This window comes from Panthera onca, chromosome B2 (assembly GCF_046562875.1).
Source record: "Panthera onca isolate mPanOnc1 chromosome B2, mPanOnc1 haplotype 2, whole genome shotgun sequence".
Taxonomy (NCBI): Eukaryota; Metazoa; Chordata; class Mammalia; order Carnivora; family Felidae; genus Panthera; species Panthera onca.
In genome coordinates this window covers 51,976,128-52,120,306 of record NC_138343.1, presented here as the reverse complement: position 1 = coordinate 52,120,306, position 144,179 = coordinate 51,976,128, and the positions used below count along the sequence as shown (strand labels likewise).

Here is a 144,179-nt window from a genome sequence, read left to right as displayed (position 1 = left end):
GAGACCAGGAAACACAGAGAGTCATGGCTGGCCAGAGCAGGGATTCAGGAGCAGAAAAAAGCCCTGGGAACCAGAGCTGGAGTAGGAAAACGTGAGCTATAATTGAATTGCTGGAGGCTCAGTGTGGATAATTATGAGTTAAAACCTCAAGGGGGTCCCAGGCATCAGAGAGCCCCTACAATACTGTGAGATTTACCTCTAATAGCTTAGAGAAATTCCCAGAGCAAGTATCAAGAAAAGTCCCCTCAGGCTTCTAGTGTGGGAGGGGAAAAGGAATCACTTTGAAACATCCCAAAGTAATCAGGATCTTCTTAACAAGACCTACTTTCAGGAGAAGCTAGTTAACAAGAGCCTAAGTATCTGGGGTATGATCAAGGCATAACTGACCTGGGTAAGAGAAACACCGAACTCCAACACACCCTAGCCAACCTCTCCCCCAACTCTGATTAATATGCTCAGAACTCTCATGGATAAAGCAGATAGCATGCAACAAAAGATGGGCAATGCAAACAGGGAGATAGAATTCCTAAGAATCAAAAAGAAGTGGTGGAAAAATCACTGTAACCGAAGTGAAGAGTGCCTTCAATGGGCTTATTAGTAGACTGAACAGGGCTAAGAAATAAACCTCTGAGCTAGAAGTTATATGAATAGAATCCAAAAAAACTGAAAAGCAAAGAAAACCAAGACAGAAAATAAAATACAAGAGAATATCCCAGCAATGCGGGTCAACTACAATAGTGTAAAGTAAGAAAAATAGGAACACAAAAGGAGAAGAAAAAGAAACAAAAGAAATATTTGAAACAATAAATACTGAGAATTTGCCAAATTAATGCCAGAAACCAAAGATCTGGGCAGCAAAGAGAATACTAAGCAGGGTAGATGCCAATAAAACCACACCTAGGCATATCATTTTTAAATTAGAGAAAATCAAAGATTACCAAGAAAAAAAAAATCCTCAAAGAAGCCAGAAGGGAAAAAAATAGCTTATCTACAGAGAAATAAAGATAAGAATTACATCCAATATCTCCTCAGAAACCATGCAAGCAAGAAGAGAGTGGAGTCAAATATTTAAAGTGTTGAGAGATAAAAACAAAATAAAACAACACCCCAACCTAGAATTCTGTAACCTTATAGAATTATCATCCAGAATGAAAGGACAAATAAATATTTTCTCAAACAAAATGTGAGGGAATTTGTTGCCAGTAGAATTGTCATGCAGGAAAAATTGAAAGAAGTTTCTAATAGAGAAGGAAAATGATAAATATGAGAAATTAGATGATTTTTTACAAAACTAAACAAAGTCCCACCATATGACCCAACAATCATGATTCTTGGTATTTACTCAAACTTGTTGAAAACCTATGTCCATGCAAAAATCTGTAGATGAATGTTTACAGCAACTTTATTTAAAATTGCCAAAACTTGGCAGCAACCAAGATATCCTTCAGATAATCTGCAATACACCCAGACAATAGGATATTATTCAATACTAAAAAGAAATAAGTTAATGAGCCATGAAAAGACATGAAGAAAATTTAAAGGCATATTTTTAAGTCAAAGAAGCCAATTTGATAAGGAGTCTAAGTATACAACATCCTGGCAAAGGTAAAACTATGGAAGCAGTTTTTAAATATCAGTGGTTGCTAGTGATAGGTTGAAGAGAGAAGGATGAACAGGCAGAGCACAGAGAATTTTTAGGTCAAAAAGAAAAGTTATGAATGACCTTTTAATGATGAATATATGTTATTATACATTTGTCTAAACCCAAAGGATATAGAACAACAAGAGTTAACCCTACCATTTAAAAAATGAACCCTAAACTATGTAATGATGATGTGTAAATGTAGGTGCATTGTTGGTGCCAAATGTACCATTCTAGTGAGTAATGTTGGTAATTGGGGAGGGTATGTATCTGTGGGTCATGGAGTATATGGGAAAAATCTGCACCATCTCCTAAATTTTGTAATAAACCTAAAACTAATGTAAATAATTAAGTGTTTTAAAAAATAGAATAACAAAAGCAAAAATGAACTATTGGGACCTCATCAAAATAAAAGTCTTCTGCACAGTGAAGTAAACAATCAGCAAAACTAAAAGACAACCAATGGAATAGGAGAAGGTATTTGCAAATGACATATCAGATAAAGGGTTAGTATCCAAGACCTACAAAGAAGTTACCAAACTCAACACCCAAAAAACAAATAATCCAGTGAAGAAATGGGCAGAAGACATGAATAGACACTTCTCCAAAGAATACATCCAGATGGTCAACCGACACATGAAAAAATGCTCAACATCATTCATCATCAGGGAAATATAAATCAAAACCTCAATGAGATACCACCTCACACCTGTCAGAATGGCTAACATTAACAACTCAGGCAACAACACATGTTGGCAAGGATGCAGAGAAAGACGATCTCTTTTGCACTGCTGGTGGGAATGCAAACTGATGCAGCTGCTCTGGAAAACAGTATGGAGGTTCCTCAAAAAAATTAAAAATAGAACTACCCTATGACCCAGCAATTGCACTACTAGGTATTTATCCAAGGGACACAGGTATGCTGTTTCAAAGGGACACATGCACCCCAATGTTTACAGCAGCACTATCCACAATAGCCAAAGTATGGAAAGAGCCCAAATGTCCATCGATGGATGAATGGATAAAGAAAATGTGGTATATATATACAATGGAGTATTACTCAGCAATCAAAAAGAAGGAAATCTTGATATTTGCAACTATGTAGATGGAACTGGAGGGCATTATGCTAAACGAAATTAGTCAGAGAAAGACATATATCATATGACTTCATTCATATGAGGACTTTAAGATACAAAACAGATGAACATAAGGGAAGGGAAGCAAAAATAATATAAAAACAGGGAGGGACAAAACATAAGAGACTCTTAAATATGGAGAACAAACAGAGGGTTGAGGGTTACTGGAGGGGTTGTGGGAGGAGGGATGGGCTAACCTGGTAAGGGGCAGTAAGGAATCCACTCCTGAAATCATTGTTGCACTATATGCTAACTAATTTGGATGTAAATTTAAAAAATAAGTAAAAATCCCTCCCCTCCCAAAAAAAGAATTTTAACCAGGGGGGAAAAACATAAATCTGCTCTACATAAAAAAATAAATACCTGAATAAAATTAAACAAAGAAATAGAAGGGAGACATTTGAAATAAAGATGACAAAAAGAATCATACTAATCTATAAGAAAGGGGCTAAGGTATAAATAGAAAAAAAAAAAAAAAAACACCTGAGAACTTAAATGATCAAAATAAACATGAAGAAACATAAAAACACAACTTCAATAGTAAATAAAACATGAATTTAAAAACAAACTATTTTACATTTGCTAAATTCATAGAAAAGTGAATTTAAATGAGAATGGTTAATGCTAGCAAGTATGTTGTGAAATAAACAGTATCTTCAACTTTTTTTATTTTTATTTATTTTTTTGAAGTGTTTTTTTATTTATTTTTGAGAGAGAGAGGAGAGCGCAAGCCAGTGAGAGAGCATGAGCAGGGGAAGGGCAGAGAGAGAGGGAGATAGAGAACCAAAGCAGGCTTCAGGCTCTGAGCTGTCAGCTTAGAGCCCAAAGCAGGGCTCGAATCCACAGACTGCAAGATCATGACCTGAGGTGAAGTCTGACGCTTAACCAACTGAGCCACCCAGGTGCCCCTAATGTTTTCTTTTGAGAGAGAGAGAGAGAGCGCGCACGAGCGAGCATGGGCAGGGAGTGGCAGAGAGAAGGAAAGAGAGAGGGTCCCAAGTAGGCTCTGCACTGCCAGCACAGAGCCCTGTGAGGGACTCAAACCCACGAACTCTGAGATCATGACCTGAGCTGAAACCAAGAGTCAGGCACTTAACCGGCTGAGCCCTCCAGGTGCCCCTAAAATAAACACTTTTATATCCTGTACTGATTATTGAAATTGAACTATTTGCCAATACATTTCAAACTTTTACTCATTCGATCTGAATTTGTGACTAGATCTTTAAAATATATCTATACATATATATACATATATACATATATATGTGCATATATATATATATGTATATATATATATATAAAATTAATACATAAAATATATTTAGGGGCGCCTGGGTGACTCAGTCGGTTAAGCGTCCGACTTCGGCTCAGGTCATGATCTCGTGGTTCGTGAGTTGAAGCCCCGCGTGGGGCTCTGTGCTGACAGCTCAGAGCCTGGAGCCTGTTTCGGATTCTGTGTCTCCCTCTTTATCTGACCCTCCCCTGTTCATGCTCTCTGTCTCAAAAATAAATAAATGTTAAAAAAAATTTTTTTAAATAAAATATATTTAAATGGGGATGTTTTATACAAAATTTATAACGGAAGGAAAAATAAATGTCTAATACTAGGAGGATATTTAACTGCATTATAGTTCAAACATATTATAGATTATTACGTAAGCATTAAAATTGATGTTTATGATAACTTATTTTATGGGGACAAGCTTATAAGAAGTTTTAAAAACGCAGCCTAATTATGTATATAGTTTGCTTTTGACTTAAAAGAAATGATAATCCATGTGAATAAACCAGAAACTAAGGGGAAATTCATGAAAATGTCAAAAAAGCTTTCATATAGTTGATGAACTTATTTTTTGAGTATTTTCACTGTATTTTCTACAGCTTCTGTAGCACAAAATAATAGTCTAATAGGAAGAGAAACTATTTTAAAAAATTAATCACCTAAAAATACCTTCTTTCTCAGCATCCTTCCTTTTAATTTCTTCCTTTTGTATGAGTGTGCTATGGTTGTTGTAACAAGGTGCCCATCACGGATGGCTTAAAATAACAGCAATGTATCTTATCACAGTTCTGGAGGCTAGACGTCCAAATCAAGGTGTCAGCAAGTTCATGCACCCTCCCAAGCCTGCAGGGGAGAATTCTCTCCTGCTCTCTTTGTAGCAGTTGATGGGCTCTGGTCAGTCTTTGGTGTTCCTCAGCTGATGATAATACTATGCCAACCTTCTCATCTATCATCACATGCTGTTTCTGCTTGCTCTCATATCATTTTCCTCCTGTGCATGTCTGCCTCTGTGCTTAAATTTCTCCTTTTTATGAGGACACCGGTCATATTGGATTAGGGCTCACTGTAATTACTTCATTTTAACTTGATCATGTCCATAAAGACTCTGCTTCTAAACAAGGTCACATTCTGTGGTATTTCAACATGTTTTTTGCGGGGAAGGTGAGGGAGACAATTTCAACTCATAAATTTCTGCTTGCAAAGTTATGATGCCCTACCAACTTCTATCTTCAAAGAGATTATCTCTTAATGCTGAACATCTCTCTCAACTCTTGTCAACATGTACTGAGTCTATGCCATGGCTTAGAGGCTTCTCAGTTGAATATTTACTCATCGGAAAGGGCATGGTTAAGGGCAGGGGTAATGCTCATTAATGGCTCTTGGGGTCAGGCACTAGGGATGGACTGGAAGATATTTTTCACCACCTCTCCAATCCTATCACATAAGAAGAGTGACAAAGTGCTTCACCTAATTCAGGAGAAGCAGAATGAAGCAGCTGTCAGGACCCTGGTTCGCTGGAGACAACTAAGGAGGACAAGATTGAGGATCATTGAGCAGGGGCAGAAATGTCATGTTGGATAATATGTTGAGCTACCCTTGAACTGCTTAATAAGGTGCTATTTTGCTTAGAGATACCTCTCTTGGAAACAGGTAACAGTTTCAAAGGAGAAAATAATAGCATGAACCTAGGGCCGGTTTCCTTGCTTTCTCTTTAAGTCTGCACTCAAAATATAAGAAGGGGAAATACATAAGAAGTGCGGTAATTTAGGTAGTCTTGGTAATTCACAGTAAAAAAACATTCAAAAAAGAATTAAGTATTCAGGAGATACTAGGCATTACTTACTCACTGAATGGGTTACAGATTTAATCCCCAGAGTAAATCTTTAATTTTGAAGACAGTAAATGGCAAATGTGGGAACAATGAACTATTAATATTTTTTCATCCTCCCCCTCTGCCAACCCCTATTCCTTTGGCAGACCATATAACGAATAGCTTTCTGGGACAAATTATGAACAAACTATAAATGGGAGGGTTTTTTTTTTTTTTTAATTTTAAAGGTACTTTGGATTCAGGGTCAGTATATACTATTTAGATCTATATACTAAATTACATGGCAATTTATTCTAGTTCATTCCTGCATTTAAAATGTATTTGCTGCGTGGTGTTGCATCTACACACCGACTTATAGGAATTACTTCCAGAGGCAACTCTCTGGCAGAATCAGTCCTAAACTATTACCTCAGCAGGGCTTCGTGGCATCACACTGGGAGAAATGCCATTTCTGGTCAGGACAATGATTTCTCTGGCCCTGTCCATGCAGGCTCACTATAGCAGAATGAGTGGCTTTGACCTAGTGATGATTATTTGAGGCCGAGCCTAAATTACAGATTTGTGTCCATCCTGTATCTGTAAAAACAGGATCATCCGAATAGAACACCTGCATTTGAAATCTTCTACATACACATTTAACTACTATTGTTATATTCAAGCCAGGATTGTATTAGAATGTCATTTTTTGTTGTTGTTATTCTGAGTCAAATGAAGATTTAACAAAAAAAAAATCTTAGGTTCAAGTACAATTCAGGTAAAACTGGCATTTCAAATAGATGGTCTCTGAAATTCCCAAGCAGGCAATCATTAAAGCTATCAGGCAAACATCAGGGCTGCATGACTCTCAAAAGATTTTTTTTTTTTACTTTCTTTTCCATATATGCTTTAGTCTTTATGATACTGAATTCAGGGAAATGCTGTAAGCTTCCAAACACTGGATTCTCATGCATGACTTCCTCATTATGCCTAAATTGTTTCTTAGCAAAGCAGCTAGGTCTATAGGCCCAACTTCCTCTCAAACTATTTTTCTGGTGTATATTCCTATCTTGAATTTGTTCAGTACTTGGCCCTTATTGGGATAAATCAGAATGCAGAATTTCAGGGCACCCGGGTGGCTCAGTTGGTTAGGTGTCTGACTCTTGACTTTGGCTCAGGTCACGATCTCACACTTTGGGAGTTCGAGCCCTTTGCTGGGCTCTGTGCTGACAGCGTGGAGCCTACTTGGGATTCTCTCAACCCCCCTCGTTTTCTCCCCCACCCCTGCTTGTTCATTCTTTCTCTCTCTCTTGCTCTCTCTCTCTCTCTCTCAAAATAAATAGACAAACTTAAAAAATTAGAATGCAGAATTTCATTTTATTTTTATATAAGAGAACTACTTTAAAGTCGCTGGCAGTTTCTTTCTTGTACAGATACCAAATCCTAAACTTTAAAAATGTTGCCACAATGCACTCCCCAGTTATCACCTCAAAATAAAGTAAATCATAATGCATGTCTCGTCTTTGTAAACATCTTTGGCTTAGGAGTGGGTGTGGGGTGATGGTAGATTATTAATGCAGTGTCTTCCACACTATACATCTTTGCATCCAGACATTTGCTTAGGGATAAAGGAGAAATCAGAAAGGATCAGGAGGAGAACATACACTCCTTCTCCCTGAAGTCTGGATCTCAGAAACAAGTTGGATGGACTAGAGGTAGCTCCCACGAAAGGAGACCTAAAGGAAGTTATTTTAAGATGGGGGATCTGACGCATACCATTAAGGGGGCCTAGCTCTCCACTGCATGCCGGATACTGGGGTCCCTCCTTCCAAACCAGTTACACAGCATGATTGGATGGGTCTTAGCATAAGAGGCCACCGAAAGAAATAAAAGCATTGCTGTATATGAACTGAGCCTAGGCCTGAAGCCAGAAGTGTTTCTTATTCAAATGACAAAAGCTTCAACATTAAAATGAGTTATCATTTGTTTTCTACCTGGGTGGATAAATAAAGCACACTAACTGTACTAGAAACAACATTTTTTGCATATTTGTAGATGCCATCCACATAGTAGTATAATTCTTCAAATGGGTTAGTATCTCCCTGAGAATAAGCACCATATCTTCTGTATGTTTTTGTGTTTTATGATAGTATCATTAACTGTAATAATTTATGTGTACAGTAACACGATTCTTTTTATTAAATAATACTTTTGTGTGACTTTATGGTTCATGATGTGCTTTCATACATACACACACATACAACTGTCTAACTACTGCAGAGAGAGGCAGTTGTGCCAGAATGCTTCTGGACTTGGGAAAATAACAGATCTTTCATAAAGTTGCAACTAATAATTCCAAGAACCAAAATTTAAACTCAGGCTTATAGAATCAGGAAGCGTCACTTTTCCAACAACTGCCATCAGCAGCAATTGGTGGCCCTCAAGCCAAATATGAGCCACAGATTGATTTTTTCCTTTTTTGACTCACCACCAGGAGAGACACCCTCTCCTCAGTTGTCCAGGTAGAGCAACAACTGTATCCCTCAATGACATAGATTCCTCATCTTTCACCTCAAGACTGAAGACCTTATACTTTGCCATAAACTGTGCAACCTGGAAAGCTTCTGTACAAACTTAGAGACACTGCTTAAACCGGAAGTGTCTAAGGGTTAAAAGGAAGCAAAGTAAGCAGAAAGGGAACCTGAGGACTGATGAGAAAATCATTTGTTATGAGAGATCCTCATAAAAATCTCTATGAACTTTGCTGCTTATAGAATACAAAGGAATGCCAAACTGAATTTTGCTTTTTTTTTTTAAATTTTTTTTTTTAACGTTTATTTTTGAGACAGAGAGAGACAGAGCATGAACGGGGGAGGGGCAGAGAGAGAGGGAGACACAGAATAGGAAGCAGGCTCCAGGCTCCCAGCCATCAGCCCAGAGCCCGACGCGGGGCTCGAACTCACTGACTGCGAGATCGTGACCTGAGCTGAAGTCGGACGCTTAACCGATTGAGCCATCCAGGCGCCCCTGAATTTTGCTTTTAAACAAATAAAAAGCCACTTAAGATCCCTTTCAGATCACAGGTAGCATATATAACCAGGAAAAGAATTATGTAAGTCTACGGTTTTACTCTCACAGTATCTGTTTTTAAAAATACACTGTGTTTGCTTGGCTTATTATATCTTTAGAAAACAGACAGTAACTTGCTCTCCGGTGATACAAATCAAGGGAGTTATGATAGAAAAATCACCAAGGATCCACAAAATCTGCCAGGCGAAGGTAATGGAAGTAGTTAGGATGAATTCACACTTGAGAAAGAAATCCCCTGGCCCCACAGGTCACACCTGGCAACAGCTGCAAGGTCCTGGTGTTTCTGTCCCCAATTATTGTACTGCAGGAGTGCCATGAGCCTCCGGTTCAGAAATAACTGAATAGATAACAAGTCCAAAGTCAAGCTAAAGCTGAAAGCAATGCTACGATAGAATCATATTGCTTAGCACCACCTTTAATAGGAACTTAAAAGGGAAGTCTACCCCTTTTGCCCAACCTCTGATTTTCCAGACATTTCTCCTTCATTGAGCTCTTAAAACAATTAGATAAAGCTCAGGCTCAGAGAATGGAATCACCCTTAATTTTGGCAGATCTTAAAAGAGAATTAATATTCTGGTTCATACTGAGGGCCTTTTAAGCACTGAATTGACTTACATTACATCACCTTTATTAGAAGTATGTGTCTCTGTCTTTGCCCATCTTCTCTAATTCCTATGGCATTTTTGAAGACCAGAAAAGAAGGCTCCTTAAAGAGTTCTTTGGATAAAAATGTTCTTCACGTGGAAAATAGATTGAGATTTAAGATTTTTTCCTCTTCTGATGTATTGGTGGTAGTTAAGAAGAACTTTAAGGCTCTATCAGGCTCCCCAAGAGTTTTCAGATCAATCTGTGGGAGGGCCAGGTATTAGCCATAATCACTGATAATCTTTTGGTCAGTGTGGGCCACGTGTTTAACTCAGGTGGCTCTGGTTCAGGCTTGCTAGAATCAGTACAAAGCAAAGCCCAAGAGCTTTACCAGCTCTAATATAAGGCCGGCAGCTGATTCTGGCTTAGCCGGGGCTTAAGAATACAGTTGCAGTATGCATAGGGCAAGGGGGACTGCTCTCCAGGGGCCTGATTGGCAACTACAGCCTAGCAAGTCAAACCCCAATGCAGAAAATTACTTCAGTCTACGCACATGACGTCACTGGGCATCTAGTTGATCTGTTTTGTTGTTGTTTTTATGTAGGAGACAGGCCATGGTGTTTGGGCAGCATTAAGGGTCAGTTAGGCTGAGCCTAACAGGCAAACAGGTTGTGAAGTAGAAATTGAGATTAAAAGGGAGTCACAGAAACTGGGAAAGCCTGGCAAGGTAGAGTAGGACACGTCTGCAGTTTCATGAGCTCAGCACACCAAATCAGGTTACACTAAAGACCCCATCCCCAAGACCAGTTCAGCACAGTTCGCCTTATCTCCCGCTAGTCCCGTGCCTCCCGCTAGCCAGGTTCAGGGTTGGGTATCCTACCTTGGGTTCCAGAGGTCAGTCTGAATGCTCTGAGTGCAGCATGTTGGCAACATGGAGAGAATATATGCTTTTCTGAGCTGACCATAGAATGCAACCCTCACAGACCTAACCTTGGCATGACTGTTTTGACAGGATCTTCACTCTTACCTATGGGAGCAGAATCGGTTCAAACAAACATTACGCTTACCTAGTTCATGTTGCTCAGTACAACATCTCCTACTCGTGCCTGTATATAACTACCCTCACCAAAATCACTTTGATTTCTTATTCGTTCATAAGTATGGTTTCAAAGAGAGCAGTTGACAGTCAACAGATCCAATATGAGAAATTGCCAGGTGTCATGGAACACATTTTATGTGAAAGAGCTTTTAGCATATTTGTTGAAATAACTTTCATGTATCTGTTTCTTAGAAGATTGTGTCTACTTTGTAATTCGTTTCCAGCACTGTTGGAACAACGCCAATAAAATAAGTGATGGCAATGTGGATGTTACTCTACATGGGAAAAGTAGATATACTTTATTATCAAATAAAATATGAGAGAAGGGAGTGAACCAGGAAGGTGACAGAGAAGGTTCCTGAGCTCCCCTTCTCCCATGGACACACTGAATGTAGAGCTACACACAGAACAATTCCCTCTGAAAGAAATCCAGAAATTAGCCAAACAATTCCTACACATGAGACAAATGAGAAAATACCCATATTGAAATGGGTAGGAAACGCTGAGCATTCTCCTACCATAACTGCTCCCTGCCCCGCCCTCCAACACCGCACAGTTGACAGGGAACCTCCAACTCCCAGATTCTCCCTGAAGAGCAAAGGGTTTGGATTCCACGTCTAATGCCCCGACTTTCAGGACTCACACTGGAGGGGAGGGCTCCCCAAACACTTAGCTTTGAAAGCCAGTGAGGCTTGTGTCCACGAGGCCCATAAGACTACAATAATAAAGAAGTAATTTTTTTAAATGTATTTTTGATAGAGAGCACAAGCAGGGAAGGGGCAGAGAGGAGGAGACAGAAGATCCGAAGCAGGCTCTGTGCTGACAGTAGCATTCCTGAAACAGGGCTCGAACTCATGAGCCTTGAGATCGTGACCTGAGCTGGAGTCACATGCTCAACTTACTGAGCCATCCAGGTGCCCCAGTAAAGAAGTCATTCTTTTTTTTTTTTTATATAATTTTTTTTTAACGTTTATTTATTTTTGAGACAGAGAGAGACAGAGCATGAACAGGGGAGGAGCAGAGAGAGAGGGAGACACAGAATCTGAAACAGGCTCCTGGCTCTGAGCTGTCAGCACAGAGCCCGATGCGGGGCTCGAACTCACAGACTGTGAGATCATGACCTGAGCCGAAGTAGGACGCTTAACCGACCAAGCCACCCAGGCGCCCCAAGAAGTCATTCTTAATGGGTACACAAGCATTTGCAACAGCTACCTCTTTGGGGGTCAGAACTCAGGGAACAGGCAAATTCATCAACCTGCCAGTTCTCTCTGGAAAGAGTTTTATCTACATATTTAAAATAAACAGCTCCTGAGCCCAGGCTTCTTATTTAGCAGGCATATGGGGCTGGCTGTGATCCCCCGCTCAGAGACCTGAGAAGCCAGTAGATACCTCTCCCAGTTTCTCTCCTTCCAGCAAGCTCCCAACATCTCCCTGAAAGGAACTTATACACATAAACTTGACTCCAGCTTTTTTGGCCTGAAGGACAGGTCCCCAGATCACCTGGCTGTCAGCCAGCAGGGCTTTATTCTTAAATCCCACGACTATAGCACACAAAGGAGTACTTACCAGGTACACAGAAAGCTCTCCACAGCCAACCTCCTATGGCTCATCGCACAGGGAGCAAGTTAAAATGCCCACCTTCCAGTCTTTCCCTGAAACGGGTTTATCTGCAGACTTTAAAAGCTGCTGCCTGAGGGCCATGTTTCTAATTTAGCAGCCATCAAGGTGCTGGCCACCAGCCTCCCCAGGAACTAAAGAAAAGACACCTCTCCTGCCTTGTCCCTCCAGCCTGCTCTAATAATAAAACTAAGTCACCAGTACCTCCCTGGAAGAAACTTGTCCACACATCTGGCACCCCATCTTTTGTGGCTGCCACCTGAAAGATGGGACTCCAGACTTCCTGCCCATACATCCACCCATTCACCCCATACACCTGGGCCCAGAACAGAGGAACAGTCAAAAACACCAAGCTCCTGCTTTGTCTGTGGAAGGGACTTACCACATGCTTTCTTTCCAAGGTGCTGCCTGACAATCCAATTTCTAATCTGCAATCAATAGTTAACTATCAGTTGTGTTTCTATACAGCAACAACAAACTGTCCAAGAAAGGAAGAAAATTCATTTACAGTGGCATCAGAAATAATTAAATACTTTGGAATAATTTTGTTTGTTTGTTTTTTACTTTTTAAAATTTCATTATTTTTTTGGAATAAATTTGACCAAGAAAGTTAAAGATCCGTACACTGAAATCTATAGGGCATTTATGAAAAAAATTAAAGACACAAATCAATGGAAAGGTATTTTGTGTTCAAGTATTGAAGGAATTAATATTGCTAAAATGTCCATACCACCCAAGCAATCTACAGATTTAATGCAATTCCTAACAAAATTCTAAGGGCATTTTTCACAAAAATAGAAAAAAAAAAACCCTAATATTGGTATAAAACAACTAAAGACCCAAAATAGCCAAAACAATATTGAGAAAGGAAAAAAAAGGCTAAAGGCATTACACTTCCTGATTTCAGACTGTACTATAAAGCTATACTAATCAGTCTAGTATGGTACTGACATAAAAGCAGAAATGTAGATAAAGGAGACAGAATGAGGAGCCCACAGATAAATCCACACAACATAAGGTGAACTTGACAAGGGTGTCAAGAACACACAATGAGAGAAGAAAAATCTCTTAAGAAATGGTGTTGGCAAGACTGGATATACACAAGACAAAAGGGTCAAACTGGATCCCTCTATTATACCACTAACAAAAATTAACTCAAAACAGATTAAAGACTTCAAGGTGAGACCTGAAGCCTTAAGCTGCTAGAAGAAAACATAAGGATAAGCTCCTTGATATTGGTCTAAGGAATTAGTTTTGGGATTTTATACCAAAAGCAAAGGCAACAAAAACAGAAGTAAATAGGTGGGGCTACATCAAACTAAAAAGCTTCTGCACAGCAAAGGAAGCAATCGACAAAACGAAAAGTCAGACAGTATGGAAGAAAAATATGTGCAAACCCCCACATACCAGATGAAGTATTAATATCCAAAATATACAAAGAACTCATATCATTCAATATCAAAAACATAAATAAGTCAATAAAAAGGGGCAAAGGATCCTAAGAGATAGGCTTCCAAAGAAAGCAATCAAATGGCCAATGCATATATGAAAAGGTGCCCAAGATCACTAATCATCAGGAAAATGCAAATCAAAACCACACTGAAATATCAACTCACATCTGTTAGGATAACTATTACAAAGAAGGTAAGAGAAAATGCTAGTGAGGATATGGAGAAAAGGGAACACCTATATACTCTTGGTAGGAATGTAAAGTGGTATAGCTATTATGGAAAACAGTCTGAAGGCTTCTCAAAAAATTGTAAGTAGGACTACTATATGATCTAGCAATACCACTTCAAAGTATATCAAAAGAAATTAAATCAATATCTTGAAGAGGTATCCGTATTCCCATGTTCTTAGCAGCCTTATTCATAATAGCCAAAGGTATGGAAACAATCTAATTGTCCTACAGATGAATGGATAAGGAAAATGTGCCCTATGTATATGTATATGTGTGTATACATATACATATATATATTCCTTTTTTAATGCTGAATAACAGTTCATCATATATATGTACATATACATGTACACATATATATACATATATATGTATATGTACATATATATGTATGAATGATTTATGTACATATACATATATATGTATGAATGATGAACTGTTATTCAGCATTAAAAAAGAAAAAAAGGAGCTCTTGTCATTTTCAACAGCATGAATCAAACTGGAGAACATTATGCTAAATGAAATAAGCCAGACAGAAAAAAGTCAAATACCACATGGTTAACTTATATGTGGAATCTGGAAAAAAAAAAAAAAAAAAAGTCAAACTCAAAGAAACAGAGAATAGAAACGAATAGAAAAGTGGCTTCCAGGGGCTGACGGGTGAGAGAGACAATAAGAAGTTAGTAAAAGGGTACAAACATCCAGGTATAAAATAAGTAATGTCTGAGGATCTAATGTATAACATGGTGACTATAGTTGATAACACCATATTGTATGGCTGAAATTTGCTAAGACAACAAAACTTAAATGTGTTCTCTCTCTCACACACACACACACACAAGTGCACACCCACACAACGGTAAATATCTGAAGTGCTGGGTGTGTGAATTAACTCAATGGGAGGAATCCTTACAACATGTATGTGTATGAAGTCATTATGCTGTATACTTCATCTTACAATTTCATTTGCCAATTATACCTCAATAAAGTTGAAAACAAAAGTGAGAAAAGAAGAAATCATGGTGAGCAGCTGCTCAAATCTGGCAGTTACCATAGTTCAGAACAAATGTTTGTGGGAGAATCACCTAGAGATCTCTCCCTTTTGAGTCATCCTACAGTTTGTGAATCACAGCGTTATTAAAATTACCTTAGGTGAATAGTTTCCCTGATTGATTCTTAGAGACCTAATTATGAATGTTAAATGTAAACTATGTACAGGCAGAAAAAAAGTATAAAGATTATTTTAAATGATGTATTATAATTTTAATTATTCCATATTTCAAAGAAACAATGATCTCTGTCTGCAAACTGACTTATTATTATTATTATTTTTTTTTTTAATGAATGTGAGAGGCTCTTGGATGGTTCATCAGTTAAGCATCCGGCTTTAGCTCAGGTCAAGATCTCCTGATTCCTTAGTTCTAGCCCTGCATTGGGCTCTCTGTTGTCAGCGCGGAGCCAGCTTCCAATGCTCTGCCCCTTCTCTCTCTTCCCCTCCCCCAGTCACATTCTCTCTCAAAAATTAAAAAAAAAAAAAAAATTAAAAAAATATTAAAGAAAAGTGTGAAAATATCCAGAGTCAAATATTTTTAGTGTTCATCAGTAATGGAATACTGAAATATTATTAAAAATATGAAAACCATTTCTGTATACATTTCTTAATTTACTGGAGAAAATATGTGGCAAAATGTTTAACTGCTAGAAGATATGTAGTTTCTAAAAGAGATGGATACATTAATTTGATCTCCTGAAGTATATTTTTAACAACTAGTTATCCACTGCAGAAAAAAGCATTGGAACAATGGTATGTACATCATCACTAGTACTAAGATATTTGTTTGTTTTGTATAAATACAAATGTGGGAGTTTAATTCAACAATTTGAAAAAGACTTTTTTTTTTCATTAACTATGACTTGAGACCTGTAATTAAGAGAACACATAATTGAATAGGACTTCCTCTGTATATAGTAAGGGCTGGCCTTCTTCTTTTATATTTCAAGCTCAATTTTAACAAAGCATCAGGAAGGAAGCTAGATATAAGGCTGCCTTGAATTTATAAAATAGTTTTCTTCCCAGGAACTCACAATTACTTGCATTATTCTTACAAGACGCTTGTCAGTTTGCCAGTCTTTATTGTGTTCTAGTATGTGCTAAGATATCTCTGGCAGAACAAATACCAACTCCTCCTACCTTCTAATCAAGGGAGTTGAGCAGAACTAAGCAGATCTATATGGGCTGTAAGTCTGATTTACTTTTAGACATGAGACCTCATACATCTATATATGGGATTGTTTGTGGGAACCCTATCAGAGTAGTCACAGCAGAAGGATAAACATTCCACGAATTTGCTACTGTATCAAATATATTTAGTACTCTCTGGGTAAAGGGTGGTGTTGCCTCCAGAGCCAGTTGGTGGATCACTTTTGTGCCCCAAATTACTGTATGAACACATTCATTTTCACCAAACACAGCTCCAATTTATATTATTTTTCTTACTGTTTGTATCTACCAAATTACCCCCCCCCCACAATGAAGATTTTGTAACCAGTGTAAATATCCAAAGAATGACACAACTAGTCCTTGTCTTTCATAGATATGTACAATAAAAATGATGTTGATAAACATACTATTAGCCAACACTGACTGAAAATTTCCTGAGAGCCAGAAACTATTCTCGGCCCTTTATCTGCATCATTTCATTTAACGCTGAACACAACTCATATAAATGATTTTTTTTAATGAGATATTGAGAGATCACATAAGTTGGCTAAGGCCATAGCTAGTAAAACCCTCCCCATATGCAAGTTCAACATTGTCCATTTCCAAGTCATTTATGACCAAGGCAAAGAATACCAGGCAACTGACAAACACACTACTCACAATACACAAAGTGAGAAAGAAGGATTTGTGGTGTAAAGAATTTGCAACAGAGGAGACAAGATCTCTACCCGAGACGCAGTCTTGAATTGGTACCATTGCATGCCAAAAGAGAGACTTTACCCGTGGACTTGGGCTGATTCAGATTTTGCAGTGCCTGAAACAAACTCAATTGTATGACCCTCTCTTCAAGAAAAGATTATAAAAGTATGAATAAAACTAAGGGATGAAGGTGTATATTTATTGGGAATAAGAAATCCCGACAAATAAAAATAAAGAAAGAAAACTGCCAAGCGCTACAAATATCACACAAGGCAGGAAAAGAACATATCGGAACTATTAACAAACTGATACACTGTCTAATACTTTACTTCCAACAATTTTCAGTGCATATTCTTTGCCTCTCCACGTGACAATAATTTTATGGTGCAATTTTCTAAAAAGAAAATAGAATGGTAATATTCCGTTGCTCCTCTGGCATGACTGATGGTTAAAAACCGCTGACTCAAAAGTTTCTTTATGTGTCACATTTCTTTACTGATAATGCCATGTCTGCTCAGAAAGGGCTCCCTGTGTGGGGGTACGTCATCAGAGGGCTGCAATGAAAGCTGCCAGTCCAATTCGGGCTACATCCTCCCTGTACCATCTCCTCTTCCCATGTCAGCCTTCACCAGGCCATTGATGCACAGCGTGTGATGCAGCCGTGAAGCCTGGTCATGGTAACCTCTGTGTAGGAAGCAGTGGAGCAGATTCTGAATAAAATCTTTTTTAAGTCAAAGATGGGATCCAGATAGATAATCTAGATAATCTACCAGGCACAGATCTAACTATTCAAGGTAAAAGTTGTAGTCTATTGGTTTGTCCTCAGCCCCAAGCCACCATCATGGGATAAATGTGTACCTCTTTGGGAAACCACCATCATGGGATAGAGGGTGGTACCCAAGCTGGGCAGCATACCATTCCCAGCACCTCTGCACATCCCCCATAGATGCTTTATTAGCTTATTGATAAAGCTCTATCTGATTACAATATTTCACATATTTATAGAGAAGTAGGAGGCGGCAAATAACACCCCGTGGATTATGCAACAGTGGAAGTTTCCTAACTAGGGAAAGCACTCGTTAGAAAAAGAAAATCCAGGTGAGTCTGAATATTAGCACTGTCTTTAGCCTAGAGGACTTGGGTTCTTCCATTAAGCAAGCTCTGTCCTGCTAGCCAGCATTCTTTATCAAAACTTTGAGAGAGAGAGAGAGAGAGAGAGCCAACAGGAGCATTTAGGAGAAAAAGTAAACTCTCCTCAAAGCTATAAAAGATAACGGGCTTTGGATCCAGATAGATTATGTCTGGTTCTACCACTTAGTATTTCTATTAAATGAAAGCAATACATACTATGGACTGTTGGGTAGAGATTAAATGAGATATTATATATACAAAGGAGAGTGCCCTGCTTGGCTTATATGTGTTTACTGTTAAATCCCAACCATCTCCCCTGAACCCATCAAGACCAATATGCTCCACCAGTGATAGAAGTTTTACTGCTGTAAACTTGGCAGGCATGGAACCTTGCTGCACATTGGAAACTCAAATATGCATCAAGTCACAGTTGATGTCCATCTCTGCACTTTTTGTCTACTACCACATTTGTGAGTTTAACATGCCATGTCCCCAACCTTGCCGGAAATCTCTGCTCACTGAACGAATTCTGAATGCATTCTTAATGAGGATCCTTTGCATAAATGGCTTACTGGTTTATGGACTTTCAACACTTCGTGATATGAGTGACCCCCGCTACCTTGTTCAACCTGCTAAACTGCATTGCCTTCAGCATCATTGCTGGCCTGGCTAGAACTTGGAATTATTCAAGCCCTGTGGCACTGAGGAGCTGGCTACAAAGCTTTCATTTTATTTCATCTGGTGCATTCATGCTTCTCTTCCCTGCTGGCTTATGCCTCCAAGTACTCAGCAAGTAGGATGGTCTAATGCAGTCTTTTAAGCCACTTCCCAAAGAGGTACACAAAACCATTCCAAATAACATGGTTGAAAAATATATATTAACTCCTAGGATGACTAGTCTATAAAAACCACACTTACTTGAATAAAAATTGTGAAGGCCAAAATAATCCTAAGAACTTTGCCTTCATTATCTCTCTTACTCTTCATCAGAACTCTTTAAGGGAGCTACTAAAATTATGCCCATTTTATAGATCGGAATTTGGCAAAATATGTACGGCCTTGGGGTCTGGTCCGCTGTTTTTGTGTGACCCAATGAACTAAGGATGATTTTTAAATTTTTAAGTGGTTGAAACATAATCAAAGGAAGAATATTTTGTGACATGTGAAAATTATTTGAACTTCAAATTCTATATAAATAAAGTTCTATCAGAATACAAGACAGTCCCATCCATTTGTTTACCCTTGTCTATGGGTGCTTTTGCTCTACCAGGGAGAGCAGAATAGTTGCAACAAAACCCTATAGCTGGCAAGGCATAACACATCTACCTGGTCCCTTGTAGACACCTTTGCTGGCCCCATTTACAGACAATGACACTAAAGATCAGAGAATTCAGTATCTTACCAAAGGCCACCCCCCAAAAAATAAAATCTGGGTCTGATCAATCGATAAGATCATCCCTTAACAACTGGACACTCTTACTGTAGTTCTGGTTGTTATGAAATTCAGTGAATCTCACCCACAAAATGTCAATCACAGTGAATTACTCTGTGGTCATATTTTCTATCCTGACCATAGCAGGTAAGTTTGGCACAAGGGGACCACTACCACTTCTGTAAAATGGTGTGCTGAATTTATTAAGGACAGCATTTTGCTTTGCTGACATCTGCATGGCACAGTGCAGTTTTGGTCCTACTTCAAGTAAAATGATTGCCAACCCCCATATTATAACCCTTCCACTTCTAAGCTAACTTCAAAAGCTCAGCACATATGTTAGGCTTTTGGAATTGGATGAAAGGTATGGGACCATTCCCAAGAAATAATTACAAATGATTATTCAAAATTATACATTCAGCTAATTGCCAGTAAAGAGGAAAAATGTAATCCCTTCCTCATTTCAGGAGCCAGAAATAGCGGCAAAGGATTCAATCCATTAAATAACTGGAAAAAAATTACATCATCATAGTCATTATCTCAGAGTGACATTTTAATATCCAATATTCATTTTAAGATTAACTTTTAAATACATTTATTATATTATTTTATTTGCACCTTAACAGCTGTTAAGTTTTAGAGACAATGATTGAAAATAATTGTACGGTGTGTTTTTGTTCTTTTTCACCACAGTGGCACATAGTGCTGATTTTCAAGAATTCTATTTGCACACGTTAGAGCATAAAATGAGGGGCATGAAGGATTAAGGGACAACTGTAGACTGCATCCCTGCATAGACCGGAGCACAGTGACAAACTAATAATTAGCATCGTGGTGATACACTGACTTACAATTAACCAATTTGCAATTGGTATCACATGCTATCCTCACTGCCAATGGTATTAAGACCTGTGGACTGAAAAACAATCTACTTATTTTGTGTCATGGCTGCCCATTCTGAAAAGCTTCATCCTTCAACCATTGCTATGTTGGATCTCAGGATATTTGCCTTTGTGACTTGGTAGTAAAGGAAAATGGCACATCTCAGATGAGCCCTGCTTTTGTTACACTAGTAAAGAAGTAAAAGAGATAAAGCTTTTGTGTTTTTTAATTAAAAACAAAAACCAAAAAACAACTTCTAGGTAAGAAGAAAGAACATACGTATCAGAATATTATAAAGGGTAAAGTAACTTGCTAAAAATTAAAGCTGCACTTAGTATTTCCAGGTCCATTTGTAAGGTGCTTAGAAGTTGCCATTGAATCCTAACAACACGTAAAAAGGCATACAGATAGAAAATAGCAACTCTTTTGAATCCATAAGAGAGTGAAAGGCACTGGGAAAATGGCTGCCCCCAAAGACCGAAAAGACACACAGGTCATGACTCACCGGAGCAGAGACTCACGAGCAGAAATCACCATGGGATCCAGGGCCAGAGTGCGGAAGCCTGAACAGAAAGTGAAGAATTGCTGGAGTTTCAGTGTGAACATCTCTGAGAGTTGAAAACTCCAGGGGGGCACAGGAATGGGAGGGCCCCCATAGAATCAGGAGATTTACCTAGAGGAGGTCGGTCAGATTCTTAGGGGGTGAGTGGGAAAGGACCCATTTTGAAATACTCCACAACACTCTGTTCTTAACAGGGCCTGCCCTCATGTGAAACGATTTAACTGCAGCCTAACCTGCCCTCATGTGAAACGAGTTAACTCCAGCCTAACCTGCCCTCATGTGAAACTAATTAACTGGAGCCTAACCTGCCCTCATGTAAAACTAATTAACTGGAACCTAAAAAACTTTGGTAAGAGAAACTACCAAATTTAGCTCATTCTAGCCTTCCTGTCCAACCTGAGAGGGGAGGAAAAAACCAACACATACTTGTGTAGTTCACAGTCCAGAGATGTAGGCTCACTAAAAGACTGACACCTCATCATAGGACAAAGAATGCTTTGTGCCCCCCCACTTCAGTACCACCTTGCTAAAAAACCTATTGAGAGCAGTTTGTTTTACCCAGCACATCACTCCCTCTATCAAGAAAAATTTGCAAGGTACACCAAATGGCAAAGAACACAGTTTGAAAAGATTGAGCAAACCTCATAACCAGACATAGCAGGGGTGCTGGAATTATCAGTGAGTCTTTAAAACAACTAGGATTAATATGCTAAGGGCTTTAATGAATAAAGTATGCAGCATACAAGAACAGATGGGTGATATAAACAGGAGATGGAAATGCTAAGAAAGAACCAAAAAGAAATGCTGTGGTACAAACCACTGTAACAGAAATGAAGAATACCTTTGGTGGATGGGCTTATTAGGAGACTAGATACACCTGAGGCAGGAATTGGTGCGCTAGAAGGTATATCAATAGAATCCTAAAAAAAACTGTAAAGAATACACACACACACATACACACACGCACACACACACACACACACACACACACACACACAAGACAGAAAATTACCAGAACAGAATATCCAAAGACTGTGGGACAATTACAAACGTTTAAAATATGCATAACGGGAATACCAGAAGAAGAATGAGAGAAAGAAGAGAAAAAAGATCTGAAACAATAATCAGTGGGAAGCTCAGAAAAACACCAAGCAGGATAAACATCAATAAAACTATACCACAAAATAACAGTTTCAAATTAGAGAAAATCAGGTAAAAAAAAAAATCCTGGGGGGCGGGGGGAAGAGCCAGGAGGAAAAAAAAAAAAAGTACAGTAAAGAAAAACAGACCTTATCTACAGAGGAACAGAGATAAGAATTATATCTGACTTCAACTCAGAAATCATGCAAATAGGAAGAGAATGGAGGGAAATATTTAGTGTTGAGAGAAAACCCCCCACAAACCCAGAATTCTGTACCCTATGAAATTATCCCTCAAAAATGAAGGAGAAATAAAGACTTTATCAGACAAAGAAAACTGGAGGGAAATAGTTGCTAATAGTGAAATTGTTGCCAGTAGACCTATTCTCTGTCTTTAAACAAATGTTAAAAGAAATTCTTTAGAGAGAAAGAAAATATTATAGTCAAAAACTCAAATTTATATCAATAAAGGAAGATCAGCAAAGAAGCGTAAGGATACAATAAACATTTTTGTTTGTTTTCTCAATTGTTCTAACAGATAACAGTTTGTTCAAAATAATAAAAATTATGTATTTAATACATATGTATATATATTTCAATATATAAGTTAAATGAATTATAGCAATGATACAAAGAATGGGAGAGGTATTAGAATTATTTTATTAAAAGGTGTTCACACTACACATGCAGTGGTATGGTGTTATTTGAAAGTGGATTTGGACTACTTGTAAATGTATTTTACAAACTCTAGGACAACCACAAAAAGTATAACTGATAAGAAATGAGAGGAAAATGGAAGCATATAAAATCATATAAAATGCTAATTTAAAACCACAAAAGTGAGAAAAGGAGTGAAAGACCAAAACAGAAACAAAGAATAAGGGGAACAAGCAGAAAATAGTAACGTAGTAGACATTAATCCAATTATATCAATAACCACTAGGAATGTTAATGGTCTAAATGAACCAATTAAAAACATTATCAGAGTGAACCAAAAAACGTGACACCATTATGTGTTACCTACAGGAAATCTCCTTTAAATAAAAAGACACATATAGCTTAAACATAAATGTATGGGGAAAAAAATACCATGCTAGCATTCATCCAAAGATAGCAGGAGTAGCCAAATTAATTTCAGACAGAACAGATGTCAATTAAGGAAAGTCATCAGAGAGAAAGAAGGACAGTACAAAATGATAAAGGGATTAATTGTCCAAAAATACATTGTCTTAATGTGCCTGACAAGAGAGCATCATGTTCCGTGAGGCAAAACCTGATGGAATTTCAAGGAAAAATAGATGAATCCACTACCATAGTTTGAGACTTTACAATCCCTCTCTCAGAAATGGATAGATCCAGAAAGTAGAAAATCAGTAAGGATATAAATAAACTCAACAACATTATCTATCGACTGGATGTAATGAACATCTATAGATCATTTAATCCAGCAACAATATGCATTTTTTTTTCTGAAGCCCACATGGAACATTCACCAATAGAAACCACATTCTTGTCCATAATACACACATTTACAAATTTAAGGAATAGAAATTATACAATGTCTACTCTCCCAGACCACAATGGAACTAAACTAGAAGTCATTAACAGAAAGATAACTGGAAAATTCCAATATTTCAACATTAAAAAGGACACTTCTAAGTAACACATGGGTCAGAGAGGAAATCTCAAGAGAAACTTACAAATATTTTGAACTAAATGAAAATGAAATCACAACTTCCCAAAATTCCTAAGATTCAATAAAAGCAGTGCTTAGAAGGAAGGTTAGAGCATTGAAATGTATATATTAGAAAAGAAAAAAGATCCAAAATTAATCATCTAATTTTCTACTTTAGAAAACTAGAAAAAGAAGAAAAAATAAACTCCAAGTAAGCAGAAGACAAGAAATAATGAGGATTAGAGCAGAAATTAATGAAAGTGAAAATAGGAAATCAATAGAGAAACTCAATAAAAGCAAGAGCTGTTTTTTTGAAAAGATCAGTAAATTGATAAGCATAGTAAAAGAGCAATGAAATACCACTACACTCTATTAAAATGGCCAAAATCAAGAACAATGGATAAACCAAATACAGGTGAAGATGTCGGACAACAGGAACTCTCATTCCTCATTGACCAGAATGCAAAAACGGTAGTCACTTGGAAGACAGTTTACATTTCTTACAAAACTAAACACGTTATTTCCATACAATCTACCCTTTGCACTTCTTGGTATTTACCAAAAGGAGCTGAAAAGTTATGTTCATACAAAAACTTGCACATGAATGTTTATAGTAGCTTTATTCTTAACTGCCAAAACTTGGAGGCAACCAAGATGTCCTTCAGGAGGTGAGTGGATAAATAAGCTGTGGTACATCCAGACAACGGAATATTATTTAGCACTAAAAACAAATGAGCTATCAAGCCATTGAAAGACACAGAGGAAACTTAACTGCATATTATTAAGTGAAAGAAGCCAGTCTGAAAAATCCTGCATACTGTACAATTCCAACTATATGGCATTTTGGAAAAGGCAAAACTATGGAGACAATAAAAAGATCAGTGGTTATAGAGGGTGAGGGTAGGAGAGTAGAGATGAATAGGCAAGGCACAGAGGATACTTAAGGTGAGGAAATACTCCATCTGCTATTATAAGGATCGATATACATCATTAGACTTTTGTCTAAACTCATGGAGTGTAAGACACCGAGAGTCAATCCTAAGGTAAACTGTGGATTTTGGGTGATTGTGATGTGTCAACGTAGATTCACCACACTTCCCTGATCAATGTTGTTGCTAACAGGGGAGGATAAGTATGTGCAGGGGAGGGGGGACAGGGAGCATATGAGAAATCTCTGTACTATTCTATACTCTGTACTCACCTCCCAACCTTGTTAAACCTACAACTGCTCTTAAAGTTTTTAAATAAGAAATGTTAAAACCAATAAGATATCCCTAAACTGTCTTCTTATCTTTAGTGTCTTTGGCTCATTTTCTGGACGAAACTTGCTTCAAAATTAATTTCCTTTCATATAGTAAATAAGCGCTAGGAATCTTTGCCTGGTTATGTTTCTTCCTTCTTCCTGGTCCTCTTAGGATTTTGTCTGAATGACTCTTCTTGTGCTTTTGTTTCTTATTATTGCTGTTTATTTACTTGACTCATTCTCCCAAGCTCCATATATTTATTGTTAACTCTTTGAGGGCAGGTACTTAAGCTTAAAAAAGTAATATTTATTTTCTCCTATAGGGGTTTAATGAAAAATCATTGGCTTAAATTGGATGAAACATTTAATTGTGGAAATGCACATTATGATAAAAGATCTGTGCTTTTGTTCGATAGACACAGGGAAACTATTGTGTGCCACAGTTTCTTGTGTTAAACTAATAGACACCTGTCCACTTTTAATGTCTGATTTGCTTTGATCTTTTGCAAAGAGAAAAATTAGAAAAAATGTGAAGTAGAGAGCAGAATTTATTTTTTTAGGAGAAAGTAGAAAAGGGGAGGGGAACTTCAGAAAGAGGTTAGATTACCTGAAAAGAACTTGCCATCCCCAAGGCGAGAAATGCACAAGATGTCATATTGGAAGCATCGGAGTAACCAATCTGAACATAGTTTACAGCATGATCTTCCTTCCAGGTACAGTCACAGCATCCAAGCATGCTTCTCTTTTACCCTGTCTCTAATACTTATTAAACATTTAGTATATGCAGAACACTGTGTATTAGGAGCCATCATATTTTGTATTCTAAGCACCTTAAGTTAATTTTGCTGAGATGGATAGATAAATGATTGTTTATTCTAATTCATGATAATGAATCTGATCTGAACAGACTTGGTGGTTAAGACTAGCGGCCATGCCATGTGTTTTGGACTATAGGCAATCCAATGAAAGATGAGCCAATTGTAAAACATAATATTTTGTTCTTTTACAGGCTTTGAAAGCTAATTGTCTTAGCTCAAATTCTGATTCTTCCATTTATTAGCTGCTTGTACTTTGAGATCATTAAGGAAGTTCTATAAGCTTCAGTTTCCTTGTTGGGTACACAGGGATACTAGCAGAACTTAGCCAATAACATTTCTGTGAGGATCAATGGAAATAATGCATTTAAAATACCCTGCATATTATTTGTACTCAATAAATACAATTAATACTAGTGTAATTAGTGTTGATCTATTCTACAATTGTTCCTATTATGGATTCCTTGACCTCTGGGGCAGACATTTTTGAGTGGATAGTTAATGCTGATACAATTTGAATTTATTAACTGCACTTTAATAAGCTGTTATTTGTCCATTCAGAATGTTTTATATAAATAGAACTGTCCCAGGCCTGTGAGTCCTTGGTACCAAGGACATACCAAGGACAATATAGCAAACTCTCTCCATACTTAACAGATCACAGAATCCCTAATCTTGATGATCTTTCCATCTTTATCTTCATTTTTAAGTCAGCTATAAATAATATGATGTGTTCAAGTATATCTTATAGTTCATTAGGTATTTAATCTGAATACAATATATAAACCAAAAGAGTGTTTTTAAAATGTAGTTCTGGAATGTTAAGTCTTCTAAGTATGTCAACAGAGTTACTCACAATCTCTTCACTGTGAACATATGATACTGATTGAAGAAGTGAGGGGTAGGCTAGTTTAATCAACTAAAATGGTTAATCTTACTATTATTTCTAAAAATGAGGTTTCTGTGAGGAGCACCTTATTGGCTTCTACTCAAGCTTATTAAAATTATCATTGATGTTAGGAATAGCTAAAAAGAAGTTCAGAATTCACATTTGATGTCCAGGTTATTTAATAATGTCTTTCCTGCCACACGGGTAGCTAGATGAAAATGATTGCAACCACAAGACTCAGGAGCAAAAGCGAAGGAGCTCCCTTGTCAGTGAATATAGCAAAACATTTAGGAAAAAAAAGAGAGAGAAATTCCATTCTCAGATGGCAAATTAAATTTTTTTATGATCTATAAATGATATAGAGTATCTAATTTCAAATATCATTTATCTAATTTTTTTAATGTTTATTAATTTTTGAGACAGAGAGAGATAGAGCATGAGTTGGGGAAGGGCAGAGAGAGAGAGAGAGAGAGAGAGAGACAAAGAATCCAAAGCAGACTCCAGGCTCCGAGCTGTCAGCACAGAGCCTGACTTGGGGCTCGAACCCACAGACCACGAGATCATGACCTGAGCCAAAGTCTGAACCTTAACCAACTGAGCCACCCAGGCGCCCCTCAGATATCATTTATTAAAAAATAAACTACATTAGCCTAGAGGCAAATAACATTTGTCCCAATATGGCAAACTAGCATACATGCAACCCCTCTCCACTTCTGATACACACAGCTTTCACAGCTGAGTAAGCAAATCTACAAGTTTGGATTGGGTAGGTAAATTAACTACCTTTGCGTAAGTTGAAGAAGGAAACTTCTAGTGCAAAACTATTCTAAGCTTAGAGATGGAAGAAGCATGATTTCTCACTAATAAATATGTCATTTTGAAAATACTGATCCTAGGAAGTACATGATGTGTGTGGGGGGTGGGTGAAGGTTTTGTAGGAGATAATGAAGGAGGTAAATCATTCCTAAAGAAACAAATTTTAATATTTTATTTTGGTATAATATATGATTGTTATACATTGTGATTTCAACATTAAATTTTGGTAGTGTCATCTTTCCTGAAATTATTAAGCTTTAGGAATTTTCTTAGAAGTACTGAGAAATTTAGCATTCAGTGGTTCTCAAAATGTGATCCCTAAGCCAGCAGCATGCACATTACCTGGGGACTTAGTAGAAATGCATGCTTTTAGGCCCCACCCCAGAACTACTGACTCAGAAACTGTAGGGGTAAAATCCAGAAATCTGTGTTTTCATGAGCTCTCCAAGAGATTTAGATGAACACTAAAGTTTGAGGACCTCTGGTCTCATCCAATTCCTTGGGAAAAGTATAGGACTTGCCAAAAAGTATAGGACCAAACACAAATCATTAATTTAAGTGGTGTGTATGTCATTGATGCTTTTTCCAGATCCTTTCAGGTCCTGTCTAGCTATTTTACTACTTTGCCTAATTAGAGAACAATGCCTGCTCCTTTCTCCATACCTGTTCCTTTCTCTGCGTTAACAACCTTAAGCCCAACCTCATTTTGGTCTTTAAGATGGATCTTGATCATAGTCCAGGATATTCAAGTAAACTCTAGATCAGTAATTTGAAGTTCAGTGTCATGACGCTCATTGACAATCTGACTCGCCAAACGGGCTAGTTCTACTTTGTGTAGTTAGCAAATTGAGTTCCTATTTCTAGAAAAGAGTAAAACATAAATGCCCCTCTTTTCATATTCCCACCCCTTCCCACTGAGGATAGAATGTCTAGCCAAGCATGTGCCTCTGACCACTCAACTTATTAGCTACTCTGAGAGAATGGATTGATTAGTAAGATTAATCAGGAAGTCATTGAATGGCCACTTTTCACTACCATGCAAAAATACTGTGTGTATTGGTAAGAGGATGAATAATGGGGGTGGGCAGGAAAGGTGGGTGGAGAGGAACAGAGGTACTGCAGGAAGCACCCAACAGATACTTACATCTAAGCTTCAGCACTACTTTTCAGCCAAACCCTGAATGTGGTGAGGAATGGCTGCCATGGTATCAGGTGCTTCCTTATCAGAGAAGGCAGAGGAATAAAGCACAGAATTCAAACACTAAATTGCACTCCCTGAAACCCTAATTTGCAGATCTAGTCCCTGTTTTGTTCTCTGAATCCAGATTTCATCCTGGATAACCAAATATGTCCAGTCTTGAAGGACTGCTTCTGCTCTGATAAACACCCAGATAAACTAGAATATGTGCTAGAAACCCTGTCATGAGCAGGTCCCTGTGGCCAACCATAACTTTCTACGCCAACCACTCTCAGATGAATTAGCAGTATAAAAGCTCTACTTACCTGCCTTTGGGACATCTTACTCCTTGTTAGTACTTCCAAATGTTGGATTATGTTTTAGACTATCTACTGTGGTCTCTTGTTATAATTCCAATGTTCTAAGTTTTTCACTCCTCTCATCCTTCCAACTAGAGTAGTCAAACTCTCCCCATGTGTCATTAGAAGTGATTATAGTTCTAGCTCTAGGCCTTAGATCTCTCTTTACAATTGTGCTGTAGTTATTTGGTCCATGTCCGATCTTATTTTAAAATACGGTAACTTTGGCAAATGACTTTGTGAGAATGCCTCATCTTTGAGTTTGTGTTTCTATCATGAAAGGCCATCTGGATAAGAAGAGCTCAACAGATAAAACACTTAAAGACTTTATCAAAAGTGTCTTTGGTTGTTGCATTTAGCCTAATGCAGTTTTGCAGTTGCTACCATCTTGAGAAATTTTGGTAGGTATTATACACATTTTTATCCACATCATGAATGTGAAGAAGTATTTAAGAAACACAGCCAGCATCCCTCAGTGGGGCACCTGATTGGCTCAGTCAATGGAGCACACAAGTCTTGATCTCAGGTTTGTGAGTTTGAGCCCCATGTTGGGTATGGACATAACTTAAAAAATAAAAATCTTTATTTTTAATTTTTAAAAAAGTGTTTAATATTTATTTATTTTTGAGAGAGGGAGACAGAGTGTGAGTGGGGAAGGGGCAGAGAGAGGGAGATACAGAATCCAAAGCAGGCCCCAGGGTCTGAGCTGTCAGCTCAGAGCCCAACACAGGGCTTGAACCCATAAACTGTGAGATCATGCCCCGAGCCGGTGGGACACTTAACTGAATGAGCCACCCAGGCGCCCCAAAAAATAAAATATTAAAAAAAGAAAGAAAGAAAGAAAGAAAGAAGAAAGAAAGAAGAAAAGAAAAGAAAAGAAAAGAAAAGAAAAGAAAAGAAAACATAGCATCTTGGATTTGAATCAGAGGTATTCAAAGAAAGATCTCAGGAAAAGTCTCATTGGCTATTTAAAATATACAATAAAGGGGTGCCTGTCCAGCTCAGTCATTTAAGCATCCAGCTTCAGCTCAGATCATGATTTCATGGTCCATGAGTTTGAGCCTGGTGTCGGGCTCTGTGCTGACAGCTCAGAGCCTGGAGCCGGCTTTGGATTCTGTGTCTCCCTCTCTCTCTGCCTCTCCCCCACTCACGCTCTGTCCCTCTATCTCTTTCAAAAAATAAATAATTAAAAAATTAATTTAAAAAATAAAATATACAGCAAATAGCAAAATAAATATATTTTCAGCAGGGGAGAGTCATTTATTTTGTGTTCACTAGTACAAAAAAAATAAGGCTAAAAACTGCATTTTCTCTTCTCTCTTTCTTTTTATTTCTTTTCCCTCTCTCCCTGGGCAATCGTACCCAGTGTAATTATCCAGTTCAATGGAGATTACTTTCTTTTTTTTTTTTTTTTTTTAATTTTTTTTAGTGTTTATCTCTGAGACAGAGAGAGAGAGAGCGCGAGCGCGCGCGCGCGCGCGCGCATGAGTGGGGGAGGGGCAGAGAGAGAGGGAGATGCAGAACCCCAAGCAAGCTCCAGGCTCTGAGCTGTCAGCACAGAGCCCAACACAGGGCTCAAACTCACAAACCGTGAGATCACGCCCTCAGCCGAAGTCGGATGCACAACCGACTGAACCACCCAGGCACCCACAATGGGGATTACTTTCATATCTGTCTCATTGTCCCCTCCTGACCTCCACATACACACCATTAATGGCTACATACAGCTGAGCATCTCATGGACATCTGAAACATAAAACAACTGCACATGACTCATCCTTGTCACCCCAAGTGCAACATACACCAAGCCCGCTACTCCTTCTTTATGCCTTATCTCAGGTAAGAAGACCATGAGGTCTTCCAAGCTAAAACCTCAGACATATCCAACACTCACCCTTTCTTTCAATATGAATCATATATTTGGTTACCATGTTTTTTTTTCTGCTTCCAAATTATTTAGCCATTTGGTTCCCTCTTATTCATCCTTGAGTGCCTCTGCATTAATTCTTCCCCCACTAACAGTTCCTTGGATTTACTGCAATAGCCACCTCGTTGAACCCCATGTCTCCACTCTTCCTCCCAACCAATTCTCAGCATCACTTCCTGGACTTCTTTTTTGCAAAATCATCATCATCACCAATCAGTCACAACCATAGTAAAGGCAGGTCCCCCATACTTCAGAGACTTCAAAGATTTCTCACTGCTTCCAAGATGAAGTCTAAGCTTTAGTTTGACACACAGGATATATAATTTGGCTCTGAACTTTCTTTTCTGACATTTACTCTTCCTTCCTTGCACCCCCATAAACATTCAGATCAAACTACACAAACCTCTTCATTGTTTTAGAAAAATGGCATGCCTTGTATACGTTTCTTGGTATATGCTTTCTCTTGTGTCTAGAGTATATCCTCTACTTCATTTTACTGACATTCAGTATTTTCTGAATGTGAGAATGGCTTCTCACATGCGATTCTGTTTTTTGTGACTCTTTGCTCACTAAAATGTGTTCCCGGAGGGAAGGGAATATAAGTAAACTATAGGCATCTAGCAAACAATAGACATTTAATTTCATTGACTACATAAATGAATCCAAGGCAAATGCGTAGTAATTACATCTATAAATAAGGATTTTTGTGATTTTAGAATAAAGTGGATAAATCAGTGAGTAGTAAATTGTTCAAGAGATGCATACATTTAAGAAAGGATGAAAAATCTGGAAAGATACCATTTTTACTCCTCTTTTCCTTGCAGAATGAGGACAATCTTGATTCCACATGGAAAGCAGCCCAGAGAATGCTACTTCACATTCCTATCAAAGAAATTATGTCATAGATTTCCCACATATAACACCTACTCAATCTCCCATGAGTAATGTCAGGCACACTTCTTTTTTTTTTTTAATTTTTTTTAATGTTTATTTATTTTTGACAAAGAGAGAGACAGAGCATGAGCGGATGAGGGGCAGAGAGAGAGGGAGACACAGAATCTGAAGCAGGCTTCCGGCTCACAGCCGGAGCCTGTGCAGGCTTTCGGCACAGAGCCCGATGTGGGGCTCGAACACACAGATCGCGAGATCATAACCTGAGCTGAAGTTGGACGCTCAACTGATTGAGCCACCCAAGCGCCCCATACTTCTCCTAAGTGAGAGATAGATGGTGACCATGAATGCCACACAGAAACACATGTTTAGGTCTTTGATGATATTAAGAAATGACTGATAATGGTATTGTGTTTACATTAGAAAAGAATCCTTAAATTTTAGTGATACAGAGTGAAAACACAGGTGTGACAACAAAGACTGCTTCCCAAATAATATGAAATGGTGAGGTAGTTAAGAGTGTGCTTATGGTAGCTTTAGCTGGTGTGGATGCATGTTTAGGACAGATGATGGATAATGAGCATTTATTAAAATATCTGTCCACTTTTGTATGTGTTTGAAATTCTTTCAATGTATTTAAAAATGATTTTCCATCATGAGCAATGCCTACCCAATTGTGAACGATTAAAGTGACATTAAATACTTGGTATTGCTACTTGTGATGCACTCTGGAACTTTCTATTTTTATTCTCCCTTATTCTATTAAAAAAAACATAATGATTTAAAAAAAAACATAATGTGGGGAGTCTAGGTGGCTCAGTTGGTGAAGTATCCGACTTTGGCTCAGGTCGTGATCTCGTAGTTCGTGGGTTCAAGCCCTGTGTCGGGTTCTGTGCTGATACAAAGATTCAGATTCTGTGTCTCCCTCTCTCTCTGCTCTTCCCCTGCTTGCATTCTCTCTCTCTCTCTCAAAAATAAATAAACATGAAAAATTAAAAAATACATAATACTGACCCACTAAATTTATTTGTTTTTGCTAATGGGTAATGGAAAACACTGTTTTGTATAGTGGAATAGTTCTTCATGTGTTCATCTCCCTCCTTCCAGTGCTCACTTTAGTTTTCTCTTATTAAATATCAACCTTCTGCTAAGGCTCCAGACTTTGAAGTACCTCATCTCCCTGATGTCACTCTAATTTTGTCACATGGCAAAATATGGCATCTTAAAAAAAAAAAAAAAATGTGACATCTTAAAATTATGTCCCTGACTATATCTTTGAACAGAAACATTACTTGGACCAAAACAGTGTTGTTCCAGGCGAAGAAACTGTCCTTTATTCAGACTTGACCCTGGTGTAAAAGGAAAGTCCTGAACACCCACCCTTCCCTACATTCCACCCTGCGTGCCAGCATCTGCACTCTCCTTGTTTTCTTGGCTTTTCCAGCCTTATGTTCTGATTATTCCTTAGCTCTACAACCATAAATAAATGTCCAGATTCATAGACTTTCCAGGCTTCCAAGTTGTTCCCTGACTTATGTTTAGATGGCCTGTTTTTCAGATTTTTAAAAACTGAATGTCATTCTGTAGTTTTAAATACTTTTCCATTTACCAAGGTCATTTTCAATCTTATTTTCTACGGCACAAGCTAGGCTTCCTGGGATGGTGCCATCTACAAAAATATACATACTTTTTACATGGCAGAATTCCACAGGATGATAAAGTTGAATACTATGTGGTCCCACTGAACCACCTTTTTTACTGTCTCCTCAACATAGTGACACTTTATTTCAAGCCTCAAACCTATTTCAACTGATCAAATAAATGTAATAAATAATGAACAGCTGAGTAAAACTAAGTTCTTGAGAGTAAACCATATAGATTATCTAAAAAGTGACAAATGTAACAGTTTGGGGAAGACGTAATAGGCATTCATCTACAGTACTATATTTAAGAACCATAAGCCTTGGTAAAAATTAATAAATAAGCTTACACATTATCTTATCGTCTCACCTTCTATAATTGTTCTTACGTGTTCACATAATTTCCACAAATATATGTCATAATCCTTGAGGCCTGTTATCCCTAATGTGAAAGATGGTATTTGATGTATGATGATGTAATTTAATACCATGCATAATGAATTAAAAGCCAACTCATCTTATTTCTTTAGTATTCTGACATAGGAAGATATAAAGACAAATAACTTCCAGGCACAGAAAAAATAATTTGTTAAGTACTTTAAAAAATGCACCTACAAATGGTTTTTGGTGATTATATATTGACTAATGTTTAGAAAAAAAAACCTGAAAAAAGTAAGAAAACTTGAGTTAGAAGTTGCTGCTGACAAGGGGTGCCCAGTGACTCACTTGTTTGAGCATCCAACTCTTGATTTCAGCTCAAGTCATGATCTCACAGTTTGTGAGTTCGAGCCCCGCACTGGGCTCTATGCTGACAGTGTGGAGCCTACTTGGGATTCTCTTTCTCCCTCTTTCTCTGCCCCTCCTCTGCTCTCTCTCTCTCAAAATAAATAAATAAATAAATAAATATAAAAAAATAAAAAGTTAATTAAAAAAAGAAGTTACTTTTCATGAGAAGGTGAAATTACAACTCTGGCTTCGGTGTGATCCTTTTTCTCCAGGATTACCTCAACACTGAAGAAGCTTGACCCTTTGGGACAACAAAGCTGTTCGGCTCATCCTGTTTGGTTATCTTCAAATGACTAATACTCTCAACACCAAATCACCATCAAGAAACATTTCAAGATGCTCTTGACCCAGCAACCAAGCCTTCTTACCACCTATGTTCTTTGGAATCCAGTTTCATTGTTGCCTTTGATCATGTTTGTATGAGGCAATCATGGTAGCATCCCCTTTAAGGCAACCAGTTTGAATCTTCTTTCCACATTTTGAACCACTGCCAGGTTACTAAAATGATTTGAGAAAGAAAGAAAGAAAGAAAGAAAGAAGAAAGAAAGGGAGAGAGAAAGAAAGGGAGAGAGAGACAGAAAGAAGAAACAGAAAGAGAGGGAGAAAGAAAGAAAGAAAGAAAGACTGACTTGAATTTGGAGAAGTCAATATGGAGCCAGATGTAGAAAAGTATGCAACTAGTCTAAAATCCACAATTTACTGTGGATAAGGATCACTCCTGGTTGCTACACTTTAAACACATGTTTTGCCACTAGCCAAACTGAGGTGTATTGCTATGGTAGTAGTCAGTCAGAATCCCAAACGTTTTTAGGATTCCCTGATTTGAGATAAAGATAACTTAAAACTGGCCTCTCATGTTCATTATACATTCAGAAATCTCACAATCGCTAAAACCACTGCATTTAGGAGTCCAATAAGAGGAAATGGGATGCTGTCCTTTTTACAAATGGAAGAGCTATAACTCCCTGCAAGTGACAGAAAGCCCGAGCAGAACCTCGGCAGCGAGAGGAGCTAGAGCAGCACCTGCTGCCCATGGGTCTGCCCCGCACACCCCCCACCCCGCGCCATCATTCCATTCTAGCCAACTGGTAATCTCTGGTTTTCTTTTTTCTTTTCTTTTTCTAAATGTTTATAATTTTGAGAAAGAGAGAGACAGAGCATCAGTGGAGGAGGGGCAGAGAGAGTGGGAGACACAGAATCCGATGCAGGCTCCAGGCTTTGAGCTGTCAGCACAGAGCCCAACGTGAGGCTTGAACTCAGGAACCATGAGATCATGACCTGAGCTGAAGTTGGACACTTAACTGGCTGAGCCACCCAGGTGCCCCAAACCTCTGGTTTTTGATTTTTTGGAACTCACTCAAAAACATTTTAAGCTAGATGATATTTAAACATGTATTTTACCTTCACATGTTTCAAGTTTTAATTTGCAACATCTGGAAATCAACCTCTTTCTCAAACTTTGAGTTTACTGGAGATAACTACATAAACTCACTTTAAAAATGCTAGTCCTACTATGTTAATATTTACCTTGTGCCCTTTTTTCGAGGGAACCCAAATTACAAAGTAAACATCTTTAATATTCAACTACTTCTACAAAGTATCAAATAATTATTTTCATGTATTATAAAGGAAATCAAGTACAAAGAAGTTCAGTGTCAAAAAGTGTTTTGCCAGAAGATAGAAGTACATTCAGGTTTTCACCTTCCCTCTGCTCTTCCTTTTATGTTTATCTAATTTTATTTTAAAGCAAGGCCTTTCATCTTATCATGATTAGAATTCAAAATATTCTCTAGTTTTTCCTCTGGAAATCAAATGAGATTAGCACTTACAGTCAGTCCCTTCCCTGTGCCAAGCACTGTGAAAACACTTGATAGAACAAAGGTTGTTTAACTCTGATTCACATAAAACACATTTTAAGAAATGCTTTGCAAAGCTCAATGCACATTATGTTATACTTAAATTAGCAAAACAAACAACGGAATTTTCTTTTGTCTTTAAAAAAGCAGTATTATATTCTGCTTGGGGGAGAACACAAAACTCGAACCAAGTGTGGACTCCCCTGTGGACTAAAACTGCAGTAGGTGACTGATGTCAGCCTTCTGTGAATGTCGCAAGTGATCTCAACAAGATATCAAAAACAGGAAGAACCAGAAAACCAGTTAAGTGGAGGCATACAGGCAATATTTTTGAATAACCAGATATGACAAAAACATAATGTATGAAGAGGACCTAAAGGTCTTTCTCCTGTCTATGTGGAAACCAGAAAACCTTAAGTTTTACAACTGTAACCTGTTTTACCTGTGACACAAGTATTTGGAGAATTGCTTGCAAGCATGAATCCTCTCTCTAGGGATTTGTATATATAACTCCTGTAGCTAACAAGCTTTGGAAGAGTTCCTCAAAGCAATCTCAAAGACTGTTTCCTGGGCTATGGTCCTCAGTAAGACAATAAATAAAGCATTTACTAACCTATTTTGAGCTTGGCTTTCTTTCCGTTGACAACTTGGCAACCACAAAGACCCCAGAAGAGACAACCACTTTCTCAGCTGCACTCCACCAGGAAATGGAGCCTTGGTACTGGCATGGCCTCCTGTGCCCAACAGTCTCCTTAGATGGAGTATAATAAATAGACTAAGTTCTTCCTGGGATCTGGACCTCCCAACTTGGTAGATGGTCCAGAGCTTATTCACTGTTGTTTCTTTTCTTTCTTCTGCAAAGTCAAGAAAAGATGCCATTCCGTGTGTGACACGGGTTTCCGGTCTTAACGGTTCTTTCTTTCTCCTACAGTCAGGAAAGAGTGCCATTTTGTTCCTAACACAGGTTCCTGGACCCACACGTTGTCTCGTTCCTCCTGCATCATTCAGAAGGGGGCGCTGTTGTGTGTGGAGCACAGGTTGCAGTTCTGTGGGAGAGACAAATCTTCATCACAGAAATCAAAGATTCTTCATAATTTTGTCAATTTGAATACTCGATGCTACAATGACATACATGAGATTCTGAAATCCAGACTCAAGGGCCAGGAGCTCATCTCATTGGAGAGTGCAGACATTAAGTGTGTGCCCTGCAGTGGTCTGGTGGGGATTCCCGCTCATAATACAGATAATTTAGCTGCTCTGCCGAGCGATGCACGAGAGAGTTGCTTGCTGAGCATTCGGAGCACTTCAGATTTCACCAGGCTAACTGGAAAGAAAACTGGGACACAAATACCATCTCTGCTTGAGATTCTCTCTCTCCCTCTCTCTCTCTGTCCCTCTCCTGTTCTCACAGGGGTGGGCGGGTTCTCTCTCTTAAAAAAACAAAACAAAACAAAACGGGTGCCTGGGTCGCTTGGTTGGTTAAGTAGCTGTTTCAGCTCAGGTCATGATTTCCAGGTTTGTGAGTTTGATCCCAACCTCCGCCCCACCCCCACCCCTGCAAGCTTTCTGGAGCCTGCTTGGATTCTGTGTCTCCCTCTCTCTCTGCCCCTTCACTGCTTTGTGCTGTCTCTCTCTCAAAAATAAACATTAGAAAAAAAAATTAATAAATAAAAAAAACTTAAAAAAACGCTAATTGAGGTTTGTTGGTTTAATTAAAATAGGATTTTTTTTAGTTGTCAACATTGAATACAATACTTGTATTCTACCTCGGTTTACTAAAACTCAAATAAGCTCATCTTACCTCTGTTACAGAATTTATCAGCAAGAAAGATAATTTAAAAAATGATAGCTGATGAACCTGATAAACATCTCAATTTTTTTATTAATAACAAGTAGATAGAAAAGTTTATAAATTTTTCAGCAATATTTGTGTCTGTTTAAAGTATGTCCCCTGATTTTGTTTGTTTGTTTGTTTTGGTAATTTAAAACTTTCGAGTTTACTAAGTTAAATTATATGAAGGATAGCCACTAAATACCTACATCATTTTCAAATAAGATAAGATACTAAAACATTAATTAATAACATAGGTTAGTTATCTACCTTTGACTTCCTAATATAGAGAAACTAAAGATACTTGGGTCTATTAAGAAACATATTTTGTACCATGCTGATAAATTTGCTACAAGAAGGCATCTTTCTAAAATGTATTAAGTGTATTCATAAATTCGTTCATCTAAGAAATACTGGTATAACACACAGTTTACAATTGCTTAGTACTTTAGTTTTCACAATGGCCATTTTTAGATAATCTTCATGGCTGTTGCTGTATGGGCCACACAGAAAGATCACCAGAGACATTCAAACTGAATCAGGAAAATCTATCAGACTGCACTGCCCACCCTTACTCCATCTGAAGATGCTTCGAGCCAACATAGAAATCATCTCACTGATAGCACTCAGGACTCAGACATTGGATTTATAATTTGCCCCATTAACCTGTGCTTTTCTTTTCTTTCTTTTCTGTTCTTAGTAAATCTAACTGCTTGCACAGTGGGCTAACTTTGAGAACCCATCTGTAGGACCACCTCTTGAAATGAGACAACTGTTTAACTGAACTGACCTGTTCCCAAGACTAAGACTGGTTCATGAGCTATGAAACAGACTTCTTACCAGGTCCAGAACAGTACAGTTAAACTCCAGCTAAGAGGGAACAGTGTTGATCTGTGATGTTATTCTAAGGAAAAAAAAATCATCAAAAGGGGGGAGAATGTTAATTTGTAACCACACCACAAGGACTTTTGGTGAAAATTGATTCCAGATATGGGACATATTTGTGTGGCTGACTCCCCATGAGGGTAGATTAAGTCAGGGGGCTCCACCATGCCAGAATAAGCTAATCATACCAAATATCAGGTGTAAGTGACCCAACACCCAGTCTTGGGGAAATGTTAGCTAACTGGTTTAGTTCTGATATTCTTGATTTAAACTTATTTTAATGTTTCTAGCTAAGACATTAGCCTTTTTACTGTTAACATATTTACTATACAAATTAACTTCTTGTTGTGTGCACGGCTCTACTCAGACTTGCACTGAGCTAATGATGGTCAAACGTCTGGATACTATAAATAATATATACCGTTCTGTATAAGGTTTGGCAGTTTATACCTAGACACAATGAAATACCTCAGGCTATAAAATTCCTAAACTTTAGCAAATTTAGAAGTTTGCAGATGGTTATCCTTTTTAAGACATGTTTGTCTCATTTATCTGACTAGGCATGAACCTTCCTAGTGCCTTGGGACAAAGAGATACTTGGTCACCATTGTCTGCCATAAGCTGCATTTTGACTAAGAGGGGAAATGTGCACGAAAACTGCCGTAGGTAACTGATGTCCACTTCTGTGAATGTCTCAAGTGACCTCAATGAGATATCAAAAACGGGAAGAACCAGAAAACTAGTTAAGTAGAGGTAAGCAGGCAGTACTTTTGGACAATCAGATACGATTAAAAAAAAAACAAAAAAACAAAAACAAAAACAAAAAAACAATGTATTAAGAGGACCTAAGGGTCTTGCTTTCCTGTCTGTGTGGAAATCAGAAAACCCTAATTTTTGTAAATGTAACCAGTTATACCTTGTGACACACGCATACTTGGAGAACTGCTTACAAGCATGTACACCCCTTTCCCCTTTTTGTAAATATCATCCCCTGAAGCTAACAAGCTTGGGAGAAGTTCCTCAAAGCAATTTGAAAAAAAACTGTTTGCTGGGCTTTGGTTCTCAGTAAGACAACAAATAAAGCATTTACTAACCTATTTTGAGGTTGGCTTTCTTTCAGTTGACATCCCATTTATAAAAACACATCCAGTTCTGAGCTTTATCGTAGACCCTTATTAACTAGAACACTTATTTTAATGTAATGAGTATCTAATTTATTTAGTCTTAGTAGTGAACCAAAATAAAATTTTGATAGTTTGTAAAGCTACACACACACACACACACACACACACACCAAAAGAACTTTCTTTAAAAAATGTGGTCTACTAGGGGAGCCTGGCTGATTCAGTCACTTAAGTGACAGACTCTTGATTTGGGCTCAGGTCATGATCTCACACTTCATGAGGTAAAGCCCTGCACTGGGCTCCATGTTGGGTATGCAGCCTGCTTAGGATTCTCTTTCTCTCTCTCTCTCTCTGCCTCTCTCCCTAGCTGGAGTACATGCTCATGCTCTCTCTCAAAAAACAGATAAATAAAAGTAAAAATTTAAAAAAAATGGTCTATTAAATCTAGTTGAGTGTCCCTGGTAATCGAGACACATAAAGATTGTTAAAAATTTTTATTCCTACAGCTAGAAAAAAAGTGTAAAGGTAAAATGTGTTGATATCAGGATGTACCCTGAAAGTTGTTCTCTAAATTAAGTCCCTGATAAAAGGTTCTTTTTATTTTGTTTGGGGGGGGGGGGGATTGGCTTCCCCCCTCCCATTTACCTCTTTCTAATTAAAACAGTGGAGACCATTCTATCAAATTCATTTTGTGAATTTTGTCATAAACACTTTGTTTGTTGTGGATATGTGACAGACATGACTTGTATTGGCCAAGCCATTCTAGTTCAGTAATAAGGGAATAGTAAGTTCCCATCTAAATATGTTCTGGTGGAATTTCCACCCCTCCTAATTCCCCACTGTATATGTTCTAGGACTCCCTAGAAGGTTTTACTATCTTGGCTTCCTAATGGTACCTATTCTTTTCTGCTCTGGCCCCCTGTGGTAACGTGGCCAATCGCTGCTCACACCCAAACTGGTAGATATACCTCATTGTTGTTCAGCGTAGAGTCTGCAGTTGTAGCTATAACTTAGCGTTAGCAGAGATGCTGCTGTTGAAAATGGGAGGCTGTGTGCTGAGGGTCATGGTGAAGGCACCCATGGCGGCGACCCTGACACTGGACTCTCCATGTACCATCCGTGGAGATTTTAGGGAAGTCACTCTTCTGTTGCAGTCCCACATAGATGACTGACATTGCTAGACAATCTGAATGACTTTACATATGGTCACCACTTCCTTCCCTTGTGCGCCAAGTTTCTCTGAGCTGAATTTGAACAGCTCTACTCCATTTTCCTTCAGAATGAATTCTTCATCAGGGGTTTCCTTTTCTTCCAATATATGTATCCTCAGAAAACGGATCTGTTGGACCTGTAAAGATGTCCAGATTGTAGGGTAAATGTGGCTGAAATTTAAGCTAGGACTCCTGCTGCATTTATCCATCCATATTTTTTAGTACAAATGGCTATTTAGATACCTATAATATGTACATTTTAATGTACGGATTTATCTAACTACAGTTAAGGAAATGATAGAATGCATACACAGACTACTTATCAGGCAACTCTTCTGTGCACTTGCTAGACACTAGGAGTACATCAAGGCACAAATTAGGACAGACTTCGGGTAAGATACACATTTTTGCTGTTAGTTTGGGCTATTCTTAAAACACTCATGAAAATTTGCAGCAGCATCTGATTATCCAGACATTCTCTTTTTTTCCCTTACATCAATGTTCTACTACAACCTGAATACTTGGAACAAAGTAGGTTCCCAGTATGTGTGTTAAAATGAGCCAGATTGGATTCCAGTGGCAGAGGAGTGGATTACCCTGTGCCTAGCAAAATGGATCTTGAGGCTGTGAGTAGATAAACCAGCCCAGTGAAGCTGGCTGTCTTCCCCCATCTGACTGTGGTGCTGTTGGCCATTTGCATTTCTTCGTGCTTAGTTCTTTGTTTATGAGGTACCAAGTACAGTCGGGGTATCAGCAAAGATCTCCTCATCTCCTAGGTTGCCTCGCTTTTCATGGGCTTTGGAGTCCTGCTTCTTGCTGCTCTGGGTTGTCATCTACATATGAGCTCCCAAGGGTTCCAACCAGAAGACTTCACCAAATTCTCACTTTTGTAAATTATTATTTTTTTTTTTACTACTGCTGGAAGTGTCCTATTTGCTGTTCAGAATAAAGGCATATGTGTGACCATCAAAAAACAAACAAAAAAGGCAGATTGTTGAAATAGATTATTATGGGAGAAATGTCTCATTTGGCATGTTGCATTTTGTTAACTCAGAGGAGTTTTCATCTCTATATCTCTTGCTTCAGTCTCTCAATGCTTTCAGCTCAGGTAATTTCACCTCATGTAATTCTTTCCCACAGGCAGGGCACACGCTTACTCCTTTCAGTCCCCTTTCATCTTTAGTCCAATTACCTCAGGTTGGTCTTAGTATGGTCACAAAAGTAAAACCTTATCTATTTTCCTTATCATTCCATTGAACTAGGTTTTTGTTAAACATCTATATTTATGGTAAATGGAGAAAAATTCAAGATTTTTTCTTAAAATTATACTTACCTACTTAAATTATACTTACTTACATTTGCCTTTAAAATAACACTACTTAATTCCCAATACACAGTATTTGACTGCATCTTAATCTGTGATATAAAGGGCATTTTTTTCTAGAAAAAAATGCATTTTGAGTTTTAAATAACTTTCAGACTCTAGATTATTTAATGTCACTAATTGATCTAGTACAAATGCACCTTAAGAATATTTTACACAAGCTAAATGCTGTAACATTGTACAAAGGTCAGCTATCAATTTTTTAACAAAATTTCCTCTATTTTTCAAAGTGCCAAGTTATTTAAAATATATATTCCAGTAGAAATAGAAATAGAGAATGAATGTATATGATATTGTGCTTAAGGGAGAGTATTGTCACTGGATATCAAATATGGATAAATTATTGTATGAAATATAATTGCTAATCAAAAATAAAACCTAAAGTGTTTAAGATATTATTTAAAAATTCATAAACATTAAAATGTGCATAAATTTAAATTCATGATATAAAGCCAAGTGAAAACGTGTACTTAAATGGAGAAATGCATATATATCTGAAGATAAAAAACAAACAACATACAGTATATTGATGTTTGTACAAAATTAGTTAATATTTATTTATTAGATCTAAAACCAGGCTAATTTGGAAGAATACTTCTTTGATAACATTTATGTATACAAAAATTGACTCTTTGGTTTATAATTTCATCCTTTTAATTTTAAGTATTCTAGAACCAAACTGACTATTAAGACAAACTTTTTTTCAAACAGTATCACATGTAGTTAATGTGAAACAAAGACTCTTCTTTACACCCCTTGGCCAGTCACATTGAGTTAACAGATATTCACGAAAGACAAGTATCTGTGGAATAAGAGTTGAATAACTGGATAATCTGAAGTAAAGTTAAAGTTGAATGTAGCCAGAGTTCAACTTCTTCCTTGCTTATCTAGATCACACTAGATGTCGTCTTGGTTAAACAAGGTCATTTGCTTCCATAAAAAGTAGACTGCCAACATATACCCATCACTCAACACACCACATTAGAAATGTGGCTAATCCCAATCATAATAGTAGAGAGATACCAGCATGTTCAGGATGTAGGCACTTCAACTATTCTGAAGACATCTGCCCAAAACTACCTTGAAATTGTACCTATCTTTTTGAGTTTCTGTGTACAAACTAATATACGATGTAGAGAGTAAAAACTGCCTTACCAAACTGTAATATGAAAGTACATCTAAGTGCCATTATCTTTCCACCAATATTGACATGGGGAGAAAAAGTGTTTTGCTTGAAATGATTATATCCATAAAGTTGGATAGTGTCTGTTTAAAACTTAAACTCTTGAGTAAATTATCTGAAGTATTACGTGCTTAGTCTTAACCCTGAGGAATTTCTCAGCCACAGAAACTTTGGAAAGTATAGATTCTGAAATACAGATGTTTCTGGAGGAAAAAATAAATAAATAAAAGGGGAAAAAAAGGTAGAAGAATATAAATCTGTGCAAAAGCCCAAGCTACTTGTCACAGGTAGATGAAATAAAGCACCCTGCACTTCTCAATTCCACTAGGGAGAGGAGCGATTCAGGGACTATTTAAAAGCTATCTATGCTTCCAGAAATGATGGCAGTGGCTGTACAAAAAAGCAACAAGCTTTTGCTTGTAATTAAACATGATTAAAACTAGTCTATGCAATTTCAGCTTCAAAGTTATCTTGCTCTACATTTTAGGGACTCCAATTTCAGAGCTGCCTAAAGACAATTAGCCCATTATCCCCTTAGCCCATTATCCCCTTGCCCCATCTAAGAGACAAAGAATGGGTAATATTAAAGTCAATTTGGTTTGGTTAGCTATGGGTTCTGCCTTTGGTGAGTGGGTAAAGGACCATGGTTCATAATTACAAAAATGACTTTCTAAGAGCAAAATGAAAAATCTCTTTCATTCACTGGACTCCAATTCTAATGATTTTTAATAATTTTATACTAATATATGAAGATTATACAATTGCCAGAGGATTCTGAAAACTAACCCACTAGCAATTAGGTTTTTTTCATTGCAACTGAATTTATCTGATTATAAGGAAATGCACATTCCAAAGGTCATTTAAAAAATGCAAAATTTTTGTAAATACAACAGTATTTTTGTAAATACAACTGGCTACTTTTCCTGTTATTATTTTTCAAGAAAGAAAAATAACTTTCCTTCTCAATTTTATTTTTATGATATTAATTTATTAGGAACTGTGCTAAATTTCCAATCTATTACACAGCTTTCCAAAACAATGGGACTCTTATAACAATAAGATTATGAGTCTTAAAACCCACTTTTATGAATAATGTTAAACTGAGTTTATATTCTGGATTTGTGTTTCTAAAATGGTATTGCTGTACAGTTACTGGTATATTTCTACAATTTGTAAAGATAGAGCAAAGGAGAGAGACAACTTTCAGGAAAGGTTCCTCAATCATGGTGGAGTAGAAGCCAACAAGGTATGGTAAGGTATAGTACCAAACCTACAGGGGGCACCTAGGTGGCTCAGTTGGTTGAGCGTCCGACTTTGGCTCAGTTCATGATCTTGCAGTTCATGAGTTCGAGCCCCACATCGGGCTTGCCGCTGTCAGCATAGACCCAGCTTCGGTCCTCTGGCCAACTCCCCCTTGTATCCCTCCCCTGGTCACTTTCTCTCAAAAAGAAAAAAAAAAAGGTATTAAAACTACAGGCTTTTGTGTTTAAACCCAGTTATACCAATTCAGAGCCATGCAACTCTTGGAAGATTTTGTAACTTCTCTGAGGACTAGTTTTCTCATTTGCAAAAAAGGATGTACGTACTTCACAGGGCCATTGTCAAGAGTTAAGGGGATCATATATTTAACATTGAGTTCCATTCCCTGCCCAGCTTCCTAACCCAATGGACTGCTTTCCCTAGCACAAACACAGGTTAAATTCACTTAGAGTTCCTTTTCCTTCTTTTTGTTGTCACAGGTTAACCAGCACAAGATCAAAATGGTGGCCTAGCAATTAAACCTGGCCGGCTAAGTTACAATCGGAAATTAATGTCGATTTCATTCCCTATCTCACCTACTATGATTATTTTAAGCCCCTGCGTGTCCTTGTTGTCCAGTGGAATTCAAGTAAACCTTTCTTAGCGGATTACTGTTGAATCAGAAAATATAAACATTCTCTCATTTGATTCTCAATAGTTCAGGTGAGGCCAATATTGAACACATTTGGGAGGGATATGACTGCATGTTAGACACTTTAGCACCATTACCTTTTAACTGTGTGAGTTAGGGGCCTTACCTCTCATTTATCACCTCAATCATCACCTACAAATAATGAGGACAAAGGTACCGCAAAATAATTGTTGTGGGAACTATAGGTTCTATAAAAGTGCTCAATAAATGTTAGGTTTTATTTTCCCTACTGTCATGTTTTCTCTTGTCATGTTCTTATCATGGTATTTTAATACTATGGACAATTATTTTAATGGCTGACATTTTAAGGCTGTTCTTTTAATTTAATGACATAGACATTATTTAACTTAGTCTTGAATTTTTAAAACAACATATTGGCCACACTGCAGCTCAGAAGCTGTTAAATAATATATTTAAAGTCTTATAGAAACACTTCACACTTCTCAAATGATCCATTGTTTCTTGAATTCTGTACTTTGTGGATGAAGTAAAGTCAAGTTAAATCTCTTTAATGGATGTGGGCCTTTAATTTCATTACTCTAAGAAAGGCAAAAGGTATCTTCTGATGTAAATATCATCATCAGATTAAGATATCGAAGGATTTAAAACTTTCAACCAGGCTCGACTGTCATGGAAGAAATGGGCCAGATACCAATTCTCAGTTTCATCACAGAACTTTTATGAAAACAGTACACAGTCATATTGTATTTGGCACAGCGTAAAAAAGATCATGGATTTTTGTAAGCAAAACACTAAGCATTGCCATACTAATCCAAGATAAAAATTTAGGCAGAAGTTTACAATTCAAGTTTCCCAAATATCTATTGCTTGCTCTAAGTTTCAAAGAAGGAATGGTTACAAAAGTTCAGCAGCTGACTGGTGAGTGGAATATAGGCTCCCTTGGTCCAGAGTGGAAAGAAAGACAACCTGGATGGTTTTCAAAAAATTAGGAAAAGAAATTCCTACCATGTACTATATGAGGCTGAGAGTCTGCAAACACCTCAGTTAAAATGAAAGATGTGCTGAGCTATATAACTTAAATTGTACTGCTGCTGCCCAACCAGTTGCATATGTTCCACAGGAAAATTAATAAAACACTAATAAAATATAACAAGTTACCCTGTAGAATTTAAAGATAATTAAAACCCAAAAAGGCTTTGTCCTATTTTCTCATAATGTGAAGATATGAGAACCCATAAAGATATATTATAAAGGGCCATTGAGAGTATAATGATCCTTTTTTCAAGGGAAAGGCTTTAGAATGAATGCTTAAAATCCATACACCATCTCTCCACTAAAGTTTCTATTTTGAGACCTAAGTAGATCTTCAGTCCGAAGAAAACAATTACATTTTTTTTTACCACTACCATTTAAAAGTCATGTTGTATAGAGACATTCCATCTACACTGCAATTAAGTACAACTAACTTTATCACACAGAACTTTACTGTATACATTAGTACACTGGTAAACATTTACATCATACCCCCAAACTCTGTCCCTATAGAAATCTATTGGCATGTTACAAAAACCATCCACAGGGTTCTTTGGACAAATATTTATAGTTACAGTCATTTGTATTTTTAAAACTATTTGAAGTTACAGTATTTCACTTATTTTTGTGTATGAAGTTTCCAAACTTCTGCATAAATCCTCGGAACTTGTTTTCATTTGGCTGGTATGAGTGATATACACCAGTATTGTAATTAAGCAGTGGGCTGGACCTGCCATAACTATTGCCCACAGTTGTGGATTTTATTTCTGGGCGATGCACACCAGTATTTGGCAGGTTGCTTGCAGGCTGAATAGAGCTTTCAATCTTATAAAGTGGCTCAAAACGACTGTAAACGCGCCTGTCAGTTGAGTGAGATCTTAGAAGCTCATTGGGCTTTGGTCTTGGAGAAGAAGCTGGTTTTCTTTCAGGAGCAAGAACTGTATTAATCTCCTTTGAATCTCGGTATTGGATCTGTTCGGTGTTAAATCTAGGGGCAGAAGCATCACCTGCCCTTTCCAAGAACTTGTTCTCAACTGGACCTGAAGAAGGTATTGTTTTACTACCTTCCTCGGATGGAGAACTGATCCCCTGGGATGGGCTAACTGTTACATCTTCCTTACTCTTGTGAATACTGCCTTGAGAGTTTGATGAGGAAGAACGCTTTCTTCTGGGAGATGAATCAATTTTTGGCTCTGACTTCTTTGGTTTTTGATTCTCTTCAGCCTCAGAAACTAACGTGTCAGAACTGCTACACATTCTATAAAAGGCAGGTGCTTTATTTTTGGATAGATTTTCTTTCTTTTCTGGGGTAAGGCTAAGTAATGACCTTAACTTCTGAGACCCCTTTTTCAAAAAACTTGGCGAACCTTTAACTTCCTTTTTTGAAGTCAGTTCTTTGCTAGGTTCATCTTTATTCATTTCAAGCAAAGCAGCAATGGAAATTGACTTGGTGGTAGTGCCACTCGGAGGGTCTCTCTTGATGACCTCCCTGTCCTCTTCCGCGCTCTGAGTCACATTGTGCATGCTCTTAGAACTTTTCAGCAAATCCTCTTTGGGTTTTTCTGGTTGTCTAACTCGACTCCTGGTGAGTGTACTATATACATAATGCTTACTGTGTCCGTGATCTAAATTGGCTTTTGAGTGGTCAAAGAATGGAAAACTTCGCCTTTTGAGCAGATTCTCATTTTGTTGATTCTTTGGATTTTCTGTCTGCTTATTTACACACAAGGATGTATATAAATAGTTGTTTGACTCTGGATGGCCATTTGTAGTTTGATGTAAGACAGCTGAGTGGTTTTCGGGAACCTGCAAGGTGTGCATTTTGGGTGCCTCCGACTGCAATGGGAGCTTCGGAGTTGATTCCGGCAAGGGCTTGTCTGTCACATGCTGTACACTCGTAGGGGTGTCCAAGACCTCCTTAGGTGTGTCGCTTCCCTGGGAACCGACGACAGTTGAATTTGAGGAGCCGGTTGTACAACTGTTAACTTCCTGCTGCTCAGGTAAAGTGGGTTTAAACACAAAAGAGGAACGAAGCCGAGAATGAGTATAAAGGGCGTTGGCTTTCAAATTTTCAGAACTTTCGTAGCCCTCAAACCGGTCACCTAGAGCCGATCCATTTGAATCAGGTGCAGCTTCTGAATGATCATTTAAGTAGGATTCGATTCTCCAGTTACGCAAGAACGACTTTGTGGTATGTTCAAGGGTTGGCATTCGTTGTTGCAAAAATCGAATATGATTATCTGTCCCGTTAAAAGACCGCCGCACATTTGAGTTCCTTTCTGCGAGATTTGTTGTTTTTCTCTGGGCAAGCCGATCAGCAAAACTCTGGGCAGGTGTATTACGGTGACCTGCATAGCCGCCTCGTGATGAGGACGCCACACTCAGACTATCCGAAGGCTTTTTCCAATTACCTGGAGGATTGATGTTTCGATTCAGAGCCCTGTTAAGCAGCAGGTATGGTGTTGTTTCTGGCTGTTCTCCAGCATAACTATGCCTCTTCCAATTTTCATTTATTTGACTGGATTGATACTGACGGACTGTATTTGGACCATTAAAATTTGGAATAAAATGAGGCTTGTAGCCATGATTTCTTATGCTATATTTGTCATGTTCATTTAGAGTGTATATCCCTCTGTTTTTGAAGTAACTAGAGTCTAGTTTGTGAATTTTGTCCTGTCTGCCAAAAAGGTTTCTTTGGCTGGAAACAGAAGCTAGTGAAGAAACTGAACGCTGGTAGGTGCCATTCTCCCAGAGTGATTTGCCATGCTTCACCCTTGCTGATTCTTCCTGGGCGAATGGACTGGGGACACAGGATCTGGCATAAAGAGTTCTAAATTCTTCATCAAAAGACTCAACAAGTTGTCCTGTGATTATCTGAACCATGCTGAGGTGAGCTTTCTCAAACGACCACATGTAGCTGGAAAAGAATCAAAATGGGAAAATTTTAATTTTGCTGTTAAAAGATTAAGGACAATATATAAATCCACTAAGCAAAATTTGTCATTTAATGTCAACAAGAGTATTTTTTGCTTGTTTTCCTCAGCTATGACAATTTAGAACATCTTCAATCGTTACTTGCTTGCAGTCCCTGGAACTCCCTACTCCCCCATTTCATAATTAACATTTTTAAAAAATGTTCTTAATGTTTATTTATATCTGAAGGAGAGAGATACAGAGCATGAGTGGGGAGGGGCAGAGAGAGAAGAAGACACAGAAGCCAAAGCAGGCTCTGTCAGCACAGAGACCAGCGCAGGGCCTGAACTCACAAACCATGAGATCATGACCTGAGCCAAAGTTAGACGCCCAACCAACTGAGCCACCCAGGTGCCCCTAAACATTTTTTAATGTATATTTGTGAGAGAGTGAGACAGAGTGTGAGCAGGGGAAGGGCAAAGAGAGAGGGAGACACAGAATCCGAAGCAGGCTCCAGGCTCTGAGCTGTCAGCACAGAGCCCGATGTGGGGCTAGAACTCATAAACTGCAAGATCATGACCTGAGCCAAAGTCAGGTGCGAAATGAGCCACCCAGGTGCCAGCCCCCATTCATATTTTAAATAACAAAGCAATTCAAGTCCTGGCTTTGAAACTACCCATAATTTTTGACATTACTTTCTACAAGTCCAAAGAAAAACCTGCTGTACATTTTGCACATTGCCTACTAAGATGTTATGGAATAAAAAACATTGTATTTTATATAGAGCATCCTGGCAGAATGCAGGCAAGCCAGTATCAGTAGGAAAGTTGAGAGACCTGGCTTCTGCTGAGCTATCCACCCACATGAGCTTGGGCCTCAGTTTCCTCATGTCCAAATTGCTAGCATAATCCTGCCATTCCTTATAGTTCTAGAATGTTAAAATGCAAGATAGGCCTTTGCTAATACATGCATTTTATCTCTGTGGCCTACTTAGTAAGTATACTTTGGGAAGCCAGGGCTTTGGGATGCCAAGTGAGATCTTTTAATATAAAATACAATTTCTAGGAAGTTAATGTTTGTAACTACTTTATAATACTTTGTGGAATTTCTACAATTTAAAAATGACAGTTGGAATTTCATATAAAAATATAAATCTGACATGTAAAAATTTAGATAATGTAACACAGAGTCACTGAGCTAAAAAAGGAATCTCTAGTATGCTATATATCAAATACTGTACATGACATAACAGGGGTTAATAAAGGAAAAAGGAGACAGAGACATTCTCTACAATGAACGAGCTTACTGTTTATAGAGGGGACACAATAGCAAAGGCAGATGAAAATACTAAGAGAATGTGTAGAGTAAGAATTTAAAATATACAAAATATCATAAGGAGTGTACAACTTAAGAATCTTACTATTCTGATATACTCAGTTTTGTCTAGTATGCTTATTGAAAGCATGGTATGAGAAGAATCATTTACCGGGTGCTCTTTTTGTGCAGATGTGCAGGCCACCAGGCTGACTTAAAATAAGTGACACAATGTGAATGATTAAAGGAATTTTCAACCCCAGATATGCAGATATGAATATAAAATCTGTGTGAAAGAGCAAGTAAAGGAATTGAATAGTCAGCTATCACCTATGAGAAAAGCCCCAGAGACAAGCAGGGTTTTGGCTGTATTCTGAAAGAAGCCAGATAACCCCGAAGTTCAAGCACGAAAGGCATGGAACAGTTTGTGTGGAAGAAGAAACATACAGGAAAAGAAAGGAAGCAAGAATGGCCCTCTTTTGGTTGAACAGAGAAAACAAATTCTGTTTAGCTGAAGTAAAGAAGTTTTATTACAGACTGATGAGCAAAGGGGGAAAATCTGGAAAGCAAAGCAGAGAGTTTGTACAGGATTTATTTCCAAATTCGGATCAATTAAAATAAAAAGATGTTTGAGGACTGATTTTTTTCCCGGTAGCTCTTTGTAACACAGATGTGAAGGATGAGGGACTGCATTTACTGTGATGAGTAAAAGAATTGACATAAGGTGATAAGAGCCTAAGCCAGTACAGAAATTGGAATAAAGAGTAAAAATGTTGAGCCAGTAACAAGAAGAGAGAACCAGAATATCTGCATGTCCTAAAGGATGTGTATAGTTTCTGAAATAAAAATAACCTCCACGTGTCGAGCTTAGGAAACTGACAAGGTAATGGTACTGGGGAATATGTTACAACTGGAAAAGTTTTCCAGGTTTGGTAAATCAGAAAACAATATTGTGATATGTAAAAGGAAGACACTCAAGGGTATATATTCAATTTGAAGATTATTCTCTGGAAACACTGAATAGCCCCAAATAAAAGAATTGTTTTACTGACCTTCAGGGAACTTCCTATAAAATGTGAGAACCTCAGCCAATCACCCTCCTGTGAACCCAACAGTTGATAAGGATTTCCCATGCGATTTCCAATAAGCATTTGAGTCCCTTATCAATACGTAGCAAAAGATCAGCAGACATTTAATGAAAGTTTAGAAGATTCCTTATAAAGCTTAAAAACTTAGATGCAAAACAGAGACCAAAACAAACAGGAGAAAGACAAATGGAGAAAACAGAAAATGCACAAATAAGAATATGTATAAAAACACAGACACATAAAAACTATAATCAGTGTCTTCAAAGCAATAGAGAAGATCATGCATCTATAAAACACACACACACACACACAAAGGATACTTTGAAAATGGTGAAATTTGCAGATATTCAAAATATTTGATAGCAAAATTTTTTTTTAATGTTTATTTATTTTTGAGAGAGAGAGAGAGAGAGAGCACAAGCAGGGGAGGAGCCGAGAGAGGAGACACAGAATCCAAACCAGGCTCCAGGCTCTGAGCTGTCAGCATGGAGCCTGATTCAGGGCTGGAACCCATAAACCATGAGATCATGACCTGAGCCGAAGTCGGACACTTAACCGACTGAGCCACCCAAGTGCCCCTATAACAAAAAAAAACAAAACAAAACAAAAAAAAAAATTAAGTTATAATAGATGTGTTAGAATGAACAATTGAGAAAATCCCCCAGACGTTACAATTCTATCCACTCCCAGATAGAAAATCATAGGGGAAAAAAATAAAAAAACAATGGGAGCAGATATCCAGTTCATAAGAATTCCAGAGAGAGAGACAATAGAGACAACTGAGGAGAAGAAATGAGCAAAGAATATATGAGAAATTGTTTCAGAATTGAAAGACATGAGTACTTGGATTGCTTAGAACAATAAATAAAAAAGACCTAGATCTAGAAACATAACAAATTTGAGAATAGCAGGGAATAAAGAGAAATCTTAGATGTTTCTAGAAAGGAGAAAAAAAAAAGTTACATAAAAAGAATAATAACTGTTTGAGACTTCTCAACAGCATGTTTGATTGTCAGTCAATGTCTTTCAAATTTGAAGGAAAAATGATTCAGCTTAGAGTTCCATCTCTAGTTAAGTCATTAACCACCTAAAATTATAAATTTCTGGACTTAAAAAAAAATTCCATGCTGACGGAAAGTATTCTTGAGCAAATGAGAGAAAAAACTATGACTTAGAAACAAAAAAGAAGGAAAAATAGGATTAAGATGGGATACAAGAAATTGTGGCTCAAACTGCCCAGGAATACGGGAAATTGCAGAACCCTAGCAGTGTTTCAGGTTAAAGATCTGCCAGTCCAGATTGGACACGACAAACTTGGCAGTAACTGAGCATTTGGAAAAGTTGTTCATGTGCTAAGAAATCTTCAGAATCAACTGGAAAAAACATAGCAATAGATAAACAGAAAGCAAAGACAATGAATAAAACCAAAACCAAATGGTCATTATTAACTTTGTTATAAAAAAGGAAGCATATCACAAATGACTCTATGACTCATCAGCGATCAATTCTGACACAACTTTAGTAATGTAAATTGAGACTTCTTACTTAGCAAACAATTTTGATAAAACTGTACGGGGTGAATGGCAAGCAGGAGGGAAAGTGGATATGGGTGAATAGAAATATAACCCTTCAATCATCATACGACAGAGTCAAGACATAATACCTAAAAGTGATAGATTGAGCATTCACAGTATAATCATATTATGTAAGAGAATGGAGTAAGTATGGGAAGAACCAGCTCAAAGAATTAAATAATTGCACCTGGAGATCAGGATCCAGCAATGGAGAGACATGGAGAACAAAAACTTTTGTATTACATATCTTTTAGTAATATTTGATTTTTAAAAAAGTGTGCACATATTTACCTAGATAAAAAATAAAGTGAACTTACTACTCCCATTCCCCCCAGACCCACTGTCACACTCCTGCAGTTGGGAATGTGATTATGAATTTACTTATTAAAAAGAGGCTCAAAAACTCTGAGTTCCTGGCTGGGGATCACACAGGGAAGTCTACGGAGTGAAAGCAGTGACATGCTGCTGGCTGTAGCATGGATCTCTCAACGTGACAATCTTCAAGTCTGACCAGAGATGGCACCTGGAAGCCAACAACTTCGGTGAAACTTGTCTTGTGAAAGTAGCTTTTATAGAGACAGCAAGATTTAAAAAAATGCTTATAAAATTCTCTCCCAGTCAAATTTGTAGACATTACTTTACTAAATATGTTCCAGATTTCATACGACAATTTCAAACAAGGGCATCCAATTCACAATTCAATTTGCACACATTGATAAAAAGTATATGTGTTTTATCTCATCAATGTTAGTATCATGAGAGACCAAAACACTTGTCCTGTTTTTGCGATAAAACTGTCATCACAATGACTGAACCGTCACACAATGTGTGACTGTGGTTAGTGCCGACATCAGGCCTCTCTGGAAATAAATGCTTGCAGTTTAGAATAGGAAGACGTTTTAGGGCAAAGAATTTTGAACTAAAGACAGTGGCATTTTGATTTGGGCTATAAGGAAAATGATGGTGATATTGGAATATGAGACAAAGACTGGTTTTCACCAAAAATAATTAAATTTTTAACCAGTTTCTATGAAGACTGGTTCATAATTATTCCACCAGATCCTGTTAGAATACTGTTAACAGGAAAGGTCCGAGATAATTAGTAGAAAGAAGAAAAGAAAAAAAAAAAAAAAGGGCTGACAACCATATTTTTTTCAAGAAGTGTATTTAAAATTAACATGGACTAATAAGGAAAGTAGAGTTGTTAGATAAGAGTTTGGGTGAATTTTTATCATCTGCAGTACTAGGCATTCGATCCTCACTTCCATAAATAGTAACTTAAATTCTGCCTCTGGCTTATGATGTACATAGAAAGATAAAGGGTTTTTGTTCCTGTGGTTTGTTTGCTTTTCCCAATATCAATTCGAACGTAGTTTAGCCATTGTCATCTCAATATACAGCACCTATTAATGCCTAGTGGTAGCAAAACAAAGTTAAGGTGAATTTATGGTTCAAGGTAATCTTAAAAGTCAAGTTAAATAATAAAAACAGAAAGCATTCATTATGGTGAGATTAATAAATACCATTCTAGAAGTCAAGCGAACTCCTAATTTTAATTAAAATTTCAATTAAAAACCCTGTAAAACCAAGTGGGTCTGAACAAATACATACACATATAATGAGTCTTTAAAGGGACTCATTAATTTCAAGCACTGGTTGTAATTTCTGCTCTTAACAAGTTTTCCTTTAGAACTACAAACAGCACTTTCAAAAAAAGGTCTCTGAGCTTAAAGGGAAAGTTACCAGGTAGTAGTGGCTAAAATATACCTAAAATAATAGCTGACTTTAGGGGTTACGGATGCATTAACTCATTTAATTCTCATGACAAGAAGGTGAGATAGGCTCGAGGATTATCCTTTACAGCGGAGCAAACCTAAGTGGAACCAAGTTAAACACATGGCCAATCACATCAACATACTGGCTCCTTCTTGTGGACTTTTTAAATTATTAAGGGAAGAAGCAAAAGTTTCCCCTCGCACTGCCCTGTTTACCCCCATAGTTCTCCTGGCTCCTTGGGAGTCTGTGCTGCCCTGGTGACCTAGAAGTTCACATGTGCTTGTTGGTATTTCAATCTGCCTGTTGATACAATCTGATTGTACATCCCATTCAGGACTGATGCCCGGAATTTGTGAGAGTATTAGGGCAGCACTTTTACTCTAGAACAAGCAGAGCTTGGACTGGGCTGCCAGCCCTGGACTGCTGTTGGCCTTTAGCTGTGGGGTTTTGACAAGTCACTTAACCTTCTGGAACTTCAGTTTCATCACTGATAAATGTAGATGCAAACAACTGCTTTGTAGATAAGTGGTAAGGACTGGGGATGACATAAGTAGAAGAGACTAGCCGGAACAGAGGAATGGAGGAGGTATTCTCCCAATGGGGACCTTGAATGATGCCGATAATAGTAACCTGTGTAACCTTGTCTAGTGTCTATTATGGCATTTTTAACAGCCAGACTCTGAAATGCATTTTGGGTAGTACTATACATAGTGACTACATGACTGACTATCAGATTCTTAATAATACTAAAATAAAAATAATCTGTCTGACAGGTTCTTCAAAGCAATAAAGAGCTTCTATTTTTATGAATAAATGTTATTAAGCTCATACTGCAACGATTTTCATAAGGAACAAAAACTTTTGGCATTAGAGAACTATAGGGAACCTAAAATGTTTGTTACCCATCTCAATTTGGGGATGAAGAACTTGGAGCACGAGGAAGTTGTATGACTTCCCCAATGTCTTAATGTTCTTTAGAGGTACAGCCAGAACTGAAACCCAAGTCTCCAAGCTTCCATGCAAAGGTTCTTTTTTATTTCTAAGAAATATCTAAACAGATTACATTAATATTTGAAACTAATAAATTCTATAAATGATTAATGATACTGGAGGTAAACACAATGATCTTACCTGTAAGAACCATACATAACTTTCTGGCAGTCAATTAACAAAAACTTCTGTTCTAATTTTCCATGAAATTTTGCTCCTGTTTTTGAAAGATAATCTTGGCCTTTTACTGTCCGCACTCGAATATTCTAGAATTACATGTAAATATAAAGTTATAACTAGAAAGGAGATATTTTGAATGTGAAATATATGTCAATATAAAATCTTAGTACCAAAAAAGTATACTTGAAATAATCTTTTTTGTAAAAAACACATAACAAAAAATAGTAAAAGCAAATTTTTAAACATCACCCCCCCAAAAAACACCTAAGAAAAAGTCACTAAAAAATATAGATGTATCTTAGCATAACATAAACAGGAGGCATTATGTTACATTTATACAGAACGGTTTTATAAACCACCTAGGATCCTATTGTAAGACAGCCTTTCAGGTTATAGTGGCATGATTCCACAATAACTACAATGAAAATCCACACTTTTTTTAAAGAAGCCACATGTAACTGAAAACACTGTGCCTAATGATTGTGATAAGTAACATCTGAATGAAAGAATCACTTGAGTCAGTGGTTTCAAGGTTATATGCATGGAGAAACTAAAGCACTCATTATGACTGAGCAAAGTTAACTCAGAAACTTAAGTGCTCCATCATCAAGAAAAGCATCTTATAGACCATCATGAGAATGTGTGGTTTCAGTCACATTTCAAAAAGTACAAGCATACCCTTCTGCGATTAATCATTATGCCACCTTAAATATATTTCTGTGTGTGTTACATATATGTAGACATAGATACATATTATATACAGATATATTTGGAATAATATAGCTTAACCTGCCTTAAATTCAACTGAGATAAAAATGGTACACAAAATAATTGAAGAAAAAACAAACATGGAATTCTTACCCTGAGTCGTTGAACTTGACAGCCCTGTTTTTCAGTCATATTTAGGAAATGATTAAAGTTGGACTCATCAAGCAGAATATATACAGATATCCCTCGAGTTGATGCCTCCACTATTTCTTTGAAAATGTCCACATCTGTGAATATATCCATCACTAAAGCAATGACCTATTAAAGATAAAAAGGCAAAACAATTTTAGATACCCAATAGGGAAAGGTTTATAAATTGCTTTCTTCCAGCAATAAAACAGAAAATAATGAAACACATATTACTTATAAATGTATACACAAATGTGTATGCAGCTTCCTAAAATAGAAGATACAAAAATATATTGAAAATAAACAAGTGACTACATACAGATTTGTAGCACAAAATAATTTCATACTGGCTTTAAATAAAAGGAAATCTGCAGTTTAGTAAGATGCTGAGCAAAGGGTGAATCCAAATTACAGATTGCAAGGGTGCAAGTAGGGTAGCGGGATGGGACAGGTAGATGGAAGGTGGAAACAAGTGTTACAAGTTTTTGTGGGAAGCCTTTCTAGGGAAAAGCAAGCTCTCTGAAACTAGCTGTCAATAATAAATGTCTTGGCAGTACTGGGACAGAGAAAGAAAATCTTACAGGGGGTCCTGGGTGGTTCAGTCAGTTAGTTGAGCATCCTACACTTGATTTTGGCTCAGGTCATGATCTCATGGTTCATGTGATTAAATCCTGCACTGGGCTTTGCACTGACAGCACGGAGCTTACTTAGGATTCTCTTTCTCTCTCTCTCTCTGCCCTTTGTCTGCTTGCTTTCTCTCTCAAAATAAATAAATAAACATAAAAAAAAAATCTTACAGAAATGGAAACTAGGTAGGAAGGGGCCAAAGCTGAGAAAAGGTATAGGATTTGAAGACTAGAAAATTAAATACATTTGCCTAAAATAAGCTTAACAGACAGAATAAGTGAAAAAAAAAAAAAAAAAAAAAGGTCACAAAGGCAGTATGATTAAGAAGATGAACAAAGAGAGAAATTTCTTTAAAAACAGGCCCCTAAAATGGAGACAGTCCAAGTTAACTATTGGCAAGAGAACCATTATTGACTCTGAGAAGCAGTGGGAGTGAAATAATGCCGAAAAAAAGGGGAATCATTCGACTGACCACCTTCTACGCACTACAGAAGAACACAAAATCCCTGCCCTTGGTGAAGATTACATTTTAGGTGGGGGAAGAAATCAGGAGCAATAAATATAATAGATAAATTCGGTAATATGCTATCATATGGTAAGTTTATTGGGGAAAAAAACAGAATAAGGGAGATCATGAACCCCTGGAAATTGAGAAGGTTGGGTTTGTGCCTTTCTGGGTAAGTCTCTTTGAGAAAGTGTCTTTTGAGCAGAGACATAAAAAGGAATTGAGTTAGTCATCAACGTGGATATCTTGAGAAACAGTGTTACAGACAGAGGGTACCAGCAGTGCAAAGGCCCAACATCAGGAGCTTGCCTGGCATATTCAAGAAACAGCAAGTAGACAGCAGAAATGGAGTGAAAAATGGAGAGTAATCACAATGCCTTGAAGGTATTATAAAGCCTTCAGCATTCTGTCCTGAATAAGACTGTAAGCTATTAGAAGCTTTTAAGTGGAGGTAGTAATATATCTGATTTATGTTTGAAAGGATTCTTCTGGCTACTGTGTTGATCCTAAGGGTAGGAACTAGGGTGGAAACAGGCAGACCAGTTAGAACTAAAGGAGCAATTTAAGTGAGGGGTGATGTTAGCTAGGAGAAGGATGGTCCTTGTCCTAGTCACCGTCAGTGACATCACCATCAAATGGCCTAATGCTGGCCTTTGAGCAACAGGATTTCTGAATGGATTGAGCATAGAATGGGAGAGGAAAGGGGGGAAAAGGGGAGACTCTAAAATGTTTAGCCTCATCCACCTAAAGGACCAAGTTGTCATCAACTGAGAGAAGGAAGAATCCAGCTATACTAAATTTTAGCTAAGTATGAGGAGCCAAGTGGAATGCTAATTGGAGAAGTCTAGGCCAGACATGTCAATGGGATGTCAGTTGTGTAGAGATGACAGTTAAATCCAAGTCACCAAGGGAGACTGGATAAATAGAAAGGGAGACCAAGGACTGAGTCCTAAGACAAGGGAAGGAAACAGCAACGGTCACTTCAGTTTTTGTGGAATGGTAAGAGCAAAAGCCTCACTGTAAGGGATTTAAGAGGGAATGGGAAGACAGATACTGAAAATAGCAGGTATGGGCAACTCTTTTTGAGTAATTTGGCTGTAATAAGAAGCATAGAAATGAAGAGGTAGCCATGGGTAAAGCTGGGTCAAGAGGAGTTGTAATTTTTTGTTTTGTTTTAGGGTGAGAGAAATAATAGCATGTCTGTATGCTAATGAAATGCTCCAGTGAAGACTGAAAATTCATGATGCAAGAGATGGTGGGAGGTGGGTGGGGACGGAAAGAATTGCTGGAACAATGTCTTTGAGTAGGTAATAAAAGAATCTAATGTAAACACAAAGTAATCAGAGCACAGAGAATAAAGACCAGTAAAAGATCATCCATAACATCAAGACAGAAAACCAACTATGAGGGTGCAGATGCTGGTGGAAAAGCAGGTGTGGTAATGGTGCTATGAAAGATCTCTTGTGAATGCTTCAATTTTTCCCGTGAACTGGGAAGCAAGATCTGCAACTAAGAACACCCTAGATTATGGAAGACATGTTAAAAGATCAAGAAAGGGGTATTAAATAGGATGGTAGGAAAGAGCGTAGACCATAGAAATACAGTTTAATTACAGGGCAGTAATAAGGACTCACCATAAATTTAAAACGAGAACAGTCAACCTCATGGTGCTTACCCCAGGCTGTATTCTTATACTGACTGCACAGAAAGGAGTAAATCCAACCATCAGACAGGCCCTTTGCCTGGTCTGTACTACGAATGGGAGGGCATGGAAGAATAAGTAAATAAAATGAGAATAGTCAATGTAGCTGTCAGTTACTCTCCAACTTTAGTCAGCTGCAGGGATACAAACATGGAGCAGGCTAAAAGTTTGATGTAACCTTGGATGTAGTTGTGGCCATGAGAGTATAAGGAGATTAGATTATAATGGGACTCTCCCTCTCCCTCTCTCTCTGTCCCTGCTTGTTCTCTCTCAAAATAAAAATAAAAAAATAAATAAACTAGACAAAGAGAGGAAAAAGGATGTCATGGATGTGACAGGCAGTAAAATGGCGGTGGGATCAATGAATATGAAGTCTGGCTGGGGTTAAAAACTATTGGGGCGCTTGGGTGGCTCAGTCGGTTGGATGTCCGACTTCAGCTCAGGTCATGATCTTGCAGTTGGTGGGTTCGAGACCTGCGTCAGGCTCTGTGCTGACAGCTCAGAGCCTGAAGCCTCCTTCAAATTCTGTGTCTCGTCCTCTCTCTGCCCCTCCCATGCTCATGCTGTGTCTTACTCCATCTCTGAATAATAAATAAACGTAAAATTTTTTTTTAAATTAAAAAAAGACCAGTTAACTATTAAAAAATTATTGTTAATTTTTTTATGTTGATAGTAATATAATAAAAAATATAAACATGTATTATCTAAAATATAGTTATTAATATAAACATGAAATGCTACCTTTATTTACTTCACATTACAGTAGATGAGACAAAATTGGCAATGAATTGATAATTGTTGAAAGTGGCTGATAGTACATGAGGGTTCTATATACAACTTTCTATTTTTGGAAGCTTCCACAGCATACAGTTTAGAAAAAGAAATAAATAAAGGAATATTAGATACTAGTAGGTACCAGAGGGAATAAGGCAGAAATATATATAGAAGTGATAGTCAGATGGGGATACCTGAATTAGGTTATAAAGGCGCTTCAATTAAGGCTATGCTATTATCAAGGATATGGCTGGAAGTCAATGGCTGACGTATAGGTAGGACAAGATCATGGGAGGCAAGGAACTGGTCTTTAGAAGGATCTCTTAATATACAGTTGACACAGGAACAGTATTGAAAAGAGTGATGGAGACCAAGGAACAAAACATGTCAAGAAATGAGAAGGAATGGAAGACACACATGGCAACAAGAGTCGGAATAATGTCATGGACCATTGTGAATATGTTAGAAGATGAAGAAAGCCACGGATAATATGTAAACTTTTTATTTACTCTAATACAGTGTTATAACGAAATACTGGACCACACCCAAATAACACAAGTTGGTGATATTCTTCAAACTACCTGTGAAACATACTTCAATCAGATATTTTTCTAGGAAGAACAATTTCAATCATTTAAGTAGCCTCACATGACCCCCTTTCTTATTTATGAATGGTAGGAGGTGCCAGAAGAAGGAAACAGATAGTGATAACAACCTCATTCATGTCTTGTGCATATTCTTTATAAAATTAAATATGTGAAAAACCTTTAAATCACATCAAATTAATTAATGCATTTATTATGCAATAACAAGTGGTATGATGATGTAGAACACTGACATAAGGAAAATAAAATGTCCATATTATAAACTTATTTTACATAATAAATTCTAAAAATGTATGTATAGAACAGTCTTTTTTTAAAGAGAGGAATTTTTCTTAAATAAGGAAATACTATTATGCAACATGGTATTGTTTATGAAATTAATCAGCACATCTAAAGAATATATCTTTTATTTGATAGAGTCTCATGTAACAAATCAATTAAGACTTTGGAAATGAACAAAACACATCACCACGATAAATAAAGGTTTCTGTTTGCAAAAAGTAATTGAAGTCAGTCAGCCAATGGATGATTCTAGCATACTAAATGTAGAACAAATTATAGTCTCTCTTGTGTGACAGATATTACACTGGATCAGGATCCAAGAAACTAGATTACACATCTTTGACAAGCTTATCTGATGTCAACTGAGTCAGGTAGCTTATCAGGACTTCTGGTTTCCTGCACCCTCACTAGATGGAAAATTATAAAAAGTCTACAGAAAATTTCAGCTGTGCCAAGAAAGGCAAAATAAAATGTAGCTCATTTTTTTTTTTATGGTGGGTATATTCCTGGAAAGGGATAATAATTACAAAGGAAGTATGCCAAACCTGATCTGAAAGTATTAAATTCCCAGTTAGTTACCTAAATCACATCATGCTGTAGAAATGACTATATACAATGAAAGAAATATATACCCGATTAGTATAAGGCTTTTCAAAAGGTACATCAATTGACTTTTTAAGTCAATAAAGAAACCAGTCAGTCACATTAATGGTATTTATTAAACCACTGTGATATTATATACTATTTAAATTCTCCTTTTGCTTCTTCACTATTTCCTGTTTTATTCTTACTGAAAAAGTTAACAAATAAATGCATTCATCAGCCACATGAGACTTAGAACATTTTTAGAAAGAAATCCTGGGTCATTGTTAAGATTTGAGTGAAGGGGCACCTGGGTGGCTCAGCTGGTTAAGCGTCTGACTTCATTCAGCTCAGGTCATGATCTTGCATTGCAGTTCATGGGTTAGAGCCATGCATTCGGGTCTGTACTGACAGTTTGGAGCCTGGAGCCTGCTTCAGATTCTGTGTCTCCCTCTTTCTCTGCCCCTCCCCCACATGCACTCTGTCTCTGTCTCTCAAAAATGAGTAAAAGTTAAAAAAAAAAAATGAGTGAAACTTCACATCTTTTAGTAGCTTGAGAACCTGACTCAAGAATGTTGGTTTGCACTTCACCTTTCTCACAGTAGCAAATTCTCTCAAAGTGACCCAGACACTGGAGGTCACACTGAATGAACTTAACATAAACACTGACACTAAATTTCTCATAAGTTCATAATCACGACACAATTTAAGGCCACTCAGGAGATTATATAATCAATTAAGTAATACACTGTAAGAGTAATTCAGAGGAAGAAAAACAAATGCTCCATATGTACATGGTTGTTAGGGGTGGGTACAGGGCAGAAGGAAACAGACTAACAGAGCTTCATGGATAAGCCTTACATATGAGTAAAGGGGCGCCTAGGTGGCTTAGTCGGTTGAGCGTCTGACCCGATTTCAGCTCAGGTAGTAATCCCACAGTTGCACCGTGAGATCAAGGCCTGCCTTGGGGTCTTTGCTGAGTGTGGAGCCTGCTTAAGATTCTCTCTCCCAGTCCCTCTACCCCTCCCCAAGTCTCAATCAATCAATTAAAAAAAGGTAAAGATTATTTTTAGCCATCCAACCTGGAAGACCAGCATTGCAAAGACAAAGAGGCAAAGATTAGAATGAAAATGACAGTAATATTTTTTTAAATGTTTATTGAATTAGCCTAAAGTTAAACACAAAGGTCATTATTTATGGATATGGAATAAATTTAGTTAGGATTTATATAGGTTATGAAAGGTCTTGTAAATCTGACACTGTTTAGATTTGATATGGAGTGCAATTTAAATCCTGAAAAATTAAATATCTGGCCAAAATACCGTCTTGAGAAAATGAGTCTGATAGCAATATTCATATTGAAAATATCTAAATTCTACTGAGTGATATTGACTGGAGATTATGAAGTCATTATTCTTAGTGTAATGCTCATATCTATAAATGCACTAAAATGCCAAAAAATAAAGGTAAGGCAGAACTTAGCGATAGGATGAAAAGAACTGAAAATTCTAGACAGATTTGATAGAGAATGTTTATCACAATGTTAATGTTCAATACTTGCACTTCCCTAGAAACGTGTTTCACAATCTTTAAATGTTAATTTTGAGCCCCATCTTATTTTTTTCATTGTAAACCATTAGGAAAGAAAGCTATTAGCAATATGTTCTAATATGACCTAGATACTTCATGAAATGTAAGGATACCTTGAGTTAATGTTCTGTAGTCACAGAACTGTCATTATCATCCTCAAAATTGAAAAACTGAATATCATGCCTTTTATGCTTCAAAATACTAAGCACCATTTGAAAGGGTTCGGACTTCCTTGGTAATTGCCTGCATAGATACAGGAGAATTTATTTTTTTCTAACAGAAGAAAAGCTAATAAGGAGTTCAAATTAAAAAAAAAAATAAATTAATGGAGTTCTATAATAGCTATATTTTTAATAAAATTCAACACAATTAGAAAACTTTGAATTGAGTAATAGAAATCAAGAGTAATGATCACTTAGGGAATATATATTTTTTGAGTCTGTAATATCAAAAGCAATGAGCTAAGTGGATTTCAGAGGAAAGAGAGGCTGATATTAAGAATAAGTGCTTTTGGCCCTTATCCTCTGCAGCCTAAGTAAAAATGTTCATTTTGTGTAAAATTTCATATATGGTGCACAGTATACTATTGTTTAGTAAGTTACAGCTTTACATTATGAATGACTACATTATGAATGCAGGTATTTAAGTATCTATACTAATAACTGTTATTAATATATCATTTGCTTGGTCTATCTTAAATTACCTTAGGGAAGTCACTGAAATGATTCTGAATCTCACTGATGTCTATCATACATTAAATACACCAGAGAAGATCTTGCATTTTACTAAGTTCTAAAATTCTATATTTTAACAACTGTTGATTTACTCCCAATTACTCAACATCTGGGGGAATGTTTGGGTCATATTGTGGCTGCAACATAAATTTATAGAACTAGTATACATGTGTGACAACTCCAAACAGACATTGCAAAAATTATTTCCTACATTTTTTACGTTGTATTATACGACTGAAAATACTTCTACACCGTTAAAGAATGTGCCTGTGTTCTCCCAAAATTCGTTTGTTGAAATCCTAATTTCCTGTGTGATGGCATTTGGAGATAGAGACATTGGGAGGTAATTGGGTCACGAGGGCAGAGCCCTTGTGAATGGGTAGGGTGACTTTATCACAAAGACCCCAGAGAGCTCCTTGTACCTACAACCATGTCAGGACAGTGGGAAGACAGTTGCTATAAACCAAGAAGGGAGACCCCAGCAGACACTGAATTGGCCACCATTTCAATCTTGGACTCCAGAACTGTGAGAAATACACATCTGCTACTTAACCTACCCGGTCTGGGGTATTTTTATGTAGTCAGGATGCACTGAGACAGCTACAGAAATGAATAATTTTAGCAAAGCCTTCTATCAGCTCTGTGCAAGTAGGCATCTTTGTTTTTGTTTTTTTTTTAAACGTTTATTTTTGAGACAGAGAGAGACAGAGCATGAGTGGGGGAGGGGCAGAGAGAGGGGACACAGAATCCAAAGCAGGCTCCAGGCTCTGAGCTGTCAGCACAATGCCCGATGTGGGGCTCGAACCCACAAACCGTGAGATCATGACCTGAGCCAAAGTTGGATGTTTAACTGACTGAGCCACCCAGGCGCCCCATAGGCATCTTTGCTTTTTAAAATAGCTTTTACCCTAATACCTCAAGAAATCAGAAAGAAAAAAAAGAATTAGAAGCAGGCCTAACCAGCCTGAAAGCAAGCACAAAGAAGAGCCATACTCCTTTCTCTGATTTCAGTTAAGTCCTCTTACATGTTCTCATTTTCCTAGTACTTTCCCTAAAATGATTCTTCCTGAAATCTGGCCTGGCAAGGGTCTCCTCGCATGAGCTCCCACAGCTGAGGTGTTGGAGAGTTGGTGATGGTGGGGAAAAAAGAGCCCAGGGCTTCCAAGCCTATATGACCACAATAACAGTCCACTTGACAAAGCCTAAGCAGAAGCTCCCCCCAGTAATGACACTGGGAGCTGAGACAAGGGGGAGACAGCCCCAAAGGTGGTTCCATTCAACCAGCAAGTTATAATCCCCCCGACTTGGTGCAAAACCCAACTCCATCTGTCAAAAGGATTTTTTTTTTAATGTTTATTTATTTTTTTTAATGTTTACTCTTGACAGAGAGAAAGAAAGAGAGAATGAGTCAGGTATGGGCAGAGAGAGAGAGACAGACAGACAGACAGAGGGAGACAGAGAGAGAGGAAGACAGAATCCCAAGCAGGTTCCACCCTGTCAGCGCAGAGCCCAATGCAGGGCTCGAACCCACGAAGCCATGAGATCATGACCAGAGCCGAAACCAAGAGTCAAACGCCGAACCGACTGAGCCACCCAGGTGCCCCAGGAGTGGAAAATTCTTAAAAAGTTAACTTATAGTCTTATAAAAACTGTAATTTTAATTAAAACCTCTATTTAGACTAAAATATATTTAATTATTCTAAGTATTCTATAATTATTGGGTTAGCTAGGTCTTTCTGTAACTAACTCCAAAAACTTGAGTGTATTTACTTTGTTAACTAGCTCCCAAGGTAGGTATAACTGAAACAGATCAGGTGTTTAATTAATTTTTGTGGGGATGAAGTAGCTACATGGTGTCTGCTCTCAAGAAGGGCACCATTTTATAAGAGATTCATTTGTAGATCAATGTGTTATCTGCCGTAATAAAATTATGACCAAACTCCTATAAGGGAAAAATTCCTTCTAACTAAGAATTGTATGTCATCGGTACCTGGAACCTAGATGAGGGAGGTGCCTCCTTAGATCTTGTTAAATAAGGGAATGAGACTACCTTCTAAGAATTAAATGTCATTAAAGAGTGGATCAAAGCACCACTCCAGCATCTGTTAGCAGAGAGACTGAGGTCTGAACACTATGACTACAGCAAAATGAATCTAGATAAATGACAGTAACATAAACAAGAGTAGATGCTTCAACAGAAGAAAATGGCAGTTGGTTGGTAAATTGTGGAATCAGAGTCACAGAGATAAATACTGCCCACGTTCATTTAAGTATTGTCCAGAAGGACAGGGGAATGACCGAAGGCATGAACTTGACCTTTCTGTACTATTGGCCAAGTAGAGTTAGTTTAATAATGGCATCTGAGCCAGATGCATTTTAAATTTTTTTAACGTTTATTTATTTTTGAGACAGAGAGAGACAGAGCATGAATGGGGGAGGGTCAGAGAGAGGGAGACACAGAATTGAAACAGGCTCCGGGCTCTGAGCTGTCAGCACAGGGGCCCGATGCGGGGCTCGAACTCACGGACCGCGAGATTGTGACCTGAGCCGAAGTCGGCCGCTTAACCGACTGAGCCACCCAGGTGCCCCGCCAGATGCATTTTAAATGTCATGTGACAAGTTCCTCTAATTCCAATTTTGTGACCTTCAAGTATATGAGGGCTTACTATGCATAATGCCACAGGGGGAGAATGAGACAACTAGATAACTAAAATCTGTTAGGACAGTGAGCCCTTAGAACTGGTATTGTTAAAATGGCAATCTGATGTCAGACATCATTATTCAAAACTTAGGTTAAAATAAATTTATTTATTTCATTTTATTATAGGGAGAGAGTGCATGAGCAGGGGAGAGGGGCAGAAGGACGGAGAATCTTAAGCAGGCTCCATGCTCAGTGTGGAGCCTGGTGTGGGACTTGATTCCATGAACCCGAGATCATGACCTGAGCAGAACTCAAGAGTCAGATGCTCAACCAATTGAGCCACCCAGGCCCCCCCCAAAAGAATGTTACTTTAAAGAAATGGATGAGGCTCTTAAGTCTAAGGTCCAGAATTTAGGTCTTGTTAAGTTGACTAAAGTTAACTTTTTTCCTGAGACTCCTGAGAGGTCTTTTTTGTTCTGAAACAGAATCATCCATGTGCTTGAAATGGTGTGTATGTGAATTTCTGCAATATAAAGGGGTGTCTGTTATGAAGAAAGGAGTGAAGGGCACTGCAGTCAGAAAGAGAAAGAGGGAAGAAACAGTAAAAATCAAGGTGTGTTAGGAACTTTAAAGAACTGTGCCTCAAGAGGAGGAAGGGTTTCGGTAATGGGAGCTGAATCATAAGGGAGGCTCAGAGGCAAGGCAGCACTAGAGTGGGAACAGCTAGTGATCCAATTCTGCTGAGACACGGAAATCTGCTGAGGAGTTAGCCATAAGGCTAGCAAGACTAGAATGGCCAATTTGGCCCAGAATGCAGGGGAAGTCCTTGAAAGCCCATCCAATCACAGATTCCATAAGGCACAAAGGGTTAACAGTTAAAGCTTTATAGCCAAAGAATGATGTGATCAAAACAATACTTGAGAAGATTAATATGTTGGTACATATGGGACGAGTTAGAAACTGGAACACCCACCTGCAGGTAGAGGAGTTAGGGGGGTTTCAATCCTAATACAGCATAAACGTATAGGATCCCAATGTGGATGGTGAAGCAGGAATAAAAATTAGGGGTGGAGGTAAATTTGCAAAGGATGTTTTCACAAGACTCAGTGGCTGAGGGCTTCAGAAACACAACACAGGGCAGCTAGCCAGGGATCACTAGGGATAAGAGACCTAAATTAAATGCATAATTATTGCACCATTATAAGAAAACTTAAAATTCAAAAGTAGTGTTTCATTTTTGTATGTAAGGAAAGCCCATACGGTGTGACAATGTGCTAAAAAGTTGTATTCTTTGACTTTTCTACCTACCTATCGATCCATTCACCAATCTGTCCGTCTATCCTTCCATCCACCCACCCACTCATCCATGCTTTGTTCTTTTTTTAATTTTTTTTTTTTTTTTTTTTTTAACCATTGAAACTTCAGCATTAGGCAACTTGAAAAGCTGGGTGGACACCAAAAGAACAAAATAGGAAAGAGGTGACTTGGCTGATGGTGTAAGATCTCAGTGGTGTTAGAATGGCATGAGGTCAGCACAGGAGGAAAAGTCTGCCTTTGAATTAGGTTATACGAAAGTGCTAAGACCACAGGGAACAGAAAACGGGTGGTAACTGAAAGAAACAACAAATACTTCTCGGTTGCAGATAAAGTGTTCCTTTAGGTGTGGCCAGGAAGAGCTTAGACCATGGGCTTGCACAGGAATGAAAAAGAGCTGGTGTCAGGAATCCCATAAGAAGTTAAAGGGACATGAAAAGAGTCCGCAGTGTAAAGTGAGAGACCAACTGTGATAAAAAAAATTAAAAAAAAAAAAAAAATACACTTCTCATTGACATTTTACCAAGTTGAGAAATTTCCCAGCAATTTTCAACAACTATCAAAGACATTTATGTAATGAACAGGGAAATTTTAATATTGATTGGATATTTTAAAAAAACTTTTTAATGTCTATTTACTTTTTGAGAGAGAGAGAGGGAGAGAAAGTGGGGGAGGGGCAGAGACAGAGAGGGAGACACAGAATCCGAAGCAGGTTCCAGGCTCTGCACAATCAGCATAGAGCCTGATGTGGGGCTCAAACCCACAGACCGTGAGATCATGACATGAGCTGAAGTCGGATGCTTAACCAACTGAGCCACCCAGGCGTCCCAATACGCAATGGAAATTTAATAAAATTAATGATTTTTTTAGGTTTGATAATGTAGTTTTTTAAAAAGCCCTTATGTTTTAGAGAATGAAACTAAACAATTATAGACATTGTATGTGAATTTATTTTTAACTTAATTCAGCAGCAGTGGCAAATATGGAAGAGGCAAAATTGACAGCAAGTTGGTAATTACTGAAACAGAGTGGTGGGCACAAGAAGTTACATTATATTGTTTTCTCTTTCATGTATGTTTGAAAACTTCCCTAACAAGATAAGCAATCATGAAACTATCTAGACTTTGACTGGATCCATCTTATCACCTCTTTCTCTCTCTCTCTTTTTTGTTTTCTATGTTTATCTTCTTAGCTCATGTCATCCATGCTAAATTTTCCATTTACTTTTGTACTCATTCTTCCTAAGTCACTTTTAGAGTTTTCCTTTTCTTCTACAAATGTCTGTCCCTACATATCTATTTGAATCTGGAATCAGCCACTTTCTAGTGGGGTAAACTCCAGAGAGAAAAGTTAATGTAAGCCTCAAATTTCTCACCTATCAAATCAAATAAATAACTCCTATCATGTAGGGATTGTTGGGGAAATTAAGATGATGTATATCAAGTTGTTGGTCAGTGGCCCATGATAAAGGATGGTAAGCATCATACGCACATGGCAAAGGATCATTAAATAGTTCTATTATTAAGAAAAAATGTTGGTGATAACACAGCTTGAAGAATAGACATTTTTATTGTATTTGAGCAGAACTTCATAGTTCCTAATTTAACAAGAAGATGAGTAGAGTGTTTCACATTTTTCAATTCATTGTTCTCTTAATTAATAATATTGGCCTTAACCAAATTATTCCTGAATAATTAAAACAACTACCACAAAACTTTCTATTCCTGCTTTAAAAGGCTACATTCTTAATTTGGGCAATAACTATTTCCCTTTAATGTCAACTACAAACAACTAATTAACAGGACACAAAAAATCAAACCTACTTCATGGCAAAAATACCACAAATCCTATTTATTCTAGTAATTTCTATTTGAATAAGAACTTAAATATCAAGGAGTTCCATTAAAGGCATGAAATAATTGTGATGGCTTTTGTATTTAATACAATTCATCATTCCAGTGTCTCTACCCTACAGTCAAATTATATTTCATCCCCTGATAATTTAATTCGACTACTCCTCTTTTCTCTATTGGGTAATTTTCACAATACTGACTTCTGTGAGTTGTGTAATATTTTTCACTGAGCTTGAAAGTTACAAGATAGCATACCTATGGTATAGGTAACAGGGTTTCTAAAAGCTAGCAGATATGGACAATAATTTTCAGCAGACCATCAAGCTAATTTGAAAAACTTCAGCCACATTACTTGGACCATTTCTTGTGTAATCCCTCTCCCACAAACTTCACGTTTCTTAAGCATTTTGAACACCTAATGACAGTCATTCTATACAAACAAATGATACAGAGACACAAAACAGCAAATGTTTTTTAGTTGGGCTCTAGTAAGAAGACACAGATTTTTTATTTTATTAGCAGCTATTTTATTTTTAAGTTTTCAACAATATTATTAAAATCCCATTGTGAATATCTTCACTTTCTCTGCTAAGAAAATTGTAAATTATAATCTGTTTGTTTTCCTAAAGTAGTTCATTAGAAGAGACTGGTCAGATAGCTACATAAAATCCATTTCTGTTTTATTATTTTGCATCTGAAAGTTGAGGTTTTATCAAAATGAGATTGCCATCAGAAGCAGAAATAATCACACTTATTCCAACCATTTTCATTACATTAAGCCCAAATGTTTTTCATCTGTAAAATTAAGAAAGTTCCATGCCTTTATATATCACCTTTGATTGATATCCTATATAAATGTCATTTAAAAAATAAAATGTGTTCCATATAATACATCCTCAAGCAGTCAGTCAAGCTGTAAATAGAGGAAAAAGGAAAGTCAATGATTAAAGAGGAACAAAATGAGATAAGGACAAAAAACAGAGAAACTATACAAAATATCTCTTGGAATAATACATCAAATTTGTACTTCCATTCTAACAAAAATCAGACTGGAGTTTCAATTTGGGCAAATAATTTTTTTTTTTTTTAATTTAAATATGCCTGTAATTTAGGTTTCTTGAGAGGCTTCACTGTTGGAAATAGATCAAACGGCAAAAGAAACTTACACCAGATAGGCATTAAAACATTCAGATAATCAGAGCAGAAGAAAAAAATTATCCAAATCATTAAAATGTAGAGCAATTCAATAAGAAATCCAACCTGAAGCTTTTATTGTTAAGCTAATGAAATGCAGCAGTAAGACTGCCAACTGATAAGGGACCCAAAGTACTTTGTCCTCTGAGAAGAGTGTAGAAAAGGGTTATGCAAAATACTCTTGGGGATTTAAATACCTGAAAGAATGCATCATTTAATTAATTCATTAATTCATTCATTTATTCATTTATTTAATTTCAAATCTTTAATTAAATTCTATTTAGTAAATATATAGTGTAATATTGTTTCCAGAAGTAGAATTTAGTGAATTATCACATACACCCAGTGCTCATCACAACAACTGCCCTCCTTAATACCCATCACCCATTTAGCCTATCTCCCCGCCCACCTTCCTGCAACCCTCAGTTTGATCTCCATCATTAAAAGTATCTTATGGTTTGCTTCCCAATCTCGAGATCTCTCCCTTTGGTTTTCCCTTCATTTTAAGTAACATATTTAGTTTTGAGTTAAAGTACAATTCATGAGGATCCAGAAAAGACTCCCAACTTTACTTCATATATCCAGTTAAAAGATCATCTCCCAGTTTTTTTAGACTTAATGTTAGATTTGCCCTTTTTTAATTGAACTCAAGCCTTCTAAGTAAAATTTAGGGGCATCTCTTTCAATTCTAGCACCTGGATCAGAAAGTAAACATACCACCAGCAGTTAGCGACATTTTTATAATATCAAAAAAGTTATACAATATTTGTCTATTGTACAAATACAGTTTGTCTAATTCTATCCACAGAGTAAAAATTACAAAACAAAACAAAATGAACCAAAAACAGAATAAATAAAGAAAAATAACAATATTTTCGCAATTATTCCAGGGACAATGGCATTTCCCTTTCATACTGGAGTATGCACATTTTTTACAAAATTGAGATCGTGTTATTCACATAATGCCATATGCTGTATATTGGTCATTATAGAATATTCTCCTATTATACAAACTGTCATAACATCACATGTTCAGAAAAGATAGCTCTCCAAAGCAGTGTGAAGAATGTAGTCTGGACACAGAAGGACCAGTTAGAATTTCACTGCAAAAGTCCAGAAAAGTAATTGGCAAAGAGGATTGTATCTTCAGAGTTCTGGCAGAAAAACAGATTTCCTTCAGAGTTTTAATGTTGAAAAATTTATAAAAAGACTACAGAAATGTGGGCATAATTAAGGGTACCAAGAAGGGAGACGGAAGCCTGGCACTTAAGCAGGGAGTGCGCCCGGCAAAAAAACAAAACAAAACAAAACAAAACAGAAAATGAACTTTTCTCTGTCCTGTGTTTACTCTCCTGCTGGCATCTCCCAGTGGGCACCCAACCCCCAAGAGGAAGGCAGGCAGCAAGGACCCAGGTGATGTGGCCTACTCCAACAGCCTTTGAAAACCAAAGGGCAGAGAAAGGTGGAAAACAGATCTGACAAGCATGGAGCAAGAGGCGAACAGGCTCACAGATGTAGAACAGAAGCCAGATTTCAGAGATATTAAGGAAGTAGGTGACAAAAACAACATATGACAGTCAACTGGATGGCAGGGTACATGAGGAGACAATATTTGTGGAAAACTTCCAGATTTCTGGATTGGGTGACTGAGTAGTTGTTATTGTCAATGACAGACACAGGCAGATGGGAGGCTGGAAAAGAACGAGCTTGGTTTCAGGTCCGTCGAGTTTCAGCAATATGACACAGTAGGTGCAAACCCTGATAGGCTACTGGTTTTTGGGGTCTGGGATTCAGGAGAAAGCTTCCAGTTTCATAAATTCCATTCTGCATTTCAGACTATTTGAAAATAACTTACAGAATCAAATGTGAATTCTTTACAATGGCATTCACCATCTAACTTTCTTCTTAGTTTCATACGTCACTGCGTATTCCATGCATCCCCCTCTGATGACCATGCTCTTTTTTTTTTAATGTTTATTCATTTTTGAGAGACAGAGAGAGACAGAGCACAAGTGGGGGGGGGGGGGGTGAAGAGAGAGGGAGACACAGAAACCGAAGCAGGTTCCAAACTCTGAGCTGTCAGCACAGAGCCCAACGTGGGGCTTGAACTTACAAACTAGGAGATCAGGACCTGAGCCGAAGTCAGATGCTTAACCAACTGAGCCACCCAGGTGCCCCTCTGTGACCATTTTCTCACCCCATCTTTCATATTACACTTGTACAGTTTCTCTTGTCTAAAATCCCCATCTCCCCTTTTCTCTATGAAAATCCTATCTTTCAAACTTTAGTCTACTTGCAGGCCCCTTTCACAAAGCCTTGGCCAATTCCCTGAGCCTAAATTAACCACATCCTAATTCCATATATTCCATCTACAAGCTATTTATACTTTTAGCATAACATTTATTTCATTCAGCCCTGTCGATTACTTATTACTTTCAAGGAAGTAATAAGCCACCAGAGGGTGGGAGGTAAACTTCAATAATTTTTGTGTCCCCATCAATTTACCAATAGAACTCAATAAAATTTATTAAATTTCTACCATTTCTCCAAAGCATCTAGTTATTCTGAAATAGTAAACAAGCAAATATTTTAAATGAATATTTACGTTTCTTCTTTTGAACTCCTCAAAATTCTTGTGATTTTCCAAATAAAGCACTGTCTCAGAAACAACTCATGGTGCTTTTCATTTAAAACTGAGGGAGTTCTGGGAAGGATATGGGTGGAGCCTGTTGACTGCTGTTGTTACTACGTTTACTGCTCTTTGGTTTGTAGGCAATATTTTATGTATGTGCACCTGTATGAAAAAGCTAGAAGCTTTCTAAAGGTTATCTGCCTGCTTTGCAAATACAGTATGTCCTGAAGTATATTGTAATTGCCACAGGTAAGCATGTAAAAAAATGTGGGTCTTAGTAAATTGGGAATAATAACATTTGCACTGTGGAAGGTGTTAATAAGAATCATATTTCTCAAAACAACCCTATGAGTTGGACTGGACAAGCAGTATCACACACCAATGACACCCATGACATAAAGGTAAAGACCACAGAAACTAAGATATCTACTTAATATCACACAGTGATGAAGTTATGACAAGAACTAATTTTCTTCTAGTTCAGTACTCTAATATTATGCCGTATGACCCCAGTCCTGACTGAATCAGGGGCAAGTGTGCATCCTTGAGGGGGCTCCAGGACATCACAGCCATCTCTTTTGGTAGAATCCAACTTGATCCCAATTGTGTGATTAAATGCTTCATTGATAATAAGAGGGAAAGTATAATTTGATGCAGAGTTGCATTCTTGGAATAAAACTGCACTGTATGTTCTGAATTTTGTTTAAAAACTTCTGACAATCTCCATGTTATTATCACAGAATTAACAATTATTTAATTCTACTTTATCTCTACAGTTTATGTAGAGCCATATCTAAAGCCACCATGGGGCAGAAGCCTAGTCTGAGAGGCTCCATTCCAGATGTATATAAACCTATTATGAATGATTTCCCATATATGCCTAAGTTACATGAGATATGAAAATTATGGCTAGATTTTTTTTTTCTTAAAAAGTATAGCTTGAAAAGTGGTTATTTGAAAAATCTATCTCATTAATTTAAAAATTAAAAGTCAAGGAATCAGGGGGTGCCTGGGTGGCTCAGTCAGTTGAGTGTCTGACTTCGGCTCAGGTCATGATACCACGGTTCGTGGGTTCAAGCCCCGCATCAGGCTCTGTGCTGACTGCTTGCTCAGAGCCTGGAGCCTGCTTCAGATTCTGTGTCTCCTTCTCTCTTTGCCCCTCCCCCGCTCACGCTTTGTCTCACTCTGTTTCTCAAAAATAAATAAATGTAAAAAAAAAATTAAAAAAAAAAAAGTCAAGGAATCAGAATGAATGATATGCTCGTCCATGCTAACATTCACAGGCTATTTTAGTAAGACAGGTTTCGGAATGCTTAAAGGACCTCTTCTCTTTGGTGGTAGGACCATAAGTTATAAATATTTCTAAAAATGGAAGAACCTCACCTATTTAAAGAGTCAGTACTGCAAAAGTATAAATAGAATGGCACATGAAAGAAACTGCTTCATTTCTAATAAAGAAATGGAGGGGGAAAAACGGAACGAGGGAATAAGGAATATGAAAGTGAATGAAATCACTGACTACAACTTCTATTAGTAGAATATCTTTTCCCAACATCTTTGCCAGCATTTGCTAGGCATTTTTTTTTTTTTTTTTCCATGAAATCCCAAGAAGGCAAAGATCTCTATTTGGTCAACAAACGAGGTAGCAAGTGTCAAGTCCACTTATTTTTTGTTTTCTTCCTCTAAATTTTGGTAAAGGAGAACCTTAAATAAGTAATGGTAATTTTTTTAAGTCCTGTAGTGGATTTTCTTTCATAATAGGTTCAGTATCATATCTGTTTAATGCCATTCTTTTGACAAACAAACAAACACGTGACTCTGGGGAGCCTGAGCGGCTCAGTCAGTAAAGTGCCCAATTCTTGACATTGGCTCAGGTCGAGATCTTGTGGTTTCATGAGTTTGGGCCCCCAAGGTGGGCTCTGCACCAGTAGTGTGGAACCTGCTTGGGACTGTGTGTGTGTCTCTCACTCTCTCTGTCCCTCCCCCACTCGTGCTATCTCTGTCTCTCTCAAAGTAAATAAATAAGCCTAAAAAATCATATGGTGACTCAAATAAAATATATTATCATAATATTTATGATATTTGGTCTCTTTCCAAGTCATTATACAGAAATGTTAGCTTTAGAAATTGAGATTCCTTTAAAATTTTTATTTCAAGTGTTTATTTAAATTCTAGCTAGTTAATATATATAGTAAAACTTGGTTTCGGGTGAGAGTCCTTCAAATTTTAATACATTCTCTGAAATTTGGTCACCCTACAATGTTTAACTGGAGCCCTCCATAGAATAGAAGAAATTCATTCATTGATCAAAGGAATAAATTAGGTCAATTCTGACCTCTGAAATTCTTTCAAACTCTGAGACTCCATGCTTCTATTAAACACACACACACACACACACACACACACACACAAACCCAAACAAAACAAAACAAAAAACAACTTTATAAAACACATTCCCCATGAAAGTATCACCAAGACTTCTATTTCCTTGGTCTCATGCTATCAGTAGGCTCCTTATGTTACAAGCTAATGAGATGTTAGGTACAGAAGCTGAACATAAAGATCAAATGAGAGCAAAGAGAGTAAGGAACTGAAGAGATACAGCATTTCCTTTATGAGAATGGCTGACATTACTCAAAAATGTTAGCCACAGTGAATGAAACTTTTTACTTCTATATTTTAGCAACATTTTAACAATGCTTTGGAGTTTGATTGTTCTCCATGGTAACATTTCCAAACAATTGAGATCAGTAAATACAATTACACTAAGAAAAATAACACATTCGTAAATATTATTTCACTGAATAAAACAATGATACGAATAATCTTCTTTAGTCTAATTAAAAGTATAATGACTTCTTTAGATAATGACTATACAGCACTAAAGAAACAAAAACAAACAAGGCCGGAATATGTTTCCAACACTTGTGTTTTTTATGTTTAACCAGCATTCAAGAAAAGGCACAGGCTAAAAATGGATGCAAGGCACATATTAAAAAGTAGGCTTTTTCCATATAACTGTAATGAGGTTAATATTTGATGGTATTGTTTACTCTAAATACATAGCAATAATAAAATATAATGGAAATGGGTACTTCATAAAACAGAATGAATTTTAATATAACCAGAAAAGGACATCTAACCAAAAGCATTCATGAATATATATAGGATGAAAGAGATTGCATAATCCCTGCTGTACCTGTGGATGGATATTTTACCACGTTGTTATTCAGTCATAATAGTTTACCAAAAATTAAAGATAATTCTTAACAACGTTATATCAAATTTCCATTAAAGAAAATCTATAGCAACTGTGAGAATAGTTAATAACTGGTTTCGACCATACAGTCTATAGTACAGAGTTAGATTGAGTTCTAAGTGTAGGAAACACTGATTTTTTAACTTTAAATTTAGATGATATAATCAGAGAAAACAGATAAAGTGGCAGCTCAGTTAGGCCCATGTATTACCTATATAGGATCATTGTCACAGGCTCTGGTGCTTTTATCTGTTAATAGTATAAATGACCTAGTTTATTTCTAAACTTAACTAGACATTCTGTAAGTTGTGGTCCTTTTAAAGTTCCACTTAAGTGGAATTTAGATTCTCTGTAGTGATGGAAGAGGATGGTTAGTTGAAGCAAGATTCAGATTCTTCCTTGAGTTCTGTCAGCACAATCACACATACATGGATGGCTTCATATTGGAAGAATGGGGGGACCTGTTTCCTGAGGAGCAGATTGATCCCTGGCACGTGGTCATGATGAGAGCAGCTCTGAGAGGCATAGCTGAAGCCCACAGTGACCTCAAACTGCTCCAAAGCCTTCGATCTTTGCTTACCCTGAGTCCTTTCCTACCCCCTCCCTCTTACCCTCAGGGGAAACAGAAGAGACTTCACAATGAGGAAGCAGCAAGACATGGGCAGGTGCAGCTCCTCCCGATTTCCACCTACTCTATCCCTGCCTTCCACATTGGCTCCTACCTCTGGGGACCGTCCCCAGGCCTTGCCAGAACATCCTTCTTTTTCCTTACAGGAGTCAGTCTTCCCTCCTGTCCCCTCCCTTCTCCTCTTGTCTCTTCCTCCTCTCTCATTTTCTCTTTTCCCCTTTTTCTCTGTCCCTCGGGATATATTTTTTTCTTTGCTTCTCTTGACCCCATTGGCTTCTCCACAAAGTTAGTTTTTGCCTCCCACTGCCACTTGGCAACTCTGGCTTGTGTCAGGTTCATGTAGCCCAAGCTAGACTTGGAGTCTTAGTATTCATGGCTTCACAGCTCTAGTGCAAATGTCGTCTATAGGTTCAGTCTCTGAATCTCTTAATGTCATAGCAGTCAGAATCTCTTAAGCCCATCCATGAAACAAACACTAATACAACTGAAATGGGCAGAGGTGGGGTTATGTCCATCTGTTTATTTTTTATTTTAAAAAACTTGTGGGGGTGTCTGGGTAGCCAGTCGGTTGAGCATCTGGGTCTTGATTTTGGCTGGGGTCATGATCCCAGGGTCCTACAATCTAGCCCCACGTCGGGCTCTGTACTAGGTATGGAGTCTGGTTGGGATTCTCTCTCTCTCTCTCTCTCTCTCTCTCTCTCTCTCTCTCCACCTGCTTCCCTTTTTCTCTCTCTCTCTCTCCCTCCCTCTGCCCCCTCTCCCATTCACACACACACTCTCTCTCTTTCTCTCTTGCTCTCTAAAAGAAAAAAGAAAAAACTGTGTACTGAGCTTTCATTCTCTGTCAGACACTGTGAGAGGTATTATTGGTGCAGGAAGGTGGGCAGGGTTCTGTGGATGACTGTTTATCTTAAATTACTTAAGAGTGGGGAGGCAATAATCTAGATAACAACAATACTTAATTTGGGGGCAATACTACTTCTAGATAGAAAGGTAATATCTGTAAATTCACTTGACGGGGTGCCTTAGGACTTTTGGAAGATAATGCTACTCACCGCTTTTGAACAAATTTTGTTTGTTCCGGTGAAGTTGTTGTTATGTGCCTTCCTATCAACATATTTACTGATCATTACTCCTTAACATGATTAAATATCTGAGAAGAACAACTACTTTTTAGAGCCTTTTATAAGAAAAAGAGTCTTTCAATTATAATTTTTAAAAACATTGACTCATTTGGGGCACCTGGGTGGCTCAGTCAGTTAAGCATCTGACTCTTGAATTGCACTAGGGTCATGATCTCCCTGTGTGTGAGACAGAGTGTTATGTCAGGTTCTGCGCTGACAGAGCAGAGCCTGCTTGAGAGTGTCTCTCCCTCTCTCCCTCCCCCTCCCCTGCTTGTGCTCAGTCCCTCTCTCTCAAAATAATTGAACTTAAAAAAAAAAATTGACTCATTACTTAATAACTGAACATTGAACAAACAATATGTAAACAAAGACTTTAATCTATTTGTGATTAGTCACAGGAGCCTTAAAATAAAAAGCAAATATCTTGGCTAAATGGGGTGGGACAATAACAATCTAGGGTGCATGAGGTAATTTTCAGTATAACAAAGAAGTCTTCCCCTAGTGAATAAGAGTTGACACTAATTCCTTAGGGAGGAAGAAGTGGGTAGTGCTGTTAGAACCTACTCTATATGTATATGATCTATAAACATGTGGATCACGATTCTAATATTTGCCTAGAAAATAAGACTTGAATATATAGAAAAATTCACAGAAATCTGAGTAACTGTGATATATAATATTTCGTTAAAATTAAACAGTGTGATACTAACAATATAAAAATAGTAGAAAGGGATGGAGAAAAAATACAGGAAAGAAGAACGAGTAAAAAACCCATTCGAGGTGCTTTTTGATAAAGACGATTATAGAACACTTGAAAAAGAATGATGTATTACATTAATAGAGCTAGGAAATAAGAAAACAAAGACTAATACTTCTAATAATTAAAGCCAATATACATGGCCAATAAACATAGGAGAAGATGTACAAGACCTCAACAACAGACAGGAGTGCAAATTAAACCAGTTGTCGTGTTTTACCTATCATCATGTCAAAAAACTGAAATGATTGACAACACTCAATGTTGGCAGGTAATGAGAAAAAAAGTTTGGTACTCAAATGAAATCTCAGCAGGAGTACAAACTGGAACAATTTTCCTAGATGACAATCTGACAATATTCTTTACAGTTAGTAGGTGAACAAACTATACCCTTTTATCACACCTGACCAACTCTCTGGGCTTAGCCTAAGGGGACACATAACTCCGATGGAGAGATTTATGTACTTGAATGTTTGAAAAAACACTCTTGAAAATTGTTTTTTTTAATTTTTTTAAGTTTATCTTTATTTATTTTGAGAGAGAGGGGCACTCATGCATGAGCAGGGGAGGGGCAGAGAGAGAGAGAGAGAGAGAGAGAGAAAGAGTGCAAGCGAAAATCCCAAGCAGGCACAGAGCCTGATGCAGGGCTCGACCAGATCCCATGGACTGTGAGATCCTGACCTGAGCGAAATTAAGAGTCAGATGCTCAACTGACTCAGGCACCCAGGGGCCCTAGAAAAAATCTGTCTTATGAGACTTATTTCTGCCTGAGTGAACCATGGGTGACATGTATAAAAGATTTTGGACATCACTAGTGGAGTAGTAGAAATAAAATGAAGAGAACAATCTCACTCTTACACAAAGTAAGGGAGTTCTGCCTGGAATTCTGCAGTCCTTTTATCTTAGGACAAACCTGAAAGTATTAGAAATTGTCAAAAACAAGAGAACTATAATTAAGAAGGGCATGTATAGTCTCTCCAATAACCAAGACAAACTGGTTAGAATTCTCAGAAAGATATTATCACAACATGGTTATAAAGAATCTCATGAGAGACCTGGACAATTACTACTAATGTGTCCTTAGATAATAGGAAATTCCATATGGGGATTAGACTTATAAAATTTCTACTTCTGGAAGTCAGCACAGTCAAAAACAATGGAAATATGGTCCAAAATTACTGAAAGTGAATTCAGGATTTTTAGATTCGCATATGCCTCTGAAATAGATACCTAGGGGCATTTGGGGACACTGTCTTCCAATTTTGGAGTCAACATCATGAAACACAATTACTCTGCTATCTCAAAACATGCAGTTTGATTTCAGTGTCAGAAACAAAACAGAGAGATACGGGAAACAATGTTTGACCCAAAAAGGCAATCCCTTTGCCATGAAATTAGATGAAATAAGCCACTATCCTGAAAGTGGTTCAAGCAAATGGTGGCAACATTCACATATTCTGAATGCAAATAAAGTCAGTCTTATCCTCCCTAAATAAGAAAGACCCAAGGATGGGAAGACAGCTGACCTCTACAGATTTGGAAAGGAAGCAGGAGAGGGACTCCTGAAAGAAAATGCAGTCTGTCATATTAGCGACTTGCCATACAAATGGCACACCTGTCACTAAACAACATCGACCTGTCAAAGTGCTTAATTACCTCAAATTATTTCTTTATAAAACTGGTTAATAAAAATGATGTGAATGTAAAATACTGACTTCCCTTCAAAGTCATTCCAAGGTAGAACTTGGTACTACCTCAACAGCATGACTTCAGCCAGCAAATGTTGCCTTTTCTCTGTTTCAATCTGAAGGAACCGATAAAGGAAGCAATGCTATATTTTTAATAAGAACCTACATGTTATTTTATTAACTACCTTTATCATGGCAATGCTGTGTCACCAAAATATTTTTAAAAGCTTCTTTCAGTGGGTATGTGATGTGTTACATATTCCTTCATAGGACAGGAAATTCTTTAACATAATGGTTTCAGGAAATAAGATCATCACCTCTTTGCCTTATCATAACAGGCTTTTACCACATTTGCTTCAAGAGGAGAAGAATACAAAATTTCTCATAAAGGTGAGCAACCCTGTAAACCTGATACATTTTGCTTATTGACATACTATATTCAGCTAGGTGTTTACCAAATCCCCTAGTCCCAGTTGGTGTTTCCAATCTAGGAAATGGGGTAAATGTACTGAGAGGAGGGCAACAGATTTCAAGGATAATAGACTCAAAATAAAAGCAGGAGCAATATAGATCATATTCTGAGACATTTATCATCTTTAGCCTTCAGGCTTTTTGTTTTCAGACCATTCAAGAATCCTGGTTTGGCTAGATATATAGACAGATTCCTGGTTTTTTCTACACGTGTCAATGATAGCTTTTGTTGCCAGCAACTTGGCAAAATTGACTAGTGTCACAGAACAATCATCTTCTATTGAAAAAATTTATATTCTGACCTATGACTGCCCTTTAATGTCTGCATACACAATTAATGTTGTTTTGAATGTTGAGTATACCAGTACGTGACATTACTTAGCAATTACACATGTAGACAGAGTTCTTATGGTCTTGCACCCACATTTCCCAGCCATTCCTACTCAGTAGAATGGGTAGTCTATCATGCCCTTCAGTTTTGGTATCTCTCACTTCTTTACTAATATTTATTTTTACTTATTATGTATTTATTTATTTATTTACTTTTTGAGAAAGAGAGAGCACATGTGAGTGAGGGAGGGGCAGAGGGGAGGGGGACAGAGTATCTGAAGTGGGCTCTGTGCTGACAGCAGCCAGCCCGACGTGAGGCTTGAACTCATGAACTATGAGATCATGACCTGAGCCTAAGTTGGAAGCTTAACTGACTGAGCCACCCAGGTGCCCCTTCACTTCCTTATTAAAGGAACATATTTGAGGCATGCCACCATTTAGCTACAAGCACAGAGAAAGCCTTAATTTGTCAAGCAATTTATTTGCTATGTATATGTTAGAGTGATATGTTACATATCACTGATATGTCCCTTTTGCTCCCCTCAGTCACCAACATTTACTTGAGTAAGAGAAAAGAATCTGTGACACTGAAATTATTTTCTGAATACTACACTTCTGTCAAGTAAAAGCTGTCATCACACATGGCGATTCCTACTGGGTACAGGAAGAATGAGCAGTTTGAAGAGGCCCCCACAGATTCTGATATGCTGTCACAGTGGGATGAGGCTGGAAATGCCTCACTGTCTTCCAATCCCTCCACCCCACTGAAAGGCAATGATCTAAAGACAGAGAAATTCGGGGCACCTGGGTGGTTCAGTAGGTTGACCTTCCAGCTCTTGGTTTTGGCTCAGGTCGTGATCTCACAGTTGTGTGAGTTTGAGCCTCTCATGGGCTCTGTGCTGACAATGAAGAGTCTGCCTGGGATTGGGATTTTCTCTCTCCCTCTCTACACCCCTCTGTGCCCCCCACCCCCACTTGTGCTTTCTCAGTCTCTCTCAAATAAACTTTAAAAAAAAAGATAAATTCTATGCTCTTGCTTTCAAGTCATGCCTTGTAATAATTTGCATGAGGATACTAAAAGCTGCAAAGCCCATTAAGCTGAAGTATGCTGTAATAATTATTGCATTAATAACTTTATGTACATAATTACATTTTGCACATAAATGTAACTGTTCACAAAATTTTAGCCAATTTTAAATGTGAAACTGCATTGTATAATCATCTGTAAACTATTTATCATGGAATAAATGACATCACGGTATAAAATAAAAAAAACCTGTTTCATATACAGGTTTTATTTTTGCTTATTTTTTACCTGAATGATTTCATTTTATTAGGATTAAAAAGTGCGCTCTGGGTCACTTGGTCCCTGGAGCTCAACTTATCTTCAGTCACCAATATCCGAGAATGAACACTTGAAAAGCATTCAGTTGAACAATTTCCCTTAGCTGTGAAACTAAGTGGACACTGACAGAACGAAGTAGAGTGCTGAAGTATTAGGTATGACAAAAGACAAAATGTGTATTTTGATTCAGGCACAGAGTTGCTGCATTTACTACTATATCCTAAAATCACAGTGTAAAATAATCTTTGCTTGTGATTTTTTTTTTAATGTTTACTTTTGAGAGAGAGAGACAGAGCATGAGTAGGGGAGGGGCAGAGAGAGAGGGGGACACAGAATCTGAAGTAGGCTGCAGGCTCTGAGCTGTCAGGACAGAGCCTGACACAGGGTTTGAACCCACAAACCGTGAGATCATGACCTGAGCTGAAGTCGGACACTCAACCTACTGTGCCACCCAGGTGCCCCTCTTTGCTTGTGATTTTTAAAATACCTAAAAGAGAGATGTCAGGGAAAACCTGCCACTTCTTCTTCCACTAACATAAATGCTGTACATAATAACGTCTGCTTAAAATCTAATAATAAGGCCTTCCTAATTGCTGCTTTCTCAACTTATACCACTAATTTTGGATTTCATAACAAATCACAACTTTTTCTATCAACTTTATTTAAGAAACATGCTAGGTATTTACCATGGGCTAGGAATTTTAAAGTATACAAGATAAAGGTCCTTTCTCAAGGACTTCAAAGTCGAGTTGGAGAAACAGAGGCATAAACAAAGATGTGAATCACAGCATGAGTAAGACGTGCATGGGAGCATGGAAGATAATACTGGACTAAGGTGGGAAGTTCAGGAAATGCTTAGTAGAGAAGACATTTAATTAAAACTTGAAGGTTAAGGAGAAATCAGCAGGAAGGAACACTGCAGGTGAACAGATAAGAGGTTCCCAAAACGATGTAGGCAAGAGACCATGCAAGCCCAAAGTAGAGCAGACGGCACTGGGGACAGAGCAGATAAAACCAATTTGGCATGTGTTGGTGAGAGAATCCACAGGTCTTGGTAAAGATTTTAAATGGGAGGAAAGGAAGGTATATGGGAGACGGAGGAGTTAAAAACTGATTGCAAGTTTACTATTTTGAATGCACAGTAAGATCGCGATAGCATTACCCTACTCAGAACATATAAATACAGTATCTGATTTGAAAGAAGGGTAAAGATAAAGAGTTCAGGAAGTAATAAGTCTGGGGTACATGAGGCACTCAGGAGATGTCCAGAAGACAGTGATTGGGAACTAGTGATCGGCAGCAATTTGTTCTTTCTGCTTTGGTCCCAATTCTCAACAAGTAACAAATGACCTACAAGGCCAGCCATCTCCATGTCTGAGTTTTCACAAAGTATAATGAGAACCCAAACCTGCTTCACACCTGAACACAGCTAGTGATGAGTCTCCAGAGGATCCCTATTATTCCCACACAGTCTTGGGAGTTGGCAGAGAATTCTTTTCTGAACTAGAGGCATCGTGGGAGGAGAAGAGCAACTGAGGGCACCAAGAGGCCAGTTTGAATGTTCCAGAGGCTTCTTGATCATCTCAGGCATTAACTCCCAGGGGATATACAGAGAAAGTTATGTTGGTTCCTTGGAAACGCTACTTAAGAAAAAAACAAACGTAGCTGAACATCCAAAGGGGTAGGAAGATGGTAACTTTAGCCACTCTAAGAAAGGCCAACCTGAGTAGAATAAGGAAAAGTATGTAGGTGATACCCTGATTTTGGATATGTCTCTCAATACTCGGTAAAAATATATAGTAATTCAGATATTTTTTTCTTATTCAGGTCTTCTCTTTGGTACAAATAATTGATTGTTTAACTTGACTGTGCTGTAACACTGAAATCCCTGAAACTTTAAGGTTGGCTGATTTGGAAAATAACACAGGCATTATTTCTATTTTATAGATGCCTAACCCCTATCTGCTGGCCAAAAGCATTGCTGACTGTGAAGGGAGCTGTTCAATTCTTCTGTTAGATAGCTTCATGTTACTTCCATGTCTTTATTCTCACATTATCTTCCTAGTCCAGAAAAAAAGAGTTGCTAAGAAGTTCCAGAATATAAATCTACCATACAGAAGCATAAACACTCTGACCTGAATTTGACACCTAACTTAGCAGTTAGGTTTTGTGTTCTTTTGCATTTTTCCAGACATCTGCAGAACATTTCAGATGGAAATTATTAGGATTTCTGCCAAAAGTTCTAAGAAAATTTCCTTAACCCTCTGCCCCTATATTCTATTCAGGGAGAATACAATATTATGTAAGTAAATGTCAAAAATTTTAACTTTATTTAAGCAGCTTTCTATTTATAATATCTAAACTACTGAGAATACACAGTGATATAATCAAGACTTTCACTATTAGCAAGATTATAAATATTATTTTAGATTAACCATGGTACCCAGAGCTGTATCCCATCTGTGGTTTCCCTACTTTCCAGATGTCATTGTTGTTTTCCGCTGGGCCTCATGGTGGGTTATTGCCACACCAGTGCAGCAGGAGAATTAGCAGGTAAGGCTGTTCCAGGTCTGTTGGAAGGAAGGAAGTAGTCTAAAGGGTCTCAGGGAGAGGACATGGGAAGGAATGGATGCAGTGTTAAGTAGAAAAATATATGAAGTATTAACAACAACACAGAAGACTCACGTGAAAAAAATCCACAGACAACTTTTACTTAAATACTAGGACGGTGTCAAATGTATTTTTATATTATTTTGCATTCCTATTTTTTCCATCTGACCTCTAAGAATCTAGGTTTGACCATAATACTCCATTATGTTTAATTTTTAACAAATATGATTGATTTTTATCAAAGGAGTTCCTTCTAAGGATTTTGGCTAACATATATACACTCAAACCAGGTACGTTTTCCTGATAGTTGTAGAAATGTGACTCTAAGTACCAAAAGACTTTCGTTGTTTTTAAGTGAAAAACATTCTTATATATAGAATAATCTTCCCTGACTTGTCAAACGTAGTAGACTGAAATTGGTTCAAATCCGGAATTATTTAAAGGTACCCTAAGACAATGACAGTTTAAAAACTTGTTGATGGTGCCAATCACTGTATTCTAGAGCCTTAACTGCTATGCCCATGGTCATCTTTTGTATGCTTTGAACAGTTTTTCTCTTGCTATCAAGGTGTCAAACTAACCTTTCCTTTTCTTATTAGTATGGCTCCTTGTATTCTAATTTAATACTTGTAATCTGATAGAGGCTGGGAAAGATTAGGGAGTTTGTGTGGAAAATAAAGGTAAATAGGTCTGGAGGAGGACCCAGAGGCATGCTGCACCAAAACGTTGTTTTTTGTCCTATATTGGCTGTTTCAGGACTGACACTGATTTCTTGCTTCCTTGCATCGTTCTAGCATAAACAGGCAGTCTGTTTCCAAGTCCGGAAAGGTAGCAATTAGGTGTATACTTTCAGTTTAGGCAATCAATAAAGTGTTTTAAACAATGATTTTTAAAAATCTGTGCTATATTATTGGTTATATGGGTTTTAAAACCCATTTTTCCTGGGGCATCTGGGTGCCTCAGTCAGTTAGGTATCGAACACTTGATTTCAGCTCAGGTCACGATCTCACAGTTCATGAGACTCCGCCCTTGTGTTAGGCTCTGCGCTGACAACACGGAGTCTGCTTGGGATTCTCTCTCTCCCTCTCTCTCTGCCCCTCCCCTGCTCATGCAGGGGCTCTCTCTCTCTCAAAATAAAGAAACATTAAAAAAAAAAAAAAAAAAAACGTTTTCCTAATTTAGTTAAAGTGTCTCTCAATAGAAACAACCATTATACACAATCCATACAACCCACACAAAGTAAAAACTGTGAACATGAACCTTACATGCTTACTTTCAGAATATGTGTTGCCTTGGTATGTGTGTATTAAAACTCTCGGGTGAAACAACTATGTTCGAACACATACTGCTTGTGAAAGTAAAAGCCAGAACCGCAAACTGGCAGATGTACCTGAGGATAGAAAAGATACACAAATATAAAATGAAACATGCAAGTCTAAAAGAAGGACAAAGACGTATAATAGAATTTTATGCAAGGCTAAAATGAGAAGGACTGAAGGGGCCTTGACATCTCTTTACCATCCCAATAATACGCTTGTTCCAGTCAAACCAAAACTTGTTCTCTCCAGCTCAAGAGTGGTCCTTTCTTCAATAGCTCCTTGTAATGCTCATTCTCATTGCTCCAGTACCTGGATATTATTGTCGTTACTGTTTTTCCCACATCCCTTCTGAGTTACAAAGTCTACAACCATACAGTATTTGTAAACCCTCTGGCAATACGTCAGAGACAGGTTCCAGTCTTCGATCTCCTAGGTGTATCAGCTATTAATCCTGGTCAAATTACTTAACTTCCTGAAATCTCAGTTTCTTTTTCTGAAAAATGGGAACATAAAACACCCCTACAGTGTTTTCAAGGATTAAATGAAATACTCTTTTAGGCACGCAGCACCATACCTAGCACATAGTAAAAGTTAAGTTAGCAGATTCAAAGTCAGGCAGCCTGGATCCAGAGCCCATGCTCAAAACCATTGCCTTGAGCTGCCACATATACTTGTATATTTGGAAGCTTTTCTCTGAAAGGTATAATACCAGATTTGTCCCTGCTGATTTCTAAGCCTTTTCTGGCCAAACAAAGCCACTCTCCACTAGAATCCTAAATTCCAAGGGCTGTATCCTTGCCAATATGTCATCTACTAAAACTTCAGGAAGAAGCTTTGTGTTATATTCCAGTCAAAAACAAAAATGTTAATTCTAATAACAGATGGTTGAGGACAAACCCCTGTAGAGTTCTGTGTGTTAGGTTCCCTAAGATGACACATATTCTTAATTAAAAGCACTTCAAGTATGTTCTCTCAAATATAAGACACCTGCATAAACCAGATTATATCTGTCCATTTCCGTGAGATATGTGTTTTTTATTGGCAGACATCACACACATATGTTAAGTTGCACAAAGTAGCTTGTATTTCCCCAATTTACCTAGGAGACCGTCATCCTAAACAAAATCAAGAGAATCATCAGAAACCAATAGACTATGTGTACCATCTGACCACTATTCTATGAGGAAAAAAAAAAAAAAATGGTGCTAGGACTTGGGAGTTTGCAAGCTGTTGGTAGATCCATTGCTTCCTGAGTTTAGATATGGAATGTTCGGGACAGCCATTTAAAGCAATGGACACCACAGTCATGGAAAGCCACTGGCTGCATGTACTATAGAATTAATGTGATTAGGGAGCAAAAGACACACTGTTAAATATGAGCCTAGAAAGAACTCTTCTCCCTCACCCTTAAACTAACCCTCTACAAATATAAATGTCCCAATTGAAAAGAAGAGTTTTCTTCATGAAATAATTAAAGAGTACTGTTCTCTGACCACCATAAAACATACTGATTCAGGTTAAAATAAGATGACAAAAAACCAATTATACTTCAGCACTTGTAACACTTCAAGTGATTAGATTGTCAAATCACTTCTAAAATGGAGAAATAGGAAGACTATAGTCATAAAATATTGAGGTGTCACACATAAAAATGTCCATTATAAAGTACTCTTTGAGATTCCTTTTTACATTTCTCTGCTTATAAATGTTATCAAAGGAGACTTTTTGGTGCTAAACTTTTGAAGGTTTTTTATAAAAAAGAATCACTTCCCATCTATATCACTTTGTTCAAGTATTCAATCTTAGATTTAATTTAGAAATTGGCTCTTTATGTAACTTGTAACTTGATTTACTAGAATCACAACATTTTAATTGGTTCATGGGTGTTGACATACAACATAACTGGAAATATAAAACTTAAGATGCTGAGACCATCTTTTAAGAACTTCCAGGTGATGGTAAACATTCACATCTAGAATCTCCCAGGACGTAAAGTGTTAAGTTACTGAAGTGATAAAGAAATTTGCCTCCTATATTCACATAGTTATTAGATAGCTCACACTTGTAAAGCAATTTGCCCTAACACACCAAAGTATAAAGTTTATTGACAAATAATTGCAATACAAATAGACAGTGGTAAGGAACATGTCAGTGGTATAAATGAAGAGAGTTCTAAGGAGTAATCTCATCTCACCAGTAGAGATCAGGCTTCCTGTATTAGTTACCTATCCCTGCATAGCAAATTGCCCCCCAAATTCAGTGGCTTAAAATAACATTTATTATCACACAGTTTTATGTGAGAGAAAAATTTGAGAGAAGCGTAACTGGATAGTTCTCACTCAGAGTCGAGGTTGTGGTCATCTGGAATTGACTGGAAAGTAGTATCTTGCTCCCAAGAGGCTTTATTTACAAACAGGCCTGTTGGTATGAGGTCTTATTTCCTCACCCATGGGCTTCCCCATGGTGTCCTCAAGTCACAGAAGCTGGCTTCCCCAGAGAAAGTAATTAAAAGAGAGTAAGGAATAAGCATTATGTCTCTTATAATCTGGTCAAACCATCACTTCTGCTATGCTCTTTTCATCACAAGGGAGTCACTAAGTCCAGTCTACACAGAACTGGAGGTGTAAGCTGAGAGAGAGATGAATGAAATGCGATGCCAAAGTATTTGGGCCTCGGTGTCAGAACGCGATGACACCTTTCCCAGAGAGAAGATAGCAGGGAGAGTACAGTGACGCTCAGAAGCTTCTAGCTGCTATTTTGGACACATTGAGTGTGAAAGTTCCGTGGGCCAAGGAGGTAAAGATGCTGAACTGTCAGCTAGAATGAAAGGCCAGCGTTCAGAAGACAGGCCACATCAGACTTGTAAATAGCACTGGTGGCTGAAGGTGTGGAAGTGGAAAGCAGCACTAAGGAATAAAATGCAGAGAGAGGACAGACCCGAGCACAAAAACGTCTTCAACATTCACTTCCAGGAAACATTAAGAAACAATGGTTAGAAGTACCGGAAAAGAATGAAGAATTATCTCAGAAACTGATGGCAAGAGAATTAAAAGTGGACACTACTGACAGTAAAACAGAAGAAACTGAGGGTTATTAAAAGGTTGCCAGTGTGTCTCAGGGGACAACAGTGACATATAAGGCACCAGGTTTGGAGAAGAATGAAACAGAAATCCAGACTGCAGAAATGGGAGGAAAGAAAAATAAGGAAATACACTTGATGGAAACTATTTCTTAAGGAAGTATAATGCTTAAAAAGTAAGAGATAAAAAATGGTAGAAGATAGCAGGATGGAGGCAAGTTTTGTTTTGTTTTTGGGTTTTTTTTTTCCAAAAAAAAAAACCACCCAAAAAATGGGCGCCTAGGTGGCTCAGTCGGTTGAGCATCAGACTTCAGCTCAAGTGATGATCTCACGGCTTGAGAGTTCGAGCCCCGCGTTGGGCTCTGTGCTGACAGCTCAGAGCCTGGAGCCTGCTTAGGATTCTGTGTCTCCTTCTCTCTCTACCCCTCTCCCACTCATGCTCTGTCTCTCTCTTCTCAAAAATAAATACAAATATTTTAAAAAATTTAAAAAAAAAAACAAAAAGCAAACAGCCAAGTGACACATGAAAAGATGTTCGATATCACTCACCATCAAGGAAATGCAAACCAAAACCACAATGAGATATCACCTCACATCTGTTAGAATGGCTAGAATCAAAAAGACAAGAAATAACACGTGTTGGCAAGGATGTGGAGAAAAAGGAACCTTCGTGTACTCTTGGTGGAAATGTAAATTGGTATTATCACTGTGGAAAACAGTATGGAGGTTCCTCAAAAAAATAAAAATAGAAATACCATATGATCCAATCATTCCAATACTGGGTATTTATCCAAAGAAAATGGAAACACTAATTTGAAAAGATATATGCACCCCTATATTTTTGGCAGCATTATTTACAATAGCCATGTATAAGGTGAATGGATAAAGAAAATGTGAGATATAATATATATATGTTATATAATTATTATATATGTATAATTATTATATATTATATGTATAATAATTATATATATAAAATGTATATTATATATATTCTATGTTATTCTATATATATTAGAGATATAGTCTATACTATTATTATATAGAATATATAGAATATATAAATTATGTTATATAATAATTGTATATAATATCTATAATTAAAGATATTATATATATATAATATCTATATCTATCTATATATATATATATAGAGAGAGAGAGAGAGAAGGGGGGTAATTACTGACCCATAGAAAAAATTGAGATGTTGCCATTTGTGACAACATGGATGCACCTAGAGGATATTATGTCCAGTGAAATAAATTAGAGAAAGACAAATACCATATGAAGTTACCTTTATGTGGAATCTAAGCAACAAAACAAATAGACACAAAGCAGAATCAGACTTATATCAGACCTACAGAGAACAAACTGATGGTTGGGGTGGGGGAATTGGCAAAATGGGTATAACGGGTGTGAGATACAGTTTCCGGTTATGGAATGAATAAGTCACGGGAATAAAAGGCACACAGCATAGGGAATGTAGTCAAGGATACCACAACAGTGTTGTATGGTGTCAGATGGGAACTCACTTGGGGCGAGCATAGCAAAACATATAAAGTCGTTGAATCACCATGTTGTACACCTGAAACTAATCTAACATCAACTAGAGTAACAAACAAACAAAAAATCAAAGTAATAGAATTGCAGGGGTGGGGGTCAAGATCACAGATTTTTCTTCTTCCTCTGAAGAAAACAGATCAGAAGAGAGGGTAGCATTTGAGGCAAAAAAACTGAAAATGCAAAGGAATTCACCTGGAAAACGCCCAATTGGGAAGGAAGCTGTGGGGATTTTATCAAAGCAGCCCTTGGCATTCGAGGAGAACAAAGTTGTTCAGGCCAGTTTTAAATGTTAAGCCCCAGGATAAACGTGTAGCTTTTAAAAGTTGTTCTATCACAGTTTCTTCTCAGTAATAGGACTACATGAGTTGAATATATTGTTACATAGATTACAACAACCTGTAGCAGTTTCTTCAGTAGTAACCAGGAGAAAAATGGACCTTTTTTTACTTCTGAAGTTGGGAGAATTTCACGTGAGTAACACATGAGTGCATTCTTTGGGGCACATTTCCTGAAATATTATTTTTAAATAATTGTTTGGCCTCTCAATTTCTTTGATCTTACCTTTAAAAATAAAACAGTGTGGATGTACACATTTATGTGAAACTAAGTTCTGGCAAATCTGTGACTTTGAGCTCTAGGGATTTTGCTACTGTGAAACTATGTAAATAAATCCTAAAAGCTACACTGATTGAATCAGAATGGGTCTACTTGTACAAAAACATGAAATGGCAGCTGACAGGGCAATCTTTTATTTTAGTAATGAGCCTCATGGTTTTTTAAATTGGATTGTTAACTGAAATAAACTATTTGGAATATAACTTCCAAAGAGAAAAGGTTAGTATACTTGGCTCAATGAATACATTTACTGTTTGAATGTGGCAAATGTTTTTGAAAAAAAAGAGGAAATAAACATACACTTGAAAAAAAATTAATATTGCACTTTCCCAAACTCATGTTTCCTAGAATACAACTGGGAAGAACATAATATATATAATATATTATAATATATATATACATATATATATATATATATATATATAAAATAAAGAAGTTATATATATATATAAAACACGTATATATGTATATATACATATATATACACACACTTATATAAACGTATATGATATATATAAAGTTATATATAAACTTATATAAAGTTATACATATATAAACTTTATTACTAAATTATATATGTATATGACATTTATGATACATGGAGTTATTTTTTTTAAGACTTTAAACCTAGGAGAACTTAAACCCTATGAAACTTCCCCAACAGTTAAACATGTGTGTGTTTCAAGGACTTGCAGGTCCCTAATATTTGAAACATGGGAAACTGGAAGTCTGTACATATACCTTCATAAGCACACATGAATGTCTATTCTTACATAGATAGAATATATGTGCACACATTCTCACATGTATATTATTTTTCAATAGTATTTTATTTTTTTTATTTTTTCTAACATTTATTCATTTTTTGAGAGACAGAGTGAGAGTGGGAGTGGGGCAGGGGCAGAGAGAGAGGGAGACAGAATCCGAAGCAGGCTCCAGGCTCTGAGCTGTCAGCACAGAGCCGGACGTGGGGCTCAAATTCACAAACCACAAGATCATGACCTGAGCCGAAGTCGAACACTTAACTGACTGAGCCACTCAGGCACCCTGTTTTTGAGTTATATTTTAAACAAAATAATTTATCATTTGTAGGTTATACAGACAGAATTTCATTGGGAAAATGGTTAAAATAATGAGTTTCATGACTTGTACTGCACAGAAAAATGTTGAAAAAGTAAGGCATGAGAAGGAAAAATAAGATACAGGATGGTTTCCTTTTATAAAAATGTTGGAAATGCTCAAAATAAGAATAAAATAAAACTAGCCTTTAACTGAATGAGTAATACCTGTAGTTTAGTACTAGATATAAATTTTAAATATTTTTTCTAAACATTCAAATAGTGATAGCTTATCATTTGTTTTTATTTTAAGCTCCTTTAGTATATTTTATGTGTATTTTTTTCTTATATTCACATACAGATTTTGTGATACTTAATCATATTAATGCATTCAAAATATAATAAAAGGGACTTCTTTAATACAAGACAATGGTAGTTTTATGGGACCAACTCTCCTACTGGATATAATAAGCTCTGGGAAAAAATAATAAGGGAGCCAGGATTTGTGGGGCCAAGATCATAGATGGAAGAGAAATAACAAGGTAAGACAAATTTCTTCTTCCAGTTTTTCATCTAACACTTTTTCACATTTGCCAATTCAGAGCAAGCTACTGATGCCAAACAGTAATTTATGGTGAAGACCTTTCAGCAATCTCATGGGGACAGAGAAAACACACAAACAAACAAAACCGGAGTCCAGTATCACAAAGGTAAAAAGGACTTGACAAACCTCTAATCACGGAGCAAAGGGAATCACAATAAACTGAACTCAAAATTCCTTATGGTACTGCCCTTAAGACATTTGCCACATCTTAAATTTTTCACTGAATAAAAGGATGAGAAACCAAAGAGAAACTGATAAGAGGGGGAGAAGTCTTAAAAAAACTTTATGAACATCACATTGGAGTTTGGATTCTTCTAGGAAAGAGGCTCCCAGAAGTATTATCCTAGCGTTAAGTGAAAACTAAAGATAGATCACTATTCTACAAGACTAGATCTCAGCCTCATTATATTTCAAGCCCTAGCTGGAAGAAGGGAATCTAACCTTGCTCTAGCTATCAATCCAAAGAAAACTAAATCCTCTCTAAAGGAGATGATCTCTACAATTTTTTATACTAAATATCCAGTATTCAATCAAAAACTCCCAAGCATGTGAGAGGACAGAACCAAATGACCAAACACCAAGAGAAAAATAAATGTAGAAGTAGACCTGCAGGTGATCCAGATATTAGTATTATCATAAACATACTTTAAAATAACCTATTTAGGCATTCAAGAATCATATGAGTGAAAAATACCAATTCCAAAATTAAGAACTCAACAGACAAGTTTAAGAGTAAATTATACTTAAATGTGGGATTAGTGACTTAAAGCTAGCTATACAGAAATTATCCAGAATGAAGCAGAGAAAATTATAGAAATTACAAAAATGAATATGAAATTTATATGGGATGTTTTAAATAAAGAAACAAAGATGTATATTATACTTCTAATTAGAATTCCTAAGAGAAGAGGAGAAATAGAGTAAGACAGAAGCAATATTTGAAGAGATGCTAGCTGAGATATTTCCAAAAGAGCAGGAATATTTTAAGATAAAGACTTAAGAAGCTTTAATATGTCCAGGGGCACCTGGGTGGCTCAGTCAGTTAAGTGTCTGACTTTGGCTCAGGTCATGATCTCATGGTTTGTGAGTTTAAGCCCTGCATCGGGCTCTCTGCTATAGGGTCTCTGCATAGACCCTGCTTCAGATCCTCTGTCCCTTCTCTCTCTGTGCCTCCCCTGCTTGTTCTCTCTCTCTCTCTCTCTCTCTCTCTCTCTCTCTCAAAAATAAATAAAAGCATTAAAAAAAAAAAAAAAAGAAGGTTTACTATGTCCAAGAGGGAAAAAAATTGAAAAATAAGTACTCATATAGTTACATCATATGAAAGCTACTAAAAATGAGAGGAAAAGAAAATCTTAAAATCAGACACAGAAAAAAATACATTATCTTTAAATAAATAACATTAAAGGTCAGTTGACTTTATAATTGAAATGAGTCTGTTAAGGGGAACCTAGGGTGCCTCAGTTGGTTAATCATCCAGACTCTTGATTTCAGCTCATGTCATGATCTCATGGTTCATGAGATCGAGCCCCTCAACGGGCTCTGCACTGACAGTACAGAGCATGCTTGAGATTCTCTCTCTCCCTCTCTCTCTTTCTGCCCCTCCTCTCTCTCTCTCTCCCTCCCTCAAATAAAACTTAAAAAAAATCCACAGTAAGTACTATTCATATTTCATGTTATATTTAACATTGTAATGGAAGACATAGAAATAAAATAAGGTAATCAAAAACTATGAAAATTATATGAGAAAATAAAACTAACATTATTTACAGATATGATGGCATATCTACAAAATTTCCAATCTACTAGATGACTATGTGAATTTATCAAATAAATGGACTCAAGTCAAAATACAAAAAAAAAAAATGTATTTCTATATATTAGCAAAGAAGATAAAAAATTAAAACAAAAGCAATTATTTTTAGAGAGAGAAACAGAGCATGAGTGCATGAATGGGGGAAAGGTGCAGAGGGAGGGAGGGAGAGAGAGAGAGAGAGAGAGAGAGAGAGAATCCATGTTGAGTGTGGAGCCTGATGCGGGGCTCGATCCCACAACCCTGGGATCATGACCTAAGCTAAAAACAAGAGTCAGACACTCAACCAACAGAGTCACCCACGTGCCCCAGAACAAAAAAATTTAAGGTATCATTTCCAATAGGATGAAAAATACTAAATAACCCACAAAAAAAAACAAACAAATGATGCATGGGAGTTATATACAGAAAACTACAGAATCTCACTGAGAGAAACTAATAAGTAAAAAATGGAAGAACATACCTTGTTCATGGATAGGAAGATTCAATATTGTAAAGCCCAAATCTGTTCAAACTGTTCTATGTAATGTCAATGCAAATCATAGATTTTTTTTAATTGACAAGATGGTTTTTAAATTCCTACAGAAGAACAGAGGATTTAGAATAGCAAGGGCAATAATAAAGAAAAAACCAGAGGACTTACACTACTACACAGAGGTGTTTGCTATAAAGGTATGGTAATAACTAAAATACTGTGGTCTTGGCACAAGGAGAGAAAACAGATCAACAGAGCAGAGCCCAGAAATATACCAGTGTATAAGTGGTTACTTGATTTATAGCAATAATGACATTGCAGTAAAACATGGAAGGGATGATTTGTCAATTAAAGTTGCAGGGTCAACTAGATCTTCATACAAACATTAACTTGGACTCCAACCTCATATCATACACATAAATCAACACTAGAAGGATCTGTACACCCAAATATAAAAGATAAAACTTCTAACAGCCAACAAATCTTAGGGTAGGCAAATATTTCCCCCAAGACACACCAAAATAGCTAATCTTAAAAGATTAACAAATTAGGCTACATTAAAATTAAGAACTTTCGTTTATCAAAAAAATACCATTACCAGGGTAAAAAAGTAAACCACAGAAGATATTTGCAATACATGTATCTAACAAGAATTCATATCCAAAAAAGAAAAAAAAATTATTACAAATCAATTTAAAAAAAGTAATGCTGTATTGTGACAGATGGTGACTACACTTATGCTGAGTATTGTGCAACATAGAACTACTGAATCAATATGCTATACACTTGAAACTAATAACACTGTATGCTAATTAAATTTCAATTAAAAAGTGAATCTAATCTTAAAAAGAAAACTAGTTTAAAAAAAGGAGAAAGAAAAGAATGAGAATCCCAAGCCCTATGACAGAATGGAGACTATATCTCATCTAAAATCAAAGAACAATTACAAAGGTGACAATATCATAGGAGGTGACTAATCAAAGTCTGGCAAGAGAAATGATCAGGGCTCAAATAAGTAAAATCTAACATGGATTTTTAAAAATTGAATAGGAGGCAAAAAGAAAAAAAAACCTACAGAAAAGGGGGCTCCAAATAGGGGAATAATAATTACAAAATTAAGAAGGAATAAGCTACCATGGAAAGACCAGAAAATGGCAATTCAATAACACCAGAGTTTGTGGCACCTGGGTGGTTCAGTCAGTTAAGTGCCCAACTCTTGATTTCAGCCCAGGTCATGATCTCACAGTTCATGGGTTCGAGCCCCTCATCGGGCTTGATGGTGCAGAGACTGCTTGGGATAATGTCTCCCTCTTTCTCTGCCCCTTCCCTGCTCACTCTCTCTCAAAATAAATAAACATTAAAGAAAATTTTTTTAGGGATGCCCAGGTGGCTCAGTCGGTTGAGCATCCGACTTCAGCTCAGGTCGTGATCTTGCAGTTTGTGAGTTCGAGCCCCGCATCGGGCTCTGTGCTGACAGCTTGGAGCCTGGAGCCTGTTTCAGATTCTGTGTCTCCGTTGTCTCTCTCTGCCCTTCCCCCACTAGTGCTCTGTGTCTCTATCAAAAATAAATAAAATGTAAAAACATAAATAAAAATAAATATATATTTTTTTAATAACACCAGAGTTTAACGTGACTAATGGAAGGAGGAAGGACATAAAGCACAAAGGATTCATGAAGAGCCTCTTTCATATATAAAAAGTCTCATATATGCCATGCTTATTGAGTTGGACTCTATCCGGTAGATCATCAGGAATCAACTGTAACAGTACCTGCACAAGTGTGGTTGCATATTCAGTTGGTTTGCATGATAGCAACATGAAATAGTCTTCTAGAGGTAATACTGATGAGTCTATTAGAGGTAATTTGAGCCCTGCCTGGGCCCCCTGCCTGGGCTCAAATATCAGCATTGCCATTTCCTACTTCTAAATCCTAGTGTAAATTATTTAACCTCTTTGTTCCTCACCCCTGAAATGAGCTGTTGGAAATATGTTAATACATACAAAGAGCCTACAACACTGCCTGGAATATACCACTCAATAAACATTAGATGTCATTAATGTGGTGAAGAAATTTAGTTCTCCTCCCCAGCAGAGAAGCAACAAAATAAAAGTCTGGTAATGGAAATCTAGAAGCTGAATACCATCTACCCAAATAGTTACCAATCAGTTGGGTGACTGTGGACTTTAAAACTTTCTTAATTTCCAACTGCCCATTTGTCAAAAAGAGTACATAGCCACAAACCCCAGTTCTCTTTTTTTTTTTTTTCACCAACTGTTCCAGAATTTCAGCAGGCTTCAATATGACTACTATGACACAGACAATGCTTTTGTTTTCCCCATGATTATGGATTTTCTGGTAGCCCCTACTGGATTGTATTTAACCAAATGGCTAAATATCACATTTGCTTTTCACATTTATTCACTTGTTTAAAATAGTTGTTTGAATTCTTAAGGGGTAAATTGAAAGGTGATTATTAGTAAGAAATTAATACAGACCAAAGGAAAGTTTTGGTTTGTGAAAGAAAATGTATACTTACTGATGTTTTCTGCTTTTAAAGCTTCACGAATCAACTAATTATTGAGTGCCTAATGATTAGACAGAAACAGTTAAGAAGCTTTGTTCTTTCCTAAAGGAATATTACCATGAGATTCTCATCATGTCAGGACTGGTGTATCAAGGAATGGTAGAAGGGGTGAGGGTGGGTGGGGGTAGCGGGAATCTGGTCTCCCTGCAGCAAGGTCTGCTCTGATGAGGAGCAGTATGTTATCACTGGCATTGTTTACAATTGCCAGCATGTAATAAAAAGCAGACTGTCTTTCAGTGAATCCTGTTTTTAAATTCCCTGGAGATAATGAACTTCCTTATTACCTGCATCCAGGGCAGGCAACTCCCACTGTTGCTGTTTTCTTAAGCCATTGCTTATCAGTACAGGAAATCAATTATTTTATTATGGGAAAAATCCTAAGTGAAAAAAAATAGGAGGCAAATTTTTATACATAATTTCAAGCATGATTTCAAGTATGTTACCTATGAACATTCTATTTCAGAGATTATATATAAGCATTAAAATGCACACACACACGGGGGCGCCTGGGTGGCGCAGTCGGTTAAGCGTCCGACTTCAGCCAGGTCACGATCTCGCGGTCCGTGAGTTCGAGCCCCGCGTCAGGCTCTGGGCTGATGGCTCGGAGCCTGGAGCCTGTTTCCGATTCTGTGTCTCCCTCTCTCTCTGCCCCTCCCCCGTTCATGCTCTGTCTCTCTCTGTCCCAAAAATAAATAAAAAACGTTGAAAAAAAAAAATTTAAAAAAAAAAAAAAAAAAATGCACACACACACGTGCGCGCGCACACACACACACACACCTGTGTGCCCATGGATTTCTCTATCCATCTATTTACCTTACAGAGAAGAAAATTTCTAAATTTTATTTCCTTAACGATTTCCTGTATTCTTCTATGTTTTCTATAAGGAATACCTGTACTCTGATAATAAGAAAAAATATACCATTTTTAAATACATTTGTTGATCTAGTAAGCTGTGTTTGCCAATAAATATTTTGAAGGTATTTTATTTATATCAAAATTTTTCTGCTTTGAAACTTTAGGAAATGCCTCCATAATCTGCTAATACCTAAAAGTAAAAAGGTGGGGGAAAAAATTCAGATCCTTTATAATACATAGGTCACTCACATAATGTTCATACACCTACAGCATTTTATCAATATATCTCTATGAATCTGTTAGCACAGCTTCCAAATATTAATACTATAAACCACTTGAAGTGTTTCCTTTTCCATTTATATGACATAACAGTGTCTTACATATAGCAGGGATTCAATAGGTACGTACAGATTTAAATTATGCATATACAGTAAACTTTTTGAATTAAAAAAAAATTTAACATTTTATTTATTTTTGAGAGAGAGAGAGACAGAGTGTGAGTGGGGGAGGGGCAGAGAGGGAGGGAGACATACAGAATCCAAAACAGGCTCCAGGCTTCAAGCTGGCAGCATAGAACTTGGGGCTCAAACCACAAACCACAAGATCATGACCTGAGCTGAAGTCTGACACTTAACTGTCTGAGCCCCCAGGCACCCCCAGGTAAAGTTTTTGTCAAAAATACATTTTGACTTAAAATCTGTAATTAAGACATTTAAATAGTAGCTTTAAGACACTTTGGGGCACCTGGGTGGCTCAGTCGGCTAAGCGTCCGACTTCGGCTCAGGTCATGATCTCGCGATTCATGAGTTCGAGCCCCGCGTCAGGCTCTGTGCTGACAGCGCAGAGCCTGAAGCCTGCTTCGGATTTTGTGCCTCCCTCTTTCTCTGCCCCTCCCCTGCTCATGCTCTGTCTCTCTCGGTCTCAAAAATAAATAAAACATTAAAAAAATTTTTTTTAAAAAGACATTTCAAAATCACCTTCCTATAGATACAGAATTAAGTAGTTCTTTTTTTCTATTCTAGAAGAGAACAGTACATATATTTTCACTTCAGAAAGACATCTTGTTTTATGTTGAATTTTAGTCTGCCTCAAGTTATTGTTAGCCTGTTGGTGAGCATTATCCCAACATATATTACAAGCTGTTTTATATTTTCCCCTTTGTTTTAACTAACCAACTAAATGTTATGATGTCCGAAACCAGGTTTCCTGGCATCACTGACTTACTCAAAAACATTTCATGACTTCCTACCAGCAAATCCACTGAACTGGTTTGAAAGATCTCCACAATTTGAGGTCAATGGACCTCTCCCACCAACCCCTGACTTCCTTTTTCAAACCTACTCTACTGGCCCCACACTCCCTACTGTCTGAAAATGCCAAATTTATTCACCTAAACAACCAATGAAAAAAGTGACTTCCCAAGGGACATCTTCCCAGCAACTCTCCCTTTCGCTCACCTGACCCAGTATAAGAGAGTGGCTAAACCATTGCCTTTGGGAGGTTCCACTTCTCAGCAGGTTATATAAGCTCCTGCTTTCCCAAGTCAGGGTCAGGAGCCAGCCAGGCTTATCTCTTGCTCCTTATTTATCTACTTCTTTGTATCCTAATCTTATCTAAGTTACTTTCCATCCCTCAACTGTGCCCTCTGGATCAGGACTGATCTCCAAGTCCAGTCTCTCTGTGTTTAGATTCAAATGTGAACCCGAATCTCCACTCAGAGATGTCTGTAGGTCTTGGTGGTGAGGTTACTTGTCAACCATCCTGGGAAAGTGGTGAAAACAGTAACTTGGAGGCCTCTGTAACTTGGTCTCTGTGCTTCCTGATTCCAACTCTCTGATGAGTTACACCAACTTCAAATAACGATGCCATCATTCTAATTGCTCAGGCCAAAAACTTTGGAGTAATTTTGTATTCTTTAACTTATTTCACACCCCTGTCTTTAAAATATATCCAAAAATCTAACCATCACGGCTGCCATCTGACCAACTAAGGTATCATCTCACAGTTGAATTATTTTAAAAGCCTCTGATATACTTATTCTTAAGCCCTATAGTCAACTTTCACTAATGCAGCCAGATGTATTCTTTAAAATAGAGCATTTTTGAAAACGACTGTGTCTCTTTTGCTCAAAATTCTCCAGTGGTTCCCCATTTTACATAAAGCATAAACCAAGATCCTCATAATGTCTCATGAATACCTCCATGTTACTTCCCTAAACTCACCTACTCACCTACTCATCTCCCCTTTGTTTTCTTGGGTCCAGCAGTTGGCATCTTTACTGGCATCCTCTAACAAATAGGAAGCCCTGTTCCTGGCCTATAGCTTACCCTGTATCTAGCCTGCTCTGCCCTAAATAGATGGATGGCTCATTTCCTCTTTCCTCAAAAGTCACTTTTTGATGAGGCCTACTCTGAACACCCTATTTAAAATGAAGAATAACAGCCACCACCACTCTAAATCCTTCTTACCCAACCATATTTGTGTTTTGTTTTCTTTTTCTTCATAGCACTACTCATTTCTTATGCTTATTATCTACCTCATTTGTATGTAAGCTCCATTCAAAGGCAGGATTTCTTATGTACTTTACACTCGTATGTATGTACCCATAGAATTTAGAACAGTACCTGACATGCAGTAGGCATTAAATGTTTGCTTGAATGAATGAACATCCTGCCATATTTTTTACCTATAAGGTTGGCCAAAGACTGGCCCCTTATAGTTGAAGCCTGAAGGGGCCAAAGGAGAACTTCATTATCACACTGCCCTTCTCTCACTTCTTCAGATTTCCCCTGCATTTGAACTCAAGAGAACCCATTTCTTTTTCGTGCCTCCTGATGGAGTCTGCATTCTACATCTCATCAAGCTATCATAACCTTCTGTCAATGGCAGGTACGTTATTTTGACTTCTAATAGCAATCCCAGAAAGGCTTTTGTATGTGGTTCATTTAGAAACCAGTGCTTCCACACCTCCACCAATTGGTCTTAATCCTAGACCCTCTCAATCATATCTTCTGATACCTCCATTTAGAAATGGCCTGTCACCACTACTTTCCAATTATGCTCACTTTGGATCATTACCACTCTCTAGAGTGATACCTCTCACAAAAAAGCAGATTATCCATCAGTAAAATATAGACGATAAAAAGTACATAATTCACAGGGTGGTTGTGAAGATCAATTTAAGGTAATGCATGTAAAGTGCTTAACACAGTGCCTGACACGTAAGTGCTCAATAAATAATAGCTATTACTGTTACTAGATTACATAACATAAACCCATTACTCAAAATCAGATCCTTGTTTCAGTCCTGATGATAAAAGCCAACAATTTCTTTTGAGATAATTTGAAGAGTAACTAATTTAAAAAAAGAATAATTAATATAAAGGTATACACTATATGATGAATCTGTGGCAACTATAAAAAAGCAGGCAGAATCCTTTACGTACAAAATGTTAATCTGGTGTTACAGCCCTCACCATCTCAAAGGCTCCTGCAGGAAACCCCCATTACATTTTACATTTCATTAGAAGGACAAATAAGTAAAGGACAGTTATATCCTCTTATTCTTATGAAAGTTAACTTTTGATAAGATGCCTCAATGTGCACTTCAGGTCCCAGGTTTATCTCATTTAGCCATGAGCAACACTTCACTCATTACATTTCTAGCTTGGTTCTAAAGGGATCTGAGTTTGTAAGATTCTACAATTCTATCCTTTTGGAATTTAGGTGTTATTTAAACATTAGGAAAACTGGTATCTTAGGGACATAATGTGTTATGGTGACCATTAGCTTAGCCACTCCAACAAACTACTAAAAGTGTGTTGTCAGGAAAATATTACACGTTTCAGTAACTACCTAAGTATTTGGTTTTTATTTTAATCCTGTGATAGGAAGGAAAATGACTAAACGGAAATCATCATAAAAAATAAGCATCTACTTCAGAGATCCCAGAATACACAGAACCAAATATTAATAATTGTACTTCAAAGTTCAATACAGATTGTACATACCACATGCAATCCATACAGGAACTTTCTCATGGATTACTTTGAAGGGGAAAACAACCAGCAAACAAACAAACAAAAAAAACCCAAACAAACAAACAAAAACAGAGCACCAAAGGGCAATAATTGAGTAGAGAAAACAGTCTTAAAAATACTTCCCCATGGGGCACCTGGGTGGCTCAGTTGGTTAAGCATCGGACTCTTGGTTTCAGCTCAGGTCACTATCTCAGGGTTCCTGAGTTCAAGCCCTTCATTGGGCTGTATGGTGACAGTGCAGAGCCTGCTTGGGATTCTCTATCTCCCTCTCTCTCTCTGCTCCTCCCCTGCTCATGCTCACCCTCACTCTCACTCTCTCTCTCCAAAATAAATAAACTTATTTTTTTCCCCTAATCAGAGAAGTCAAATGCACTTTGAAATAAGTCAAATTTTATATTGTTTTCTTCCAAATATTAATGGAGATAATATGTTAATATATCAAGACAGAGTTTCTGATAAATTTATTACCCCCTGTTAAGTTTTTCTAATTTTTCTTATTAAAAGCTAAGTTATTTCTTAAGTTGCCAATGTTCAAATGAAAATCTGTTAAAAAATCATGGTGATCTTTAGATTTCACCTGATAACACAGTGTCTGATAAAACATCTAAAAAGACTAATTATGGTAAGCCTTAAATAATATTCCTTATCAATTTTGAATTATATCAGAAATATTCAACAAGTGATACTATCTCATGAACTCGGTTACTTAAACCAACTTTGACACCAAATGACAGTTCTATAATAAATATAAACTTTAAAAGTTACAAAATCTTGTTCTTGTTCATAAATATTAAACCAGTGTATAATGCCTTTCTTTAAAAACCTAATAAAATTGGGGTACTTGAATGGCTCAGTCAGCTAAGCATCTGACTCAATTTCAGCCAGGTCATAATCTAATGGTCGTGAGATTGAGCCTTGCGTGGAGCCCTGCACCCAGCTAGGTGTTGGGAGTAGAGCCTGCTGAAGATTCTCTCTCTTCCCCTCCCCCCTCGCTCCCACACTCTCTCTCTTAAAAAAAAAAAAAAAAATCTAATAAAATTATCACTTTAAAATTCTAGATGAAAATGGAATGATTTTTTTCCCCTTGATCTATAGTAATATGTCCCCCTCTCACTCCCCCTCCTTAGGTTTTCACCAGAGCGCTCTTTTCAAGGTTTCAGATTTTAGGTGAGAAAGGATAATTTAGAATTTTTTCTTCAACAACTTTCTATAAAAAAAGGATACCTTCTTTGCACATTCTGAAGCTGGCTTCATATACGTCTTATTTTCAAATATATTTACATTGAGTCAATATTACCTCTTCATCAATAGTAAGCAAACATTGGGAAAATGTTGTATTGCTCTACAGCTGATGTGGTATGCATAATCATTATAATCATTATAATCATTTTAATACCTCAGAAATGGGTTTAAGTCTTTTTAGGAATAACCTTTTCATGAAGAGTTAATAATCCTAGCTGGCATTCCTAGTAACACACTATCTCAATGGATATCAAACTTGGTCAAATGTTGCTCTCACTTTTAAAGAACAAATGCCAAATCACAATGATACAAAAATACAGACTGATTTATATATATTATACATATAATATATATATATATAAAATATACTATATACATATAATATATATAAAATATATAAATATAATATATAAATATATAATATATGTATATTATTTAAAAATTATAAAAATATTATGCATATATTATATGCATAATATGTAATATATAAATATATAAATAAAATAAATAAATATAAATAAAATATGCGTAAATATATTATATATAATATATAAAATATATATTACATATATAAAATATATTATAATATATATCATACATAAAATATATATTACATATATATTACATATATAATATATATTATATATATGTTATATATATAATATATATAACATATAATATATATAATATATATTTTATATATGTATATAAAATATATTTTTTTTAAATAAAGGCCTGGAATAATGTAGTAAGAGGAGGAGGAGGTGATGGAAAACGAGGAGGAATCAACAGCACACATACTGTATTACATGTGTGGTATGTGTCATGTTAGACATGTCAACTACTTCATTCCATCCTCACAAGGATCCTAGGGAGTATAAGCATCTCCCTTTCACAGATGGGAAAAATAAAATTTAGAGAGGTTATAGTATAATACCTAATACAAACAGCTGTTTGAGTTGAGATTCAAACCAGCCCTGACTCCAAGATTCAGAGTCTTCATACCATTCCATGAACCTCTTAAAGAAGAGCATTATTTAAAGAAAACAATCAATAAAACTAAAAGGCAACTGATGGAATGGGAGAAGATATTTGCAAGTGACATCAGATAAAGGGTTAGTACCCAAAATCTATAAAGAACTGACCAAACCCAACATCCAAAATCAAATAATCCAGTGAAGAAATGGGCAGAAGACATGAATAGACACTTTTCCAAAGAAGACATCAAGATGGCCAACTGACACAAGAAAAATTGCTCAACATCACTCATCATCAGGGAAATACAAATCAAAACCATACTGAGACACCACCTCACCCCCGTCAGAAGGGCTAAAATTAACAACTCAGGAAACAACAGATGCTGGCGAGGATGTGGAGAAACGGGGATCCTCTTGCACTGTTGGTGGGAATGCAAACTAGTGCAGCCGCTCTGGAAAACAGTGTGGAGATTTCTCAAAAAATTAAAAATAGAACTACACTATGACCCAGAAATAGCACTACTACGAATTTATCCGAAGGATACAGGAGTGCTGATATATAGGGGCACATGTACCCCCACTGTTTACAGCAGCATTTTCAACAACAGCCAAATTATGGAAAGAGTCTAAATGTCCATCTGATGAGTGGATAAAGAAGATGTGGTTTATAAATACAATGGAATACTACCTGGCAATGTGAAAGAATGAAATCCTGCCATTTTTAGCAACATGGATGGAACTGGAGAGTATTATGCTAAGTGAAATAAGTCAATCAGAGAAAGACATCATATGTTTTCACTCATATGTGGAACTTGAGAAACTTAACAGAAGACCATGGGGGAAGGGAAGGGGAAAAAAAAAATTAGAGAGAGGGAAGGAGGCAAACCATAAGAGACTCTTAAATACACAGAACAAACTGAGGGTTGATTGGGGGGGGGGGGGCGGGGGGAAAATGGGTGATGGGCATTGAGGAGGGCACCTGTTGGGATGAGCACTGCATGTTGTATGTAAGCAATGAGACATGGGAATCTACCCTCAAAATCAAGAGCACACTGTATACACTGTATGTTAGCCAACTTGACAATAAATTTTATTAAAATCAACTTAGTTTAACTTAATTAAAAAAAAGAATTATTTGAATTTGGGTAATTTAAAGAGAGTAAGAGGGGGAATGAAACAGAGAGAGACAAAGAGAGAGAGAGAGAGAGAGAGAGAAGCTGCAGCTCTATGTCTATAAAAGTTTTCAAGTCAATTGAGGAAGCCCGAAACTTGATCTTACAATAAGGTCACAGTCCTTATATAGTGTCTTCTTTCCTCTCTCCTCTCCCTTAAGTAACTGTGTTAAGGAGCGCCTGGATCACTCAGTAGATTAAGCATCTGACTTGGGCTGAGGCCATGACCTCATGGCTCATGAGGCCTGGAGCCTGCTTCAGATTCTGTGTCTCCCTCTCTCTGCCCCTCCCCTGCTTGTGCTCTCTCTCTCTCAAAAATAAAAAAAAACTTAAAAAAAAATAAGTAACCGTCTTAAAAATTGTATACTTAATATCATCAGAGCTATTACTAATAGTAAGAGAAGGGAGTGAGTAAATGAAATGAGAAGAATGGGGAGTTTTTCTTCCTGTATAGCTCCAGGAGCTTAAAGAGTATTCCTATTCAGAGATAGCAATGGTTAGTATAGCAAGGTCTGTGCAATTTTAACAAGATATCTCTCTCTCCCACACATACATACACATATACATACACATACAATGTTATATTGTTATATTATATATTATATATCATTCATATATAAACATGTAATGCATTTTATTTAGAGAAGAGGTATTCAAATTAATGTCACAAGATCGAAACATGTCATTAAATCTAAGCAAAACACATTTCCTGGAAATAATTTTGACTCAAATTCAAAGCATGAAAGTATTCACAGTAAGAGTTGTAATAAGAAAGGCAAAGAGGAAAGTCTTAAATAAAAATTGGGAACATTAGGAGAGTGATGATCCTAGCCTAATAAAGGCATTGATAAATAGATCCATATCACTCAGCTGGGCAGGATATGATCACAAAGTCATACAGATGGAAGTGACACACTATGACACAATTAAAATTATTCATATAATGAACTAATTCAACAAGGAGTATAACATATTGAAATAATCTTGAATTGGTAAGCGCTATCAGAGATGTGGACAAGAATATTAGAATGAAATCTTGCCATTTGCAAAATTGTGGATGGAACTAGTGTTTTATGCTAAGTGAAATAAGTCAGAAAAAGACAAATATGTGATTTCACTCATATGTGGAATTTAAGAAACAAAACATATGAACATAGGGGAAGTTAAAGAAAAGTAAAATAAGATAAAAACAGAGGGGTGGCAAACCATAAGAGACTGTTGAATACAGAGAACAGAGGGAGGGTTGCAGGAGGGGAGGTACGGGGATGGGCTAAATGGGTGATGGGCATTAACAAGGGCACTTGTTGGGATGAGCACTGGATGTTATATGTAAGTGATGAATCATGCAATTCTGTTCCTGAAACCAGTACTACACTGTATGCTAACTAACTTGAATTTAAATAAACAACAACAAAACACTAAAAGGCTTTGCTTCATGACTTTCACTAAATAAATGAAGTTACCTGAGGAGGTGCAATGACTTGTTCAATCTCTAACTAGTTAGTGGTAGACCCCTGATAAAAGAGCCTCTAGTCTAGTACTGCTTTTATAATGCCAGGCAAATCCCAGGAAAAGCCCCATCCTCTGTTCACCTTTCCATTTGTGGCCATGGGCCAATTGGTGGTTAAAGTTTCTAGGCATTACTAATAGCTCCCCAGGCCATAACAGCCACACCCAACAACAGTGAGTCATGTAGGAACCAAGACTTAAACTTAAGAGAGGCAGTACAGAACACCTCAGGTACTACTCTGCCCCAATTCTCACTAGACTCTTGCTTACGTGTCTTCCTGAGTCCCTATTTCACAAGAGTAAGATTCACACGTCACAGAAGAAGCTAGCCTAGAATAAGAAAACAGATGCAAACAGCATTCTGGTTAAGCATTCACATATCAGGAATTATAACTTTATGAATATCCACCACTGGGTTGGCTAGAAGAAAAATGACTTTTATGAAAGATAGCTTTTTAAAGTAATTAGAGAGGATGCTTTCATAAGAGGTGTTCACAGTAATTAGTAATACATACATATATCATCTTGGGAACACCTCTTGAGAGACAAGTAATTACCTGGGAAAAGTCTTGCTAGACGCTATCAGACTTTATAAAGTCGACCCAAATGTAATTATGGCAAGCGCACAGGGAAAACTAAGAAGGAGTTAGAGAAAAGAGCCAGTAAATGAAAATATGGCCCCCTTAGGGCACAAGTAAGAAGTTACCTATAACTAGATTTTCCCAGAGGAAGATTCTCTAATAAGAAAATAAGCAGACATACAAAGAAAAAAAACAAACAAAAGGAAAAAAAAAACAAGAAAACAAAACAAAAAAACCTCTTTACAACTTCTGACAACTGGCAAAAATAAAATGAATAAAAACAAATCTATGGATTTTTAAAATAGTATAAAGAGTATATTCTGCTTACCAAAGTAGAATGATTCAGAGTCTATGTTACTTTAGATAGAAACAAGAACACATAAATCAGTGAAGTTTAAAACCAAGATATTGCCAGTAAAGATGGATATGATATGGTATCATTTTTATTTCCATTCTCAAGGGACTAGAAAGTTAATTTGGTGGTCAGACTTCTAATGCCTGGACCTCTAAGAAAAATGCTTTTGGATTCTTTACATTATTTTCAGATTGTCCCATAATATGACCTTTATTTTCATAATACCTTATGTCAACTGCAAACAGAACAATGAAAATGGACTGAAATTCTTCTCTGAGATCACTTCGTCGGTTCTGCTTTGCTGGTTCCTAACCCTACTTGTTTGGCCTCATATCTCAACAGTTGTATAATGTTGATTACCTAAAGAATTTGCCTGAGAAATGTGAAGGCAAGAAAATTTGTTCTATTCATCAAAATATACATTACTCAAACATTTAATGAAAAAAAAACAAAACAAAAAACATCCTCTTCATAATGCCATGACAATTCATTGAGAGTTATCTAATAAAGAGAATGTATCTTCTGAAAATAGTTTGAAAACAGGAAGTTGATCCTGAAATCTAAAGAGCTCCCATTCATTCTGAAATTATAAGAAACTAACTTATATCTGCTGAGTAAATGATAGCCATAAAAGCCATAAAAACCACAATTAATCTACAAAGCGATGTGTTCTGATAAGCTTTCACTTTAAAATAATATTTGTTCTTATTTAACAATTTTTTCACAAGACCTTGTCTGGTATGGGCTAAACAGTGTAACCTTTTGTAAAAATGGGGTCAATAACTCTTTTCTGGAGTACTTCAAAAATCCTTAAATAGACATTGTGGCACATGAAGGTATTTCCAAAAGACTGGAGAAATATACATTACATACATACATAGACCACTTGACCTCGATATTTAATGCATCTGAGTTGAAATTAAAATGTTCTCCAATGCTTTTGGAAAACAAAATAACACAAAACAAAACTCTAAGTTATCTGGTATGATTTATATTCAATTGCTATATACTCAATTTACAAGGTTTAAATAATTCTCTTTGAATTTAGCTTGGATATGTATACACAAAATCAAATACAGGCACAATTCTTTCTTATATCATGACATTTTGACTTTGTGGAAGAGAAGCAGAACATTAGATCACTGTTTAACAGTATGGACTTCAAGATCCTCATCTTGCCATTGCAAGTGGGAATTCCCAGCAGACAATGAGCAAGCAGAGGATATTACTTTTAGAGGCTCACTAAATAAATAGCTGTCACATTAGAAAGAAAAATACAACAGTCATGACTACGTTCAGTTTCCAATGAATGCTAACCCAAAAACTCATGGTATCTCCTGACTCATTTTGCATCACAGAAATGCAATGCTCCAAAGGAAACCAGCTGTGGTGTAGGCTGATGAATTCATAACTACTAAGTTTACCATAATAATATTAATCTTCACTGATGTATCAATTTTCAATTATTATTATAGTTCAAAAATACACTGTCTCCCTAAACAGAAATTAGCAAATGCTATGGTACAAGATATTTGTTATTTTACATTTATAAGGATTCATCTATATTCTTGACTTTCCTTCTGCTGTTTTACAAAACACAATTGTATAATGAGTCCACAGAGCATAGGATAGTACAGTTTTAAAAATACTCACCCATAGTAAATTGAACTCACAGTCCAATTCATTCAATAAATTTGGACACCTACCACATACCTGATTTTGTAGCTAATTTTTAGCAAATGGGATAGATTAGTACTTTCTTTAATGTAATACTGCTAAGTTCATGGCTAAAAGTCAGATTGTTTGAATTCAAAAGGTGTGGTGGTGAAAAAATCCCCTTACTTTTGCAAAGCCTACATTTGACATTAGCCTCAGAACATCATGTCTCCCTGACATGATTGCAAGGCTTTTAGTTGCCTGTCTTGCAAACTACAATGTCATTGTGGATTTCAAGGGTCTTCTATTTCTGTACTTCATAAAATCAAGCTTTTGAAGCATTTCTGGGTCTTGTTGACATGAAATAAAGCCATGTCATGTATGTGTGGATCCTCGGGTTCCTTTTAGGTCACATTTCTATGTTACATGGTATCAGTAAATAAGAAATAGACACTTTATAGCAAGAAATATTAATTCTTTATCCATTCATTTCAAAATTCTAGGCTGAGTTTAATGAACAGCTTAGGAAATTTTGTTATAATCTCAAAATTGTCTATGATTGTACTGAGTACCTAGAAAATACTCAGTAACTTTTATTTGATTGGTTAAAAGAGAATGTCTACAGTTTAATTCAAGCTCTAAAATAGAATTTCTGAGATTTATAAGCCAATATAAATATTTAATAAAGAGCACAGAAGCCCTAAAATGCAAAGCACCTCAGGATCTAACTTCAGAATTTTACATTATCATGCCTGACTTCATACTGTTTCCACAAAAATGAGGAAATAAATAAGTACATCTATGGTTTATTTAAGAGTATAAACTATATCTACAGCAAGAATTGGGCTCAGTCCTTTTGAGTACAAAACAAATTTCAACTGATTTACCAAAAACACATTAAGGAAAATCGAAGTGCCTTGAACTCCATGTGTCCCATCCCATTCCCAGTCCACGCGGGCAGAAGAAGGTGGATGTACAGTAAGAAGAGAAGGAAATCTGCACCTAGAACAGGATCCTAACACCACTCTGTTAAATATACACAAGATATGGGAAGTACAATCCTCCCATGTATTTGTATTCACAGGTGTATTTCCTGAGAATAACAGGCATGGTCCAGACGTATAGAGATTCCTTTAACATACATATTTGTTATACTACTTTGATGCTTTTCCACATTTCACATTTTTCATTTAGAGTGGAATGAGTAAGTCACAGGGATGAAAGGTACAACATAGGAAAGCAGTCAATGGTATTTTAATAGTGTTGTATGGTGACAGACGGTAACTGCATTAGTGGTGATCACCACATAAGGTATAGACTTGGTGAATCACTATGTTGCACACCTGAAACAATGTAACATTGTATGTCAACTATACTTCAATTTAAAAAAGTTTCACTGAAAAACGATTTCATTTAGAAACGGAAAAGATTACCTTTCTTGCTTCTTTTATCATCTTCCGAATAGTTTCCTTAATTGTAAGTAAGTGTGCTCTTGGTGGATGAAAGAGGAGGTCTATATGGGTACCGCCTAAGAGTCCGGGCATCACGTACGGCCAGCCTAAGTCAAGATTTGGAGCTTCCACGTCAGACTCAATGGGCCAGTAAGTCCCTGAAGATGAGGTATCATCATAGGAGTTATCAGTACCATATGCTGTACTTTGTGCAACTTTCTGGACATTTTTCAAAATATAATTAATTTCTTCTTCAGCTAGAAAGTCTGATACTCGTTCCTTGGCAAGAAATTCTTGGTATGCTTCTAACCCATGTTCGATCAGTGCATCGATGGCCACTCGATACCATTCCTTGTAGTGAGGCTCAATGTAATTGTCTGATTTACACTCATCATTCAGTGAGGACAACATTGACGAGGTTTCCATGCTCGCGAGCGTTTGACAACCAGCACTTTCAAACACTTTCAAATGTCCATTTGTGCAGTGACGAGAGGTATCTGGGTGCTTAAAAAGAAAGAAATGAAGATCAGTTAGAATTCTGTAACGAAATGTTTTCTGACCCACATCAATCACTATTTTTACATTTACTCATTTCCACTACCAGTAGCTCAATAGGACATACATGTCACGACCAAAGTGGCATTAATTGCACCATAATTCACAGATGTATTACAAATGAGCTAAACAGATTTCCATTTATTTATTTATTTATTTATTTATTTATTAACATCTATTCATTTTTGAGAGTGAGAGAGACAGAGTGTGAGTGGGGGAGAAGCAGAGAAGAGTGGAAGACACAGAATCAGAAGCAGGCTCCAGGCTCTGAGCTGTCAGCATAGAGCCCAACGCAGGGCTCAAACCCATGAACTGCAAGATCATGACCTGATCTGAAGTTGGACGCTTAACCAACTGGGCCACCTAGGCGTCCCCAGATTTCCTTTTATAGGCCACTAGTTGATTACTCTTTTCCAAGGTACCTTTACTTTCAATTTCTCACCTAAGGAAATACACCTTCTTTTCAATGACATCCAGAAAGATCACCCTTCTTAACTTTAATATGGGACTACATATGGTGTTTGTTCCTATAAGTTTTCTTGATTTTGGTTTTACAATTTTTTTTTAATAGAATACAATCAGTACCTGTCCATCCATTAACAGAAGCTTTTACTAAGTACTTGTTATGCATATAATCCCATACTAAAAATATAAAAAGCATGAAACACTTGCCTTCCAGAAATGTATGAATTAGCTGAAGAGGCAAAATGAAACATACACACAAATCTATTATCACTTTGAACAAAGCCATATATTGCTAAGGACCAAAATGAGTACTGCTTGTAGTCAATGCTTTCACATAAAAGCAAGTAGATATCAATGTGGAATAAACAAGCTATGGATAGCCCTGTGCAGGACGCAGGCTTCAGGTGAACCTGGGGTGATGAGTAAGAATATGATCAGGTGGCAAGAAGGAGCATTTTAATCCCACACAAGAGTGAAAACCATAACAAAAGCACAGAACAGGCATGAGCTTGGTATATTCATGAGCTAGTTAAAAAAAAAAAAAAAAAGTTGGTCTGCTGGAAAGTATGCTCCTTTCACTAGAAGTAGGAGATAAATTTGAATAGACACTATGCAGCCAGGTGGAGGGACACAGATTTCTGCGATTCGATAAAACCAGTGTTTAAAACAATTAGTCTGGCAGTATTAGGGACTTGAGAGACAACTATCTAGGTCTTTCAGTGTTCAAACACCCAGTGAAGAAGTGACAATATTTCTGAGCTGATTCAAAGTAAGAACTCCTGAGATTAGATGCTTTGACAGCATTTAGGTGATAAAGAAATTTAAGATATCAAAGATAATTCAGGGATTTCTCTTAGGAATCCAAATCTGCCTAACCAAGCTCATACCCCAGCCCTCTCAATGCTCACAAACTGTCATTCATTCACTGCATAAGATACCTAACTAGACTTTATCTCAAATAAGGGCCTTTCCAATCTTTTGAAGCCATGCTCTCCATTGTGCAGATTCAAACAAAATAAAGTTCTATGATGTGCTACAAGCACTAAAGGGCTAATTTGACCAAAAACATCTTTGTTAAGGGCCCTGTCTTAATTTAAAATTCTCCACTTAACCCAGCCTTTTCAGACTCAGGACTACCGAAACTCAAATCTGATTTGGGAGGATAACCCATAAAGCCATAACCATTTATTAACTCCTTAGCTCAAAAGATATAACAAGTCACTAATCAGAGAGACAGTTGTGAAGGAATGGAAAATAGTGCCACAAGTTTCGCTTAAAGGGTGGAGGGATCAGAAAAAAATCAACACAAAGGCAGAACTAAAGAAGAAAGAAGATTATAGGGTCCACTTGGCTCTTTTAGTGGAGACAATCCTGTCCCCTAGGCTCAAAATTTTTACCAACAAAGCCTAAAAGGATAGAAAACCTAAAGGTCAAATCTGATACAAGGAAAAAAAAAAAAAAAAGAACATGTTTACGCTACTGGCATGTGGTACATAGAGGCCAGGGATAATGTTAAACACACTTCTTGGATACACAGGACGGCCACCTGCATTAAAAGATTATGTGGCCCAAAATGTCAATGGTGCCAAGGTTGAGAAATCTTCATCAAGCTGCTCACTTAATGTGCCTGGTATCACACTACAAATTTATGACCTTTCTGATGTTCATTAAGGTTCTTTTCTGTAGATGATACTAGACTCATTTTTAACAAAAAATAGGCTTTTATTTTCTTCATAGAATCAATCCATTTGATTAAAGTGTATTTCCCTAAGGTTTAGTGAGTTGTGGTTTTCATTTGACAATTCCAGTCCATGAAGGGACAGGCATCCAGTGATCACATGAAAATTACATCTATTATTTGTAATTGTTTAAGATAGTAGTTAACTACTGGTTTGTGACAATTTTAAATTTCCTTAGCACTTATTTCCTAAAGTTTTTAATTTAACTTTTGAATTCCTGTAATGTGATGGTAAACACTATAATTATCTACTTGGAAGTTAAAACGCATGACAATGCTTGAAAACACTGTATTGATTTCTGAGCTTTACCTACGTAAATATATACTCTGTAACTGTAAAAAATTCATTCTTCAGCTATGGGTAAGCTGAGAAATCATAGAGATCAAAAGGACCATGAAAGCAAAATAAAACCATAAAACACAGATGAAAAGTTAATTATGAGGGGAAAAAAACAAATGAATATTTTTTAAAAAAAGGGAAAACATTGTGGGACTAATTCAATAGGAATGCCAGATACAATGCAGAAAAAGACATCATAGAAAAAATGCAACAGCTATGAGCACTGAAATTGAGTTATTATGTAAAAGAATTAAGATAAAAAAAATAAATATGCTTGGGGCACCTGGGTGGCTCAGTCAGTTAAGCGTCTGACTCTTAAATTTCAGCTCAGGTCATAACCTCACAGTTTGTGAGATTGAGCCTCATGTCTGGCTCTGTGCTGACAACGTGGAGCCTGCTTAGGATTCTCTCTCCCTCTCTCTCTTTCTGCCCCTTTCCCGCTTGCACATGGGCACACATTCTCTTTCTCTCTAAAAATAAATAAACATGAAATTTTTTTTTAAATAAAATAAAAATATGCTTGATGTTGTCCTGCTAGAGAAGCTATGCTTTCTAACCACTGTCTAGAGATACACAATTATCACAAAAGCTGTATACAAGGGATAATTGTGAGGAACCATTTATAAACAAATTTTAAGGGAAGACAGTAAGGTAATGGCACTTGCATAAATGGGTAGTGCAATAAAATAGCACTTGTATTTAGTTATAGACTTAATATGGCACTCTCAGGAGTTTAATCACTGAACATTTTAAGGGTTTAATTTGAGGACAAATTAATTGGGTATGCCTTTAAACAGGCAAAGGTGTATTATTTTATTAATAACCATTAAAACTCCTAGAAACTATATAAACATACATAATAGAGTTAATGAGTAGAGAAAAATAAAATTTCACCATGATATAAAAGCTAAACGGATCAGTAGGCTCATCTGCTAGTTAAGTGACTCATTCCAAAAAAAACAGGCTTATAAAATATGGGATTCAAAACCATGCCTCAAAAGCATTACAAATTCATTTGATACTGAATCTTTGGTATCATTCATGGAAAGTATAAATTCCCAATGTTAAATCTGTAAATACAAAGGACATAAAACAAGATAGTGAACACTAGACTTCAATTCATGGGCTACTCTGGAAAACATTTCAGTAGTTTCACTATAAAATTAAATATGTAAATGGCATACTTGTTTATGGTTTCTGATCTGAGAAGATTCATTGGGAAAGACTTGTGAAATAACAGGTCAATGGAAAAACGCTCCAAGGAGAAATTATAACTTCCTTAGATCACAAATAGTCCAAGGTTATGATTAGCAATGTGCAAGCAGGTGACCCAAAGTCAAGACTTTGAAACCCATACAAAAAGGGGAGTGCCTGAGGGGCTCAGTTGGTTAAGTGTCCCAACTCTTGATTTTGGCTCAGGTTTTGATCTCATGGTTTGTGGATGCATGCCTCCTGTTGGGCTACACACTGAGAGTGCATAGCCTGCTTGAGATTCTCTCTCTTTCTCTCCCTCTCCCTCTTCCTCTCCCTCTCTCTCTGCCCCTCTCTTGCTCCTGTGCTCTCTCTCCCTCTCTCAAAATAAACAAATTTAAAAAACTACAAAAAGGATCACAGCTGCTGTCATCTCTGAGGTCCATTTTCCAACTTCTGTCTTAGGCTGTTTCTATTCAACTACTGAATGCTTTTATGGGTTAAATATGTCCCCCAACAAAGTATGTTGAAGTCGAAGCCCTTGGTTCCAGTGGAACGTGATCTAATTTGGAAATAGGGTCTTCTTTGCAAATGTAATCAAGTTAAGATGAGATCATATTAAATTAGGGTGGGGCCTAACCCAATATGACTGGTGTCCTTATAAGGAGAGTAACACAAACAAATAATCAGGGAGAATTCCAAGTGACTACAGAAGCAGAGACTGAAACACGGAGGATTACTGGCAACACTAGAGCTGAGAGTAAGGCATGGAACAGATTCTTCGCTAGAACCTTTAGAGAGAACACTGTCCTAGTAACACCTTGATTTGGAACTGTTAGCCTCCAGAACGATGAGAAAATAAATTCCATTGTTTTAAGCCAAAATTTGTGATATTTTGCTATAGTGGCACCAAGAAGCTAATACAAATGCATATAAAAATCATCTTTATTTTTAAACCTTAAAAATTTTAAATAGAGATACTTAAGAAATTTTAAAAAATAATTTACCATCCAGAAATGATTTCAAGCACTTTTTTTTCTAGCTTATGTGATGATATAAAACTAGGTCTCTGGCACACTTTAAGGTTGAACAAATTTATTAAAGAATATTTGATAGTCTTTCAAATATTGACAAAAAAGCTCGATCAACATTTTTTTGGGGGAGGGGATAACTGACTTTATATGTCAAAATATCTACCTAGAGAATATGAGAAAATGCTTCATTAAAGAGTATTTCAGAACACCTCTGCCTTATAAAATCATAATCCATGGTCCACAATAGTTGAAAATTATAGATCTCTTTTTCCTTTGAATTTTTACCTGTCAAGATTGTCTTTGATTTTGAATTTGATTACCAGAAATTTAAGATGACAAAACATTAAAGAAGGTACTATTAAATTAAAAATTTACTATAATATTCAAGCTGCCAAGTGCAATTTGATATCAAATTGTGGCATCCTAACTTATTAAAAATTTCTCAGCTGGCTTTATAATCATACAACAAAATGGTCCATTAGTACAGATTACAGTCTTCCACAGGGTATGCTTTTCAGGAGGCCAAGGACTACACAAACATATAGCACACTCAGTCACAGGGGTCTGGATGCAAACATCTCCATGTGTAGATCACAAACAGAATCACCTATGTTATCAGACTTATGAAAAGGAAACTAAATATTTCTAATTCACTTTATAAATCCCAAATAAAAATTCAATTTGCTCAACATCTAAACATTTATTCATTTCTTTTCACTGGGTGATGGTCTGACAATATTGCTTTATCAGATTAACTCAAAAAACACCCATTATTCAAGGGGTGCCTGAGTGGCTCAGTCGGTTAAGCGTCCAATTTCAGCTCAGGTCATGATCCTGCAGTTCATGAGTTGGAGCCCCGCGTGGGTTTCTAGGCTGACAGCTTGGAGCCTGGAGCCTGCTATGGATTCTGTGTTTCCCTCTCTCTCGGTCCCTCCCTCACTTGTGCTCTCTCTCTCTGTCTCTGTCTCTCAAAAATAAATAAAGACTAAAAAAAAAAAAAAAAAAAAAAAAAAAATACCCATTATTCAATATATTTTCAATCCCCAGTTTAAACTCTAGTCCAGATATAAGACTATAAAGGCCCCCAAATATGTTAATGACATTAAAACATCATCATTCACTGACACTTAGAATCACTGAGTGATTCCTGCAGAGAAATCCACAGGAGGAAAAAAACAAACAAACAAACCTTTTCTCAGAGATCATATACTAGATAGTCAAACTGCAGAGGAATACTCTAAGCACGGCTTAAAATGCAAGTGGAATTAAAACAAATTACTGTTTTACCAACACCTAAAGTACTCCTAAATTGCATTATATTATGATACTAGTACTCCAGAAGGTCCAATGAACAGGATAAGGTAATCCTAATAGGGTGGCATCTTGTGCCGTAAAGTGTTCCATCTCGTCCTGATCCTGATCAATGTATGTATCAATCATTCAGATGAATAAATAGAAAAGCATTGCTACACTTTGCAGAAATAAATAGCATAAACATCAGATGCCACAATTAATATTCAAAATGACCTTAAAGTGGTAAAATAATAAGCCAACATGAACAAGATTAAATCCAATACAACAAATGTAAAAGTAATAGTTTACATTAAAAATTAATCATACAGGGGGCACCTGGGTGGTTCAGTTGGTCAAGCATCTACCTCTTGATTTCGGCTCAGGCCATAATCTCATGGTTCATGGGTTCAAGGTCCCAGTCCTGCGTCAGGTCCTGCACTGGCAGTGCAGAACCTACTTGGAATTTTCCATCTCTCTGTCTTTCCCCCACTCGCTCTCTCTCACTCTCTCTCAAAATAAACATTAAAAAATTTTTTAAAATTGAACAAAATAAAAATTAATCAGACAGGGTGCCTGGGTAGCTCAGTTAAGTGTCCAACTCTTGATTTCAACTCAGGTCATGATCTCATGGTCTAGAGATCGAGCCCCACATCAGGTTCAACACCGGGCATGGAGCCTGCTTAGGGTTCTCTCTTTAAAAACAAGAAAAATGTACCATACAACTACAGGATTGAGCAGACTTTAAGACAGATTACATCTTGAAGAACAGCTGAAAAATTAGTGTTTAAGCTACAGAGAACACTGAAAGAGACACAGAAGAGTAGTTTTTAATTGTGTCAAGTGGGAAAGTAGGACTGAGTGACAAATCACTGGTTGGCTCAGTGACTCAGAGTGGGTGAGATGGCCCAAGTTTTGTCTCTGGCTCCGCCACAAATAGGTTTAAGATTCTGGTCATGTGACTTCAGGGCTCTAAGCCTCATGTCCCTTATCAGAAAAATGGTTAAAATAACAGTACTGACTGCAAAGGGTTCCTGTCGGGTTTAATGAGATAGAGGCCCTCAATTCTGTATCAGCCTTAAAATCCGCTAAAATAAATTGTTACATAGTAAGGAAACACAACTTCAAATACTTCCATTTTGACCTCAGTGTGCATTTTCTAATTGACTAAATTCTTCTTTCCAGCTTATCTGTTAACTCAGGCAAAAGACCCCGCAGGCAAAGCATCCTGTGATGGGGAAATGAAACTATGCTCTCAAACAGTAAGGCCTACTCTGAGCCAGCAAGACCCGCGTGACTGACCCCAAGACAAGGATGGGCCTGAACTTTCATGCCTCCCAGCAAGTATCCACTAACCTTTGTCCCACATTTGCTTTATATAAACCAGGAAGTAATTTTAGCCCTTTGGAGATAGTCTTCAAGATCCCAGTCCACTGTCTTCGGGCTAATCCTCTATCTTCCCAGTGTTGGCCTCTGCTCTGGACATTGTCAGTGGCGAGTGGCCGAATCTGGTCTGTTTGCGAACCCCGAGAGAGGTGATCTTGCACCCCCATACCCTGGTCACAGCAATATAGGAGAGAATTGTACTTAATAATAAGGATCTATATTTCTCTTACTTTCTTAGTGAGTATCCTCTTTCTGTATGTAATCAAGCAGAGGACATTTTTTTTTTTTTTTTTAAAGAGTCCTATCATGTTTAACAAGTTGTGCTCCAGGCACCTTTGGCTTCAAAATTCTAAGATGATAACTTACTTTGCCTGCTGAAAAGATCTGATATACCCACAAACTTGCTAATGTTGTTTGGAAGAGGGAGGTGGTTAAGAAAGTGTTTCTTGAGGTGCCTGGGTGGCTCAGTTTGTTGGGCATCAGCTGATTATTGAGTTGGAGTCCTGCATCTGTCTCTACGCTGATAGCACAGACCTGCTTGGGAGTCTCTCTCTCCCTGCCCCTCCCCCACTCATGCTCTCCCTCTCTCTCTCCACTCTCTCTCTAAACAGAAGAAAGAAAGAAAGAAAGAAAGAAAGAAAGAAAGAAAGAAAGAAAAAGAAAGAAAAAAAGAAAGAAAAGAAAGAGTGAGAGAGAGAGAGGGAGAGAGAGAGAAAGAAAGAAAGAAAGAAAAGAGTGAGAGAGAGAGAGGGAGAGAGAGAGAGAGAGAGAGAAAGAAAGAAAGAAAGAAAGAAAGAAAGAAAGATTCTTACTCTAGTGTGACAAGGAACTGCCTGCTGTCCTCAGTTTCTCCTAAGTCAGCCTTCACATTTCAGCTTCATTTTTTCGAAGTTAAATGAATAATATTGTACATATCCATTTTCAAATGTCAAACAAACAAAAAGCCAAGAAAGTCAAAAGCTGCCATAGCAGTTTTGATAGCAAGCAAAAATGCTTATATTATGATGCTATATGGATGATAAGCAGGCTATCAAACCATATAAGAACAGAATTATAATTAAGAAAATTAATCCAAAAGCAAAAATAAAAACACATACATACAAATGATAATGGCTGCCTTGGTGGTTTTATGGGTGATTTTTTTAAAACTTCTTTATACTTTTCTGTTCCTATCAAATGTTTATCTATCTATCTATCTATCTATAGTTTTGCTACAGGAAAAAAAAAGGAATTTTTTAAGGGAATTACTCCAATAGTTATTTTTTACTTTAGAATACCCTCCTCTGTTTCCATTCACTTTCTAAGTTTACTGTCAGATGTAATTCAAAACCCTGCATATAAAACAGTTTAGTAAGTCTTACAGCACAACACATGAACAAGTACAGAATATGAGAAACTAAAGCCATATGGGTTCAGGGATCAAAAAGGAAAAAACTTAAATAAAAATAACTCATACACTTAATGAGGTCTGAGTAAGTAGCTCACTGATGTGCCCTGTCGTCCCCAGCTCCCAGCAGCTAGGAACAGAGCTACGGCAAGGAGCTCCCATAGTAATTTCTGCACATATTATCACTTTCCATGCATTATTTAAATGCATTATTCTGTCTTCTTCACTAGACTGTAAGCTCTGTGATGGTTGAGATTATGTGTGGTGAGCACAATTATCAATGCTCACTACATAAGTGTCACATAGCAAGCTAATGATATACTGCTTTAATAACTCAGCATTACAGAAGGAGTTGACTAAACAGGATACGGCAAAAAAATCCTGAAGTATAAATTCTTTTCAATGATCATACCCACATCCTCGCCAACATCTGTTGTTTCCTGAGTTGTTAATTTTAGCCATTCTGACAGGTGTGAGGTGGTATCTCACTATAGTTTTGATTTGTATTTCCCTGATAATGAGCGATGTTGAGCATCTTTTCGTGTGTCTGTTTGCCATCTGGATGTCTTCTTTGGAAAAGTGTCTATTCATGTCTTCTGCCCATCTCTTCACTGGATTATTTGTTTTATGAGAAAGGGGAACCTTATTGCTCTGTTGGTGGGAATGCAAACTGGCTCGGCCACTGTGAGAAAACAGTGTGGAGGTTCCTCAAAAAATTAAAAATAGAACTACCCTATGACCCAGCAATTGCACTACTAGGAATTTATCCAAGGGATACAAAAATGCTGATTTGAATGGGACACAGGCACCCCAATGTTTACAGCAGCACTATCAACAATAGCCGAAGTATGGAAAAAGCCTAAATGTCCCTCAGCTGATGAATGGATAAAGATGATGTGGTGTGTGTATATGTACGTATACACGTGTATGTATGTATACGTACATACACACAATGGAATACTACTCGGTGATGAAGAAGAATGAAATCTTGCCATCTGCAACAATGTGGACAGAAATGGAGAGAATTATGCTAAGTGAAATAAGTCAGTCAGAGAAAGACAGATATGAGCTCACTCACATGTGGAATTTGAGAAACTAACAAACATAGGGGAAGGGAAGAAAAAATAAGATACAAACACAGAGGGAGGCAAACCATAAAAGACTCTTAAATACAGACAGCAAACTGAAGGTTGATGGCAGTAAGTGGCAGGGAGTGGGTTAAATGGGTGACAGGCATTAAGGAGGGCACTGGTTGGGTTGAACACTGGGCATCATATGTAAGAAATGTATCACTGGATTCTACTGAAGCCAAAACTACATTTATAGGTTAACTAACTTGAGAGTAAAAAAGAAAAAAAAATGATAATATCCATGCAGAACTTTGTAACACTGAAGCACATATTTGTTTCAATTAAATGGAGGTTAATTTTTTGATAATACAAAATATTACCTGTTGAAATGGGCTTTTAAAAGAATAATTAGAAACCTAATGAGCACTGTAAAAGTAAATAGATAAATCCATAGATCTCTATTAAAAATAAACATAAATACTAATTTCAAATGAGCACTTTGTCAGAAGGATAGAAATGGTATCAAGTGTCAATTGGGAATTCTCCCTAAGAACTGTATTTTGAGATGTTTAATTATGTTAAGTCATTATGAAAATAGTTTCTACGTATTTAAATTAATCTTCATGAAATAAAGTTCAAAGTCTTGTTTTTCAACATGATACAAATTAGCTATAAAGTGGGACTCATTTCTCTTCTGTTTTTGATATCAGTTCTGTTATTATATGAACTTATTTCAGCAGAAAGAAAGGATTCACTGGGTGTTTAAACAGGTTATGATTATAGATGTTTGGTATATCATTAAGGTGCAATTAAACTATACATTCCAGAGCAATGCTGAGAAGTTTAAAAGTCCGTATTTTCCAACATGGTAAAACAGAACACTGTGATGCTTAAGTTTATCCAACACATCATCCACATGAAAACCCAGATTCTCGTTTCAAGAAGCCTATCCATCTCTCTACTGTAAAGGTAGGCAAAACTTACAACAGGTAAGTGTCTGTTGTTTTAGTTTTCTTTTGTTTTGTTTGTTTCTCCCTTGACAATGCTATAGTACCAGGGGAAATGGTTTTTAATACCGACTACTGTCACTGCCAAAGGTATCTGAAAATCATTGCTGAGATAGCCTCAATGTTGGGTTCTAGGACAGGAGGCGAAGAGTATCTTTCAAATGTGTTCCTACTATCTGGGCTTAGACTTCAGAACTTTACTTATCTGTACCTTCACTGTTCTCTGTCAATATTCTCCCCAGGATAATGTCATCCAGTCTTACAGTAGGAAATATTCTATATCAATTTTTGATGACTCTCGAAAATCTCCAGATAGGACTGCTCTCCTAGGCTCCAGACTCATATATTCCACTGGTTTCTGGACACTTTCCCCGCTATTTAATAGGCTCACTTTTTTATATTAAACATGCCAAGTTAATTCCCATTTCAGGATCTTTGCACTAGTCATTCCAACAGCCTAGAATTCTCTTTCTTTTCATTCCTGTCTTACTCATGTGGTACCTCCTTAGAGAGGCATTCCAGACTACCCATTTTAAAAAGGACCTACCCGGGGTGGGCAGGGGAGGGGTGCTAGGTGGCTCAGTCAGTTAAGTGTCTGACTTCAGCTCAGGTCATGATCTCACAGTTCCTGAGAGCCCAGCGATGGGCTCTGTGCTGACAGCTTGAACCTAGAGCCTGCTTCAGGTTCTGTGTCTCCCTCCCTCTCTGCCCCTACCCCTCTCATGCTCCATCTCTCTCCCTCTCCCTCAAAAATGAACATTAAAAAATTTAATTAAAAAAAAAAAAAGGATCTAACCAGGGCTCCTGGGTGGCTCAGTTGGTTGAGCATTCAACTCTTGATTTCAGCTCTTGTGAGGATCTCATACTTCCTGAGTTCAAGCCCCACACCGGGCTCCACACTGATGGTGTACATGGAGCCTGCTTGGAAGTCTCTCTTCTCTCTCTCTCTCTCTCTCTCTCTGCCCTGTGCATGTGTGAGTGCCTGTGTGCTGTCTCTCTCTCAAAATAAATACACTTAAAAAATTTTTTTTCAAGACCTACCTTTCAGCTATGCTTAATTCTATTACCTGGTTTTATTTAACTTTTAGCACTTACCATCATGTAAAATAATCAAGGTGTTTGTTTACTTGCCATTGCCCATATCCCCCTCACCAAAATGGAAGTTCCTGGAAGGCCACCAAGCTGTTTATTCTAATTTATCTGTGCCTGAGTCATATTGGGTATTCCTCATTTGGAGTATCACTGCTGTCATAGATAAGGCCTATTGTCTTACATTCTAAGTATGCTGGGATCTATGATCCATTCTTCCCTCACTTGTAGTCAATCACAAAGGTGAAATTACTAGGGATCTATCTATTCCCTCCATCGTTTGCCTCAATAACCCTCCCCACTTTACACCTATCCACAAATCCTATTACCATAGGAAGTGGGTTCGGATCTTTTGACCTCAGTTCTGAACCTCTATAGAATATGTAACAAAGACTTGATACATTTAGGTGAGCATGCACACAATGCAGGTTACAAGGGCCCCAAGGAGTGAAATACTCAATGGGTGTCATACGCACTCTTGTCCCACCTTTTGAGTCTACTTGAGACAACAAGAAAGCCAATCTTGGTGCACGCTGACATTACAGAGGGGCAGGTGCTGTAGGAAATCATCAGAAACATGTGCTCCAATATGAACTATGAAAGTGGCTTTCCAACTACGTGTAACAAAAACAGTGTGCTTCATCTATGCTAAAGTGAAAGTTCGCAAACAAAATGTCTTAAGAAAATGTATTTTCCTTATGTATGTTGGGAATGGCTACCAAAAGTCAGGGTTCTAAGTATTTAGCAGCAATAACAAAAATCTTGGACCGTTAAAAAGTAGAGGTTTAAAACAGAAATAATATTGTGGAAACTGCTCAAGTAGACACAAGTTTATTTAGTTAAAATGCCCTGCCCCAATAAATGTCATAATATATCTAGCTTGGTAAGATTTTAGTTTAATTTGTATAAAGAGCCCTATAGATATATAAAACACGCAAAGCAATCCCAACGTCTAACAATCCTTTATTAGTCTTTTCCTTCAGGATTCCCTTTTCATTAAGCCTGCTTAGATAGCTATATCACAGTTGAAATGAAGTACTTCTTTTTTATTTTCCCTCAGAAATTCCCCCCAAAAATCAGATTGGAAAACTAGCCCACTCTAGTTCAGACCTTTTACTGTCTTCTTCATTGGCTTCTCTCATTCACACACATGGAAGTTAAGCAAAAAAAGTATAAATAAATACTTTTTTTTTTTTAAGTGTGTGAAATGCTGCTCGCTGCTCGATTTGTAGATGGATTTCTAGGTCCTGTGGATTACTTGTGAACAGCGTTCCCTGCAATCTCTCCTCACAACTGTGCTTGATTCCTCTGACAGTGTTTCTACCCTGGATGACTGTAATGACTGAGTGAAGGTGGGTGTTTATAAAGCTCTAGACCTGAACCAGAAACTGCACCTGGGAGCTCTTCTGTTTTATTCCCACTTGTCCTTCAGGCCCAGGTCAGTGCAACTGTGAGGGAGAAGGGAGAAGAGACACCAAATAATGGTACCACTATGTTAGGATCTTAAAACCAAAAATAATAATTAGTTTCTTTCACTCTAATAATTAATGTTTTTATCAATCACTTCTATTTGTGATACATGCACACATCTACTTAGGATGTTCATGGGCTCCTGTCCAAACTTTTGTGGACTCATATTTTAGATCCAAACCTTAGAGAGATTTTATGGTCTTTTCTTTTAATATTTCATGTTTTAACTCCTCTGCATGTAAGATTTAACCTGATAAATGGAAGTAAATCTAGTCTACAAACAGAACACAGAATTTAACATATTGGGAAGACCCTATCTTAATAACAGGGTATTGAATCAAGGCTTTGAGTATACACAAGATATGAATGACTTATCAGAGAATACCTTCAGGTATGAGTATACAAGAATTAGCTTAGTATTGCACAAATAAACTTTTGCATTGAAGCACATTTTATGTTACTTTCATTGTATATGGACTGATGTTTTTTGCCTGACGTTAGTAGACACAAATTGTAGACATATGCTGTAATTTTAATTTTCATTAGTATTATTTTCCTACTGAGATTTTTTTTAAAGTTCATTTATATGTATTGTAGCCCTCTACTTAGTACTTTTGATCTTTGAACCATTCTACACTAGACAATAACTCTCAAAGTAACTTTCCTGTGATAAATCCACTTTTCAATCCATCAATTAACAAATATTTCAACTTACTGCACAATGAGGGTATGGGCATATCAATATCCAGTTTCAATAACATCATTATCCTTCTTTTTTACTGTCTAATTTGTACTCTTACTTGAATACTTTATTGCAACTTTAGTTTTTTTTTTTAGTTTTTGGAAAACAGAAAAATGAAAGTCTCGATTTTCGTAAAATGCTTATCTAATAAATTGAGTATAACAAAGGCAAAGATGGAAATTATTGAACATAGCAAATAAGGCCAATATTTAGTTTTAATCAGATGATCATTGTACACATGTTCCATTGTGAAGGAAAATAATATTTTTTAATGTATAAAATGCCAGAAATGACTGTTGAAAAGGGTATCAAACATTTAAAATAGAACTGGCAATTTTATTTAGAATATACTTTAACTATTAGAGAACAGAATTACCTCCATAATATGTTATTTGACTTAAATACTATTTGAATTTTACAGACTTTTAGAAATAAACAATGTACCAAAATTGGGGCGCATGGGTGGTTCAGTCAGCTGAGTATGTGACTTCAGCTCAGGTCATGATCTCGTGGTTTGTGAGTTCCAGCCCCGTGTTGGGCTCTGTGCTTACAGCTCAGAGGGGAGAGAGTCTCCCTCTCTCTCTGCCCCTCCCCTGCTCATGCTCTGTTTTCTGTCTCTCAAAAATAAACATTAAAAAAAAAAAGAAAAGAAACAATGTACCTAAATAAAAAACTGTGCTGCTATTGAAAGGTGACAGCAAGAAATAAAGACAAATAAATGGATGAACAGATGGAGAATTAGACAAATAAATAGAAGAAATGGGGGAGATGTTAAAAGAAAAGATGAAACGTGGCGCAGAGAAAGAAGAGGAGCCAAAGGATGAGAAGGGACGAGGAAAGAAGGGAAGAGAAGACAGAGGAAAAGAAAGTAAAGGAAGAGAAGCACAAAGAAGGAAGAAAGAGGCCAGAAACCATAAGAGCAGACAGAAGATTGGAGGGACAACAAGAGATGAGAAAGGAACGGAAGAAATGCACCTGAAGCCAGGAATCGGTGGGGAACACGGTCAACAGCTCCTTAATCTAAGAACAGCTTAGCTTTATTTCACCCTTCTCTAACAATTCAGAAGTTACATTTATCGAAAAAGATGATCCTTTTAAAACATCTGTAAACAGCTGCTGAACGAGCCAAAGGAGGCTAAGTAGTCAGAGCCAAGTCCTGTGAAGAAAGGAAGCCTTCGCTTGCTTGTGCAGGAAATAAAGGACAGCAGAACATGCCGCTGAGGACTCTACTACAGCCATTGAGGTGGAAGAGGCCACTTTTTAGGGCTTTGAAAACTGCCTCTTCTTCCCCAAATGAGTAATGCTTATACAATCAGAGAAGCAACTTGATGACAGAGAACTAAAACCCTTTGAAATGATAATCTGACAAAAGAAGTGAAAACAATGAACTTCCCAGTGATACAATGGGGAGATGTTAGGTAACATTATTTTATGGTACCCTCAATAAGAAGCACAGAGAATTTCAGAGCAGGATGGGACAGGCTAGTGGAAAACCTGAGACACCAAGAGAATTTAGGCACTTTGTCCAAAATCATGACAAAGTGGTCTGCTAGTGTTCAGTTTCACAGAGGATTAATGAACATACACAGTGCCTGCTGGAACTTTCAGAGAATAGGAATGAAACACTAAGTGAATGGACTATAATTGTTATTAAGTCCCTTAAATGTCAGCTTCCTGAGATCCAGGAACAGTATCCTGTTACCTTCCTACCCAGAGTGGAACTCACTGCTAGGCACAAAATAGTCAATACATGCAAGTTTAATGAACAGATAGAGTATAAGAGCACAGAGTCGTAACCTTTAGGTATCAGGACTGCCTAACTTTTGTGTAAACTCTTTAGAATAGGCCACTGCCAGTAACATGGAGATTACACCTGACCCTATGCCAGTTCTCAACAGGCTGACTGTCCCTAACTTACCTTTCCCAGAGATGGGTGCTGTCTACAAATTACTTCATACACAGCTCAAAAGATAAAAGTCATGTGCCTTTAGGGGACATCTAGCCTCACTCCTAAGGACAGTATGAAAATAAAACGAAATTACAAACTGGGTAGTAATTAGATGTCCCCAGAGGAAAAGGTTCCTCATATCACACATGATCACACGATTCAAACACTTCCCAACATAGATGTGCCCAATGGATAAATAACCCTTATATTTGGATCATCTCTCCAATCCAGTCTCATCTTCCTTATAGCATCATAGCTGCTGAAAACATCTTTTGCCTCCCTGATCACCCTACCCCTACCTCCTATATACGTTAGCCTCCTGGCTCCTTGATAAACCCTTCTTCCCAAACCTGGAGCCAACTTTCTCCCACTCCACCTCCACCCATGCCCCTTGTGAGCTCAGACAGACACCACAAAACAATGCTAATGCCCACTGGCCTACCTCAGTAACAAGGAAGCTCCATCTGAAGGCTCCAGAATGTTTTCTCAGAGAAATGTCAGTGGATTTAATTTGTGATGGAGCTTAGGTGCTACTTGCATAAAATTTAACCCACAATATCTTGAAATCCATAGTTAGAACGCTATTTGGGGGGTGGTGGGGAGAATGTATTCTGACTCTCAAATGATAAACTCACCAACAAAATTATAAAATACATGCCACTTCCAGATTAGAAATAATTAAATAAACAAAAGTGCATTGCAAAATTAGCAGTAACATTGTGTGGAACAGACTCTGAATTGTGAAACATCCTTGTAGCACTCATATTTTACAAGTTACAGAGGGACAGATATGCAAACTTACCTAACTAGCTAAACAAGGACAACTTGTAATTTGACAAATAATTAGTTAAATTAAGATTAAGTGGGGCCTTTTCAAAAGCTCTCCTCCAACCTGATTATGGAGAAGAGGACTGCTTTGCTGGGATCATACTTTCGCCACCAGATTCTCAAGACTTAAGCTACAATGTTACATCTTGGAAACTTATTATTGTATAATGGAATGGAATAAGAAATAAAGTAGGTGCAGGAGAAGTCATGGTCAAGAAAACACTCAATGTATAAACAGGGGATATGGTAGCAGGAGGAGATACAACAGAAGGAATAATAAAATTAATTAACCCATCCCAAAAGAGTTTAGTCAGTTATAGTTACAGTAATAATCTCTGAAGAGTAATGACAAAACACATCACTGAGTCAGCACCAGAGGTGTGGTTTGTCTCCTATGCAATCCCTTTCAGCAACTATTCAATAGGTACAGCTTCCCACAATAAATTCTGAGCATCTGTGGTCTAGAATGTGCCAGCTTTAAAGGTAGGATCCACCCAGCCCCTCAGGCAAGCTGTGCAGGGCGCAGCCAGCAGCCTTAATAGGCGTGTCCACCACGTGTGCCCTAAACCCAAAAGCCAGGGGGTGGAATTTGAAACTGGAAGGTGTGGGGACTGTCACCATTCTGGGAATTGCAGGAAGACAGGGAAAAAAACAAACATAACAAAAAAAGACCGACCCCCAACCCTGACTCCATCCTGTTTCACAGCATTCTTATTTAATTATTTTGAAAAACGAAATTAAAAAAAAAAAAATTTTAAGTAACTTTCTCTTCTAAGGCCCTCCCTTTCATCGCTGTAGCCTTGTCCTATCTCTTGTCGGGACTGATTCAGACTCAGTCATGGATTTCCCTGGGGCTCTTGCATTGGTTGGGGATGAGAAAGGGAAAGAGGGGAGGTGTCTGCCAGTGACCTGGCAAAATGTGTGGGAATCTGGAAATGAGTTGCTGGCCATCTTGGTCTACAGCTTTGACTTCCTGTCGCCAGCATGGCTTTTTCTCAGTGTTCTGGACTCCTGAGTTCTCATCTCCACTTCTGGGTCGAGACCCTAGAACCAAGAACCTCATCACTCCATGCATGATCAGCATGGTATCCTGTGTCCTCACACCCTCCTCCCTACAAAGCACCACTGTCTCTTTACACACGAACGCAGAAGCTTGAACACACAGGCACTATGCCTCCTCACACACCTTATTTTATAGGTGATAATTCCCCCAACGTGTCACAGAGAAGAGTACCTTTCCAAGTACCTTTCCAGAAACAAACTCCTTTCCCTCTAGAGCAGTGGTTCTCAAAATCCGGTATGTACCAGAATCACCTAGCCAGCGAACCAAGGACCCGGACCCAGACCCACACTCAGGCCGGCCGACTCGAGGTTGGAAAGCACAGGTCTGGACTAATTCGGGGGAGGAGGCGGATTGGATACAAACAAGAAACGAGATTCGGTCAAGAGTAACCTTCCCTTCCAGTTGCAAACCCCAGGGGAGATCGAAAGAACACTCTGGCCCTTCTTCAGCCTACGCCCCCCACCGCACCCCTGCCCCCGGCCCGACCACGTTCCCCCCTTTACTTCCTCCCACGAGGCGCTTCCCAGACCCTCGCCACCGCTTCCTCCCCGGGGTCCGCCGCCAGCTCGGACAGCCGCGGGGGAAACAGATCCCGCGTCCACGGGGGGCGGCGCCTGTCCCCGGGGGAACCCGAGCCCACACCCCGCCGGAGACAACTTTTCAAACTTCCCGACGCACTCTCACCTACACGCGAATGAGAGAAAGTACACCCAACAGAGGAGACCGAAATGCCGATCCGCGCGGGCTCCCCAGGGGAGCTCCCCTCCCTTCCCCTCCCCCTGCCGGGCGGGCCCGCGGTGGGTGCAGCCTCGGGACCCCGCCGCCCCCGCCCGCCCGGGCCGCGGAGGGCAGCCCGGAGCCCCACTTACGGCCAGGAGCGCCCCCGAGCCGCGCGCAGCCGTGCCCGCCGCCGAACGTTTGCCTCCCAGGAAGCGGCGAGGCGGAGGGAGGGAGGCGAGGGGAGGGGAGTTACCTGCCGCGCGTCAGGTCGGCGGAGGGAAGCGGGATCCGGCCCCGACCGCGCCTCCCCGGCCTGGGTGCACAGCTAAGTGAGCGCAGGCGGGCGGGCGGACCAGTTGCAACAAGTCCCGAGTCGTGTCACGCCAAACCCCGCGCTGCCAGAAAGCGCCTCGGAACCTGTCTGAACTCAGAAACCCAAGCCTCCACCCGCCAAGTATAAAGTCTTCCTTCCCCTCCGCCCTCCGGGCTCTCGGGAGATGGCGAGTCCCGACACCTGGAGACCCCAGAGGACCCCCGCGCTTACCTGGGAAGGGTGGGCCTCGGGAGAGCGGGTTGAGCTCTCACCAGCCCCCCCCCCCCCCCGCGTCCTAGGCTCTGGAATGCGGGGGGGGGGGGGGGGGAGGGGAGGGTTGCACCGCCCTCGGGAGAGCGGGGCGGAAGGGACCTGCAGTAGATAATTCCAATCAGCCCAGCAATGCGGGACCCTACCCAACCGCCTGAGTGTTTCCAGGCTTGGAAAAGACCAGGAGGTGGAAAGGCGGTAGAACGGTACTTGTGCAGGTACCTTTTTGTGTGAAAGAGCAGTTTTAAACATCATCAAAGATTGGGCATCCACTCTGGACTGTTGTGGTTGCTGACTTGAGATGAAAAGATATTCTTTAAAATAGGAATACCTGCGTGAAAAGCAGGTCACTCTAGGAGCAAGGTTAGGGGAATAGAGGCATTATAATTTGGTTTCAACACAAAATAATTACAGCAATTATTAATAATTTAAATAAAATTTATTTTAAAAATTTGTCTACAGCTCCGTAAATCTGTTAGGAATGTTTCTGATGATTGTATAACCATATAGTCTTCAAAGTATAGCCACTTGCAGCAAACGTTAAAAATGCAGCCTAGTACGGGAAAAATGAAACTTAGGGTCATAATAAGCACATTTTAAGCTTTTGGCATGATATGTAAATTATCATAAAATGGAATTGACCTTAAAAATGACTTTTATGGATATTTTGCCCTGAATAAAACACTTGGGGAAAATGTGAAACTATTGGGATTTGAGTTAGGTCTTGATTGATGAGTAAGTAGACTTAGACTGGAGGATGAGATTTACATATTCTAGATGCTGAAGCAGCAGTGAGCAAAGGACTAAGTCAGAAAGTAAAAGCAAGTTCCAAGACAGAACAAAAGTAGGCTTCCAGATTGTGTTATCTGTGATTTATAGTTTGTTTTTTTCCACAGTATCTAGAGAATTATCTTGGTTTTTATATATGTGACTTTTGTCTTCTGTTCCTGTAATTTACATGTCTAACCTTTTAATATATATTTTTTAATTTTTATAATGTTTATTTATTTTTGAGAGAGAGAGTGCAAGCAGGGCAGGAGAAGAGAGAGGGAGACACAGAATCTGAAGCAGGCTCCAGGCTCTGAGCTGTCAGCACAGAGCCCGACTCTGGGCCCCAACTCACAAACTGCAAGAACATGACCTGAGCTGAAGTCAGATGCTTAACTGACTCAGCCACCCAAGCACCCCAATATTTTTGCAACCCTGGTCTTCATTTCTGATACACAATCATCCGACTCATTCAATTCATGTTATCTGTGTGGTATTTCACTTACTGGTTTGCTTTCTCAATGTGCAAAAATAATTCTGAATGTTTCTTATGAGCATTTGGGATTGCATTCATAAATATACACTTACTTAAAAATAGCAAGAATATTTAGACCACATAAGTTACAATGGGCCCATAGGAAATCTAATTTTGTTAAGATACTCATTCATACATAAATCAAGTGAAATCTCAAAGAAGGATATCTACTAGAGTGTTAATTATTAAATAGCTAATGAAAGAGAGGAAACTGTAAGTGGAGAGGGAGAATCTATGAAAGATACTGTGCTAAAGGCTTTCTGCCCTTAGAGGGATGGAAGATGTAAAATTGACCTGACCCTTAAGGAGCCTAAGCCAGGTGAAGAGGGGACACCAGCTCAGGGAAAGGGAGCTAATAGCACAACCCAGTGTGAGGAACTAGAAGTGGAAAGCATGTAGGTCTTTATTTAACAGGTAAGAGGAAGAAATGATAAACTGCTTATATCATTAAGGATTGCTGATGGCTTCACAGAACTGTTGGAATTTGAACTGAATAATGACAAAAGCGAGTATCAATAGACTAAGCTTGTGTCCCTTCAAGACTTTTATTTTTTTTAATTTTTTTTTAATGTTTATTTCTTTTTGAGAGAGAGAGAGAGACAGAGCGTGAGTGGGGAGGGGGCAGAAAGAGAGAGGGAGACACAGAATCTGAAGCAGGCTTCAGGCTCTGAGCTGTCAGCACAGAGCCCGACGTGGGGCTCGAGCTCACAAACTGTGAGATCATGACCTGAGCCGAAGTTGGACGCTTAACCGACTGAGACACCCAGGCGCCCCACTTCAAGACTTTTAAAAATATATGTATTTTAATGCAGTTTAAGACAAGGCTTCAAGGCAGATAAAGCCACCCCTAACAGAAAGAATGTCACCTATAACAATAACTAACTAGGGGAACCTGGGTGGCTCAGTAGGTTAGTCATCAGACTCAATTTTGGCCCAGATCGTGATCTCACAGTTTGAGTTTGAAGCCCTTGAAAGCCCCGTGTGAGCCCCATGACCGTGTGTGAGTTTGAGCCCCGCACTGACAGTGCAGGCCTGCTTGGAATTCTCTCCCTCTATCTGTCTCTCTCTGTCTCTCTGCCTCTCTCTCTCTCTTCCAAAAAAACACACACAGAGTAATAAACTAGATGTGTTTATCAAAAACATTTTTCCTGGGCACCTGGATGGCTCAGTCGGCTGAGTGTCAGACTCAGGCTCAGGTCATGATCTCATGGTTAGTGAGTTCAAGCTCCTCCTCCGTCAGGCTCCGAGAGGGCAGCCCAGAGAAAGCCCGTCTTTCTCCCTGTCTCTATGCCCCTCCCCTGCTCATGCTCTCTCTCTCTCTCAAAAATAAATAGACATTTAAGAAGAAACACATTTCCCCCATGTACTTTGAGGGAAGTTAGGAAGTAAAATTACTAATAGTGTTGGCAAAACCTACTACTGGCTGAATCATCACATTAGTTTCATAGTCTTAAGACATTTCATGTTAAGACTGCTGTGAAAACTATTGACTTTATAATCATTTCATATATCTGCCACATGTAAATTGTTACATAAGGTATTATGTAAGTTTTACTAGTTCAACACATAGAGCATTTTCTGTAGGAAAGTCATTGTGCCAGGCACTAGGCAGAGGATAAAAAGATTAATGCCTGATGTGGGGCTTGAACTGATAAACTGGGAGATCACAACCTGAGCTGAAGTCAGATGCTGAACCAACTGAGCCACCCAGGTGCCCAGAAAAATACATTTTTATACTTTGTACTTTCTCCACTCTTCAAAATTATTATGTAGTACTATGTAGTTGTTGTTGTTTTTTTTTTTTTTTTTAATCTGTAAGTATCTAAAATGTTAGATCATTGTAACAAATTATTTCAGGGAATGGGGTAGAGAAATAAAATGACAAAACAGGAGAAAACCATGGTCCTCTCTAATAGGTAAACTCATTAGATCCTATCCTTGCATGAAGACATTCCTTCTTTTCTTTCTCTTTTCAGCAGATCAAATATATGAAAAGACTTATAAGGTTGTTTACATTTTCCATAACACACACACAGGGGTTTTTAAAATATTGCCAGTATTACTGGTAAAATGCACAGTCATGCAATTAAGTGGAGGGACAGAATATGAAGTAATGTTAATAGAAGACATTTGATATAAAGTACTGATTATTGTAATTATTCAACGTTTTAAATATTCATTATTAGTCTTTTTTTTTTTTTTTTTTTTGGTCAGTATTTGCTAAAACATAGGAACATTGTCCAATTTAAATATGTTTTAAATTACTTCTCCTAAAAAGTCATGAGCTATTTGTCATTGTTATGGATGAATAGGAATGCCATATTCAGAGGTATTTATTTGATCATGGCAATGTGTAACAGTCATTATCACCAAAATTACTAACACAATCACAGGCATCCATTGTTATCCTATGTTGTATAAATTGTGTAGAAACACATCAGCAGTGATCATTCTAGGTGTCCTTAGAGGCAATATTTACCCGCACTAGATTTCACAGAGGTCAACTGAGGTCTGCAATATAAATCTTACTTTTGTAATTAAAAGAAAAAGAGAATGAGAGAGAGAGAGAGGAGAGGGAGAATCAGTGAACTGCCAATTCCATCTGCCTTTTCCGGAAGGTCTAATTTGCAGATGTCTGCAACTCTGTATCACTGATGTCTCCCAGATATAGCAGGTTCATTTGCACTTCATGCCTTTGTCTACCCCTGCTCAGTGGGTCTCCAGCCTGTGATGCCCTCTTGCTCCTTTCTGCCTCTTTGTAGGATACCATCACTCAAGACTCACCTCTATTCCATCCTTTCTAACCTTAGCTTTGCTGGTGTGGGCTCCTTAAAATGCTTAAGCTTTAATCCCTTTTCTACTTTGCTACCAAAGATATGTGACCTTTTAACATCCCTACTATTGTCTTTGTTTTTTTGTTTTGTTTGTTTGCTTTTTGTTTTGTTTTGTTTTGTTTTCTGGGCTGTTATCTTCTGGTATAATTTAATCTTCCCTCTGTCTTGTCTTGTCTTCCAATCAGATCAGTAGTTTTTGGTAGAAGAGATACCAACCCATAGGGGACATATGGAAAACGCTATAATGATTCAGGGCTCTACAGGAACTTGGTGGATGAGGTCTGGAATAATATATGTCCTATAATATGTCCTTCACAATGGAAAATTACCCCATGTCTTGTACAATTAACAGCTGTCCTGCTGGACATAATGAAGGTGAAAATGCCATTAATAATTACCTAAGACTAGCTAAGACTAGGACTTCTCTTTTTTGCATACAAATACAAGACTTTTTTTTTTTTTTTTTTTTTTTTTTTGCACAGTTTGAACATATATTGAATCCTAGGAATCCAATTACACTATATTTTTTAATTTAGACATTTTCTCTTTCCTTTTTTTAAATCACAGTGCTAATGGAACTGCATCAGAGTTACCAATAAAACTCATCCGTCTCCTGATGTAGGAGTCTGTACGTCAGGCCTCTGACAACTTCATGTTTTCTTAGTTGTGTGTGGATATTTATATACAAAAACAAAGAGCATGTTTTGTAAATTGCTTATACTTATAATAATTAGGCATGACATCACTTTTTAAAAATATGTACATAGGTTATTTTATCAAGAAATTTCATTCTGTTTCACTATAATAAGGGGACATTGACCTTGTTAACCTAATTTGTTCAGAATCATAGAGGGGCATTGGGTCTGAGTGGTGAGAACCACAGAAACAGATTATATGCCCTTTTATGGGAGAAGCAGGACAGAAAGGAGGGGTAAGCCAAGTAGAAAACTAGGATTTACCAGGAATTTCTCTGTACCGTGCATGGTATCCTAGATTCTAATATATACCTGGTACTTGACAGGGCCAGCATAGTGATGGCATAGAACTGCTAAGTGATAAAAGAACGAATAGTTCAAAAATATAAAACATTTACTGAATGATAACAACTAAGTCCTTCACATGGATATTCATGCATGGTCTGGCCTGCTACTCTGCTTCCACAGGGCATCTCCTCCCCTCCTCCCCCACCCCCCTCTACCCACCATTTTCTTTTCTTTTCTTTTCTTTTCTTTTCTTTTCTTTTCTTTTCTTTCCTTTCCTTTCCTTTCCTTTCCTTTCCTTTTTTAAGTTTATTTATTTTGAAAGAGAGAGAGAGAGAGAAAGAGAGACAGCGCGAGTGGCACTGGGGCAGAGAGAGGGAGAGAGCCAGGAGAACCCCAAGCAGGGTCTGCACTGTCAAAGCAGAGTAGTGGGGCTTGAACTCGTGAACCGTGAGATCATGACCAGAGCCAAAAGGAAGACTTGGACACTTAACCAGCTGAACCCCTGGTGCCCCATACACTTGCTATTTTCTGAGATCTAGCCTTATCAACCCTTTCAGTTAATTTGTTTCAACAGATTCTCTTCCTCAGGGCATTTGCAAATGATCTTTCTTTTGCCTGAAAAACTATCTTAACCCTGCTCCCCTTCTTTTTCTTTGAGGAACTTATTCTGTAAAACTATTCCTGTATTTGTTTGTTTTAAAAAATATTCTTTTTCTTACTCAATATCACTTCATGGAAATCCCTGTGTCAAAAGGTAATACACCAATTAGTTTTTTTAGTGGGTTTAAATTATCCTTTTGTGAGGATATCTATTCTATATGCGGCATTCCCCTATTTATTAGAATTTTATGTTGATGATATTTTTCTATTTTTTACAATGTTGAACTAAATATTCTTATATATTAAAAACAAAAAATCTATGAGCTCCTCCTTCAGAGTTAAATGATGCTTTCATCCAAGGAATGCCTTCCTGGCTTTTCATGCCAGATGAGTTCTAGGTTTATAAAATTTCATGTGCCTTTTCTTCCTAAAAACTATCAAACTTAGGGGCGCTTGGGAGAATCAGTCAGTTAAGCGTCTGACTTCAACTTCGGTCATGATTTTGTGGCTTGTGGGTTCCAGTCCTGTGTTAGTCTCTGTGCTGATAGTTCAGAGCCTGGAGCCTGCTTTGGAGTCTGTGTCTCCCTTTCTTTCTGCCCCTCCCCATTCACACTCTGTCTCCCTCTCTCAAAAATAAACAAACACTAAAACATTTTTTAAAAAACTATCAAAATTGGGACACCTGGGTAGCTCAGTCGGTTAAGTGACCGACTTCAGCTCAGGTCATGATCTCACAGTTTGTGAGTTCGAGCCCCACATCAGGCTCTGAGCTGATAGCTCAGAGCCTGGAGCCCATTAGGATTCTGTGTCTCCCCCTCTCTCTGCCCCTCCCCCACTCACGCTCTGTCTCTCTTTCCTTTAAAAATAAACATCAAATTTTTTTTAAAAAAACTATCAAAATTATAATTGTAGGTTTATTTATGCAAAGCCTGACTTCTCTTGTTCCCAGAGAACTCCCACTAATTCCCAGAGAAGCATCCATCTGTTCCCATCATCATTGTACCCCTAATGCATAGTAGGGACTCAATAGATACATGAAGAATGAAGGAGAGAATGGATGAAGTAAATGAATTCATTAAGTGTTATACCTGAGTATGCCCTGTCTTTCATTGTTACAAGTAATGCTGGCATGCTCTCCCTTTTTATCTCTTAACAACTCCTGTAGCTGACATTTCCTCTTTCCTTCTGAGAATTGAGAATTGATATAAGAGTGAAAAGGATAAATGGAAGAGACTGTGAGCTTCAAAAATGTGACTTCTACATTCTTCAATATCAAACTTTCAATATCAAAATTTATCTCTTAATCATTTTTATAACCACTAGAGAGAAGTTATTCACACATAAACACAAGCAGAAACACTTTCGAACAGTGCCCTTTTCTGCCTTCACCACTCTCCCCTTATGACAAAAGTATATTTCCCTAGTGGAGATTAAACTGGAATTTAATTTAAATACTAAACTTCACTTTAAGCAGATGTTCCCTAAGGCTCCAATTCTGCTTACAAACATAGGCAAAATAAAATCCACCATCATTATGGTTGTTAGTTGGAAAAAAAGAATTAAGAGAGAATGTTTAACCAAAGGGAAAAAAGTTACAAAAATATATAGAATACTATTTCCATAAACAGATTGCATGGTATTTGCTACTATACAAGGAATACAGTTTTTTTACTTTTTAAAAATCTCTTATAAAAAGCAATTATTGGGATACTGAGCATCTGGCATAAAAAAAATGGTAAGAAGATAATAAAAATTCAGATGGAACAGAGATTGATTTATAATACCATTACCTAAATTTACTGAGCCCATGTTTTAGAGCCATGTGATTTTCATTCAAATCCTGGGTGACTCATGAGTCCTTAACATGGCAACTTAAATTCTTGTGTTTCCATATCCCTAGATCTGGTATAATTATAATAATGCTGACTGATCTTAAATTGATGTTGGGTAGCTTAGAAAACCTGCAATTACCATACAAAAATCCGATATTACTATGGATATCATTACTACAGACATTTTGCATCTATTGCAAACATCAAAGCCAAGGCAAGCTCTATGATGAATTAAAACAGAAACACAGTCTTAGTATCTGTGTCTCAGAATTGCATTCTGATGCTTCATTTAGGATGATCATATTCTAAAGTGGTCATCTGATATTTCAAAATAACCCCCCAGAAATTAATTTTTCACTTTGCACAACCTATGAAATAAGAGAAGGAAGGCATTTGTCTTAAATTAAGCCAATCAGATTTTCTCTTGGAATTTAGAGACAACTTCAGTGTGTGTCTGGAGCTATCAAATCAGTCTGTGGAGTAACTGTATTTAGTCATATAGACAGAAAAACAAACCTGATTTGCAAAGAGGATGGGGACACAAAGAGACAGTGCAAAGTAGGAACAAAAGACGACACTAATTGTCCTAATTGTTTTCCATTTCCTAAATTGAGATTCTGTTGTGGGCTTGAATGCAATCCTGCCCTGGGACCATGGGACATGTGTCCAGTTTCATAATGTATTTTCCATTCCTATGTTTGTAAATACAAGCTGGTTTCTGTTGCCTGTGATCTAGGAAATTCTAACTAATGACTCATTTTAGTATCAGGTGAAAGGCGAGAATAATAGACCTTCAGAGAATGTGGAACTGGCTAAGTCAGTAAAGGGTCAGGTTCAGGGAGGGTTTTCTCATGCCGGGGGAAGAAATTGATAGTCCATACCATACCACAATAAAGTATTTGAGCTATTATCTGCTGGCTCTTGAGACTTTGAGCACCTACCAATGACGAACATTTGTGGAAATAGTAGCAAATAAGGGCATGGGTGGGAGTGTGTTGTTTGCACCTTGAAATTTTTAGGTTTAGCCCAGGATATGCTTCAGTCCTTCATTCAGCTGCAAGCATATAAAGAAAACCTGGGTCACTTATTTAAAATATTTGAGGTTTAAACAACATCAAAAAATCATGAATCACATGAACTACAGTTGGTAGATGTACCAGGTACTATGGATAAAATTGAGGCACGGATTAAAAAACTACAGAATCCAGGGGCCTGGGTGGCTGTGTCAGTTAAGCATCTGACTTCAGCTCAGGTCATGATCTCACACTTGGTGAGTTCGAGCCCCACGCCGGGCTCTGTGCTGACAGCTCAGAGCCTGGAGCCTGATTCTGATTCTTTGTCTCCCTCTCTCTCTGCCCCTCCCCTGCTCATGCTCTGTCTCCCTCTGTCTCTCAAAAATAAAAATAAACATTAAAAAAAAAAAGGACGACTGGGTGGCTCTGTCAGTTAAGCATCCGACTTCGGCTCAGGTCATGATCTCACGGTTCATGGGTTCGACCCCCGTGTTGCTCTCTGTAATGACAGCTTGGAACCTGAAGCCTGCTTCGGATTCTGTGTCTCCCTCTCTCTCTGCCCCTCTGCAGCTTGCTCTCTGTCTCTCTCTTAAAAATAAATAAACATTAAAAAATGTTTTTAAAAAATTAGAGAATCCAAATATTGAGAGCATATATATCAAACCTGATTACCCTCTCCCACTCTTACGTCTTTAAAGCAGCCTTCAAACATTTGTGTCTGATAGTAATAATCTCTGCATTTCAGTGTAAAGCTCATTCCATCCCTACATTGTCATGAGAAAGGACCAGGATGGGGTCCTGGTAAGGAAGGATCCCACTGTTACCCATCATGATCTGTGGCTTAGGCCCAACATCAGAGAGAAATGGGGATGGTTGAGAAATGGTGACAGCCCATGATTACAGGCAGAGAACTTTGATGGTAAAATAGGCTTTGGAGAGCGTCCTTACAGGTAGTGTCTTGTGGAAACGTTTTTTAAACAAACTGAATTCCCCAAAATGAAGCCAGATGACAGTCCAGGAGGTTTCAGGGCAGTGTGAAATTCTGAGGAACAGTGAGCCATGATAACAAATAGCATGGGGAGTGTTATCCACTTGGGTCACTCTCAGACCCAAATCCAAGCACCACCAGGAAGTAAGAGGTGTTTGCATGCCGATGTGTGTGTGCATACACACACGCCCACACACAGAGGAGCCTTCCTCATGCTCCTCTGGGTGGTGGCCCGGAAGTGTACTGCACAAGGAAAAGATTAAGATTTACTTCATTAAAGACTCATCTTGGTTTTTTTCCCCCATCATTGTTTATCAGGTATGTTGACCATGGTCAATGTTATACTTTTAGGTCATGAGATATAATGTGATGAGAATCCATACCGGGATAGGCTTCAAATGAACTAGAGAAGGAATGAATTTCATTTGGGGAAAATTAACCCATTAAAAAGCCCCTCAATTGTTTTTTATCCAACCAATAACCCCCTTTTTTTGGAAAACCGTATTTCCCCTGTTCCTTTTGTAGCTAATGGGTTGAGAATCACAGCACCTCTTCATTCCACCCACATCCATGATGTCAGCATATGACCTAGCCTTCCACATTTTATTGGAAAAGAAAAAATTGGGGGACAGGCTGCTCAAATCACCTAAATAGGGCCAATCAGATTGTCTCTGGAATCGAACTTCCAACATTATTTTTTTTCTTTTTTAAATTATAAAATATCTTGGGCATACTAAAATGTATAAGGAATAAAACAACAAAGATCCATGTAAACCAATACAGCTAAAGTTCCTAGTTACCCCACCATAGCTCATTCTCCCGTGGTCTCACAGAGATAATCATGCTCTCCGATATGTTGTTTCTCATTCTCACGTCTATCCTGACACTTTCTTTCTTCACATATGTATGCATCCCTAAGTGACATAGAGGATTATGTTGTAAAGCTTAAAACTGTAACAAAATATCACAATGCAACTAGAGAATTAGAAGCTGTCTTTCTGCTGAGATTGTCAAACTAAGCTCCTTCTAAGGTGAAGGAGCCGGGAGTACTGGACTCCTTTCTTAACTGCATGAAGGAATGATGGAGGAGGAAATTAAACCAATTTATGAAGAAAAATAAACCATAAACAGGAGGGTGAGGGAGGGAGGAATTT

At 37.6% G+C, this 144,179-nt stretch overlaps 1 protein-coding gene, 1 non-coding gene and 1 pseudogene across 3 annotated transcripts; 2 read left to right on the top strand and 1 right to left on the bottom strand.

Moving 5' to 3' along the window:
* The first annotated feature begins 41,741 nt into the window (after positions 1–41,741).
* LOC132666439 (dolichyl-diphosphooligosaccharide--protein glycosyltransferase subunit TMEM258 pseudogene) lies at positions 41,742–41,973 on the top strand (annotated as a pseudogene).
* A 1,119-nt stretch (positions 41,974–43,092) lies between these two features.
* Positions 43,093–133,385, bottom strand: SACK1B (scaffolding CK1 anchoring protein B). 2 transcript variants are annotated; one of them, XM_060615780.3, is made up of 5 exons: positions 133,143–133,385; positions 113,549–114,070; positions 57,338–57,502; positions 56,438–56,562; positions 43,093–49,558 (listed from the first exon to the last, which is right to left on the bottom strand). In XM_060615780.3, exons 2-5 carry the CDS (start codon positions 113,990–113,992, stop codon positions 47,257–47,259), a joined length of 3,036 nt encoding a protein of 1,011 aa, XP_060471763.1. In that variant the 5' UTR covers positions 113,993–114,070; positions 133,143–133,385; the 3' UTR covers positions 43,093–47,256. The 2 variants fall into 2 exon arrangements, with proteins under 2 accessions (XP_060471763.1, XP_060471764.1); XM_060615781.3 differs by lacking the exon at positions 133,143–133,385 and adding an exon at positions 133,039–133,103.
* On the top strand, positions 60,164–60,277 carry LOC132668141 (small nucleolar RNA SNORA51). Its single transcript, XR_009605499.1, has one exon. It is a non-coding gene; the product is annotated as a small nucleolar RNA SNORA51 (small nucleolar RNA).
* Positions 133,386–144,179: the final 10,794 nt, after the last annotated feature.

Coding starts and splice junctions, on each gene's coding strand:
- SACK1B (XM_060615780.3), bottom strand. CDS start 113,992: ATGGAAACCTCGTCAATGTTGTCCTCACTGAATGATGAGTGTAAATCA. Junction 57,503..113,548: donor TGATAAAAGAAGCAAGAAAG/GTAATCTTTTCC, acceptor TATCTTTAATAG/GTCATTGCTTTAGTGATGGA. Junction 49,559..56,437: donor GTTATGTATGGTTCTTACAG/GTAAGATCATTG, acceptor ATTCTTTTCCAG/CTACATGTGGTCGTTTGAGA.